This window comes from Centroberyx affinis, unplaced genomic scaffold (genome assembly GCF_046629955.1).
Source record: "Centroberyx affinis isolate AG114_WGS23_722 - 3 ecotype Tasmania unplaced genomic scaffold, CSIRO-AGI_Caff_v1 ptg001231l_1, whole genome shotgun sequence".
Taxonomy (NCBI): domain Eukaryota; kingdom Metazoa; phylum Chordata; class Actinopteri; order Beryciformes; family Berycidae; genus Centroberyx; species Centroberyx affinis.
Genome location: NW_027279744.1, coordinates 96,195 through 220,885, shown reverse-complemented (window position 1 = coordinate 220,885; position 124,691 = coordinate 96,195). Strand labels below are relative to the sequence as shown.

At 44.1% G+C, this 124,691-nt stretch overlaps 4 protein-coding genes across 4 annotated transcripts; 3 read left to right on the top strand and 1 right to left on the bottom strand.

Moving 5' to 3' along the window:
* Positions 1-3,270: 3,270 nt before the first annotated feature.
* On the top strand, positions 3,271-49,261 carry dipk2b (divergent protein kinase domain 2B). Its single transcript, XM_071524763.1, is given in 8 exon segments — positions 3,271-3,440; positions 43,146-43,329; positions 45,902-46,075; positions 46,169-46,206; positions 46,208-46,440; positions 48,666-48,725; positions 48,728-48,814; positions 49,021-49,261. Coding segments are annotated over 8 exon segments (1,119 nt in total). The 3' UTR covers positions 49,194-49,261.
* A 1,016-nt stretch (positions 49,262-50,277) lies between these two features.
* kdm6a (lysine (K)-specific demethylase 6A) lies at positions 50,278-89,501 on the bottom strand. The gene is made up of 30 exons (XM_071524759.1): positions 89,074-89,501; positions 88,868-88,931; positions 83,458-83,566; positions 83,021-83,070; positions 77,847-77,905; positions 72,106-72,226; positions 68,363-68,417; positions 67,858-67,892; positions 64,862-64,955; positions 61,940-62,066; positions 61,033-61,131; positions 60,407-60,626; positions 59,856-59,996; positions 58,289-58,381; positions 58,040-58,117; positions 57,787-57,894; positions 56,933-57,331; positions 55,711-56,609; positions 54,846-54,975; positions 54,546-54,651; positions 53,489-53,694; positions 52,932-52,984; positions 52,768-52,842; positions 52,491-52,639; positions 52,289-52,403; positions 51,991-52,178; positions 51,377-51,518; positions 51,096-51,222; positions 50,735-50,905; positions 50,278-50,414 (listed from the first exon to the last, which is right to left on the bottom strand). The coding sequence occupies exons 1-30, from the start codon at positions 89,241-89,243 to the stop codon at positions 50,388-50,390; spliced, it is 4,410 nt and encodes a 1,469-aa protein (XP_071380860.1). The 5' UTR covers positions 89,244-89,501; the 3' UTR covers positions 50,278-50,387.
* Positions 89,502-95,511: 6,010 nt separating this feature from the next.
* Positions 95,512-98,457, top strand: fundc1 (FUN14 domain containing 1). The gene is made up of 5 exons (XM_071524760.1): positions 95,512-95,575; positions 96,065-96,218; positions 96,710-96,785; positions 96,889-97,017; positions 97,512-98,457. The coding sequence occupies exons 1-5, from the start codon at positions 95,557-95,559 to the stop codon at positions 97,587-97,589; spliced, it is 456 nt and encodes a 151-aa protein (XP_071380861.1). The 5' UTR covers positions 95,512-95,556; the 3' UTR covers positions 97,590-98,457.
* Positions 98,458-99,106: 649 nt separating this feature from the next.
* efhc2 (EF-hand domain (C-terminal) containing 2) lies at positions 99,107-110,467 on the top strand. The gene is made up of 15 exons (XM_071524762.1): positions 99,107-99,148; positions 99,681-99,869; positions 100,325-100,475; positions 100,686-100,909; positions 100,997-101,248; positions 102,111-102,218; positions 102,782-102,920; positions 104,152-104,317; positions 104,413-104,555; positions 105,108-105,304; positions 105,414-105,547; positions 106,041-106,235; positions 108,503-108,595; positions 108,986-109,085; positions 110,339-110,467. Exons 1-15 carry the CDS (start codon positions 99,107-99,109, stop codon positions 110,465-110,467), a joined length of 2,262 nt encoding a protein of 753 aa, XP_071380863.1.
* Positions 110,468-124,691: the final 14,224 nt, after the last annotated feature.

Genomic DNA, 124,691 nt, shown 5'->3' with positions numbered 1-124,691 from the left:
TTTGCCAGCATGAACATAATACGCTCTGAATTTAAATTCAACATACTGGTAAAATGTTAAATAGATGAATGTTCATTATTCCGTGGCTACAGATCTGGGCACAGATTGAGCATTTTAAGGTCTATAGTGGATGGTGCTGACTTGTCCTTTTGGTGCCTATCAAAAGTTGACAAGATATGTCAGATATTTGTAAGTTGGACAGAAGTTAGTGCTTGGAAGAAAAAATGTTTTGTTTTTTTAAGTGGACAGACTTTGGGGTTAGGATCCTGGTTGGTATTGGACAGAGAACAGTGTTTCTGGAACAGCGCTGGGGACCAGAGGGAGAAGGACTGCTAAAAAATCGCCCACACACAAATGTGAGATATTCTAATGAGCAATCTGGCCCTTCTGAATACCATTCCTCTTCACAGTACAGACATCCTACGGTGTGTGACATTATGCAAGTCTATCCATTTCACAAAAAACCAAAAATGTTTCCTAGATTTCAGTTTGATGAGGGTGTCAAGAGATGAGAATATTTGAAAAGGTTAAGTATGGTATGAGTGATATCCTCCTCTGCCACCTGTTTTTCACAGCCTCGACTCTTCATGATGAAGATCAGGGACAAGGTGGCGAAGACGGGCGATCGAGGGATCCCGCTGGTAAGAAACACACGCTGTCTATGGCTTTCACTGATGGGGAAATAGCATGAAAGGAACTTAGATGGACAAGTTAAACCTGGCATTTGGAAATCAGATTCTCCCTGTCATATTGAAGCTTTTTTTAAGCTGAGATTTCTGTTACTCAATCGAGGATTTCAGCTTTATATCACAACTTCACCAGGGACTCAGCTACCTCCCTTAAAATCCAACATTTCCCAATCCACCTCTACTTCTAAAGAGACCTCATCAGGTTCACCAGTGCCCTTTCATTAGATCTCGAGCCTTGACCGGAGCTGTGATTTGAAAATAAGTGGAACCTATTCAGCTCGGCGGTACTAAAAGCACTTTACTTACAGCAGCCACTGTACATGTGTACACAAAAGATCCGAGCGTACTTACAGGCCGGCTTAATGTAAACCGATGTCAAAGAAAACCGGCAGCGTGATTCCTGCACAAACACACACAAACACACGCACATACAGTGTTGTGCGCACACTGTACGGCCCACACACTCCCACGTGTTTCCCCTGCCTCTGCTCTCTTCAGATGTAAGGCACATGACATCATTAAAGAGGTGCTCTAAAAATCGGTGTGGGTACTGCATGTGGGTAGACAGCGCTGCTCTACGTGTGTTGTGTGTGTGTGCGTGTGTGTGTGTGTGCGTGTGTGTGTTTGTGTTTCTGTGTGGGAGAGGGAATGAAAGCCTTCCAAAGCTCCGGAGCCGTGGGCCCGTGCTGGCTGTGTGTGTGCCCAGCCGGAGGCTCTGGTCTTGGGCTGCGCTGCCTCCCACGCTGGGGTACGGCTGGGGCTGAGTGGGAGGGAGGAGTGGGAGGGAAGAGTGGGCCGGGGCTGTGAGTCAGCCTGCTGCGGAGCCCCCGACCGGAGACCGCTGAGGGAAGAAACATGCTGCTAGATTCCTCTCCCTGCCAGCATTTGAAGAAACAGTAAAGTTTATTGTGGAGAGCGCACTCTTGCTTGAGAAGTCAATTATAGAAGAAGTAACTGCTGAAACTGTGGAGAGGAGAAAGGGCGGAGGAAACAGTCGAAGAAAGCGTATAGTTTCTGGGGGAAAACACGCTCTTCCTGACAAGAGCCGGTAGATAGAGTTACTGCTGCAACTGCAGGCGAGGCGAGGAAATAGATGGCAGAGGGCACACTAATGATACCATGATGGATAATGTATTGTTAATGCATCATTAATATCATTATGATGGTATTAGGAATATTGTATAAAAATATGTGTATCTTTTCTTGAATGCTCTGTCAAGTGCAGCTTATAATTAACATTAGATAGACACGAAGAGGGGGAGCAGAGCAGGAAAGATATAATAGCAGGGTATAGTATAGGCTTATACCAATTCCCACCCAAACCAGGTGTTATTGGTTTAAATTTTAACATTGATTTTGTATTCTAGTGATGCAGACTTGTACTTATTTAATTAACTGTAAAATGTTGAGAACGGATAAGTTTCAGGCAGTAAGAGAGACTCATAGTAACACTAGCGAGTTAGCTGTAACTCTGCAACTACCCAGATGGCCTGAGTGTATCTATAGGCTAAATCTTTACATATTTACATATAGAGACGCTCTGCACAGTGCAGTCACAGTCTGGTTTCTCATTTTCCTGCAGTTCTCAGACAGATGGCCATATCAGACGCAGCCCCCTGTCTGCTGGCACCGCTCCGCTCTCGCTCTGTCTGCTCGCACAGCTCAGCTCCCTGAAAGAATAAGCAGAGAAAACAGCGCTCCATACTGTATGTTCATTTACTCTTCTGCGAGCGGATATACAATATGACACATCCGCGCTTGTGCTTCCACGCACGTATACTCGCACGCGTGTGCATGCGTTATTCGTAAATGTTGGTTCTGATAGGGAGTATTGGTCAGTGTTGGTGGAGGCATTTGGGTTAAACATGTTTCTTGTCGTGAATTTACACAAATGTAGCTTTCTTCATGCTGTGTATGACTAAAAGAGTGTTTGACTCAAATAATTGCAGGATAACAAAGGTTTACTCTATTAAGCATGCTCAGTAGAGTAGTTGCTGTTAAAAGGCAACACTGGAAAAGACAAGACAAGGTTATTCAGACATATTCAATGTCTGCAGTATACAACTGGTGACTGTGTGTTACTGTACAGTATGATAATTCATAGACACCATAGAATCTGTTTCCAAACGTCTCAAATCCCTAATCAGGAAAGCAGTCACCAGCAGTATATTTTTGGATTGAAGCTGCTGTTAGCCAATATTTTATACCGATATTCTGTATATTTAAATTTCACCATTTTAATGCCCAAAAAAATCCCCAAAACATATTCAGTGATTTCCCCTAGAATTGTATTCTTTGCAGGCTGGAAAAGCCTCTGAAACCTGATAGACCATCATAGAACACTAAAATTCTCCATTAAAACCTATGCTAATGAAATTCTTAGGTGGGTTCACCATATTGGCGGTGGGCAACACTGACTGCCCAATATCAGATTTGCACTGAAAGGCCAATGTCGACAAGCCAACATATATCAGTCCAGTCCTAATCCTTATCATAGAGCGCTTCCTGATCTACGCCTACGCACCTTTGATCGATGTACTGCACCAACATTATTTTATTTCCATTCCATTCCGTTTCGGAGATGGAAGTGAGGCTCAGAGGCCACAGCGGGGTCTCTGGGGCCGGGCCAGCCGCCGCTCCGATAATGGAAGGTGGTTCCCCCAGGAAGCCCAGAGAGAGTCCGCTAGTCTGGGGCGTGGAGGGGCTGGAGCCACGGGGGACCGGCCCTTGGGTGTGGGGCCAGGAGAGGCCGTAGGATAGCGGAGGCGTGCGGAGGCGAGGCGGGGCCGGGACAGGCGAAAGGGAAGGCGGGCGAGGAAGGGAGGAAGGGAGGAAGGGGAGGAAGGGGAGGAAGGGGAGGAAGGGGAGGGAGCGAGGCAGGGAAGGACAGGGAAGTGAGAGCAGGAAACGCTGGTCGGTGCGGCGGGGGAGAATGGAATGTTTCACAAGAACACCCTCCGCCCGGTAGCGTCAGGATGAGGGCGTCTGCTGTTGATGCTGCTGCTCAGACAGCCACCGGCCAGTGGGGGAGGTCGTGTGTGACACAGTCATCCTCACACACACACACACACACACTCTTTCTTACACACACACATTCTCCACTGTGTGACCCCTCACCGCCTTGGCCAGGCTTGCAGCTCGTATATCCTGTGAGTGGGCCAGCCAGCAGCGCAGTCACAGCCTCCACATAGCCCACATTGTGTGGCTGTGTGAGGGAGAGAGAGAGAGAGAGAGAGAGAGAGAGAGAGAGGCGCCCTGAGCTGCTTTTCCTCTGACACCTCTCTGAAGGGAAGAGGAAGAGGAAAGGGGGAGGACAGGGAGGAAGGGAGGAGTGGAGAGGAGACGGACAGACAGGGCAGGGACAGTGGGGTGGAGCGCTAGACCGGCGGGCTCCTTTAAAGGAGTCACAATGCTGTCACACTATGTCTAATGACACACACACACACACACACACACACACACACACACACACAAACACACACACTCCAACTGCAATTCAAAAATGACTGTAAGAGCCAAATCAGAAGAGTCCAGGTTAAATTTAAATTATATTAACTTGAATAAATCTATGTAATACTGCAATGTCTATTACACTAACAACATTTCCTATCACATTATGTCGATATCAAATTATTAATTTTAGTAGCAAGGGACATTTGTCATGATTCTAACAAAAAAGGGACAATTGTAATGCAATAAAAATACATCTCTTCATCTCTTTTGCTATCACTACTACAATTAGTGCTATAACGAATACTTCTGCTGTAACTAATACCAATGTTATGACAGCTATTACTTTATATAACCTTAGAGGGAATACTTAACCATTATGTATCAATGTATGTGTGAATGTGTGATGTAACTAGAGACGTTGTCGTAAGTAATGGAACATTAAGGCGTGACCAGAATGCATCACAACTAAAATCCCATGCGGGCGTCGTGCGCTGCTTGGATCCTGGCACAGAGCTGCCTGTCTGTCACCAAACCAGCTACTGGTGGGCTGCTGGCACTGGATGAGGTCTCCCTGTGTGTGTGTGTGTGTGTGTGTGTGTGTGTGTGTGTGTGTATGTGTATGTGTTGCCAAAAGACCTGGGTTATCACGGGGGCATGAGCACACACACACACACACACACACACACACATGCTACCGCAGGGCAATGGAGAGGAATGTAGAACAAGTACTCCGGAGAGATAAGACGTGAAGTCATGCCTTCCCAGCGTGACCGTGACATCACAGCTGCATCTCTGTGCTCACTCTGTCCCCGGGCTGGAGACACACTGGCCTAATATAGCCATCGTAACCCATGCCACACACACACACACACACACACACACACATACTTTTCTCACACGGCCGAAGGGCATGGGTCCGCCTGACATACTTTCATCTCCTGCCCTTGGTCGGCTGCATACCTGTGTTTCTATGGAGGTGTGTTTGTTTGTGTGTGTGTGTGTGTGGCGCCACGGGTGTGAATGAAATGACGTCGCTGTTACGTCTGTTCTTGTCCGTCATTGGCTGAGAGATTCCGCCCGGGCAGAGACAGGTGCTCCTATTACAGGTCCTCCATGCTGCCTGTGTGTGTGTGTGTGTGTGGTCATGGGATCATTGTCATAGTCTAAAGGTATCTGCTGTGCTCTAAGTTCTCAGCGCTGTATTGATTGTGTGTTTTGGCTGGTTGGTGAGGTGTTTGCCATGCTGTCTGAGTGGCAGCATGTGGATCCAGACTCAGAACCACAGGGCAACGACCAGGCATCAGACCGGCTCTGTTTGGTTAGATAATCTATCAAGATATTGACCTACAGAGCATTTGGAGGCTATCTTATGAAGCCATCACTAACTGGGTTGCCATTCAAGTAGTTTTCTTTGCAAATTATGATGTAAATTAGAAAAGCTGAAGTGGGGAAAAAAAAAAGATAAAATGTCCTAATTTTGTAAAAAAGGTTTTTACGCTGGCTTGATGTGGAAAATAAATGCAAATTGGGATTGAAGTGCATTTATTAAATAAATTATGATGTAGGTTTGTCACAACTGGCTCAATTTCATTGCCCATCACAACCTCCTAGAAATGCCGTACCTGCTGTCTCTCCCATCTATAAGCTGCCTATTATGGTTGTATTGCCATTAGTTTTGGGTGTGCATTTTTTATATTCAGGAAGCCGGTTTATTCAGCTGATGGAAACACACCTAATTTGCATTTATTTTTTTTACAGCATTTCAAAACTTTGCATGCAATTGACTTGACACAAACACAGCTACGATCACTACCTGCCTCTGTCTCTTCCTCTCTGTCTGTCGCTGTCTGACCATGTTTACATGGACACAAAAAATGGAATTGCAATGTGATTAAGACAATAAATCGAGCAAGGCAGGATCAATGTAAACACCATACTCTCATCTCTCATTATATTAATGTACGTATATTCTCTTAGCCTGAGTAAGCGTAATCACAGTTACATATGTGGAGTACTCCAAATTTGCTTGCATTAATAGTGATCGGTCAGAACACCTTAATCCATCAATTGATCAATACATGTCAGAAATTAACTGTATTATTAGCGGATGCGTCCCTTTATAGAATTAAGCAAATGGCTTAATTGTTCTGTTGTCTTAATCAGAGTATTGGCAATAGTCACATTATTTTGCACATGTAAACATAGCTTCTGTGTGTCAATCTCTCATTTTGAAGCTGTTTTAGGCAGCCATCCCTTTCACTGTCACTCTCTCTCTCTCTCCCTCCCTCCCTCTCCAATTCTTTTAATCCACACTCTTTTTCTCTCTAACTAACTCTCTCCCTCTTTCTATCTCGCCCTCTGTCACTAACAAGGTCGGTCAGCCGTTAAAGTGCCTCTCAGACGGACCCAGCAGAATTCCCAGGCTGCTCGGCTGCCTGGGTTCACACCTTTTTGTCCACAGGAATCTCAGGAATCCCCAGCTTCCTTTCCACCGCAATCTCCATTGTGTGTGTGCGTGTGTATGTGTGCGTGTGTGTGTGTGTGTGTACGTGTAGGAAAGGCCCCCGCCTGTGCTGTGCGTGTGTGTGTGTGTGTGTTGAAACACATCTCCGCCCTTGTATCCACCCAGAGAGAGAGCAGGCAGTACTCAGTCTGTGCCCACAATCCACTGAGTCACATTCTAAAATGGCAAACCTCTCTGTTACCGTGAAACTTTACTCTCTAAGGCAAACTAAACTTACTTTAACTGCAAACTTTAACTGCATGAATAAACCGTTTCAAATTTTGAATTCTTCAACTCGATTTTAAAGGCTTTAGGTGAAATATAATAATTATTCCCAATTTGTAATTATATATCAATCAATATATATCATAAGCTTTTCCTTAATCTTGTTTGGAATTTAGTGTTACAATACAATATTTGTTAGCAATTTGAAGACTTTTTTTCTCTCAATCTACATTATAACATTAGGAAATAATTACTGTCAATGTTATTTTGTCCTATCAATTATGTTTGTTTTTCTATTTAAAATAATTGTATATTTGAATTAGACATTAGTAGACAAATAATTTATTGAGGCCATTACTGCAGCACTATTTTCAGTTTAATATGAAATTAGCCACTTGTAAAAAATGATTTTGTTCCCAATGACTCAATGTCCCTGGCTAGCTGAGCAGCCGCATAACAAGCTCAAGAATAATCTGTCAGATTGCTGCTTTTGGCAGGGAACACCAATCGCCAAATTAAACGGTTGAACCGAAATAGCACTACACAGGAATAAAATGTTCATTTGTTTTCAGAACGACCTGAAAGCAAACTAACACAAACCTTGGGGTATTTCAGACCGTCAAACAAGAGGTGATACTGAACCTCAGCCAAACGGAGGTCAGCGCTCTTATATAAATCCTCCTGTTGACTCCAGCAGGTTAGTCCTGCTGTTTATTCGCAGGTCTGGAGTCATTTAGCCACTCTCACCCTGAGTCATCTCTGCTTGGGCCCAGCCTGCTGCCACAGCCCAGCGGCACCCATTGAAAACAATGAGAAACACACAGAAACCAATTCACCGGCCTGACACACGACAGGCCGTGATTCATCCGCGCCCACTCACTCCCTATCCACACTCTGTATACACTACTATAGAAACACAGGCCGCTACTCTACACGTTACACGGGACGCCTGCCTGGGTGCTGCGCTTGCGGCTCACAGCCTCTGCCGTACGGCCATGGCCGCCTGGCAGTGGATGCCGTTGGCTAGGCGTTAACATGTTAAAACAAGGCTGACACCACACTGGCTACCAGAGAGGAAAGACATACAGTAGATACTAAAAATACATTATGTTGCACAGTGAAACGGATCGGAGCGCACAGTTGTAAAAAGAGGAGTCCTACCATTTCTTGCCTTTTCATTTTCTTTTTTTTTCCCCTATTCTTTTTAACAAATAGAATTTCCAAGAGGAGTAGCCACAGTTTTATGGATCGGTTTTAATGCTGTGCAGGAGGATGATCTAAGAGTCTGTTCTAAGGGGTGGCAGTGCAGAACAGAGATGTGTGTATATAGGTCAGCCATTACTTTACCCTACCCTTTACATGACTCACTGAGGTCATTTAAATAATTATGAATGGAGCTTGTCAGACAAAGGCGGTGCTCCGACTCCACTAACTTGTCTGTGCGAGTGTGTGTATGTGCGTGTGTTTGTGCGCATGCGTGTGTGCGTGCATGTGTTTTTGCGCACCACAATATGTGTAACGGGAGCGTAGCATGGGTGCAGCATGGCCTTTGATGAGTCACATGGCCTCCTGTGAGTAACAACCCAACTATGCAAAGTTTGAGTCTCATCCGAACCCCAGCCCACCCTAGCCCCAAACCCCAGGGGAGGAGGGGTGGAGGGGGGGGGTGTGGGTGGGTGGGGTACAGAGGGAAGGGGTGGGGTGCGGTGGGGTGGGGTGGGACGGGGAGTGCTGAGAGGTGTGGTTGGCAGGAGCAGAGAATAGAAGCGGGATAAAATAGCAGGATGTAGGTGAGGGCTGGGAACAAGTGTGGTGAACCAAGGGCAAGGGTGTTTTCAGGTCAGTGTTGGAGGTCAGGATCCGGCTCCAAGTCATGGGGTCAACAGATGGTTAAGACCCCTTTCCCTTTCATTAGCTTCTCAGTGTGTCCGTGGCTCTGTGCTATAAATGCAATAGTCTGGCGGTGTCAGGTTTTCTGGCCGGTCCTTTTCGTAGGTAAACTCAGGTACTTTCTCTCCGATAGTTCCAGTGGCCACGAATCTAACCGACAAGCATTTTTGCCCACGTGATTTCCCAGGAAAATGTTCACCATGCAAATATGTGCATGGATGCTTTTTCCTAAACAGTTGCGAGATAAACCACAGCGGGAGGCTACACACCAGCTGAGCTCAAACTGTGTGTGTGTGTGTGTGTGTGTGTGTGTGTGCGCTGTATATCTCTGTATATATTTGTTTATGCGGGTGTATGTCAGTGTGGGTGGAGAGTATAGTGCTGCCGGTGAGGCTGGAAGTCATAAAGGCTCCTCTGCTGTGGGCTCTGTGTGTGTTTTCAGTGTGGGGGGCTTCTGCTCATGTCCTGCCTGCTTTCCCTTATTTAGAGACGGGCCCTTTCTACAGACGCCCCAACTCTCCAGCAGGGGAGTTTCCTGCTTTTAAAGACCCCAAGCGCACATAGAGAGCGAGCGATAGAGGAGGAGAGAGACAGAGAGAGAGAGAGAGCGAGAGAGAGGCTGCCCCTAGTTTTTTTCCTCCTCCCTCTCTCCCTCCTCCTTCCCTCCTCTCTTTTTTTCTGAATGGATGTCCTCTCTCTAACCTCAAGTGAGAGCTGTGTAACAGGACACTGCCCTCCACAGCAATAAGCTCAGCCCCCTCTTTAACAGCCACACTATAAGAGAGCGCAGCGTCGCTCCTGAGTGTGTGTGAGAGTGTGTGTCCGTCCGTGTCAGTCAGGGAGCTGAGGGAGAGAGGGGGAGGGCGAGGGGGGAGAGAGAGGGAGATAAAGGAGGGAGGGGGGAGTGAGAGGAAGAGAGAGAGAGAGAGAGAGAGAGAGAGAGAGATATTGCTGTGAAACATGTGATAGCGCTACTTTCGGCAGGGCTGGGCTTAGGGAGTTTAACGGCTGTAGTGTCTCCAGAGCGCTGGGAAAGCACCTTTAGCCCAGAGGGAGCCTCTCTCTCTCACACAGCCACACACACCGACTGTGTGTGTGGCTGTGAGAGAGTGTGTGTGTGTGTGTGTGTGTGTGTGTGTGTGTGTGTGTGTGTGTGTGCGTGTGTGTGTGTGTATGTGTGTGAGCCGGCTAGAGTGCTGCTGCTGTCACTTTAAGCCTGTTACTGATTACACTCAGAAGAATGCAACGGGAGGAGGAAAAAGACAGAGAAAGAAAGAAAGAGAAAGACAGAGAGAAGCAGAGATGAAGAGACGTGTAAGGATGAATTCTTTTTTACGAGTTGAGCTCAGGCAAGTTTTGTGTTACTCGCTCTTACAGCCATGGACAGTGACGTGGGTGAGAAGTTAGGGAGTTGTTACCCAATAGCGTCTCTCTCTCTCTCTCTCTCTGTCTCTTTCTCTCTCTGAGACCAAGAGAGAGATAAAGTGGAGGGGAACCCCAGATTCTAGCAGGGACAGGGGAATGGGACACCCAGAGATAGACAAGGAAAAAAAAGGAGACACCAAGGAAAGACACCGGAGAAAAAGAAAGTGGGGGGGGACCCCTCATTCCAAGCCCAGCGTCGGGAGGAAATGCTACTCTCACCCAGACGGGTAAGTGAAAAAAATAAAAAAAAAAGGGAGAAGAAAAAAAAGAAAAGAAAAACGCGCTCCCAGAAAGCAGTGCTGCTGCTGCTGATGGATATCATATGTTACACGTTAAGGTTGAGAAACTGCTCCCAGATCCTTAATAGGCAGAGCAGCAGAGAGGACTGGGGGGCAGAATAGGAGGCTTTCATTGTCGGGCTGTAGACTGTCAGCAATCTGATAGAGAGGCTAGACTTGAAGAAGTGTGAAAAGAGGGGAAACTGTGTGTGAAGCTCTACTGATCTTAGCAGTCATGTCCCGTCTCGGTGGGGTTTTTTAAGTATTTGGGGAATGATTATGTAAAACATGCCGTGCGTTAAGCCTGTTCTGTGTTTGAATGGTCATTTCTGGTGGAGTGGAGTCAGCGTTACCTCACAGTGTGTTCACATTACAATAGAGCTGATTCACTGTTACATAGCCAAGCTGTCTGGCTCTCACTCTGCTGCTAGGCTTACTATGGCCAGGATTAGATGGGAAGCAGAATGTATGGTATGTACTATCCTCGGCGCTGTAATAGTATACGCGCGGTGACATCGTCTCATCTGACAATGTCTTTTTTTTAAGCTTTTTTACTAAGATGTCAGGTGATAACCATGTGATAAAAATATTCATTTGTGATCGACAGGCAATTGAAGAGTGAAGGTTTGTCTTTTGATATACCGAGTCACTGGTTTATTAATGCTACTTCCTCTCTCTCTGCTTTTGTCATGCTCTGTTCCCCCCCCCCCCCTCCTTAATCTGACACAGATAGCGCAGTCCACTCCTTTTGCTCAGCAGCAGAGGGCATGAATGAACTGAGAGTATGGGGGGAGAGAAGGGGGGGGGGCATATACAGTATCATACAGTGCAGACGGCACAGTGTGGCTTCTTTATGAATGGACATGGCGAGCGGCTGATGTGATTGGCTGAGGGGAGAGTGACGGCAGACGATTGGTCAGTGGGGACTTGATGTTTAGATTCATGCTGCCCTTTGCGGTCGCCCCCATCTCCCTCGGTTACCAGCTGTTCAAGCGACGTAGCGTGCGTATGCGTATGCATGTGTGTGTGTGTATGTGTTGGTGTGTGTGTGTGTGAGAGACAGAGAGGGAGTGTTGGAGGAGCAGTGTGAATCAGTGCTAGGGGCTGTGGGTTACATGTGTTTGTCTAAGGGGGGCTTAGTCACAAGCTGAACAGTGGGGTGTGTGTCTTAAAGATGTGGACTTACAGTTGTGGCTCTCTGCCCAGCTGTTGTTCCTTAGTGCATCTCTCTCTCTCTCTCTCTCTCACTCTCTCTCCCTCTGACTAAGACGTTACTCTCCCCAGCTATCATTACTCTTACTCACTTGTCATGTAATGAGAGGGTGGATCTCCATTGTAGACATAGTACTACAACGGTAATACTTAGTAACGCTCTGTGTTGAATCACTCGGATAAACTAGAGAAGCAAAGCTAACCGGTTACATTTTTGTATTTCTGTATTTTTGCAAATCAATCCAAAAGGAATATTGAAAAGGGATTTGTGGATTTGATATCAATTCGAGGGACTGACAGCAATTTGTGGATCTCAACAGATGTTAAGAGAACAGCCTCACATAGTAACCTAATTACTTAAATACCGCTCCTCCTCCGGAAAGACGCGTGAACAATGGCCACCACTAAAATTAGCTCTCAAGGCTACCTGTCACAGGCAGGAAGACTAGGGATCGCACTCAGGGCATGACTGTGTGCGTATGTGCGTGTGTGTATGTGCGTGTGTGTGTGTATGTGTGTGTGTGTGTGTGTGTATGTGTGTGTGTGTCCTGTTCCTGTGAAGAATGCAGTCACAGAGAGACCATACACACCATCACTATGTCAGCACCTGCCAGCAGCCCAGCCTAGCCACACATGCACACCCTCTCTGTCTCTTTGTTTTACTGCAACACAATGACAGCCACTCCTTGTGCTCCACCAAAGATTACCGCAGTTCCTTAACTCCCCCAGTCCGCTGTCTAGCCCACAGCGCTCGCCGCTCCGGCAAGACTTTATTTGGTAGTTTATGGCACACGGAGGTGTGTGTGTGTGAGGATCGGCGATAAGGAGCCAGCCATAAACTGCCATGTTGGTGTGCAAGGATCTATCAGCGCTTATCACGCCAACATTTCCGGCGTGTGTGTGTGATAGCGGGGAGATTGGCGGTCAGATGCATTGAAGGTATCTTGATGAGGCCGATTAAATTCCCCAGTGGAGATTAGCATGGAATCTGCTCTCTGTCTTATCACGCTGCGTACAGTATGAACCCTGCCCTGTCCTACTTGGCAGCCTGGCTGAGCAGCCCAACCTAGCTCCTGCCATCAACCATTGGCAAAATCTACTAGAAAAGGTTCAAATCTATCACCTTGCTAATTTACCATTGAGTTATTTTCCTGTTAGAATTACTTTGAATTAAAGAAAATAGTCAAGGAAAGAATATATTAGGGTAGACCTTGCTTAAAAATGAGTTATATTGAGTGACTTGGACATTCAGTTTGCTGTCATTTTTCAGTGGCAGTTCTGTATGACAATAGTCCAAGAGGAAGCGGGGGTGGTAGTGTGGAGGAGAGGAGGCGGTTAGTGTTAAATGACCAGGCTTCTTGGTGTTAAATGACCATGTAACTGGTCGGTGGCGTTAATGAATCATCAGGTGGGGTTCTGCTTAATGAAAGGTGGCTTGTCTAAATGCAAATGATTCAGTGAGGTGGGAAAGGTTGGAGCTAAGTTGGGCCATAAGTCTTCAATAACAGGACTCCACATACTTTAAACACACACACACACACACACACACACACACACACACAGACTGATGTCAGGAGGTAAGACATTGTGACATACCATAGTTATTCCGACATGGACATAGTTATGTAAGTAAAACTGGGTTAAGTAGCACAAGAACAATCCTAACCATCACTTGACTCATTCTTTCTTTTCTTTTCTTTACTTTCCTCCCCCTCACTTTCCTTTTCGCATGACTCGTCTTTGTTTATACAGCAACAAAAGTCAGTCTGGCTTGAAGTCTGTCATTCACAGGCGGATCATAGAGTTAAGGGCTCAGCAGCATAACTTAGATGTCACAGGACTGCAGCCGGCTCGGTTTGATGTAACGACACTCAAGAGAGAGAGACAGAGAGAGAGAGAGAGAGAGAGAGATGGAGCGAGTAAGAATGAGCTTATGTGTGCACGCACAACAGGAGGAGCCTATTGCAAGGTGTGTGTGTGTGTGTGTGTGTGTGTGTGTGTGTCTTTGTGTACTCAAGCACGCTCCTTCCAACGGGGTACTAACCACACACACCTGGCCTGTTTCCTCCTTCCTCCATATATGGGTAAAGCTTCCCCTACCTGGGCCCCGCTCTGAGTGCGTTTGAATTCCAATAAGCGGCAGCGTCAGGAAGAGGCTGCAGAGACAGAAGCACGTCATGGAAAACCAGGATCAATGGGCAAGGCCTGCAGATCCGCGTTTTGAAGGTGTTCCTTTTGTTTTCCAAAGGTAATCAGTTAGCGCAGTGACTCAACCTGGCTGATTATTCAAATTGGCTGCAGTAGTGGGACTACGGTCATCTAGCGGGCTGTTATACAAGCTGAATACAAAATTAAGACAAGCAATGAAACAAATCCCTGTGATTCCTGTGGATTAACTAGATTATTATATTGAACATGCAACCTCAAGAGAGAAGGCACTGTGTGTGTCTGATAGACGGAGTTCAACTAACAACAATGCTCAGCTCTTTCAGCACTCTTATATATTGAAATCCTCTGTAGCGCAGTCAGTGAGTTATCTTCCTGAGGTCTTTCCAGGCCATTTATCGATGTTTGTGTTAGTATTTAGGGTGGAGGCAGTTCAGGTATCAGTAGCCAGGTCATAGCGCTCTGAAACAGAGCTTGCATTATAGCTATTCTAGGTAGCCTTGTGTTGGAGTAATGAAGCAGATTTATGGCTGTGTTTGCCGGGGTGTAATGCTAGTCCTGCCTGGAGCCTGGGACCCCACAAGGGCCGGGGGGGGGGAGGGAAGGGACACAGGAGAGCCATTACACTGGCTCTGGAGGATGGGACACCTTCCATCCTTCCATCCCCTGCTCTTATACTTCTATTTTTTCCCTCTTCTGCCGCCTCCCACTCTTGCTCTCGGCACATTTGCCAGGCCTTCATAAAGCAGCTTAAGGAGGGAGTTAGCTTTCCTTGGTCGTCTTGCCAGCTCTTTCCCATCAGTCCAGCCCCCTGGAAGTGCCTGCAGACACCCCTCTCTCTGGGCCTGGGGCTGAGCCTGGGGCTGGGACCGGGGTACAGGCCTGCTGCTAGAGGCTGAGGCTCTCTCTGGAGTAGCTCTTTGGCTGTCCTCGTCTCGGGCCTGGAATCAGTCTTCAGGTCGACTAGCTGTGTGAGCCACCCAGCAGCACCCAGAGGAGCCATTTGGGATCACTTTACATATAAAGCCTGTTTCATCTCCTCAGCTTATAATAAAGACAGAAAGTGAGAGGGGGCGAAAGAGAAAGAGAGAGAGAGAGAAAGGGGAGGGGGACAGAGTGACTTCACCAGCCTGTCTGGCAGTGACCGTCCCTTGGATAGCAGGGGAATATTCTGGGACGGGGAACGACTTTGGAAAGGGAGAGGGGGATGGCAGGGAATAACCTCTTCCATAACCTCTGTCCCCATTGAATGGCAATCTGAGCCATTGGCGTCGTCTCTCTGGTTGGACGCTTTCACTCACCCATCACAACCAATCAGACTCTCAGGCTTGGGTCTAATGGAACCTGGGGAGCTGAAAACTGATATCTGATTGGCTGCTGGCCTCATGGAATGGCTGCCTAATTGGTGGCAAGCTGGTAGTGACTGCTCTATTGTGGGCCTGTCTCCGACTCATCTTGCGGACTAGGCATCCTTTTGAGTCAGTTTGGGAATCATGTCAGCAAGTGAAACCACATCGATTGGTGAAATGTTGAATTGTCCATTTTCATTTCCTGAACCCAACAATACTGCTGAAACAGTGTTAGTGAAAACAAGGGTCAAATATTGTGATGACTTGATCAAAGATATTAAGTACGCGCAAAGACTGACTGAAACACACACGCTTATATGCACTCAGACACATTCGCACAAAGAGAGACAGAGGGAGAGAGGGAATGCATCCACACCCAGCTCACACATCCTACACACCCACCCACACACACATGCCCACACATACTTGAGCAACAGACACAGTACGTGAACCAATGTCACATACAGTACTGCAGAACTGCAACTTGCGCAAATACACACACACGAACACACACACAACACATACTTGTACAGTTGTCACCCCCTACTTTGAGGCCAAGGCAGGGTAATGATTCAGTTCCTCTTTGCTCTCCTCAGAATGTGTGTGTCTGTGTGTGTGCGTGTGTGTGTGTGTGTGTGTGTGCGAGCATGCACGGATGCATGTGCTTTTATGCATTTCTGTGTGTTCATGTGTGCACGTGTCGGTATACATTTCTATTTGTGTGCACAGATGTCACTCTATGAATCTGCTTCTAGTGTGTGTGTGTGTGTGTGTGTGTGTGTGTGTGTGTGTGTGTGTGTGTGTGAATGTGGATGTGGTCAGGCCCAGTCATCTTCCAGGCAGCTAAGAGGAAACCCACATCAACTGCCATATACCACACTCTAGGAATAGCCTTGCCCAGTGCAGGCAGGAATGGAATGGCACGCCTGGCCTCACCCCTCCTCACGCTTCCTCACCCGTCCCCAGGCCTCCTGGCTCTCACCCCTTCCCAGATCCATCCATCCTCCACCTCCGCTGCACCCTTCTCCTCGTACAAACCCCTATCATTTCTCTTAGTTGAATTTTGTGCCTTAACAGACACCGTCAATTCTTTTTTTTTCCTGCGGGATGCTTTTTTTAGAAACCAAAATGTCAGTGAGCCGGTATCAGTCCTTGGAAGAAGCTGGTTATGAGATCAGGTGTGGGAGGCTTTCAATCCCTCTGCTGTCTGCCTCCGTCTGTCTCAGCCCCTGACCTTGTCCTGCTAAGCGTGGCCCGTCTCTAAAACCCAGGGCTTCACTTTCAGTGGAAAAAAGCCGATCGGTTTACGTACATTTGACCCCTATGCCGAGCGGCGGCGGCAGCATCACCAAAGCATGGAAAAAGACAGAGATAAGATAGAGAGAGAGAGAGAGAGAGAGAGAGAGAGAGAGATACGGACAGAGAGAAGACTTATCGCCTTATCACTAGCCCTGTGAGCTTAGTCAGGCTCACTAGTCTAGGCCTGTTAATATCACACTCTCTACAGTTTATAGCAGTAGAGTAGTTGTCACTGGGTTGACAGCTTCGACATATAGGTAGTCCTGTTTTATGCAAACACACTGTATGTTTTATTTAATTTGTACTACGTGTTTCCTTTATATCATCAGCACAAGTGACCAGTTTCAGCTTTGGATTCTCTGACCTCCAGTCTTTTTTATTATTATTATTTATTATTATTATTTATTATTTTTGCAGGTCGACTGCTGAAGACACAGAAACACTGTCAAACCACCACATTTTCCGAGGCCATGCCCAGTCCATTTTGAGGAAAGGTAAGATAGTCCACATTATTGCAATATATCTTCACCTCCTTCCCAACACTTTCTCTCCCTTCCTCCACCCCCGCGTCCCCCTCCTCCCTCCCTTCTAAAGATTGTATTCCCCTCCAGCTAAGGCCACAGCCTGAGGCCATGGCCCTTACAGCCCTTCGCATCCCCAGAGCACAGCAGGGAGAGTGCGCCACACAATAAAAAGCCACATTCACCACTTTGAACCGGCAGTTCACACACAGCATCAGTCATTACGCAAGGCTTCCACAGGTGCAAGGTACAGAAAGCTCCCGTAGAGAACGCCGTTGTGGGGAAAAGAGCCGCATGACGCAATGCGAAGTCGCGTGGGACGATGAAACTTTCATCGCCGCCTTCATCGCAGCGTGAAACACCTAGGAACAAAGAAAAGTGAGACAGATGGAGGAAGAGAGAGCCAATATGGTGACAGAGCGCTGGAATGTATGGAGGGCGGAGGGAAGGAGGGGATAAGGGAGGATATAGCGAGCGCAATTCCCGTAATAAAGAAAAATTGGAGTCAAGTGACCATCAGCTGGTCGGAGTATGTTTGATCAACACGGTCATGAGGCCTCAGGTATGCAGAGCTGGGCTTGCGACCGCAGTGAGAGAAAGAGGGAGAGAGAGGGAGAGAGAGAGAGAGAGCTGAGCTATGCTTATCCTTCTCCCTATTTCCATTCATCCTCTCTTCTTTTCCCTACTCTACTCTACTCTCCTTTTCTCCTCTCCTCTTCCTCTTCCTCTCCTCACCTGTATGTAGGTCTGTTAGTTAAGGTCTGGTCAGCTTTTCCCATTATGTGTCGGAGCAGCGTTGGAGCCGGCATGGCGGTGGCCGCTGCCTGCAGTGCCTCGGGGCTAATGGGAAAGAATGACAGGAATCTGCAACTGATAATGCCATGCTCCGAGATGTTCGTCAGCAGATAATCTCCCATATCCTTCCTCTCCCTCGGGCTCCTCTTCTCCTCTGCTCAAGCTTTTTTCCCCCTCAGTCCGCCGCATCCGCGCTCTCCCTTCTCCTCTATACCCGCATCATCCCGTCTTCACCTTCCACCTCTTTCCCCCCTTGTCTCCTTTTTTTTTTATCACTTTTTTGGTCACACTTTAATCATCATTTCCTTCACCCGTTCCCTCATTATTTTACTACTCTACTTCTTTCCCTCCCTTCTCACCCCTTCACACTCTCTGTCTCTAAAACAGGTAATTGTCTCTGTATTTAGTCGTCTTAAATCTATTTAATGTAATGTATTTTCTTTTCACTCTTTCTTCAGGTGGTCTCAACAGTGTCTACAGAAGCGTGAGCAGAGTGCTTTCATCCGGACACGACCAAACCAGCCGGCCCTTCACGGTTCTCGGCTCCGGCTGCTGTCAGTTGCTCAGTAGGCAGTGTAGATCCTGTGTAGCAATCAGCAGCTACATCTGGCTACTGGGTCTCTGACGGCTCTGCCTACTTCCTGGTAGAGCATTCCATTCCCCTCCCATTGGCTGGTGGCACATTCCATTCCTCTGATTGGCTGAGATGTCACGGGGGCTCCATCCTGTGACCCCACAGACAGGATGTTCTCTGTGTCACAACTCCACAACGGGCCCTTGTCAGGGCTTTTTTTTTTCACTCCTTCCTCTTCCCCCATTCTTCTTTTAATTTGCTCTCTCCCCGTTTCTGCCTGTCTGCGCTCTCTAAAGTCTTCTCTGTATTAACTGTCCTTGGCCCGAGCCACGAAACTTGAAGTAAAAATGTTCTTTGAATTGCTGCTGTATGAAAGTATGCAAGGGTGAGCTGCCAAGAGGAGATTTTGCAAAAGGAAACATATTAATTGATGTGTGCCCATAAAGACACTGGAAGGCAGAGAGACGTCTTTGTTTTGTCCTGAACCTGGCATACAATGTAGATTTCTGTGTGGTTCAAATCTACAGCTACATTGTCTGCTGGGTTTCTGGCTAGCAATATAAGCAGCTTTTAATCCCTCCAAAGCTCAATAGGGTAAGTATCCATCCATTCTGTCATTGTGCCTCAAATGTTTGACCTTGACAATTCAATAAAAATAAATATTGCACATTAATAACGCTGAATGACTCATGCTGTCGTTTGTCAGATCGAATAGCACATTTGGTTGGAGAGAAAAATCTCGGTGGGTTGTGGAATCTGAAAAATCTAAATTTACTCAATGCTGCTTATCTGTCCCTGGAGTTAACCCCAAGCAAGAGATGCCAGGAATATTCTAGTAACTCAGCACAATGCCGGGTCGCTGTCTGTCAGGCTGTTGTCAGACTGCTGTCAGGCTGGCTCCTTATTAGTGGGACAGCACTGAGTCTTCCCTGCAGCCAACACACACACACACACACACACACACACACACACATCTGGGATTATACTAAAAAACCTCACACATACCAACGGTGCTCTTAGAAGATATCACACATCCCTACCTATGTGTGCAGCTGTGAAAGTCACATAAGTAGACTCACCCACAGTCTCTTTCACACACACACACACACACACATACACACACACACACACCATACACATGCCCCATGCACACCAAAAGCAACTTTCACATCCACAGAGAATTAAGTTAGTTTAGACTTCACAAAGCATTCAAGATCAGCTCTGAATCAGATGTTTCCTCACATACACACTATAGAGCATGGCTGTCCATTTATTTTTGATGGTAGGCTCCCTCGTATCCCGAATGCATCAGGGGGTTCTTCTCTCCATATACACTGCTAGGAAAACTAACAAGATCCATGAATAAAGCACCAGGCTGGGACAGGCCAGTGAGCCAGCTTTGTAAACATATATGAAGGAGCTGGGGATATGTGAGAGGCTGAGAGAGGCCATGACGGACACTCACGGATGAAGGGAATTATATTCAGGGGGGATGCCACAGTTTTTCGGGGCCCTGTCACTGCCTGGCAGATGTGCTCCTGCGGTACAGGTGAAAATATAATGAGTCTGCCTCCACAGCTAAGAAAAATATAGAAATTGAGGTACAGTTGTCTCACAGTAGCAGGCCTATCGAATAATTGGAGGGGGGTCTGGGGCTCTTTCTGTTGTTCAAAATCATCAAATTGAAAAACAAGCCATCAATTCAGTGTTCAGTTTGAGTTTTTTGGATGACAATGGCCGTGGAAAAAAACAAAAAATGATTAACCACAAGCCGCACAAATGCTTACACACACACTGAAGGATGTCCATTTCAAATGCCAGCTCACAAGCAAAAAGATGTGTGCGTGCATGCGAAATGTGCATGTGTAAACAATGGGCTCTCGTGATCTCAACAGTAAATGTCCTGGATGCTATTTGCACATCCCAACACACAGTATGAGGATGTACAGTGTATTTCACAACTAAATGCAATTCTTTATGTAACCAAGACACAGAGATAAAATACTTGTTCCAAATTGTGGCACATATAACTGTTACTATTAAGATTACGGTAGGCTAAGTTACGCTCTAAACATTGGGTTCATATTCAAGCAAAGGCATTGTTTTTTTATATCTTCTCTCCCCCAAAAAAGTTGAATATTGATGAAAATGTTTCTTTCAAAATGGCCATGTGTGTATGGGTATATAGGCATTAATTTCTGGATATCGAGGGCCTTGAGCCAAAGGGGCGTAAGTGCGATTTTGGGCGAATACGAGTATTATATATCAATTGAAAGGTCTCAGTGAGATCTTTTCAGTGCCAAAAGGACACAACTGAAATCATGACCCATAAGTTTTAATTAAACTAAAACTGAAAGCCGTAACAGTAAAAGTAAATGCCAAAAGGGCATAACTGCACTTACGTCCTTTTGACACCAAGCAAAACCCCACTTTTGACACTGAACAAGCATTGTGGGTAGAGGATTCTAACAGCACCTAGGTCAACTCAAAATGCATGCTGACGTAAGTAATGCTAGCATGGCAGCATGATCACATCATTTTTAGTATCCTATTCATATCGTAATTAATATTCTAGGTCAATATTAGATTAATGTAAATATGTTCATATTCCCATTAAAAACTTAGGCCTATAGATTCAAAATGTTATTTTATAATGTTAGGAGTGTGAACTGGTCAAGATGAGCTCTGGTAGTATGACTGCTGGTAGCTGAAGTTCTCCCTCAGTGTTATGAGGAGTTTTACAGGTCTTTGTATGTGTCCCAGGACACATCAATAAGTAATGTGTCCTGGGACACATACAAAAATGTATTATACTAGCAAAAGAAAAAAAAGTAGTAGTTTAGAATCAAAACTAGTTTCTTGTAGGTTTACATGTGCCATTGGTTTACATGTGCCATGTAACCTACAATTTTAAACACCTTGGTGAAAGTTGCTGAGCATTACTTCAACATAAAGATATTCATTCTGATATTGTTTTATATTTCAGTGTTGATTGAAATGTAATTGCTAGATTTGTATCAAAATGAATGTGTTTTACAGTTGTTTACTTACATACGCCCATATTCTGCATGGCTGTATTGGGACAATGTTTGTGCCAAACAGGCGTATTGTTTTTATAGTAATGCTCAATCTGATAACACAAAAAGTTAAAATATTGTGCTTAGTATGTGGTAACGGCAGCTGATCCAAGTTTGATCAAAATTTATTTTGGCTCTCCTGTAAAAACTACTATAACGCACTTACGCCCCTTTGGCTCCAAGCCCTCGATATGTGCTTTATTATATATGTATTTTTTTTCTTGTGCCCTAGATAGATATGGGGACTTATTCATGGTTTTGGAGGGGGGAAAAAGATAAGATTGAAATTTTTCCCTCTCTGTAGCACTTCTGGGTGTATTTATTATTGATTTGCATGTATTATTTATTGTAGAAATAGACTTTTGTGACCTCTATATTCCCCATACTGAATATCAGTATTAATTTGCAAACATCAGCGCAGGTCTTATCTCCGCGCCTCACTTCTACAGCTGTAAAGCTCAGTCACCCAGACCCTGCCCTTGTGACAATGTTCACATGAGCTGAACTAATCCATTGGGACCAACTGTAAGAATCCCAACTATGTGAGTGGTTGCTAATGGTCTGTAATGGTCTGTAATGGGAGGGGTGTGGGGGCGGTTCATTGTTGCTTTGATAAGCTGTTGATGACGCGCGTGGAGTCGAGGACTGCACACACACAGTCACAATACAAAATAACAGCATGCCAAGGAAAAGGGTGATGAGAGGGAAAAAAAGCAATGAAAAAGAGAGAGGATGAACGAGATAGGGCCATCTGTCTTTCTCTATCACGCACATATATACACGCTCAAGGAGGAAAGGGTATAAGGTGAAGGTGCTGTCGTTTTAAAGTGGCGTCCGTGATGTCATCGTCCGGTGTCCAGTCTCACCCCGGCAGTGTGAGCGCATACACACTCCCTGTCTTTCCTGCGTCACCGCCGTCTTGAGTCGGTTGAGTGTGACTCGGTGTCCTCTGCACAGTAGGGCTTTCCCCAGCAGCAAGCCTACACATAGAGGAAAGCCCAGCAGGGGATTTACATAGTGTCAGTCTCCGTGGCATTTAGAGTTCGCAAGGAGAAATTTATCACCTCCATCCCTGACCTTTTAGAAAGAAGAGAGGGACTGCAGCAGTTACTTTCAGTGGCGTGCCACATGAAAAACTAACCATGGCAATACAAGCTGGATGGATTTCTCTATAACCATGACTGAGTTGAAGGTTTTGTTATTTTGTCCCCTACCTCAAGCTAAACATTTATTTAAAATTCAGAGACTCACTATTTACAGTGCAGTATCATAAGTTATGGTTAAACTGTAAAACTGCTCACATAATCAGAAGAGCTGATTCTCTGATGGGATAACACTAATATTGTGGGAAGGAGCTGTGAAGTCAAAGTTGCCTCTGATTTTGCTATGTGCATTTGCCCTCTTGCGTGAAGTTTTAAACACTGCAAATTTCAGATAGCTAATAGTCTCAGTAATACAGCTTCGCCATGTAATTTGCAAACGTGGATAATAGTAAAACAAGTAAAACTGCTATTGACAATTTGTCCTGGACTTTTATTTTGAAAATCCAACACTCGACAGCGACAACTTGAAAGCTTAAAGTCTAGTTTGTTCTCAACCTGGTGGGTCAGTTATTACTAGCAAGAGGGCCAGATCCCGGATGCTGGTTTATCTTGCTCAGGTTTGGATGAGATGGAGAGATGGAGAGGGGAAGGAACAGGGAAGAGACTCAAGTACACTTTACACTGAGTCATTTAAGTGAATTTAACTGAGGTTGAGCTCCTGGTGTGAGGTTTGAACTCACAACCTCACAGTTGCACATTATTGTAAAAGCACAGTCCCTGCGCTGTGCTTGTGTCATATCCCCTAAGGTTATGAGTCATGTTGAACTGAGAGCTGGGTAGTGTCACTTGACATTAAACCAGTCTAATACATCTAATACCAAGGAGAGTTTGGCCCTGGAAACATTTCTCATTATGCACTGATATTTTAGAGGTCAATTTCCTTTAAAAATCCTACTTATTCCAGCAAAGTACTTTTCAATGCTACAGAGTCTCATTCAGGTTTTCCTTATTTCAGGATTGTAAAATTACAAGCCAGGTTTAGGGATTAAAAACCATGGAACGACATTTTACATTTCGCATTTGATTTCATAGTTTGTGATAAAACTGAGTCTCATTGGGCTCCACAGGAGCTGGAGGGCTTCGTTTCTGGCTTCAGTTTGGATCGGTGGAAGCGGCTCCTTCCAACTGCTCCAGATCCTCTCTGCCAATCACACTGAGTAATGAACCGATCGGCTCTGTTTCCACGGTCCAGTTAAAGACAGCGACCTCTAAACTCAGCAACGAACTACAGAGGGATGATATTCCTGATCAATTTATTCCACCTCTGTCTTTGCTGCAGACTCAAAGTATCAAAGATGGTTACGCTGCAAAAAATAGCTCAGAGATAAATAAACATGGTTGACCACATCCATGTCCAAATAACATTTTACATACACATAGACGACCACTGCAAAGGCTGAACTTGAATATATTTGATAGTTCATGACGCACACTGAATCACAACAATTACGTAAAACCATGAATTACCTTAAGTCGAAACCAATGACTAACCATCACTTGGAACTCGATATCCCAGATCTAGGAATGGAAACACCAGTACAATTACTGCTGTGCACTGTAGTCTTTACACATTCTGTCTGTCCCAACTGTGGTTTCACCACACTTCACCAAAAACTCAAACTGGTGGTAAGCAGGGCAGATCTGAGCATGTTCGCCATTCCATTATCCCTTACCAAACCCAGTGACTCATGCAGAGGTGGAACCTACCACAGAGTTTGGTGTGAAGGTTTTGGCCACTCTGCAGCACCACCAGTTGCGTAGGTGTTACCAGGCATTCAAACAGCCTTACTCAACTCCATCAGTCAGCGGGGTGGACACAAGCAATATACTTTTTGCAACTCATTCTCACACAAGCTTGCATGTTCGCACACACATAATAATACTTTACTTTGGATATCTTTCGACAATAATGCCAGATTTGGGCTTATTTTTTTTTATAATAAAGTGATAATTCACAGGGAAATTCTCTGGTCGCTTGCACCCACTCCACTGGGACATCAGAAGTCAGAGTCAGCTACAGAACAGCGCCCATGGAGCTGGAAGGGATTCACTGTCTTGCTCAAGGACACTTCAGCAGGGTGGATGCTTGCCAACACAGGGGCTTGAACCCAGATCCTCTGGTTGAAGGACAGTTTTTCAAACCACAAGGTCCGCATTTCACAACCTTCTTTGCATAGTAATTTTGGGCATCATTCTGTAAACTCATGATCGTTATCCAACTAGATTTCTGGAGCAGGCAGACTGACATTCACACGACTACAACACCACCGTGTTTATGCATAGCAGAGAGGGTGTGAATGCGTATGAGACTATGGAGTCTGTGCATGACAATGTGTTGAATGTACATACTGCGCTGTATATTTACTCTCAGTTCAACCCTGCCGGTGGTGTCCATGATCCCCAGTTGTTTAACCACCGAATATTGTATCAGTAAGACAATGAGAGAGTTTAACATGAGGTTTGAAAGGCAGTAATCTACTAGGATTGGGCGATATGTTAAAATTTCCCAACCGGCCACCGTCAGCCTATCCACCGGCGATTGTCGATATATTCGCGCAGGTGTGTGTGTGGCGCGCGTCATAGGCGGGGGAGTCCCCCACTCCCCACACGCCATCTTCAGCGCACAATCATGGAAGAGCTTGTTGCCAAAAATAATACAAAATCCCCTATTTGGGATTATTTTGGTTTTAAACCGGACAAAACTGGCAAGCCGAAGGACCTAAATGTAATTTGCCGTCTTTGCAAACAAGTAGTGCCGGCAAAAGACTGAACAGCTGTCCGACACTATTTGAAAAAGAGTCCGATGGCGTCAGATGAAGCCTCCGCTTGCAGCCTCCAAATGAACAAACAGGTGGGGATAACATATTATGCTATTAAATGATCAGGGTGCACAACTGCACATACAGCTTTTGGTCTAGTTCTCAAATATGATTTATGAATTGACGTTGCTTTTCAGCACCAATCGATCGGACAGCAACCACTAAAGACGGCTTGTCATTTAGTCACTCGCTGCCCTGTTTTGTGAAAGACTCGTCGGAAGTCAGTGCAACAAGAACGTGCATAATATGGCCCAAAGCTATGGAAAGCCAAAAGTGCCAGTATTCGCCTCTATTTCTATCACGCGATTTACATTAAAATGCCGTTTTTTACACCATTTTATTTGTCAAAAACGCTGCTATTTTCGGCGCTCTAGGGAGTTACAGTAAAACACCGCTTTTTACGCCATAAAAACACGTCAAAAACGTTTTCCCGTAGGGTAATGAGCCCTTCCTTCTGTTTTGCATAGCCAGTAAGTTCAAAGTTTCTGTAACCAATCAGTGAAGAGTAAAGCCAGACCAAAGCAATGCATCAATGAAAGGTGGCTGCCATTGTTAGGCTGTAGATCTGTGTTGTCTTTATGAATTGTACAGTATTCTGATTCAGTGGATTAAATATTGATTTGTATGAAAATATAATCACCTTGCCTGCCTTTATTGTCTTTTAAAATAACCTGTGTTAATCATTGTAGTGTAAATATAATATAATTATATATATATATAAATATATAATTATATTATATTTACACTACAATGATTAACACAACAATGATTATATATACATATACATACACATACACACATACACACACATATATGTATGTATATACATACATACATATATATATATATACACAAGAATTTCCTTCGGGATTAATAAAGTTCTATCTTATCTTCTATCTTATGCTGACATTTCTAATTCACCTGTGCCTAGTTCACTACCAGCAATACACAATTTGGCAATACCCAACTTCTGCCAAATCCAGTGCCATTCTGCAGTCGGGGTTAGCCTACTCTGAATAATTACTCCATGTTCATAATAAGACACTAACAATGTATTTAATGCAACTTATTGCAAGTATTGCTACACCTTAAATTTACCCACTGGTTGGCAACAGCTGTGGGTTCTCCAGTAGTACAAGGTAGTCTTCTGCCTTCACAATTCACAGTAATGAAATGGGAATTTATCAACACTATATCAAAACTATACAACAAAGTGGTTATCCAACGTATTCAGAATTGTATACAAAGTGGCTTCACAAACACTGCAGCATTTTCTGTTCGCATTTCATCATATGTTTCACAGCAGTATTACATATTTGTAAATACGTAGCTGACATAATGACTATAACAAAGTGTGTTACACCTGGCTCACGGTATAGCAACATTAATGGGAGGTCACATGTCAAAGAAACTTTAAGAATTACAGAGAAAAAACATCAGCGTCTAGGGGCTTGGGGAAGGCTAGGCTGGGCCATAACAACAAGCGATCTGTCTAATGGATTAATGCAGCATTTGGTACAAATTGTATATTTCAGAAAGCAAGGTGTAATTGTGTAACTACAAATAAGGTAATACATCTCAATATTGTCATAATGAGAAAGGCAGGGCCTGATTAGAAGGCAGCTGCAGATGGGATGAGGTTGAACACCGGTGAAGGTTGCATTGGAGGCAGATGGATCAGAGTGATGTCGACCGTCAGCAAGAGATGGAGCAATGGGAGCTTGGTTTAACTTGTGCAATTTCTCTGCAAAGCCACTGCTACAGCTGAGAACAGAGGTCTCCACTTCTTATTACCAGTACAACATGCAGTTGTACCGGCGTTGTCACTGTTCATTGACAACGCCGTCTGCGGGTGCCGTGGCAGTGCAGAGGAATTTCACATGTCTAACCAAACCTCCGGCCACAGATGGTGCAGAGAGGTGAAAAGCAGTCAATCGGCAACTGATGATTCAAAAGCAGATGGAATAAAGGCTTCAGGCTGCAGAGCAACAAATGATATTGTTAAGAGATTAAGAGATAAGTAATATATGAATTATATGTATATATATATATATATATATATATTTATATACTTATATTATATTTACACTACAATGATTAACACAGGTTATTTTAAAAGACAATAAAGGCAGGTTTTACTCTTCACTGATTGGTTACAGAAACTTTGAACTTACTGGCTATGCAAAACAGAAGAAAGGGCTCATTACCCTATGGAAAAACGCTGTAAAAAGCGGCGTTTTTGACGGGTTTTTATGGCATAAAAAGTGGTGTTTTAATGCACCTTCACTAGAGCGCCGTAAAAAGCTGCGTTTTTGACGGGTTTTTACGGCGTAAAAAGCGGCGTTTTACTGTAACTCTCTAGAGCGCTGAAAATACCAGCGTTTTTGATGAATAAAACGGCGTAAAAAACGTCGTTTTAATGTAAATCGCATGAAAATAGAGGCGAATACTGGCACTTTTGGCTTTCCATACAACTCCAACCGCCAGTTCCTATTCACACACACTTTGAATTGTGCTTTACAGGTTAATTATTTACCATTAAATTACACCATTAAAATAAAATGACAAAAATCGCCCAGAAAATCGCCCAAAAAATATATTTATAGGTTACTTTTACCCATGTTAAACTATGTGGATCCAAAGATGTGATCTTGTGAATGAAGCAAATGAAAGGCACTCCATCCCACCTCTCTCTCTCTCTCTCTCTTATCCTTCCTTCCTCTCTCGCCCGAGCTCTGGCCCAAGGTGAGAACATTCCAGGCTACATCCAGGTCAAGACTACAGTGTGAAGGGCGAGCTAAGAGAGAGAGAGAGAGAGAGAGAGAGAGAGAGAGAGAGAGGGAGAGAGACAGGGAGGAAGGGAGGAGGGCGAGAGACGTAGCATACTTTTCCATTTTCCTATTTGTATAGGAGTTGTTTCAGATTGAACATAATACAGGTCGTCAAGTTCAGACTCTGCACACTGTACACGAGTTTTATGATACCCCCCCCCCCCCCCCCCCTACACACACACAGTCTCTGCTACCTCTACAGCCTGAATGGAATAAGCCAGTCATGCGTGCTGATGACTGTGTCAACCTTGGCTCGCTGATACCCTCCTAAAAATACCAGCCTCTTCATTGGCCCCTGCCTTCGTCATGCAGGTGACACACGGGGAGACGTACGACCGCACCAGGTGACCCTCAGGTATTTCTGTCGCCAGAGGGGGTCAAAGGTGAAGCGTCGGCCACCACCATTCTTTATTATCGCGGCATGAGGTCGCAAGGCTCTATATCTGGTCTCACATCAGCTCCTAAGTTCAGCTCAACACACACACGCAGCTCTGAGAAGGGAGAGAGAAACACTGACACTAGCATGAGATCGGCATTCTGGTTGGATTCCATCCCGCTGAGGTCTATCCGGGGGGAAACCCTGACGTGGCAAAACACAGCATGTCCACTGTCCTGTCAGACAGATAGATGGACAGACAGACAGACAGGCAGCTGACCTCACATGGCCGCAGCATGTGACACGACGGGCCGGAAGACCAGCCGGTGTCAGGGATGGACCCCACCGAGGGGACTGCATTGTGAAATACTGAAGGAGGGGTGAGGGGGAGAGAGAGAGAGAGAGAGAGAGAGAGAGAGAGAAAGAGAGAGGATGGGATGATGCAGAGAGAAAGGGAGTGGGGGACGGGACACCGACAGAAAAGCGGAAGAGAGATGACATGATGGAAATGAAGAGCACATGACAGGAGGTTGGATGTGATTCTCTGCTCTGCTTGTCGGGTCAGGGACAGTGTGTGCATGCCTGTGTATGTGTGTTTGTGTGTTGAGGACTGCTGAGGCCCCCATTTACCCAGGTAATCACATTACTAAGCACCTGACTGCCACCATGGTTGACACATAACCGGCTTTGTTGGCACTACATACCAGCATACTTTACTCCAGGGGGGAAGAAATGAGGTTGTCCCAGAGCACAGCTTCGTGGCAGGGCCTGATTCCTCCTAGACCCTACAAAGTGTTGGGTTACTTTATCAACACAAGCGCCTGGTTAAGGCTGTTGGGTCATTTTGTTGGTTTATTTCCTAAGTGTTGAGTGGTTTTGTGTAATTAATTTGCTTGGCTAGTGTCTCGGTTGGCCCCAGACAGCGGAAGCAGTGCAGAAACCACTTACCCAGCCACTGGGTTGCTTCAGTCCGGCCGATGGCTCATGGTCTTTCCCTCACCTCAAGCGGTCCTTGTGGATGGACAAATGAGTATATTTTCATGTTAACTTAAGAAAGGTTTGTATCTGCTCAGTAACAGTTGGTGCCTAACCTTACCTAAATCATTACCATGGAGAATAATGTTAACGCTGGTGCTAGGTTGTAGGTAACGTTAACCTAGCTAAACCAGTTAGCAAGGCTACACTACTAGCTAGCCCGCCAAACTGATTGTACTTGGTCTAGCAAGCTAATCCAAGCTATTAACATTAACACAGTGAACTTGCTACTGCTCTCTTTTTGCCGTAGCTTAATAAGTAGGGTTAGCTTGAGTAGCCAAGAAGATAGGTGTTTAAAGGATAAGGCTGGTGTTTTTTAATGCATTTCTTACCGTCAACAAATCCTATGAAAATAACAAAATCAGCAATGAATTTGTTTTGCTAACAAGTCTCGTCCATGTAGCTGGTGCCCAATAAAGCCATGTCTCAGTAGCCATAGAACTCCAGTGTTTCCCCTATATGCACCTAGCTGAAATATGACCGCTGCTGCTGAATTAGAGAGGAGAGGAGAGGAGAGGAGAGGAGAGGAGAGGGGTCCTTCTTATCTCTTTGTTATATTATTTTGCGCTACGGATGCTTCATATCCAGGTCAATTCACACAGCTGTGAGTAAAGCATATAAACTTTGCGCTTACCTGATAATGTCAGCACAAGGATTATAACAACAAGCACCGGGTAGATGTCAAGCTGCGGTTACATGAGACTTTTTTTTTTTTTATTCTGAATGAAATCATCATCAGATTGCCACACAAGTGTTTACCTGAGCGCTAAATATAACGATCGCATTAAGATGTGCGTTTACATGCTCCACAGTATGTAATCAGAATAAAAGTTTCTGACATGCGCAAAACACCGAATCCAGCACTCTAACATGGGCTTACGTTTTTAAAAGATGGACCTGCGTCAGTTATTTATTTCCTGCTGTTCTTTCTGATGAAGCAACAGTTTTATCGAAACATACAACTCCATAAGTGTCAGAAAAAGACGAGTCAGGACTTGATATAAAAACGGGCTGCACCGTCTACATCATGCCTGAGCGCCCCAGGGTTAATAACAAGCACATCCAGGGGTCCACAATCCTCCCGGAAAAAAGGGTAACGTTATTGACGTTACTTACGTTAAATGCGCGAGCCTGTGCAGAAAGAGGCGAGATAAAGAAAGTGATCGGAATGAGTGTTTACATGATGAAATTTTATCCATCGACCGGATTATACCACCCCTCTCAAACGGAATGAAATTTCATTCGGATCGGCAGTTTATTCTGATTGAGTTTATATGAGGCATTTTTATTCTGATTGGGCTACTATTCTGATTAAAAGGCTCCATGTAAACGCATCTAATTGAAGCAAGCAATGCTGATCACGGATTCAGGATTACCATTCGCCAAAGGTCCTGCAACTTCACGTATCGCACAGTAACGTTACAGCAAACGCAATCATTTGATAGGAATACGCAAGGAAACACATATCTGTGAAATAAACAACATTTGGAAGATCCATCTTGATACAAAGATAGTAGGTATTCCACATGCACTGATTGTTTTCTTCTTCCTGGAGGCGGGCCTTACTATGCGCGAGGGCCACCGTGACGCGCGAAAGCTGTCAATCTCAAAGACAACTGACAGATTCCCTCACAGAGATATTAACGTTACATATTATTTGGATAGGATTAAAGAAACGTCATAAATGTAAGTTATTTTATCATTGAAAATGTCATTACATTAAAGTAAATTAACACTGTTTGATAATACAACAGTGTGGTGATGCAAGTTAATTCTGGAAAAAAGGACAGTTAAGAATGAATAATTAGAAGAATGAATGACAGCTAGCTAGCCGCTAGCTAACACCCAGTGGTCACCCAGTAGGTGATATGGGTCACACATAAACTAATAGCTTATTTGTCAAATCACGTTTGAATTTTCAGATGAGTTTAAAAGATTGGCTGATCAAGAGAAGAGAGAATTAATAATTGACAATAAATGTCAATAATTGTTTTAAATATTATACTTTTATTATGTTCAATAAAAGTGTATTTTCCTAAATCTTGAGACACCTCATATGTAAGCTAGACATGCATTTCCCCCGCTCATTACTGTGCAAAAATGTACTGTATGTACTTAGGTCTTAAGAGCCGTTCTGGTGCCGGCAGACACATAGAAACCTCCCGGCAGGGCGCACTTTACAAGCGCACAAAAAAAATTTTGTGCAAACATTTTTTCGCGCACGCACGTGCTTCACCTCCGCTGCTACAGCTCCATCCTAGGGGAAACACTGAACTCCATTGTATTAAAAAGACGATGCAAACAACTTAATTAGCCGACCGTAAACACGTTTTCAATCTCAGGAAAGTAGTTCCGTAGCACCGAAAATAGTCCCCGGCGTAATGAAGAATTTGTTCCCATTTGAATTTGATTTGGTAATAACTACAACAGTCTGACTTTTCATGGTAACAGTTAGTGATTTTTAAAATTGAAACTATGTCTTTGTGAGCTGTATTTAAAGGTTTTTAGCTTACAATTGGAGCCAATGACTTACAGTCTGAAGGCTTACAAGGCTAAAAAGGGTTTGACGGAATCAAATTGTTGATTTTGTTATTTTCATAGGATTTGTTGACAATAAGAACTGTATTTATAAACACCAGCTGTATCCTTTAAATTATACCATAACCAGGCTACTATGAATATCATCACAGTAGAAGAGGGATACATGCTATTTATTTGTTGTCTGTTTGTTTTTTATATTTAACTTTTTCAAATATAACAACAAATTAAAAACAAAACAATAAAAAAAACCATAAAACAGACTGAAAATTTACACTAGAGACACTACAGACATTCGTTTGATTACATTAAGTCCATGGAAGACATCCCGACAGAGACATTATTTTACAATATTTATTTATTATAGCTTTCCATTGTCGAAAGCTATAATTTTTATGTACTCAATATAGGGTTATAGATCTTAAATCTATTCCACTTTTTCTACATAATGAGATTTTTTTCTAAAGGAATGTTTATTTATCTCTGAAAAACATTTTCCTAATAAGACCTGGGAATCAAACTTCCTTTGCGATTAGTATCTTCATGAGAAATTGATTACAGCCCTTGCAGGGGCGTCTCCCACATGTTTGCCTCTGACTGATTGGTTGTTTATTATTCCACAGCATAACATTTGAATATGTGTAACGAAGTGCATGAGAAAATCCAATGTTGCCCCATCTACAAGTATTGGTTCACAACACATATTAACATCTTGTCAGGAAGCCTGTTATCCAGGGCTGCTGGGTTCCTTGAGAAGCTGGAGGAGAATTTGAGAAACCTGTGCAGACTGCAAAGGGAAGGACATTCATACCTGGTAATGACTGTCCAGAGCTGGAAAGGCAAGTAAAGCAGAGCACACTGCTTGGGGCAGTTTATGTGCTTCAAGGCATTTTATATTTTTGCCATCAACCACTCCAAGCACTGCGCAGCAGTGTGGGAGTTTATACTAGTTGTTTGTCAAGTGAATGAACAGTTTTGAAACCATTTTGAGATTACACCTCCTCTATAAAAGCCCTTTAGGTATCCAATAGGATAATCAGATTGAATCCAACTGTATATGAGAAGCAATCCTTTAGGTTGCTATTGGACAGTACAGTGAGACTTAAGTGTTGCCCAAAATGATCCTAAGGAATTGCTTCCAAAATATAATAGATTACAATTGAATTTTCTTATTTGAATCCTAAAAGTCTTTTTGGCCAGAGCTGTCACTCTCTCGTATTCCCCCTTTGAAATAGATGCATTTCACAAACGTGAGGAGAGGGGAATAGCCACTTTGCTGTATGAATAGTTTGATCCTGGATGTGTGGCGTCGTCCACTCTAAACCCCTTTCAGTCATGAATGCTGCGTATACATGGAGACGATGTCAAACCAAGACTGATGAGCCTGTGGACTTGTTTCTGCTGAGAGTGAAAGCTTTTCTGCGTGGGAGAGTTGCTTTCTTGTCTGTTACAGCCCCCTCCTCCTACGTCCCTCCTCTCCGCTCTCCTTCACTCGCCCTTTCTCTCCCACCATACCAGCTTAGAAATGAGGAGTAAGTCCCTCTGTTTCAAGAGGTTTGGAATTAGTTTGTCTCCTAGCAACAACCATACAATACAACATGGTTTTGTGTGAGACAGAGACACAGTGTGAGAGTGATGTGTGTGTGTAAATGCGAGAGACTATGGGAGCGAGTTGGTGTGTGTGTGTGTGAGAGTGAGAGAGAGAGGGTGTGTGTGTGTGTGTGTGTGTGTGCGTGTGTGCGTGCGTGTGTGCGTGCATGTGTGTGCCCGCGCACTAATCAGCTGAGTACACTTTTTCCACTGTCGTAGATGCTTGGTGGGTTTACTCTCGTGTGGAAACCTGTTCCACTCCACGCGTCTGTCTCCTTCTCTCTTTCTCTTCCACCACACACACCTACACACACCCACCCACACACATACACACACACATACACACACACACACACACACTCACACATCCGCACACACATACATTGTCCATTCACAGCAGACAGCACTTCCTCCCCGGGTTGACGTTACGTAAGCGCTAAGAAGCTGAATGGAAACTGGTGATAAACTGGTGTTTTATCATGAGGACAGAGTCAGTGACCATGAGACAGACAGTCTGGGTGGGACAGACCGGCCCAACGGGGGAGGGCATACTCTACAGATCGCCCACATCCCACACCCCCACCCGCCCACCCACCCCCAGCCCAGGCACCCTGATGTCACCACCGCCGACCTACACCTGAAATCTGGGTCACCGCAACCAGCTGGCAAACCTCCAGCGCTGCCACCAAAACGCAGAGTCCGTGGGGAAAATCTATGGCTGATGTCACTAGCGGCAATATTAAAGCAAAAAAAATACTTTTCAGCTCGCTTCGGGGACAGATCTCGTCTCGAGCACTTCCCGTTTCTGTCGCGCCTGTCTGTCTCACTGCCGAAACCGAAGGGTGTTAACTGGAGAGGCAAGGGTTAAGTTCCCATAGCTGGAACTGTGAAATCCGAGAGCTGACGGGGAGAGGGAGAAGAGAAGGAAGAGGGGAGATTTCTTGGGACCGAAGAAAAAGAGGAAGATAGTCGGAGGAAGACCCAGAGCACTCCCCTTTGCCCTCCTCCTCCCTGACAGCTCTTTGCCTCTCCTCCCGGTGGCACTTTCTTTCTTCTCTCCTCTGTTCTCACTGCTTTTTGAGTGACAGCTACTTCTCTCTGGGGTTTTGTAGAGACTCTTCTAGACTGGTAAGCAGTCTGTGTGTGTGTGTGTGTGTGTGTGTGTGTGTGTGTGTGTGTGTGTGTGTGTTTGTGTGTGCGAGCAAATGTGTGCGTGTATGTTGGCTCAAACGCCCAAGATGTGTGTGCGTTTGTGCCGGGGGACTCTTTTTACAGTTACACCACTCCAGACAAGGTTCTTTCCCTCCTGGTGTTAAAGCTCAGCAGCGAGCGTTTCCCACTTCCTGCGCAGCGCTGAATCAGCCCCCAGGAATGTACGAGCACTGACTCACACTTCCTCCTGGATATGACAGAGCTTCCTCTCCTCCACCAACTGATTTAGCCCCTCTCTCCTCCCCTCCCTCCACCCCTCTTCCTCTCACCCCCCCACCCCCCTCCCTCCCCCACCCGACCTCCTTCCTCTTAACAGTCGAAGGTTTCCAGTCGTGGAAGAAGTGACTCCCGGCTCGCCGTGCGTGCGTGCGTGTTTGCTAAAAGGCAGAGTGCTGACCGACTGGAGCGGGGCACTAAAGAGGGATAAGTCACTCATCTCACTCATCGAGCATCTGAGTCATTTGAGTTTAATTTGTCGTGTCTATATTTAGGCCCTTTAGCCCCCGGGCCTGATGACCATTCGGTAAGAGCAGAACAGATGGATCTCTGTTGCGTCGCTGCGGCTGACAACAGGTCCGCCGTTAATGTCTCCTGGCTGGGCAGGGCTGGGGTGAACTGCAGTTCAACTCTCATTTAGAGAATTAGCTGAAATGCATGGCAATGAGGAGAAATACACTGTATTTCTATGGCGACCCAGTGCAGCATGTTTCTGGAAACACATTCAGACAGCCTAGACTAATTAGTTAATAGCGTCATGACTTTGAGACCTTTTGAAAGTAAAAGAAACGTATTTTTTTCCTTTTCATGTAAAGTGTATTCAGTTTTTCTGCCTTATAGAAGAACCTATAACCCAAGTATAATAGCGTAACCAGACTTTGTAGAGTTCGTTATTTCAGATAAGATGTTAGAGATGTGTTTTCCGCTGTGTGTGTAGATGGGATAAGTCCCTGACACTCATTTCTGCCACTCATTACCTCCCATCCGTCTCATCTGTAAATGTAGGCCATTCCCTGACTACTCAAGTGTGAAGCGGACGTCTTTTTCTCTGAGCACAGTGGAAAGTTTACCTTGTGACCAAGGTGTGCTGCTGTGCTGATTATGCAAACATCCCACAGCCAGTATGAGCCTGTACACACACCCAAAGGCACATAGACACCCACCCACACACACACACGACCACACACACACACACACACTCACACGCATGCATGCATTCACCTGAGTCATATATGACGTCACCTGCGACAGGTGCCTCGGTGGACACAGCAGGATCTGAGGCGGTAACGGTGTGTGTATCTGTGTGTGTGTGTGTATGTTTGCATGTGCACGCGCTGTCATGTGTGCTTGTGCGCTCTTTTGAGTTGTTTGCGGTGTTTACACACAACAGTGCAATCGTTGGAGAGCCTGTTGCGCGTCAGGGGAACTGGGAAACGGCGAGCGCTAAGAGGAGCTGGTGATGTCACACAGTCATAACCAAGGAAAATGTTGTGCAATACCTGCGTCACTCCACACCGGGACAACAGCAGGTCAAAGCTGGGAGCCGGGTGGTCAACTTCTAAACAACATCTGTCGAACGGAGCCGGCAGTCCACACAGACACAGAGGTGTAGTGTTGCTGTTAGTCAAGGGCCAGTGACTTATAATGTATTAGTAGCTGGAAAGCACCTTTCTGCCCAGCAAAGCCAGATAATGTGATGACTGTTAGAGCCACTTCAGATGACCAAATCTTGTGGTATGTTTGTAGAGGGAAGTCACACAGCCTAAACCTTATCTGGCTCTCTCTCTACACACACACGCATGCACACACTCACCTAAACATGCACCAATGCACACGCACTCACACACTCAAGCCCTATACACGAGCGCATCCACATCGACACACACACACACACACACACCTTGTCCTACTTAGACAGAGACAATAATCGATCCTGTCCAGTCCAGTCAATGTGAAACCGATCCTCACGTTAACTTTTCTTTTCTTTGGATCTCCTCTTGGAGAACGAGGCCGGGTCAGCGGTGAGTCACCCAAAAATGATGCTGTGTAGCTCGGGTAGGAAATGGGAGCGCGCAGGCCAAGCGTCCCAGGCCAGAGGAGCAGAGCGAGGGGGGGCTCGGGCTTGGGCAGGTGAGATGATCTAATGATATGATGAGATTAGTTTATGTCAACAGTGTCAATAAAAAGAGTTCTCTCATTCCCATCCGTTGGAGCGGCGGAGTTTCCCCGGCTGCCCAGGTAGCACAGCACCTGTCAGGAAGGACGTTGCTTTATTGCTTTAACAAACAGAACATTAAAACAGCGGATTATTCTCGCTGTCAGTCAATAAAATAAATATTTTTTTTTGCATCTGTTCCTCAGTCATGGAAGCAATCATCATTACTCATCATTATTATCACATATTCTGAGTGTTGACCTTTCCCCTAGTTACTTTTGCATGATGCTATCGTATGTTCATGGAAACTAAATGTGACAAAAAAATGACTAAATGGAACCAGCGTGGGCTAATGTGCCCAGTGTTTCAAATTAGTAATGTGATCCATCAGATGACAGTTAGATCTTACTCAAAAAGAGAACTGTCACATCCATTATAGCCATGGGACAACAGTTGGCCACTCCGCTGAGTGATGTTTGTTGGAAGAGTCATGGTGATTCATACATGACAAGGGAAGGAATTTAAAGATTTTGGGTAGTTGCCAAGCACGTCAATTTGGCTGCCATCTGCCTTTTCCAGAAGCCTCCATTTGAATTCTGGCTGGCGAGGATAATTTTACACTTGACCCGACTGAGACTTAATCAGCCGGAAGACAGTGAGCTGGTGAATTTTTGCGTACCTTATCGACAACAGTGACCTCGGGATTGGGAAAAGCTCCTCAGACCGGTGGCTGTTACTTTGCAGACATCGAGGACAGCTTGTCCACCTCAGCTGCTGCTGGTCTGACAGTATTTGTGGACACTGCCACCTTATGGCTCCCTTCCAACTTGAGAACTTCATTACAATCACCAGTGACCAGAGGAGGATGGTCCCTGCTTCTCCAGCTCACTGTTTAGCCTACAGAGAACTCAGATTATTAGAGTAGATTAGATTAGATTAGAGTGGAGGAGGGGGAGGGGTGTTTAAAATCAGACAAGTAGTTACACGAAAGATGTATTCAGGATAATGCAACAAATATGTAAATAAAGAGTGTCTTTTTTGACAGATTTACATGTTAAGAGTGGATAAGCAAGTGTGCATCCATAGTTATTCAATGCCATTCACAAAGCACACACAAAAAATGAATTTTAGTGAATATTGAATTGTCTTGCATGATGGACGCCGCAGAGCTGGAATGGAGAGAAAGAACACTACATGGCGTATCATGGTAATCCCCTTAGATACAGCTACGATGGCTATGGAATCGAATTTCATTAATTTTGTGGAAATTAATGTTGTTTTATGTATGGACACTAATTAGGACCAATAAATAATGTTGAGCCAAATTGTGCATTTGCCAAAGGAATTAATCAGCTTTTGAGTGTCATGCACCAAGCCAATGCTCATCTCCATGACGATGTTGTCACTGGCATCCATCTTCAGTCTATCTGCGGAATTACCATTCAAGCATGTTGATTTAGATGTCTTTTCTATCCATCTATCTATCTATCTATCTATCTATCTATCTATCTATCATAATGAACAAAAGATGTGGCATGCCATGTAGCACATGTGAAAGCAGAAGCCCGCCTGCTGGGACAAAATATTAAACCACAACAGAATTGGCTGCTAAATGTTTCCCTCAGTACATTTCTTATGCTTATGACTCAGTGTTGAGATCCGCTCCCACTGATTCAGCCTCATATTCTAATGGGCGGTCATTTTCAAAGGAATGTCAATAACAGGCAAAGAAAAACATTTCAGAAAATAAGGTACTTACCATGCCTCGATAAAGGACAAACGCATTGTCATCCCTGTCAAAGCCACAGCCAAATGCCCCTATGATAAATCCTCTTCACTTCCTTATGGGATGGATGAATCAAATCTGGAACTGAATACAGTCTGTGTTAAATGAGCTTCAATGTTTTCTACTTCTATTCTTCTGTTCTATGGAAAGTTAGAAACCGCCTCAGAATTAGCTCTAAAGCTAAACCATCTGCAGTCCCACTCACTGGGCAGGTGAAGTTCAGTGTTGAGCTTTTGAAACTGAAAAGTTGTGAGAGAATTGATGTTGCTGACAAGAAGCTATAGCAATCAATGTCTTTATGCCTCCATTGAGCCTGCAGTCCTTGAGCAATCAGACGGTGCTGAAGGCAGGAGAGCCGGGGAACTGAAGGATGCATTAAAGTTTTACTTGGTAAATAGACCACCGTCAGCTGGAGAACTAAGAGTGCATGAAAAAAGAGAGGAGTTGGCCAGATAAAAAAGTACCATGAATTTCTCCACTCAAATTGCTTTTTACCAAGAATGAATAGCAGAACAGTTTTACATTTTTTTATGTAGGCTATAGTGTCCAAAAAGGAATTTTAACATTTAACATTTTAACTGCAACATACAACCAAATGAAGAGTTTTATGCTATATATCACTTTGGGAGCGGGGAGTTCATTACCTGATGATTCGATTTCTTTCATATGTAGATGATCCAGTCCATAAAAGCGTTATCATTTTGTCAACCAAGGACTTAAGTTACCCATGATCATTTAAAAAGCACCATATGATTTTTGGCATCCATCATTTTGTAGTCATCTTTTTTCATCTCATTTTGGAACAAAACTCACCTGCAATCAACCAAGAAATAGCAGAAAGCACTAAAAACTAATACTGACCTACCTGGTAAACTGCAGCTGATCAATATAAATATATTTATATTGGGGTGTGTGTGTGTGTGTGTGTGTGTGTGTGTGTGGTGGTGGTGGTGGTGGTGGCTGGGGGGGTGTAGTGTTGGTGGGTGGGTAGGTGGGTTAGCTGATTGAAACCCTGGGCCCATACGTCTCAATTATAAATCTCGTCGGTGAGTGTGTGAACAAAATCGCAAAACACATCCAGTTTCGGCCGATGCTTCCTGTGACTCACGGCTCCAACAACATCACTCATCCAAGAAGAATCCGGGGGACTTCTACCACATGGAGACCTTGTTGTTGCCCTGCCAGTGCTAAATGGATGGGTTTGAAAATATAAGGGTGAATCCTGTGCTCAAAGTTGGCAAGGGCAGCTTCCTCCGTCCCGCTTCAGAGTCGGAGCCATGTGCGTGATGTGCAGCCAGTTTCCAGCTGCTTATGTGGATCATTTGGATGCATGTCACTGTGCCCGAAAACCATGGGCGTCAACTGGGTATGGCAAGGTGTTGGACTTACCATACCTTAGCCTAAACGAGCCCAACATTTGATACTGTTTATTGTTGTTGTTTGTTGTTGTTTTTATCATATCATAATGGAGAGCAAATCGAGAGCAAAAATCGCCGGAGCCCTATTTGATAGTTATATCAAAAAATAAATAAATAATAATAATAATAATAATCCCATTGGAGAGCGTTCAGGACCATTCTCTCAAGCTGTAAGACAGTTTGGTGATGTGCGTCTCATAATTTATCACACTAAATAATATCTTGTCAGTCAGCAGTCATTGCCCCGCTCTATCTCCAGATATGTAGTCGATATAAGCGGGTTTTAAAGTTTTGGTGGCCAATGATATTAAATGTAAGGACTTCACCATACCTCGGGGTTCAGTGAATTGACGCCCCTGGTGCAAACGTCTGAATTTATCTCTGCTGGTCGCTAAAGTCGCCAATAAACGTCTGGATGCGAAAGAAATCATGTTTTGGGTAACTTTGTAAAACGCAGTAGGTTAAAAGCAGTCGCCTGCAGCTGCCAACAGTTGCTCTTCTCCAGTATGTGAGGTCGTTTCAAGTTTACAGTTTGCGGTAGTTTATTCATTCCAACAATAAACTCTGCCGCTTCCTCGCGCCCCGCGAGGCGCACGCGACCGACCGCAACGGCGATGAGTCCCGGTTGAGTCACCGAGCCGCACCGACCTGCCTATTTCTGGGCCTATATAAGAAGAGCAGCGCAGTGCTGCTGAACAGGAGCTGATACACTCTGATCTGATCTGATGACTCTGATACTGCTGATCCTCAGCTTGCTCATTATGGTTACTGTGGAAATTAATACAGCAACAGTAAGACAAGGCAAAAGCAATATGAATCTTCAATTTTCCATCCTGAACAAAAGATATTGTAATATTCCTATAATAGCCTATTTCTATATAGGGACTTACAGTGTATCTGAGACACTCACTGAGTTTATAATGACCTTATAGGCCTGTGTTTATATCCTATATAACTATAATATTCCTTTAATATTCCTATCGGCATTTATAGTTTTGCTGTGACGTGTATACTATCCTTCTAAAATGTATTATAGGATTACTTTTGTTCATTTTTGTAAGGGATGGAAAACAGGATTTCTTATGAAATATGAAATCGCAACAACTAAATTATTTAATTTCAATAGGTTACTTTAATTTTAATTGCTGTCTTTTTAAATGATAAAAGTTATGACATGTTATGAGCTTGTTGGATCGACTTTAGGCAATGAAAGTAACTGGGTTTATGATGAATTCAGATTTACTCAATGCAAACTATGAACCAAGTTTATGATAATATTCATATGGAAACAATGCATGCTGAACTACATGGAATACAAACATGCAGAATGCCCAGTTCCAACATGTCTTTATACAAATAAATTATAATTAACAGCCTAAACAAAGCCTTAGCACAAAATAAATGAAATAATATAGTAGGCTACTCTCAAAATAGAAAAGTTTCAGACTATTAGGTGACATTCAGTGTTGGAAACCATGTGAATCAGTCTGTCGCTGCCTTGTCAGGCAGTAGATATTTGGCTTTCTGCATCAACGGTAGTCTGCACTCCTTTCAGACACATTCCTCTCAAACCCAGCACTTCCACAAATGACTATGATTTCCTCTTGGCTGAAAGCTCTTGACCCACACAGTCCAAGAAATATAATTTTTGCCCTTCTGTACATCCATTTCCTGTCCTAAAATACTTGCATATGTTTTCTGTGTCAACTTAAGTGTGAGTCACTTGGTTTAAGAGTAAAAACAAATAGGAACGGAACAAATACAAGCTGACTCACATGAGTGACTAAGACATTTGGAATACACCTTCAGGATTTAGGAACAGCTTTGATCCTCTTTATTAAGGTGTGTGTGCGCGTGCGTGTTAGCATGTGTGTGTGTATGTGTGTGTGTTACAGGCATAAGATTCAGTCTTAGCATCCATCTCTCTCATAACTAGAGTGACATCTGCTGGCTCTAGGTTACACTGGCTCTTGCCACATTTTGCGACACACTCCATAAAGATTCCATCTGTCTCATATACAACCTGGAAATCTGTATGAAGCCATGCCTCAGTTCCCAGCTTTGGTATTTTATGAAATGTCATCTCTCTTCTCTCTCTGCTTTCTTCCTTTTTCAAACTAAGTGGGTGAGAGAAAAAAAACACAGACGCAGACTGTCAGCACTGTTTTTAAAGAAATTAAAGAAAAGAAAAAAAGGACTCATGAATAAATTAAGTGTCGCTCAGATGACGTGGTTGTCATTCCAGCAGACCAACCCAGCCACCTGTGGCTGTGATAATAAAATATCTGTCAAGCACAATGCCTACGAGCCCCATACAGCACGCTGATGAATGAGCCCATGGTCACGACTCACTTTGTTACAGCAGCACAATGAATGTCATCCAGCGAGCACAATCAATGTCCTCCTTCACACATTTTCTGAAGTTTTAAGAAAAGACCAAGGTGAAGGATATGTTTAAGATATGCTTACATGATTCTGGCACCGCAAAGGACAGAAAAAACCCACATGTCGGTGTTATGAGCTTATTATTCATGCATTCCACATGCTGTGGCCGTGTGCCCACTCACAAGGTTGTCACGTCAACACTTCATGCCACACAGTGGCCCCACACCAACAACCCAGTGTTTGCCAAAGATAATATTTCCATTTCCCCTTCCATCCCATAGCCAGGAAACAAAGACTGTAGTGACCATTTGAAGGCTCACTCCACTCAGCCAAACAAAGATTAGGACTGCATCACAATGCGCCATTAAAGCACTGCTGATTGTAATCACTATAATCAAAATGAACCGACGTACCCCAATAAAACAAATTATTTCATTCTCCTAGGTTTGATTGGCGTCCGACGCTGCTGTCCTTCCTCTCTTCTCCCTGTCAGCACCGCCTGTCTGACCTCTTCATCTGCGGTTCCTCGGGCCGGCGGGGGCCCTGCAGCATCGAGGCTGTGCTCAGGGCCACTCCCCGCTTCCAGAGGTGGAAACACTTGCATCTGCTGCTGCCTCACATGGTCCAGGTACTTATGGGTGTATATTCATTCATTCATTCATTTTCTCTACCCACTTCAGGGTCACAGTTAGGGCTGGGCGATAATTCAATGTTATCGTTTATCGTCTTTCAGTGGAATCATATCGTGATGATATGAAGATATTTTAATATCGTGACACACATTTCTGCTGTCTAAATTGATGATGACAAGCAAATTTTACTTAAAAACTCTCATAAAATGAGGTATGGTAGGAATATTATTTGAATATTTCTGTTTTGTTTGACATCACATCTAACATTACCATTCGGTTCAATGAGATGAACATTAATTTGATTATTTAACGTGATTTTGCATACATGAACCATACCGTGATATATATTGATATCGAGAAAAATCCTTATTATTATCATGATATTGATTTCAACCATATCGCCCAACCCTAGTCACAGTGGGGCTGCAGCCATCACAGGACTAACACAGATAGACAATCATACCTGTGGGCAATGTCTCCAACCCACCTGACCTGCATGTCTTTGGACTGTGGTAGGAATCAAACACCAACACAGACAGAACCTGCTAACTCCACACAGAATGAAAAGAAAAAGAAAAAAAATGATTTTTACAAATGCAATTATGTTAATTATATGCTTTGATCAATACCACACTTTGTAAACTACCATCATGCTCGTGCACAGCCACCTGTTAACATGAAGACACGCCCCTATAGCGACAACCAGAGGTGGAGGACTCGAGTCACATGACTTGACTCGAGTCAGACTCGAGTCGCAAATTTGAGGACTTGAGACTTGCTTGCATTGATAAAAGACTCGACTTGACTTTGACTTGGTATTCATGACTTGAGACTTGACTTAGACTTGAGACAGATGACTCGAAAGGACTTGACTTTTTTTTATTAAATATTTACTTGTTGTTCATTTAGGAGGCTTGTTATTGATTGCCACAAAATGTCAAATATCAGTAAGATTTATAAGATGTAAGCAGGCTGCAACAGTTTTCATTAATGCTGAAAATAAAACTCAACTTTTCATGCCCACTGTCTTTTAACTTATTTAAATGTGGATACTGGGGTAGATCATCAGAATTTTGTATGACTTGACTTGTGACTTGCTTGACCTGAGCAATGACTTGACTTGTCTTGCTTGACTTATAGCAGGGACTCGACTTGACTTGCTTGATTCTCACCACAGTAACTTGGGACTTGCTTGGGACTTGAAGGTTAAGACTTGAGACTTGCTTGTGACTTGCACATGTGTGACTTACTCCCACCTCTGGCGACAACCTTATACCTTAAAATGCTGTGTCTTTGTCACTGATGTCTGCCTAACAATTAACAAGGCCCAGACAAAGAAAAGTATAAAGAAGATTTTTTCCGAGGCAGAAATTGAAGTTTTGGTAACTGAGGTTAAGGCAAACCAACAAATATCTTCTGGAACCCCTAGGAGTAGGTGAGAGATGCAAAATAATTACGGCCTACAAGAGGGGCATTGCTGCAGCAGGCGGAGCGCAGAGTTAGAGCAGCCTGTCTGATGTGGACCAGCCACTGTGGACCGACCACTTGCCTCCTGTTGGGATTGAAGGGTTGATGAGAGACGTCCATGGACCAGTCTCCTGTAGTGATAAATAATCATCATTTAAATACATTTCTATAAGCCTAGCACATCAAAATATAGCACAGGCTGCACTGTGACACTCAGCAAAGCCAAATGTGCATCACATGCCTGTTGACACTGTTGAGCTTGAAAACACACTGCCTGCACAATACAGCATGCGCCACATTGTTGATCACAGCAAGATCAAACATTTTACACAAAAGAACAATCAATGTCTTGTTGCCTTTTGCATGAATGAGCTGTAGTCCTAAATTGCCAACACCCTGAATTTCCAAACCCATACTATTAAATTTAAAATGATTGTTAATTAGCTATTTTAAGTCTGTATGCTTAAATGGTGGGTAATATAGTTGGGCTATATGTACTGTCCAAATATGTGCTTGTAGTCTCAACTTTTGTAACCTAAGCATTTTCATATTAATTGCTTAAAAAGCCTAATCATTTGATTGTCTGTTCCTGTCTTTCTAGCCGGTCTTTCATTGGGTAGATGGTATTAATTCTCCTTTCCGACCGCTTGGTGCATAAGCATGGTCAGGTGTGCTTAAATTTATGTACATTCTCAAACATATAGTTGATAAATGCCACTCTTTGCTTAGAAATGGTGGCTCCTTCTTACTGTGGAAGTGATAGTGCCAACCACTTCACCATCATAATGCCAGCACATTACCAGATGGAGGCAAATACAGAGAGACGGCCTGCTGGGAACTCAGGAACTTAATAAAAACAACCTTAAAAGATATGAGGGAAAGGAAAAAAAACATGAGTTTAAAGTGGTAGTCCACAAGATCCATGTTTCTTTTATTTTGACGACATCTTTGGTGCTAAGCGCTCACTGCTGTGATGTTTCTGCACTGGACTTGTCACCTCACCTGTCAGTCAAACAGTGAGTCCAGTTGGAGTTTGAGGTTTTGTAGGCGACACCATCAATAGAACTTTTCTCTGGTACATGTCACCCGCCTCTCCCGCAGGGCCTGGCTCCTCCGTTGCTGCGCTGCCCCTCCCAGAGGCTGCTGGACCGGGTGGTGCGTCGCTACGCCGAGGTGGCGGACGTCGGAAGCCTCTAAATGAAACACTTCACTGAGAAAGACAAACTCCACCTCCTCTACACCCTCGCTGTCAATCAACACCCGCTGGTACTGCAGGTCAGCACAGTCCCGGATGCTCTTCATATTATGTTTTTGTCACAAACAGAGGTCTTTCTCCCCAGTTCTCCTCTCTGCCCCACTCTGACCCAGATGTTCCCGAGCACAGAGGGCTGGCCTTTCCCCCGCTACCAGGCTGTTGGTGAGCACGAGCTCCAGGCCTCTGTCGGGTCTGTACGGGGCGTCTGTGGAGCAGAGGGCGGACGCAGCCAGCTGATCCAGCTGAGCCAGGGCCTGGACTCCCAACAGCCGGGGCTTCAGGCTCTACTACACCCGGCTGGACGAGGACATGTTTGGGCTTCAGGAGGACGGCCGGCTGCTCATCAGTGATGCCAGCACCATTGGAGTCATAGACCTGGTGCAAGGTGAGAGGAGAGGCTGCTGAGTATATGACTGCAAGAGGTAGAACATGAGTTGTGAACGTTGGCCCCGCTGCATCAGAGCATGACTAACAGTGGCTGCAAAGAGGGGCTCAGCTCAAAAACCAAAGACAGAGAGAGGTGCACAAGGCTCAGAATACTGAAAAAATAGGACATAGCTGGCAAAAAACAGAGGGGGAAGAACGGAAGAATGGACAGATGCTCCACGGTACTCAGTGTCATTACAAAAATTAAAATGCCTTAGGAAATCCTTACCAGGTGAAATAAATGCATTGTTTTTGCAATGAGACAGAGTGCCTTGGATATTTTTTTTTTTGCTGGGAACTACTTCCCAGGCATTGGCCTATTCTCACCAAGGATATAGCTGTCATTTAAAAAAATTAATGAGCTTTTTCTTTATTCAGCTGTAACAATAGATATGTTTCAGCTATACATGTTCACTGTGACTGATAAGTAATGTGACAGGTCATTAATTTTTCAAGGGTCCTCGCTATTCTTTCCCATTTTTGCATCAGACCCACCCAGTGCTAGGCTGAATCACGTGTGTGTGAGAAGATGCCGGCATATACAAAATACACCTAAAAATAAACCTACAGTTTTATCAGATGATATCAAAATCAAAATCCCCAAATTATCCAAGAAGTCTGTTAAATCTTTTTCTGGCCTTTCATTACCGCGGAGGAAGTACGCGCTCACGCTGTTCCTCTTTTATTAACCGTTGATTGTCAAAGTTCCTCTTTTCCTCTCCAGTAAGCCATGGCATCATGAGATCTGTTTTTAGTATGGTAGTAAATCTGCTGTGGCAGAACAACTTCTATAAAAACTGCATACTGCCACATGCTGTTTAATTACCACTGATAATAACCCTACTGAGAGGAAACACTGAGAAAACAAAACAAAAGCAACCTTGATATCGATAATTGATACCAACATCAGAAAAGCTTTTGATTTTTTCCAGCTACTTTGTTCAGCTTCATTATTTATTCCCAAAGTTTTGTTTCCCCCCTTCCGTGCTCATAGACGGCATCACAGACAAAAACAGTACCCCTCCGAAGCAGGCCGACTGGATGCACCATGGGAACATTTAATGAGGCATTATGCCTTTGTTATGGTGCGGGGCTCTCACTGTGACATGTTTAAAGTGGATTGTATAGAGTGAAATTTCAGGGCTCAGTTTGCAGGGATAACAGGCGCCCCTGAAAGCTGTGCGCCAAACCACCACACACTGAATGAGACTTCAGCTGTGTTGTAAAAATGACCACATACTCCCCTGGAAAAAAATCTGACTTTGTTGTTCTTTGAATCTCATAGTGGCTGCCTGTGTGTGTCTGTGTTTGTGTCGTTTTCATCTTTTCAGCTTTTATGGACATCCACATAATGTAGCATCATTGTAATGCACACATGAACTCATACACAACTCCCAGTAAACTGAATTTGTTCTTTTGTTAGGAGTTGACAGGTTTTGAATGGCAAGTGACCACCAAGCAGGAAGCAGTCTGTATGACTGCTTGGAGAACATGTCCATCATCTGTGCTCTGCCATCTGTATTGTTCTCACTAGCCCGGTAGCCCAGAACTGTTCTTTCTTTTGCTTTTGATTCAGGTCCAATAGATAGTGCTACTTTTGTGTTGTTTTTTTTGGCCCATGCAAACTTTCAAGCAAGCTTGGGACTAGAGTTTGATTGCAATCCTGGTAACTGATGAGACAATAAATTGAAAAGGTGGCTAAACTATGATCTATAAATCTATAATAATATATAAATATATATATATAATGTTTTTTTTAAATCCAAGCTTGCATGGATTTCTTAAATATAAATGAAGAAATCTATGTTACAAAAAGGTTTATATGTACGATGACATGGGGTACACTAGGTGAGAAAGAGAATAGGTGTTTACCTTCTGGTCCTGCTGATCCATTTGGCAAAGTGGCAATTTTCCTGGCAGTCTAAGTGAGAAAAAGACCAAGTGAAACGGACAAATGGTGGAAATGTGTTCTTCAGTCTAAAGCTGGGGAAGGAGGGGCTTCAGTCAGAGAACAGGAGACAGATGATGATGAATAAGGAATGGACATGTTGTCCTTCTCATCCAGCCTTTCACTGTCTTAACTTGGCACTCGTCTCAATTAACAAGGAGCACAACACTCATTTTATTACCTTATTGACCCTTCCATTAAACTGTCAGACCTGCTGTTCCCCGTCTCCTCTCCAGGTTTCCCCCCTGATCCTCCCTCTCCCTCAGGCCCAGATGAAGACATCTTCTCCTGCCTGGGTCTGTGCGCCTCTCCCAGAGCTTCACCATGCTCTGCAGACACCTGCTGCCCAAGCTGCTGCCTGCCAGGGAGAGGCAGGCGGGACACGGTAGGCCGAAGCCTGCAGGGCTGCTCCTGTTCCTGCTCCTCACACATCTAATACACAGTATAGCTGTTGTTCATAGGGATGCTCCAGTTAGCCGGCAAGGTGGGCTAGTGTTTAAAGAGACAAGAGAAATCAACCTGATGACCCGGGTTCCTTTTGTTTCCTTATTTGCATAACCATTATTTGAACTGAATTTCTATCATTATCAGAGGTTGGTAGTGACGTGCCTCTGCTGCTGCGGGTGTGTGCTGACCCAAGCCAGCCGGACTGGAAGATACTTTGGGCAGTTCAGGCTCTCATGGACAATCTGAGACCGCTGAGGCCCTGCAGCCAAGACTACGCCTACAGGTTCCCAGAGTGCCGCTACAGCCAGGCATACTGAGCCACAACTGACAGCCGGTTAAACTACACTACCAACAATGCATCTGTGACTCCTGGAGCTGGTGGGACGAGGCTAAAGAGATACCGCAGGAGTGCCAAGATCAAAATACCTACCAGCAACCAACTGGCCTTCACTTACAGCTATAATAGTCAATGATTTAAATAATTTCTAAATAAGCACAACAGAGCTTAAGATGTAAATAAAGACAGTTTTTTGTTTATTGACGCATAAAACATCCTTCAAACAATAAAACCATTTCAAGGAAGGTCTCTGTACAATGCTTACTAAGCAGTTTTATTTATATAGAAAACGTATGAGGGGCCGAGCTTAAAATGACAAGGCTCCTTCAAATTTAATGGCAGGTACTCTGGAAAAAAATTACAGCATTCCATCAACAAATATTTTCAAGCAATAAATATGCATTTATAAATAGTGTAAATTTACATCAAAATTAGAAGAAAAAAAACACAAATTAAAGTTCACTCCTTTGTCTATGTGCAACCCATTTCTCTGTGACTTGGCTGTTGTTTCTCTCCAAACAATTTCCTCTTTTTTACCTAAGAAACCAAAACCTCAGCATGGTTCCAACAAAACAAAATCAAACATAAAACCAATAGAAAACAAAATGGGGAAATGTTGCAATCAACATGTCACTCAACTTTTCACATTACAAAACAAATTTCTTCTTGTTTTCCTGACCAAGGAGACGTCTATCTATCTAACATACAAAAGACCAGCTATGCTAGTTACTCATCTCAAGGGGGGGAACAAAAACTCTTGTGTCAACCCACAAACAGAATACAAAAATGGAAAAAAGAAAATTATCAAGTCAGTAGTCTTTGTGTGACGTTGTTGCCAGTTGTAACATAATATATACAAAACTTTTTTTCATCATTTTTTGTGGGATTTTGTGTGTTTTCTAGAGAAGTCCAGCTGGGCCAGCAATAGAAAAGTCTGGTCATGATGACAGGAGAGGCTGCCATCCCCCTCCAGTCCACTGGGGGGAGGCGCGCCACTCTGGGCAGGTTGCATAGACACACAGCTTTCACACAGCTGCCTTATGGGATAGCTACAGAGCGCAGTTGGAGGACTGCCAGCTTACTTCCTGAATATCAGAAAAAAAGGGGGTTTCCGGAGGGTTTCCGATAAGTCCATTATGATTCTAACTGTCCTCAGAACAACATAATGTTACCATCAAGAGGAGGAAGGCAGAGGACTAGCCTGTAGAGAGAAAGAGGAAGAACACTCTTGAGCTCTATGCATTTCCTTTTCATTGTGGCTGCAAATTGATTTACATTCATATTCCAACCTGTAGCCAAAACTCCTCTATTCAGCACATATTCTCTCCTGAAACTTTTCCTTCATGGATGACAAAGAACTGGCTTGACATAAAAAAGGCAACATAGAGGACCTCCAGTATGTTTATATATTAATCCACTTTGGTCTATAAATAGAACAGCATACATGAGTCAGATGACACAAAGCTAGAGAAAGCATAACTAGGTCTTGCTGGTGTGAATGCTAATGTGCCTGGTACTTACAAGTGTGAACTGGTCATAGACCTGCATGAGGTCCTCTATCTTGTACTGCTCTAGCACCACAAAGTTGTCCAGGTTAGTGCTCCCCCTACGGGCACAGTCCTGGCAGTGCACCACATAAGTTTTCCTGCTGTTGCTCTCGCTGGTCACAAACAGCAGGTCAAACACCTCCACCTAGGTACAAGAGGCAGATAGAGCAGCGGGTTACACAAAGTTTGTGTTTGGATGACATGGCTAAAAAAGCATACACTCAGTCTTCCAGTATCACCTTACTAATGCCAGTCACATGGTAAACCTATGGCAGGTCTAGATGGAACAAATCATAGGTAGGATCCAGTTGATGTTGAGATGTGTGTGAGCCTACCTCACAGATGCTGCAGTAGTGTGCCGGCTCGTTCTGCGTCCTTCCATGCCACACCAGCTCCTTCCCTGCAGCCAATAGCAGCTCCCGCAGCATCTGACACTGCTTCAGGGTCCGCAGCAAGCAATACCTAACACACATAGACACACACACAAGTTAGCTGAGCGTAAGAGTTCCCGTTCCAATTATTCAAACCACGGGAGCATAACAAGTCTGAGATCTTAAGTAGTCCTGATATTCATATTAGAAATTAGACTTCGTAATTTGAGAGTTCGTGTCCTCACTTGATCATCTCGAAGAGCTTGTGGTCGGACACTTTGATGTTCCTGGCCATGTTCCAGGAGAGGTGGATCATGGGAACGATGGATTTGACACTCTGCAGTTTGTTCCACTCATAGCGCTCCACTGCCAGCTTGTACTGATGGGCTGAGGACGAACCATCATTCATTTTTATTTCTATACATCAGTGGAAACTCTAACATGTATTTAGGTTTGCTGCGCATGTATGCACTTTTTCAGCAGCGCTCTGCTTCACATTCACTTATACATGCCTAAACCTGGAAGCTGGCCTGTGCAACCAAATCTTCTACTGTTACACTAGAGCAGTTACGGGTTAAGCATCTTGTCCAGGAGCACGTCGACAGTAGTTGTTGAGCGAGGGGAGTGTTATTCATTAAATTTCCTCACCCAGAATTCTGTTTGCGGCCCAGGAATTTAAACCTTGTCACAAGCCCACATTTGGGGGGAAAATTACACTTTTTCCCCTAGGGTCCATTTTATCTCAGCAGCAGGCACAGTAATAATCATTCATAAAAACCTATCCTTCTTGAAACCATGTTCCCAAGTTTTTGCAAATCCCTCATCCCAGAAAAGAAAGTAGTCCCAGTCCCATTCGCACCTGTGAGGGGTCCGACGTTCCACGCAACATTGTTGCACCAGCCGATGGCCTGAACCCAGTGCACAGTGCCCGTGTTAAGCCACACCAGGTCCCCGGGGCGCTGGATGAACCGGTAAACAGGCACGTTGGCCTCATACAGGTCCTCCAGGTTAGGCCACCAGGAACCCATCAGGAAGTTGATGTTGTTCCTGCAGGAGAGGAACACACACAGCTATCAGTGTCAAACCCGGCAACAAAACACATTACGTATAGAAAAGAGCTACAAAAGCTTTAGGGCGCGTAGTTTCTGGAAGCGTACTTTTCACAGAAGTCGTTGATGGTTCCCCAGTGCGGCTCAGGCACAGCAAACCACTCACAGTCCCCAGGACCAATGTTGATGTTGACTGAACAGAAGTTGTTGTTCTCTTGGTGACCTAAACAGCAGGACAATATGATTAGAAACGATGGGAAATCAAAACAATCAACATAGACGTAGCGCTGCTCATTCTGTCTGTGTATACCTGGTGTCCTGCTCCCAGGCACCTTCATGTAGAGCTGGACAGTGTTCATGCCCAGGATGGTGTGTCCTACATGGCTCAGCAGGTTCCCAGCTGACACCACTCTGGCGAAGGCTGGCAGCTTAGTCAACTCCTGGAGCTGCTGCTTCCACCTGCAAACAACAAACGTTATAGATCAGCACTACTGCAATAATACACAACAAATCATGTTTCCCCTCTTCCCTACTGAAGAATTTGTGTAGAAGGAAATGTGGCCTAACATTTTCAACTGTTCACTTACTTCTTGTCATCAGAGAGGTCGATGTTGGTGCCGAACTTGATGTGTTTGAAGGGCCCTTTCCTTCGCCGCGCCACACTGAGGGAGCATAGGAGATGTAGTTAGACAGTGGCAGAAAAAACCCGACACACATTCTGAGAGATGAAAGAAAGGCAGAGGGAACTCACTTCTCCAAGGAGGCTGCTTCTGCTTCCAACTCCTTCTTCTTCTCATTCTCCTCCTGACACATGCACAATTCAAGATCACCATCAAAACAAAGTAGAAAAACGAAAGAAAAATTTTGAAAAATGTAATAGAAAATATTTTACATTATGTGAAAATCAATGATTAAATCTGGCAAATTTATTTTGGAAGTGGTTTTGAGTACTGAAACTACAAAGCAGACAACACTTATATTGTTGTACCGTGAACAAACATCACCGGTGACACATTTGTCAAAATAGCTAGTGCAAATACCATAAATAAATTATTTTAAGTCATGAAAATAAATAGCTTGCATGAAGAAATAATACTCTTCTAAGCCTTATACTTGTGATTGTGGCTGTTTTTTTAATTAAATTTGTAAAATATGGCGTGAAACCCTGTGACAGACACCCTGGTTCAACTCTGGTTGACCTCTTGCACATAGCCTTTTTTAAACTGGGGACTACAATAGTACTCCCGCACTGGTGTATCGGCCAACAGTAGTGTGTGTGGCATATGTGTGTATCCATCTCCCACTGACCCGCAGGGACTCCTGGAAGGAGGAGGCCTGGTACTGGGCGTATTTGACGATGGTGGTGTGGGAGCGACTGCTCTCGCAGCGCCACATCTTCCTGCTGCCGCTGGGGTCCCAGTTCTCATCAGTGGGCTGGGCCAGCTGGGTCCGCACCTCCACCAGATGGTCCGGGTTGGCCTCCACCAGCGTCTTAGTAGAGAACAGCCCCAGGTCTGTGGGGTGGATGACAGGCAAAGAGACAGGAGCCAATGAACAAAAGAGGCTGGAGGACACTGTCAAATTTACCTGGAAAAATATTGACATTTTTCTGGTGTCATAGGTAATCATGCATAATTCATATGTTGTTATTCAGTCATTAATTTATTTTATGAGTGAGGTTCTTGAACTAGGAGAGCCACTTCACTCTGGAAATGCCTTGTCAAAAAAGCAATCAGGGGAAGCTCAAGGGGAAGAGGGATTTTTCAATCATGCTCACTTGGTATTATTGTATGGTTAGAGGGAGCCGGGAAGATAAGAAGGTAGGGGGTGTGGTTCGGCATGTGTGTTTTCCATAATTTCAAAGATTTTCAATGTATTCAAATTTAATTATGGCAGCTTAACTACCTACACGAATGAGTAGTGAACAATTTGTCAGATTAGAGTATTATATAATATGGCAGCAAGACATGGTATAAGGAGAGCAGATGTGTTTGTCATTCTTGGCAAAGCCAACTAGGGCTCTCTACAGCAAACACATGCAGTAACATTTTCCACTTGCAGGTGGTGCTGTTGTCATACATGTCAAATTCATCCAGGGAGCACACACCCTCCAATGAACACAGAGACACACCCACAGAGCCACGTGAGGCTGCAAACGACAGATGCATCGAGTTGTGCATGCACACAGCCACTGTCACTCTGTCTATCTGATGTTAAATAAAGTAATAGTTTAATTGAAGATCAAACAGACTTACAAGCACGAAACACGAACAACATGCAGTGTATAATATGAGCAACATGCAGAGTAATATGCTTAAGCAAAGTGGAAACGCATGCGTTGCGCATCTCTGGCATGGCCTCTTACCTAGTTTCAGCGCTCCGGCCAGTCCTCTGATGACAGTGACGGGGTTGGAAGGGTTGGTGCAGAACTGATGGAGGGGAGGGAAGAAGGCATCTCTCTTGTTTTCCAGCTGTACGACAGAGAGAAGAGACAGAAGTGGTCAGAGGACGCGGACTGACTCCAGACTTATCAAGAGAATCAACGGATAAAGAGGAATTAACTAGGAGTGTTTGTATTTGGTGCTGTAGCCAAGATACTGTTGCGCAAACATTGCACGCAACAACATCATGAATACTTCTCCTTCTATGGTCGGGTTGTACGCACATAGATGCTGGGCGTTGGGGGGTTGAGTTTGTCCTTTGGCAGCACGGGGGATGGTGAGGGAGGGGGCCTTGGCGGGGGACACTTGTCCAGGAGGATGCTGCTGGTCGACAGACCATTCTTCCCCAGGTTCCTGCAGCCCAGAGAGTGGGAGGGAGGAAGAGACAAACTGCTATATCAGCTCAGGTAAAAGCAGACTGCCATTGACAAAGTATTACTATAAATGCGCAAGACCATGTAGTACGCAGGACAAACTATTTGACAAAGATGAGCATTTGCTAAACATTTACAGGCAAGAACTAGGTTACTTCATCCCACCTGGAGGTTTAATAAGCCTAACAACAAAGCACCTGCACCCAGAATATGCTTCTCAGCATTTGGGAAAACAGTCTAGTTAACAGAATCAGGAATGCATTCAACTGGGATGAACACAGTGGGACTGGAGTTGGTGTTTCAAGGTTAAAATTTTAACTAAGCTGTTCTAATGATGTGTGCATGCCTACAAAAGTTGGAAGGGAGGCTTACTGACAGGAGCAAGCTTATAGTTGTTATATAGCTCTTATAGCTGCTCATCACTGCTCCTATTGGCAATCAAACCACACATGCACACACACAAACAAGCCCAGAGCCTTAACTCCTCACCAGATCTGTAACCAACACCAGCACAGTTCTCACAATGGTACACTGACAGAGCATCTACTCAATTTGGAACCAAGGACATGAAGTGGCAATGGAGGGTCTTCATCTCAAGCAAAACAATTACGATCCACAGAGACAAATAGTACCCAGCGTCACACACACACACACGCGCGCAATGTTAGAAAGCCCAGTTTTGAACATAGCTTGACAAGAGAAACTGAGGCCTTACCTGCACGCTTTCAACACTTCACTGGAGCTGGGGTAGATGGAGACCGAGGACCAGGGTGCCAGACTAGAAGAGACTGTGTGCCTGTGAGCTCCACCAGAAGGCTCCACCTTCACTGGGCTCTGGGAGTCCTCCAGCCCCTTGCCATTGAGCGTAGGCCCCTGGCTGTTGGTGTTGGACGGGCTGTTAAGGCAGGAGAGGCTGTTGGCGGCGTGCGGGTCAGCTGAGCGGGGAGAAGGGGTGGCGGTTGACATGGCTGAGAGTGGCGAGGACGCCACTGAGTGCTCCGACAGCGGCTTGGCAGCACCATGGAGACCCGGGTGGACGTTGTTGATTTTATCTGAGGAAGCTGCTCCGTGGTTACTGTAATTATTGTTATCGTCATTACTGCTAGTATTGGCTTTTCCCTTTAGCAAGGCTGAGAGCTGAGGATTGTCTGAACTGAGCACGCCGGGGGCAGGAGAGCCGGGCTGAGATAGGCTAGTCGAGCTGTCCGTCACCCGCGGCTGGACGTGATTAGTCAATCCCTGCGCGGGGACGGTGCCGGGACTGAGGGGTGTCCCTGCGGAATGCCTGACGGTGTTCTCAGGACCTGATGGCAAAGTGGCGGCGGCACCACTGCTGCCGTTGTTGCTCCCTGAAGGCGTGGTGTCTTTGGTGTGGACCCCTGAGGTAGTAGCGGAGTGGGGGGGCGAGGACAAGTGGTTGGGTGTGGTCTGGGGAGAGGTGGGGGATAGGGAGGAGGCTGAGGAGGAGGCAGTGCAGGGCCCAGAGGAATGTCCAACCTGATTTAGAGCACCAGAGCCAGAGGAGGGGAGCGAGGTCTGAGGGGAAGAGGAGGAAGAGAAAGGGGGTTCTCCATTGGGACCTGCCGAATGTGAACCTGGACCTTTTTGAAGCCCCTGGACAGAGGAGAAAAAAACAAAATGAGGGGTCAAGAGGAATGGTCAGCTAAGTATTTTGTGTAACACTACAATAAACATTCCTATTACATTACCACTTTACATTTCAACATCAAATACTTGCAAGAAGCAATGACACTGAGCAAACCAATAACATGAATATGAATGCATGTAAAAATCTGGTGACAAACCAAAAAGAGAATATGAGAAAATAAGGAGCACATAAAGGCCCAATTCATTTATGAACAGAGCAGCAGACAAATGATAAGAGACAGAATCAGCTGTATGACAGAGAGGAGAGACAGGAGAGGTCAGCGGGTTACCTGAGTGGTGTTGTTGCGCTGCTGGCTCCTCCAAGCCTCGTCTGCATGACTGGGACTATTGGTAGTGCTGCTGGTGCTAGGGTGACTGGCGGCTGTGCAGTTGTGAGGTAGAGAGTTCTGCTGCGGGTAAGGCACGTTTCCGTTGCTCGCGCCGCCACCTCCCGGTCCCAGGGTGTGATTATTGCCCAGAGAACCAGCGTCCGGGTGTCCCAGCGGCCCCGCCGGGCTCGCAGCGCAGGATCCGTTGGCCGTGGGCTGGGCGGTGCACGGGGGCTGGACGGCGGTGTGATTGAGGGGGGAGGTGCGGGACAGGCTTACGTGGGGGTGAGAGGGCTCAGCCAAAGGGCCGTTGGGAAGGCTGGGCCGCGACTGTCCGCCTGCTGCTGCCTGCTGCCTCATCTGACACAGCAGAGAGAAACAAGAGCCATTAGAAAAAAACTACTACACCTGCCAAAAAAAAAAAAGACTTAAGAGTTTTGTCAAAGTCTTCTTGTATATAAATCCAATTTGTAAATAAGTTTCACTGTAAGTATTTCACTCACTAAAGTGTTAGCATGGAGCACCGGAGCAAAATGATCTACCTGGGACCCATGGATTATTTTGGTGTCTATGTGCTCATCACTTAACAGTTAAGTTGACCAACAGGCCAATCTCACAATATTCTGACTGTATTGTTTTCCTCATGCCACATTATTGGAAAATTTAAAATATTATTACTAGTACTACTAAGCTAATAAAGACAAACAGGGGGTTTACATAATGAATGCAAGGCTCTGTATAATTACAGCTCGGGATAATCAAGGTGTGTGTGTGTGTGTGTGTGTGTGTGTGTGTGTGTGTGTGTGTGTGTATACCTGCTTCTGATGTTGCTGCATGAGAGAGAACTGGTTCTCCAGCTGCTCCAGCATCTGCACCTGGAGGGGCTTGAGATTGGCCCGGTTGGTCTGCAAGTGATCCAGGAGCTGAAGAGAGGGAGAGGGCCCAGGAATTTAACAGTGTTCATAACATCTTGCACCGTTTCGAGCTTCGACAGTTCACACTCTGTAAGCACATGCTGCATCTTATGTTTGTAAGTAATAAATTGCTTTGGATGAAGAAGTTTCCTACCTGAAGTTTCTGTGGCGTAAGGTACCAGCTGGGGATCTGCTGCTGCGTGGGGCTGGTTGCCCACGAGTCTGCAACACCCTGAGAGAGAAAGAAAGGCTAAACCAATCTGTACCAAAAAGAGCTACACGGGTCTGAATGTCCTAAGAAAGGGCATTCAACTGTTCCAGGGGAGTTCAAGCGCATAGATTGCCTTTCCCAGTGTAATTTGGTTGATTCCAGTAGAATAGTGATAAATGTTCTTAGCAATACCTTGGCTGGGCTGGTGGTGCGTTTCCTCTTAGCAGGACTGGCCTGTGTGTCTGTGTGACTGCTGGAGGACTGGCTTCCCTCCCCTTTACATGCCTGGACAACCAACACAGCAACACAGGAATACAGCTGGTAAGGACACATACTTCACTAGGAATAGCAAAGCTTCTTTTCAATTAACAATTAAGTTCAAAGTGAGATCTATTATAATTTTTTTTCAAAAAGGTTAAAAAAAACAAAAAACAGACACAAATCCAATCCACACATTTCTGCGCACTGATATTGGATACACTGACTACATTTTCATGCACAACAATCATTTTAAATGCAGCCATGACAATACTCCGATTAAAATGTGGGTTATGTTAACACCTTAATCTAATTAGGAGACTTTGATTAAGGTCATAATCGGAGTATTCATGCTGTGATTAAGATGTGGGATAATGCAATATTAGTCATATTCAGTGGAGGGTTGTTTGGACATGCACACCCCATGTTCTGGGTAACCCCGTCCAGAGTTTTCACAGGTTATAATGCCACACCTAATGTGTATTTTTATTTACACCTCAAGCCTGAATACTGGATCATTTGCAGGAAAGGCAACAAAAATATCTGTTCTTTGTTAACATTTAACTTCTTTAAATTGTTAACATTTATGTTTAATTTAATTATGATTAATTATAATTAATTAATTCAATTATTTTATTTATACATTTTTATTATTAACATTATCCCTGCAGTGTTGTAGTTTATGCAAATAATTGATGTTATTTGTATTCAGAAAGAGGGGAGGTGAGTATGCAGGACTGCATGAAAACATAAGGTTAGTGGAATAATGAAGAGGGAATAATTAAAATTGACATGTGCATGTAAATTACATTGTGTGCAGGTTACTGTTTATGAGGGGGCGGTTATTTATAATAAATGACCGTGGCAAGATTTGTCTCATTTTTTGGTTGGAGAGATGTGAAAGGTGAAAAACTAAAACATCTGTCCAACCGCCATTTCACATTTTTACCAGTTAACCAAGAAAACAAAAGCTTAAAAAAATCCTTGGAAGTTTAAAAAATACATTATATATGTTATTGTTAATAGTACTCAATATACTGTATATCAATCAAGCATGCATTTTCCTATTGTGGTTGTGGAGTTGCAATGTCTGCACAAGGTTTGTGAGTCTTTGTATCAAACAGAATAGTTGTGGGACATGATGAGTGCTAATAGCACTGCCTAATCATTTTTACACTTGATGAGATGTGACAAGGAGAGGCACTAGGAAGGTCAACTACCACTCTAGTAATTAGGCTATTACGATGTGGGCCCAGTTCCAATTCTTTCAGACTGCATCCGATTTTTCTTCCAAGCTCTTAAGACACAGTGGGCAGAGTTACAAACACAGTGGGCAGAGTTACGAACTAAATTTAGAAACTTTAATATCATCTGATGAAGGATTGGCTGGATAACACATTTTAAAGTATTGGAGCAGGGCCTCAGCTGTAATAGCCCTCATAAATTTAATATGGCGGTAGTTTCCAAGAGGCTGGAGTCTCTGGTATGAGCTGGGTCTCACCTGCTGTGCCTGTGCAGTGTTCAAGGCCCCCTGCCTGGACGTGAGCTCAGCAGGGATGGGTAGGCTCCACGCCTCCTCAATACTAGGAAGCATTTTACTCTTATTCTGCAGACTACCTGGCTGTAGGTTACACAACTGAGCCTAGGAGAAATTGCGTAAGACATACTTCAGTGCTGACCTTGAGTTCAACAAGAAAGGCGTACTGAGCACCTATAGATGATGTTTAAGATATCTGTTATTTTATATAGAATATAACCCTTTTAAGAGATGGTAGAATTAAATTAAAACAGTCAAAAATAATGCCATGAAGTTATGCTTTACAATTACAAGTGAGAAAATGTGCTCAAACACACCAATATGAATCACTATTCATATCTCAGTGGTCCAAAATCAAAATGACAGAAGCACAATCAGCATTTAAAAAAAGCCAATTGCATTGGCAATGCTTGGCAATAAACACAGCACTTCAATGCAAACACACCAATATACTCCACAACATCTGACAGACAAGGTTGGCTGATGGGCATGACTCATCTGAATGGCGGCCCTACCTGCAGCAGTTTGATGCGCTGTGTGAGCGCAGCAGTGTTGAGGCAGGCCTTGCTGCGTGTGGCATTGATGTAGCACTTGATGGCATCGTGCGGCTGGCCACAGGACTCGTAGAGGGTGCCCAGGTCCATCCAGGCGGCGGCGTGGCTGTGGTCCAGCTGAACGGCACAGATGTAGGCCTGCAGCGCGTCCATAGGCTGGTTCTGCTGCTGGTAGAGCACCCTGGAGGCAGAGCGGATGAGAGGAGATAAAGATATTCTCTTGCCATCCTCCTGGATTTAGGTCCTTATCTTTCTGAGCCATCCCAACTCTGTCACTCCCAAAGGACATACCCCTCCCTTCATATATCTATCTATAGATGCATTCCCGCTCTTACTGCTCTCTCATCCCCCATTTCCCTTCGTCCCCTGCCGCAGTGCAGTTGCTGTGTCCCCAAGAGGCGTTTTGCGACCAGCCGAGCCCCTGAGCACAAGCCACCCTTGAAGAGACCGACTGCCACACACCAGCTCCCTTTCTCAGAAACTTATGGAAGTTCCCTTCAGTATGTTAGCAGACTGCAGCCTCAACTTTGCCACCCCAGTTAATATATCAGCATGGCGTATTAGTATGTCACCAGATCTGTTCTTACCCTATGGAGCACCAGGTGTCAGCGCTGGCCTCTGACTTATCAATGGACTGGCGGTAGGAGATGAAGGCATCCTGAACCTTCCCAATACTGGAGTAGCACCTGGAGGAGAGACGATGCAGGAAAAAAAAACAGAGCATGGGACATGAGAGACAGAAAAAGAGACAGAGTTGAACACTTGATCTGCTGACAAGTAAAAATGCTGTGCAGCTCCAGTAAGAAGAAGACAACAGCTTCTGTTGCACTAATATTTGACTTTGACCTTGGTCACTCATTTCAGTGAAGCCATTGTTTCATTAACAGTTAAAAGTTCCACGCTCTGTTAGCCATAGCTATCATGCTGATAGCCTAGCATTCACCTGCACCAAAGAGACAAGAACAACACTGTGACCATTTCTACACAGACAGCTTTTACTGCCCAGGTTGTAGCCAAGCCTAGCTAACACCTAAAGGGACAGAATGGACTTGGAGGGGAGGGGAGGGGGGGCAAGCCTGTCTGCATTCTGTCTCCTATATAATCCTATAGAGTAGCGGTTCTCAACGTGGGGTCCAGACAGACAAAATCATATCTAACAATAAAAATATTCTCAGATTTGGGTCCAAGAGACAAAATCTCATCAAATGGGGGTCCATGGCTCTACTGTGGAATAAATTAAGGGTCCTTGATATGAAAAAGGTTGAGAATCACTGCTATAGAGCACCAAAGGAACCACACGCCAACATTAGGCCTATTGAGCATTACTCGTTACACATTCAACCAATTAACAGTCAATGTATCCAAGATTATTATCATGGCACACTGACAGGTGGCTTCCAGGTCTAATCAGCACTCACAAAACCTCCCATACTGTGACAGGTTAGAGGCTAGCCCTAAAAAACACACCAACACTCACGCCCTTGTTTGTCTTACCTGCCGAGGAAGTACCAGGACTGGCCAGAGTTTGGGTCTGCTTCTAGAGACTTCTGCAGACACTGGATGGCATAGCTGTCCTTGGTGCCTTTATCCCCCAGCTGCTCCACTGTGTGATGCATCCAGCCTGGAGGAACAGAGCACAGGAGCAGGGGGTGAGCCTACAAGATCCAGCTGAAACACCTGGCAAAACTGGCTGGCCTGGGTTAGCACCAATATTGAGCAGCAGCTACCAATTGCACCAGTAGATCTGGAGCAGTGTGGTATAAAGTATGATGGAAGAATATATTATTTAAGCAGCTGAACCCTAGCAGACAGTGTGTCAGCCAAAGGGTGAGGTGAGTCCGTCTGCTGTCTGACGTGTAAATGCACCGGTCTCATAAACGGAACAAATGGCTCGTCTCTCTAAAGCTCTCCGAGGACACAGTAAGAGGAAGGGAGAAAAGAGGCAGGGAGGGAGGGGGAGGGGGTATTCCTCCAACACACACACACACACACACACACACACACACACAGACACACACTTCAAAGGTCCGATATGAGCCAGCCTTTACAAACAACTCCTCCCTGCTCTCCAACCACTCCCACATCATGCACAAACAGACACATACACCTCACACACACACACACACAGGACGGTGATGGGCAATTTCCAACAAATAAGCAATCTCTCAGGAAGACAGACGTACACAATCACACACACCTCCCATTCCTTCTCCTAAACACCTGTGGCGAGTCCCACAGGTCACCATGACAACCCCAGCAGGCTAGAATGGGAATGGTTTTACGATGGGAGGGGAGGGGGGGGGGGCAATCTACACAGTGGATGGAAAGAAAAGGGCTGTCTGTCTGTGTTTGGACGAAGGATGTCGGAGAAGTGTGTGTGTGTGTGTAATGTTCTTAAAATGGGCTCTGCTATGCATGGGTGGCTATGACCTTATAGCTTTAGTAATAGCTTTGTAAATTTGTAGAGAAAGAAAATCGTTTTTTCAAAAGCATTTTCTCAAAGCACATCTCCAGTGTGAAAGCTGACTGCAAAATTAAAAAGCAGCCGGGGCACCAAATGCAGGTTAATTTCGACCTTGGAGGCTGGATTTATCATCGTTACCCATGATATTTGAAAGCAGATGATCAAAAGGCAGTTCTGCGCTGTTCCCGTTTGTATGCTATGTGAATATTGAACACTACAGTCTCTACCATTCAAGCGCACTTCCATTTTTCTTCCACATGATGCAACTGTTTGTTGAGCATTACTTCTGCAACAGGTATATTATATAATGAGAGCTTCATATAGGCTGCTGAGGAAAGCCAGGCAACGGAAATTATTTTTATCAAAAAGGTAGTGGCATAGCACAAGGATTATTAAGCTCTTTTCATTACCAAGCCAGCAAACAGCACATAGTCACAGTGGTGAGAGAAGATGAGAGACTGAAAAACACAGTATCAGACGATCAGTAAACAACAACCTACCACACTAGCTAATCTTACAGCCTCGGAGCTTACTGGTGACTTGGTGATCAAGATTTCAGAGAACCAAGGCAAAGCCATACTGTTATTGCTACAGCTTTAGAAACCAACATGACGACAAAAAATGAAGCTCACCCTCATCGTCTGTCACTACCCTGCTGAAATTGAATGTATTTCAAACAATAAAAACTAAAGTTAACAAACCAAGAGCTACTAGGGGAAGAACAACAGGCTATACAGAGTTGTGTCACCACTTCTCTATGGCAGAGAGTCAGTAGGGACATCGCTTTTTCATTCAAAATTTTAAATCAATTCACATCTCCCAACAGATATTCCATGATTGAATCCCTCTTTCTTACTAACTGCCAAAGCCTCTGACCCACTTCCACACTAGTTCTGGTGTGATCGTTGTTATATGGTACCACTGATGACATGCAATGATCAAATGATCCCAACACGTTACTATTTGACTTATATTTTCACACACATTTGCAGCAGAGTTGGGGTGTGTTCAGTTAGGCTGCATTTTTTTTTAAATTGACATTACTTGCTTAGATTTTTGACACCTTGATGCTTTCATGAAAGAGTTGATTTGCAGGCTGCACTAGGGGTTTGTGCCTCTTCAGACATACACAGCTATACCTGCATTCTAACTACAACTGCAAGTTATTTTTCCAACTCTTTCTACACCTGTATGCATCCTATACTTTACCCTCTGCGTTTCCAAGTAATACCAACTTGAGTTTGTGTTAAATCAAAAATACATAAATTAAGAATCAGTAAAAGGTTAAAATCAACTTGAGGTTTGTGCATCTGTAACTCAAAATTTGAAATTCTCTCCAACCTTCTCTTCAGTATGACCAAGGAGTATGTGTATGAAAAATTGAAGATTTAAAAATCTAATTTAAGGATCGAATCTTCCTCAGAGTGTACCATGCAACAATACTATATGTGTGAGTGTACGCGCGTGTCACCGTACTCTGTGTGGGGGAAGGGAACATGAGAAAAACACAATGCCTGTTGCAGCAGACACGTTCATACCAGCACTCTGGAGAATAGGGAGAGACTTGGGAAAACGGGGAAGAGGATAGGTACAACTAGTTTGTGCGGTGGTGGCATGGTGTGGGAATAGCTTCCACTGAACAACACGATGTCCAAAAATCCCAGAACACACAGCAAACAGCATGATGCAATCCCATTTCAAACAGCACTTATTTATCTGATCATTTCACAGCTGTACACACAACTCAAAAATACAGAATAACCAACACTACGTGAATTAGAGTTCCACCACAGATGAGAAATTAATTCAAGCAGGATACAGTTCGTAATGTCCTCTAGATTCAAAGTGTGACAAGAAGTCAAGGCAAATTTAAGGCAAGTTTATCCCAGATGTTCAACATGGGTATCACAATATGCTGGGATGACAGTATTGCACGGACAAGGGACACTCACCAAGTTGTTGCAATGTAGTTGCCTTCACCTGTGCAGGAAGATTTTCCGTCTGCAATAGACTTTCATAGGCTTCTTTCGCCGCTCTGTATTTCTTCTGCAGACAGAATGAGAGAGAGAGAGAGAGACAGAGAGGTTGTTTAAGCCAGACAGAAGGGTCAGTGTGTTTTATGGTTCTCTCTGGACGGACACAAAGAGTCTAGAGACCTCCTCACACCCACCATAATGACCAGCCACACACACACACACACACACACGGGGGAGGGTCAGTGTGGAACAGGACAGGCCAGACTCAACACGTCTGGCAGCTTTAAGTGTGTGTGCTTAGGTGTATACATGTGTGTGTCCATTGCAGTGCAGGCTTTGTATTTGGGAGAAACCTGAGCTGCCCACTCTTGGTGAGCCCACTGTTTGTTTTTTTCTGAGTGACCTTATTGACCTTGGGGCTGATCCAGTGTGTAAGTGTGTGTGTGTGTGTGTGTGTAGTCTGAATGTTCTCTTCTTATCAGCTTCAACACAGCCATCTTGAAAGCTACCCGCCCCCATATCTACAGACCCTAAAGCTCTGAATGTGTGTGTATGTGTGTGTATATATGTGTGTGTACACGTACACACACACACACAAGCTGTCTGGTCCTGGGCTCTTCCTGTCTGAGGACCATAAAATCACCTCAGGCTAAACACCGACACTTGAGGCACATAAATGACAGATAGAGGCTCTTTGTGGTTCCTTCCCGGTTAGATTGCTGACTGTCATGAAGGCCTGGTCCAGACTACAAATAGTGACATGTCAGAAGAATTGAATGGTTGTCAGACTCTCATGATCAGCTCAAAGCATAACTAAATATGACAAATGGTAATGCCAAAAAATGCTGAATGCATTGCTCCAAGTGTCTCTCCATGGTTAGTTAGCTAGCACTATGCTACTTAAGGCTGATTAGTTCAGTTTAAAGTTAAATGATGTAATATCTTGAAAAAAGAAATCTGTTTAAAATGATCCATGGCAAAAATGTGACTTTGATCCGATTCAAGATGATAATTGATGTTTTTGGGATAGTTGTTATGTTGCTATAGTGTCAATGCCAACACAATGCCTTTCACCAGTGAGGCAATTTATCTAACAAATAGTTAATTGTAACTACAAATAATTGATTACGATATCAACAACATGACAGTCTATATGACATTTACATGTTAGGTTCTCAGAGAGAAGGTGCAGTGATTTACAGCGCACAGTTTAGTTTTGACTCTGAGGAAGACGCAGGTGCGTCAAAACGTTAGTCCTTGTACCTATATTCAATTTATAACCAGTGATCTGTGTGCTCCAGTGCCTTCTTTGGGTTGTTACCCAGAGACTTTCACCGTTTACATTTTAGGTGTTTAGCTGATGCTCTTATCCAGAGCAACTTAGAATGAGGGTAGAATAAGTTGAAATTCCTAGGATGCCAATATTGCATGCAACCAATAGTAACAACTCAGTGCTATGGCACCATTAGGCATATCTATACCTTCTATAGCAGAGCAGATTGATCTGGTAGATTTCATAAGGGACACCCCATTAAAATATGTGAATGCTTCTTTTGAGGGTCAATGTACTGAAACGCTTCTTGCTAGCTCCTATGACATTAAAACGATAGATCAGTGTCAAAAAAAGAGAAGATAATAACAGCAAGTACCTCATAAAACAGAAAGCTGACAACAAATCACTGTCCAGGAACAGCTTCCTAGTCCTGCTACTTAAGCAGGAAGAGGCAGTGGGGGGGTTGGAGGGGAATAACAAAGCCTATGCATAAAACTTTCATTAATGGCCCAAACATTCATTAGCTTCAGCATCAGAGGGCACTCTACGCAGCACTGGAATCATAAATGGCAGCAGACTCTCTCTGGCAATTATCTGTATAATCCAATTTGCATTTTAAATTATTTGGAAATAAAATGTCCAATTCATGGCAATTCAGTACAACACATTACTGCAATTTGAGCAAGTTATTGCCATTACCACGTTAGCAGCTGTTGCTCTGTTTGTGTTTCCTGTAGCCTACAATGTGTAATATCAAAATCATCCTATAATGTTCAACAATCAACAACTGGCAACACGTTTCCACTGCTCTTTGGTGAAGGGTGGAACAGTCTATTAGTCTTTGCACAAAAATACTGGAATCGTTTGACTATGTTCAAGTACAGCATGTCTGTGCTGGAGCTGCAGGCCAGCCTGTGACAATATAGGTTCACACTGACAGACACTAGCCCACAATAGCCTACAGCATCAATAGTTTCCCAAGTCATTTTGTTTGCAAGCACTTATAGCACTCACACTGACCATATGACCTTTGTCATAGGCTGCTGGTTTTGGGCGAGATGAATTTTCAGTAAGAAAAAGAATCAAGAAAGAGCAAAAAAGGAGGAGAAACAATGAAGGAGAAAGAGCGGTAACCTCAAAGACCTCACTGTCTCGAGAATGACTGATTATTTACTGCTTGGTCAACATCAGGAAACAGCCTGTGCGTGCACGTGTGGGTGTGTGTGTGTGTGTGTGTGTGTGTGTGTGTGTGTGTGTGTGTGTAAGCACACACGCTGATGACAAGGCAAGATTAATTATCGCTCACTAATCTTCGTCCCACTAGACGAAAGCACAAGACAAATGATTACTAACTGCTTTTATTTCCTTCCACATTTAACCTGCAGGACCTTGAGGACGTTCAGGATACCATGGGACTTAACAGAATAACGATCTTGTACCAGAAGCTCAACAGCAAAAGAGACTAGAGCCCTATTGAAGTTGTACATAGAATCAAACTTTGGTAATGCTTTTTTTGGTCGTGTTTTTTTCTCCCCAAACAGAAAAGGGAAACACTGGGCTATTAGAAAACTGACCGCTCTTTTCAACCCCTACAACTGTTGAGAGGCATTGGCTACAGCAGAGCTAGAGGCATTGCATCAGAGATGCAATATACAGCTGCCCTTAATATTGAAAAGGAAAAGTGAAATTGAATGCTTACCTGAATTTCATACAAATGAGCAATGTGGAACTGAACTGTGGAGAAGAGGAGAGGAAAAAAATTAGGGGGAAAAACGTTACTGTTGTAAAGGTCTGATCAGGGATATCATATTGTCACCCTATGTAACTCAGTGGGTACAGATTGGAGACTGTATGGAACATGGCCACAGATGGGAGGGGAGGAGGATAGTTTCCCCAGAGTGTGTATGTGTGTCTATGTGTGTAATCTGAAATCACAGTGTGTATGTGCACTGTGCAGGCAAGCACTTCCAGCTCTCCCTCCTTGTGCCGTCTCCTAGGCAACCCCAGTCTTGGGCAGAGTCAGCGGGGAAATGGCAGCAGAGAGGAAAAATTGCTCTGTAGAAATATCCAGCTATTTCCCTGTGCCCTTTCAATATGCACTACCTACCACTGACAAGCTGGTAAATCAAATCTAATAATACATTAGACACCAGTGTATGGCTAGCTTCCCCGTGGCCTGTGGTAATTTTAGTAATACGACTTACTTTCAGCTTTGGACAAAGTGCAGAGGTTGGAGTCGATCAAAGCCAGCTGAAAATGCTGCAGAGATTAAGAGAAAGAGACATTTCATTATGAAGGTAAATATATCTAATGAAAGGTCTGCATTTTTATATTGCTAATATGAAGATTGCCAGGTTTTAAAAAAAAAAATCACTACATTCCAAACTGGAATGATAGATCTCAGAACATAAAGTACTAAGTGCAACAAGTCCTGATGTTCATAAGCAAACCACAGAGAAATTAATGTTCTCTACTGCAATCTGCTTTACTGAGAGCCTCTACAGATCCTCAGCAAGCCATAAGTGACCCTACTAGCTGTAACATGAGAGGACACTGATGACTGGAGGGGTTGGACTGTAGACAACCCATGATCTGTAGTCTACTCTTTTTCCTTCATCCTTTCTTCCTCCTCTCCAACCTGAGGGCAAAACCTTGAGTATGAGACACTGACATCCAGTAGATGTAATGGTGTCTCATCAGCTGTCTAGAACAAAGTTGCTGGATAAGGCAGATGTCTGTAGAGGCTCAGCCTGGCTGCTGAGGCATGGTGAGCGACTACCCAATATCCACATCCAGGGTCACTGGACAGATTAACCCAGAAGTACATCACAGGGCTACAGAGGCAGCTCTCCAGGGGTTTCTGCCACGCTCTCCCTATGGTTCCCATACACCACCATTACTCCCCTTGTAACGGGTGATAAATGTGGGAGGCCATGCTTATTCTGATCTTGCGTGACATAAACTCATGTGTACACTCGGGCTTTAGGGTAACAGAGATGCCGCAGAGCCAATTCAGACGAAAAGCAACTGAGCCGACACTGTGATGAATATTATATTACAGCTAGGTGTCTGATCCTGTAATTCTGTAGAGGGAACTCAGGCACCCATAGGTGGCCTCAAGGTGACAGGTTCCATTGCAGTTCCTTAGCTGCACGCTGACACAATGCAGTCACACGGCTTCATGTGTTTTAAAAAAGGTGCCACCGGTGCCTTGTATCTGGGTCAGTAAAAACACACAGTGTAACTCCTGAGCACGGGAGCCTCTTGTATCCAGAACCAGCTGACGAGAATCTCACACACAGTCAAAGGACAGACTGTACTGCTGCTGTTGCCATACTCCACTGGCCAATTGCAGTGGATTTCCTCACCTTCCATTTTACAACCAGCATTGTTACATTAAAGGCTAATATCAGTACCTGCCATCTAGGCCGCTGCAAAAGGCACCTGTACCCACAACCACACACACTCACAAAGGAGGAGCCCCTAGTCTTGCAGCAGCAACAACACAGCCGGTCAATGTCAGACAGATAAAAATCAAGAACAGTCCAGCTGGCTTTCTTTGCATGCTTCAGTCAGGGCCAGCGGAGCTTCATATGCTTGCACATGCGCACACACACATGCACGCACGCGCACGCACTTGAGGGAATCTACCCAGAATAAGCTCATTTAAAAAAACAAAAAACAGGCATGGCAACCATGAGCCACAAAACATCAGATATACTCACCACAGGCAGATGCCTTCACATTAAAAGATGTATTCACACATACACACACACTTACGTTACCTATATCGTTGGCACATCACACTCCTCCTGGAACCCCACTGCATCTTCCAGTAGATCTCTCCCTCTGTCTCTTCTATCCTTCCCTTCCCTCTCTCTTTCACACTTGCTCTACTACCAGGCAGATAATGCAGCAGGATTGTCAGCTTGGCATTCCACCTCCCTCCCCGTGTCTCGCCTTCCTCGTTCTCTCTCCCCGTCTCTGCTATCTTTCTTTTTCTCTCTCTCTCTCTCTCTCTCTCTCCCTCCCCCTCTCCTATCCTGGTGTCACTGATTACTATTCAGCAGACGGCTGCAGTGGAGAGTGCAGAGAGATGACACACAATACCTCAAAGCAGGAACAGGCAGGCGCACACCACCTCTCCCTGTCTCCCCCTCCCTCTATCTCACCTCCTTTCTCAGCTCAAAGCTGTTCTCTATGGCTACACGGCAGCCGACTCATCACCTGACTAATATACCCTGCACACACTCTCTCTCGCTTTCTCATTTCCTCTCCTCTCACTGCCTAAATTAGCAGCCACTGAGGGAAGAAGAGGAGTGCGAGTGTGTGCGTATGCACGGTGGGGAGATAGCATAAGAATCAGAGTTATGTCCAATTATATGCCAAACTGCAGTGTAATTTATTGAACAGCCTGGCTTGCGAATTAGTCTACAATTTATTCACAGAGACTGCAGCCATCTCCCTGTCACTTGGTACCTCTCTTTCTCTTCCTTTATCCAATTTACTCCTAGGAAAGGAGGATGAAAGAAGAGGAAGGGGCATGGAAACACTGTGCATCCTTTCTGAAACCTGTCTGTCCATTCCCATCCTCCCCTGCACCCATCGTCTGCAGCAGTCTGACCTTTCTAACACTTCCCTCCGTTTTCCCCGTTTCCTTTTCCTTTCTCTCACCTCTCTCTCCTGCCTTTACACAATGTCTCCTCCTCTAACCTTACGCACCGCTCATTACACCCCACCCCTCTCTGTAGATAACTGGGGCAGTGGTGTGTGTATGTGTGTGCGTTGGTGCTGGCAGCGAGCCAGGACTCAGTGGGAGGGGTGTGTCCAAGACAGAGTGAGGACGTGCAGCACGTGCAGCCTGCTTAGCTCAGTGCTGTACCAACACACACCCACACCAGCAATATAGAATCTCCTAGATACTCCATATTTTTGCATTTAAAATTTATTACCATACTCAAATAGATTAGATGCAAATGCATAGTTAAGGCCAGACTCCACTGACCACACACTCCTCTCTACAAACCTATATTCAAATCTCCCAACAGACAGTGCAAGAATTATTTAATTCTCCACACAGCCTAGGGGCATTGCTGTAAAACAATGCCCCGCATGGCTCACCAATAGGCTGAAGCGTTAAAATGGATTACAACAACAAACTCCTGCAACAAAAACATGGCAGTGAGTCCACTTCACCTCCCCATTGAGAGCCAGTCAGACACATGGCAGCTCTGCTGCAGCCCCAGAGGTGTGTCTGGAGCAGGACAAAGCCCAGGATCAGATAGCAGTCTGTCCCTAAAGGGAACCAGGACTCTCAGACAACAATGAATCCATAGGCTCCAGTCAGAGAGCTCTCTGTTACAGTCTGGACATCTATGGCTTACAGGTGTCAATAGACAGTAGACTGGGCTTAGACACAAGCAGACAGGACAGATGATCCAGCAGCCTTTGTTCATATGAGGACTACAGAGGTCAAGTCTATTCAGGCAGGAAATGGGCTTCTATGACTACACATCAGGTGCACAATGCAGAAAGGCATGAATGGAAAATGATTCTGCCATGTTAACGTCTTTATCGTCCACTGGGATGGACAGGCGGATAGAGGGATGAAAGAGGAAGAGAAGAATATGTCCTCAGCTCATCCTGTGTTGGCAGGTCAACTTGAGATTTTCAAATACAACTAGGGCTGCAGGGTTATGTCTAAAATTATTACTATGTTACTGCACTTCTTGCATCTTACATCAACATCTTACATCAACATGAAGAATGCTGAAATGCTAGTATTTTACGATTATTAAATGTGGAAACTGAAATTATGATATATGGTGATACACAATTAATTGTGCCATCTCTAACAGGCAACTGTGTTGCCAGCTTACTCACTGGACAGGGACAAACTGCATCATGCCATATAGTGTATATGGAGTAGCACAGTGGCTGGATGTACCTTTAAGCTCGACTCGTAGTCCGTGTTGACTTTGAACATGAGGCCCAGTCTCAGATGAATCTCTTTAGCCCGGGAGAAACTGGCGTCAATGTACAGCACCTCCTGGAAAGCCTTGATCGCCCTGGAGCAAGACAGAGGGAGACACAGAAATAGAGCATGTTAAACACAGTTAGAATACAACATTGATATTGAACTCTAAATAAATATTTATCATAGTTCTGGAAACAATCCATCTTGTTATTCTGATGTCATCCAGGGAATGCCGGTGTATTCAACCAACTCCACCAGAGTTGCAGACTTTTAGTCAGCTGGAAACTGATATTTTCACATGAGCGCGCACGCACACGCACACGCACACGCACACGCACACGCACACGCACACGCACATGCACACACACACACACACTTACCCTTTCCTCTTAGTGATATACAAACTGTGCTAGTGGTAGATTTAACTGGATAAAGTTGTAGTGCACACCGACTTGGCAGATATGCAATTGTGCACTCCAGCAAAAACACTGATAACTGCTGAAATGTGTCCATTCTTCATGCGGCCAACAACAAAACGACTGATATTTGTAACAGTGATTTGGCTTGAGGTCTCAGTTGTCGGTTTCAGAGTGTGCAATAGAGACTGAAAGCGTGAGTCTCACACCAGATGCATGTGAGCTAACAGACCTGCTTGTCTGACTTTTAGCCGGTACTTTGTTTCGAGGAAATGTTTGGAGCTAGAAACACTGGGCCATTTCAAATGGATTTGTAGTTTATCGCTGAATCAAACCAATGGAGGGAGAGATGTGGGACGGTGGAGAGGTAAAGAGGGTAGGGTTGTCACAATACTAGAATTTCTAACTTCGATACAATAGCCAGGAAAATAACGATATGCGATACCATTTTCGATACCATGGGGGGAAAAAATGATTGTTTTCATGTTAAAATATAATTTTAACATGAAAACAATATTTTAAAGTTGTCTGAGATCAAACAACACATTTTTGATTGACATGTGTCGCTCGCCGTCATGATTTGCTCTTTTTTATTAAGGGGAGTGAGCTTATACTGCACAAGCATGTGAAACATCATATTGCCTCCTGGCCTCTGCAGCATAGACTGTAAGCAACTAAGCAAAAAACACACACACAGAGACCCAAACTAGTCCCTTAATATCCGATAACGCAGGGGGAAATCCCGGTGCAAACGAGACAGATGGACGGACAGACAGACAGACGCACGCTTCTCCATAACGTAGACCCGATAAAACTCATTCAAAACTTTTCACTTACACAGCAGATTACCCTGCTCTAGTCATCAGCCTATCAGAACACTTTTAGCTTGTTGAAGCAACAAATACCCACCAATGATAGGGAAAAATCAGCAGGGCTAGAGTTAGTGGATTATTATTGACAGAATGATTTTAATCGGACATTTCAACGTCCGGTCGAGCCTTCTGACCGGGCCCGGGCAATGCATCTGAAAACCGGACAGTCCGGTCGAAAACCGGGCATCTGGCAAACCTACTTGATAACGTTAGCTAGCTCTGTAGCTTACGTTTGGTTTGCTAGCTAAACTAAAACAGATGATGTGCAGGGTGCGTTAACGTTTATGATAAGTGTTTAATGCTTCAGTGATGTTGAAACGGGAGCTTTCGCTAACCTCTCAAAATTCTTTATATAGACTGGCGTGTCGGTCCTTAAGGTGCTTCGCCAAGTTTGACGTGTTGCCCCCCCTTCGTCGGCACCACTCTGTAGCATTGTTTGCTGACTGAGGCAACAACCAGCTGACTGCTACTAGTGAGAGGAGGGGCTGTGGGCAGCGGTGCTGTGTGTGTGTGTGTGTGTGTGTGTGTGTGTGTGTGTGGGGGGCTAGTGGAGGCAGAGAAATAATATGTTTGATTTTTCATTAAGAGAAAGCACTGCTGGTATTGATACTGTTACAAATGAGTATTGTATCAGTTTCAAATTTTTAGTATCGATACTTATCGAAGTATCAATACTTTTGACAACCCTAAAAGAGAGAGTGGGAGAAAGAAACTGAAAATGGTAAAGTGCAAGCAAAGTGCAAGCATTGCTGTCACCTTGGCAACAAACATCCTCCTCCCCTTTGAATATTAAGAAACAGACAATAGAGATAAGAGCAAATTATAACATCAAAAACAAATGAACCCACTCACTGTGCAGTTACGACAACAATGGCAATCACATGTCAGCATGAAGCCCCTTCCCTGCATGAGACAGTAGAGCACTGAGCTCACTGCTGACTCTCCCCCCCCCCCCCCCCCCCCCCCCCCCACACACACACACACACACACACACACACAGGATGTGCTACTCCGAGGCAAAGCGCTCTGAACTCATTGGCCCCATTTTACCCCTCCTCCTCCTCACTTATCTGGTCCCTCCCTCTCTCCCTCCCTTCCCTGTGCGCTCTGTGTTCATTCCCTCCCTCCCTGGCAGGATCCAGTGTGAATACTTGGAGAGTGCAGCTCATCTAATGTGGACTAGATAGGCTGTGACAGAGAGCGTAAGGCAGGCTCTAGCCAGCAGATAAACGAAGGAATATTCTCTCCTGTAGAAAAGGGCAGCTGAGGGCACCAGACAACGCCAAAGCATTCTTCTGAATAAGTAGGTCAAATAACACACATTCAGCTCTATTACATGGGCTCTATTTGCTGTATCAGTTAAGACATTATGGCCCCAAATTGGCACCGAATGACCCAAAACAGTAAAATCTGCATGATATTTGTAGCCTAGTATTTTCTTGTGGTGAAGCTATCAAAACTCACTCACGACCATAAGACATACAGCAGGTTATTTGAGACGGTAGTCCTAGCTAGTACCAACGGGCTGGACACTTGGTCCGTGTCTCTCCGTAGCCACAGCTAGACCTGGTGAGTGCCACTCTGGCACTGTGAAGTAATATTCACCATCTGACAGCTCAGCATTCCTCTGGGCCTGGGGCTCAGGGTGACGTAATGTGCCCTAGAGAAACCCATATGACCCGCTTCCCTCCCCTCCCCCACGAACACATTCCCCTGGCCTGGGAGATGGGGAGATGTAAACTTGGCAGGGCAACAACACTGGAGGCCTTCAAGGCCACGGATGGGGAGGCAGAGGGGGAGCAGAGACCAAGGGGGGATACAGGCAGAAATGTGGGGAGGAGAAGGGGAGGCAGGGAGCAGAGGCCACAGGGAGCCAGCGGGAGAGCGGGCGGAGGAGCAAGTGGAGGCGGGGTGGCCTGGTTCAGAACCAGTGCAGCGTGTACACCAGATGAATGCGGGCTCATTGCACTAGCCATGGTAAAAGGACCAAGCAGCTAAACTGAGGAATGAAAAGGCCCTTCAGTGTCCCTGCACAACTTTTTACTATAATGGATCCACAAACCTGAAAAGTACAGATTGTGTACAATCTCAAGGTGTGTTTGGTTTTCAAGCTACAGCTAGCTAAAAAATATTTCCAAGCACATTGTAAAAGTGCAAATATCAGCCCTAATCCATGTCAGACAGGGTTCTGAATGATGACCAAAAACACCTCCCCTTTGGTAGATAAGTATTTCCAATTGTATATCGCCAAAAATACAAAGGAGGATTTTCCTCTGATGTTGACATGATAAAGGATTTCTTTCTAAACACCAGAAGAGGATTGCTAGAGTTGTGAGAATACTCACAGTCAATGTGTGAAGATTCAGAGTTAAGGTTAAATTTTCACATTAATCAAACTTCGATTTATTGAAACATTCATGATTGTAGGAAATTATTTTAAAACAGGATGAAGTTTGATTGATTGTGAGGAGTGAACAGTCTGACGCCTGACTGACCTGAATTCTACTCTTGATGCGCACAGCATCGTGGGAATAACCATGCGTAACAGTGCAGGACTGATGAACCATTTTGAGATTATCATGTCTATGTCGCTTGGTGCTAAAAAGCTACCAATACTAGACAGTCGTGCTCGGTCAGCAGCAGCTATGCCCTACTCCCTATGGGTTAGGCAGATGGGGCTCACTGCACATGATTTAGTCCCAAGATGGCTTCTAGTCTGATTAAAAGCACACATTCAACAGCACAATCCTCTAGAGAAACTAAGCCAAGGTAGGTAATGGGCCTACCTTCTCAGTCCTGCCTGGGCCTCTGCTGAGGGGGGCTGTTCTGGCCTAGACGAGAAGACAGAGCACCTAACGCAGTCAATATCAACCAATGCCACAGACACCTTGCACTACTACATCATAAAAATGTGATACTTAAATTCATCCTTGTGGGGAAATTCTCTTTTTGCTTTACCCCCGACACAGGGAGGTCAAAGCGCAGGGTCAGCTACAGACAGGGGGTGGGGATTCAGTGTCTTGCTCAAGGGCACTTCAGATGGGTAGATGTTTGCAGCACAGGGGCATCAACACGGGTTCTCCAGCTGGAGGGCAGTCTCCCTACTCACTGCACCACACTGCTGCCCGAACATGGCTATCTTAAAGTATTATCAGAAAGAAGTAACACACACACACAACCGCGTTCTCTATCTGGTGCTGGGAATCACATGTAACCTCAAATGTGTCGATCCTGTGGGACACACTCCTTTCCACATCTGTTATTGACCTTGTACTTACGGGTGATTGTATATAAGCATTATGGCACTTTTGGTTGTACTTGTCTAGCGAAAGGTCGGGTGACCAAAATATTGACAAATAAATCAATGCAGTGTGTGTGTGTGTGAATCTGTTATTTTCTCCCTATATCTTAAAGAATTATTCAGAAGTCACTATCAACACAGGTGAAGTCTAGGTCACAGAGTCCACAGCTGACCCCCAACATCTAGACTTCTAAATTTTATCAGGTTAGGATCCAACTCTTACAAAAGGCGCCACTCTTTTGGAGATTGTCCACTACTGTAAAACTGCTCAGCAAAGAGTTATAGTAGCTGTAGTTTCAACATGGCGAGCCAGCATATCCATCTACGGACTGCAGAGTACATTCTAAAACAAGGCATAAGGACTTACGTTTGGGATAGCAACAAGGCCTGGTGCCTGGACTTGGGACAAACCGCAAGGGCCACGCAAAGGCTGGAGTGGTGGAAAAGCCCGAGCGGGGGCTGAAAGCCTTCACTAAGGCCACCACGAACCCTTCATTCCACAGAGGACAGTTCAAACCGGGACATGACCGCCCTGACCCCGATGCTGTTTGTGGGGTTGTGTGTGTGAGTGTGTGTTTGTTTTTATTGCGTGTGTGTGTGTGTGTGTGTGTGTGTGTGTGTGTGTGTGTGTGTGTGTGTGTGTGTGTGTGTGTGCGCGTGCATGCAATTGCAAACAGGCCCTCCCAATGCCAATAGCGAGAAAACTTCAGCAAGTGCAATAGCTACCACAGGATCAGAACCCCTGGAGACACGACGGCTACAGTCGCACTGACACACAAGCCTTGTCTTCCCTGGTCCTCCCTCCCAAAACAGTCCACTGTCTTTTCATATTAGAACATCTGAGAACTTAGGCTAAACTCTCAATAGCACGGATTGAGAGGTAAATAAAAAAATTCAAAAAAACGTAAGCTCTGTATTGACAGACTGGTATTCCCCATGAACCAACACGCTTATTACAATACACACACGTAAACCAAGAAAAAAATATAACATTTAACATGATGATGTAGCTGCAAAATAACCAAACAGATAATGGAGTAAAATGACAGACCGAATTAAATACAAATCATTGTGAAATTGGCTGTCAACATGCAACAGTGCAATAAAAATAAAAGTACTTACCACTGAAATGCATTGTAATGGAAGTAAACCATGCCAAGGCCATATAAAAAGGCAGCATTCTGAAAGAAAAAAAACAAAAACAGTATTGGACATTTGTTATGAACAGCAACGTTTTTTGTTTGTTTTTTGTAATGGTTGTTGTTTAGACGTAGAGAAGTCAAGAGGCAAAATTCCTAAAAACATGAAGTCATTGTTGCAAAGTCTTAGCCAAGGGCAGAGATCTCCATTGCTGTATAAAATAGCCAGGCATTAGACTTTCCATGGGTTTAACATTTTTTTTAACACAAGAACAGTTGCAACCTTGATTATCTCAAAGAATTGTATTTTTGAATGACAGTACAAACAAAGGGTTTCATTCCAAAACGCTAATTATCCAGTCATCCATCCATATCCATTCTCCAATACCTTTGACAGTATTCCATAGAGAGTTGCATGAAACATTGTCGTTGTATATCTACATGGGCATTTGGTGCCCTTACCCGGGGGCACTTGAGTAGTTTTGAGGAATTGCACCACAAACCTTTCAGTTAGGTGGCCTTTCTAACCATGCAGCCAAGCTTCTGACTGTGTATGTACAATATATGTATGCTGAGGCTAGGCATATCTGTGGGTTAGAAATAGGAGCAGTCTATTAGGTTATGTAGCGTTATAGTCTCACTCCTGAGATTACATATCCAGGGGATCAAAGGTAGGATAGATAAATGGGTATGCATAGGCACAAAAATACCAGAACTCTTACATTATGCTCTGTACAAGAACAACAAATGGTCGACAGGAGTAGGATAAGTGATCTGATTTTGTTTGGATAGTCAAAGTTTCACTTCAAAATATCTAGTAATCATCTGAGTCAAAACTCAGTCAATCTGAGTCAAAACAGAAAACCGCTAACATGTTTCAACCGCTGAACCTCCTACTACTGCCACTCTCACGCACACACTTGTTCTGTTGCACTGTGGTCCTGAAGGAACGACATTTCATTTGTCTATATACTGTACACTGTATATGGCTGAATGACAATAAATCTACTTGACTCATATTCACATGCATACACACACTAAAAATCATCAAAAGCAACACATTTCAATGTACATTCACTAAACCGCTTATGCTACACAGACAGTGATATAAAGGTTGAGAGAATGAATAGACTACAGACCCAACACTAGGAGTTACGCTGTAGGATAGGGGCATTCCTGGGTGTGTATGACAGGCTTACAGGAGAAATCTTCTTTAGATCAAAGCCTAGAAAGTGCTGAGAGCAGCCACCTCATCATTTAGCGATGACAGTGCCGACAAGGGCACAGAGAGAGGAGGAGGTCTACAGGGCAGACTGGCAGAGTCATTGTTCCACTATGCCCAGACTACACACACACACACACACACACACACACACACAATAAAAACAGAAAGGAAAAGAGCAGAAACGGGAAGAAAGGCACACACGGCCACTCAGCATGACTGGCTTGGGGAAGACAGAAATGTATGGAGAGATATGAAAGAAATTAAGAGTAGAGGAAAAGAAAGAGAGGAGAACAAATGAAGAGTGAAACCAAAGAACTGTGGTTAACACCAGAGGTCATTCAAAAAGGTAGAGAAACTAGGTTTGATGAACACTATGGTGGGAAATGAATGCAAAACAAGACGGTGCTTCATGATGCACCCGTCAGTTCATCCTACATGTAAAGAAAATGGCCCTCATTTAAGCCTGGGTCAAACTACAAGACTGTTCAAATCTTGCCCGACTAGGGCAGTTCAGACTAAATGCTTGCCATCTGGTCGGAAAGCTGTTCACACTACGCAACGGCAAAAAGATGAGCGTCACACATGAAGACACATGATGTAATACAATTACAAAATAAATACTGAATTATTCCTTTAAACAACACATTATTTACTCCTTTACACAATGCGGCTGTGGTTCTTTTGAATGTGTTCATCATACTGCTGCTACAAATAAGGTAATGCAATACTGAACGGTTCATGGCCCCACAAAAACTGAAGTGCAATTGAGCATCTTTACAAACATGCATGTAAATCAGCCTGTATTTCATTGTAGAGCACTTCCAAACATGGAAGTACAACTGAGCTCTCGAGAGTGTGGCCTTCACACTGGGTTTAGCACAAGAGATGGATGGGAACGTTTCATAAATCAAATGCATTTCCTCATGATCAAGAGCAGTTTTAATATGCGGTGGTTTGTAGCAAGGATATGACGAATGGGGCCCAGTGAGGGAACACGACAAACCAAGATAAGAAGTGAATGTAAGCCACACATGCAGAAGCTCCATACCACTACAATGCCTAAGTTGGGTACAGGCTACCAAACCCAAAACCTCACAGCTGCCCAGGCGAGGCCAAGCGCACACTAGTATAACTAACAACCACATGAATTCCCTTACCACAAAAACATCCCTTCCCTAGCCAGATTCCCCAGCTAGAGTCCAGCCTATTCAGTCAACTACTCCAGTTCTGCCCTGGTAACCCTGCCCTGGTCAATAAAAGCCCTGCCTTGGGGCTCAAAACCCAGGCTTGTTACATCGCGACCGCAGCCAAGTCAACTCTGCCCCGCTCTATTATCCAGCCCAGAGGAGGACTTCACACTCTCACTTCACTGTGGAAGTCTGTATTCCCGGGGAGCCCAAAGCTGTCAGGCCCGGTCACTATCAAACTCCAGGCACCTCTCCTTAATGGGCCTTCCACAACAAGGCAACACCATACCGAACCAGCCCATCCACCCACACTGGGACCAAGGAGAGGACAGGCTAGACAGCATCACATTACGGCTGGTTGGACGGTTTAACTGCAGGCCATGAGCAGGAGCTGTAGACAATATAAACTGTGGCAATTGCTCCACAAATAATAGTGAACCATTATTTACAATATAAAATCACATCCTCATCAGAATCCTGTTCTGATGAGGATCCTGTGACTGAAGTTCCTGGCCCATGAACCAGTATCAGCCACCATAAGCACTGCAGCATCCTTGGATGCTATATCACACACACAGCTAATAGTCAGTCAGGAAATCTTGCCCAAAATTGCTGTTGCTGCTGGAAACGTAAAATACATCACTTCCAGGATTTTTCTCAGGAAAGACCTAACAGGCCTGTTAGGTCTTTCACCATATGAAACTGTAACAGATTATTACTTTCAATCTGAAACATCTTCAGCTCTCTCACTCAAACCATGTGAATGTGCTTCACATCAAAAGGCTGGAAGATATATTTATGGTGTACACAGGAAAGCACAATTGTGTCTAATCATATAGAGATTTTAGTTTCTGCAATTAATAATCTTAAATTTTGATGGCATGTAAGCATTTAAAGTAATTCAATTCAAAAGACCTGCAGTAATACCAAAATCAAACACTCTATTAACATTCCTCCACTATTCACAATGAGCACTGCAACCGATCATTGGTCTTGAGTGTGCAGCACACAACATCTTCATCTGTATTTACATCCGACTTCAGCATGCACGGGCACAGCAGAAGCAGCAGAACTGTCAATGTAGCTGGGGGTAGCCTAGTACAAGTGTGCTAGTTCTTGAACTTAATGAACTGAATGATACGCTGGCATTTCATCCGTCCATTCGGGGTAGCAGAGTGGTCTAGTGGTTAGTAAAGGTCCCCTAACTGGAGGGGCCTGGTTTGACCCCACTGTGAGGCCACACCTGCCAAAGCTTCCAGGAATGCCACAACCTGGCCGACCCTGCACCCCAACTGGAGGGCGAAAAGACAATTCCCCTTTTGAGATGAGTGAAGTATTAAATTCATACACTGGGTAGACTAATCTAAGGCGGCTGTGGCTCAGGAGGTAGAGCGGGTCATCCACTAATCAGAAGGTCGGTGGTTCGATCCCCCCCAATCCTCCAGTCTGCATGTCGAAGTGTCCTTGGGCAAGATACTGAACCCCAAATTGCTCCCGATGGTTGAGCCAGCACCCTGCGTGGTAGCTTGCCGCCATCGGTGTATGAATGTGTGTGTGAATGGGTGAATGTAGGCATGTTGTGAAGCGCTTTGGATAAAATCGCTATATAAATTCTTGAGGTCTATTCAATGACCTCAAGAATCATCTGAATGATTGCATCAAGACCAAGGTTGCTGTAGCATCCAATCCTCATCCTCTCTCTGCCACACACATGTATAATGAGAACATTGCACAGTGAGTCTACCTGTCTGTGTTGCTGAATTCATTGTGAGCTATGATTGTGATAATAAAAAAACAGCTGAATGTATCGGACGGAGGGCATTGCTTACGCTGCCTAAATGAAATCTTTTTCATGTGTTCCCAGTAGGGAGAGGTGAGTAAGCACCTCAGTCACCAAGCGCATACCAACATGCAGTAACTGTGTTTGGATAAAAAGTAGGATTTATTTATACATTTATGCCATCAATATCATGCAGCCATAAGAACAATCTGTTGAACATAGTGCTATATTGAAAAACCCAGGCCCCTACCTTTACGGGACCTTTACTAACCACTAGACCACTCTGCTACCCCGAATGGACGGATGAAATGCCAGCATGTCATTCAGTTCATTACGTTCAAGAACTAGCGTACTTGTACTAGGCTACCCCCAGATAAATTGACAGTTCTGCTGCTTCTGGTATACCCGGGCAACACTGAAATGCTTATGATAATTCTATGTCATGAAAATGGTCTGGATGGATATTGAATACCAGCACAAAATATTGGCTACTGGCGATTTCAGTCTAAAAATATTCATATCAAAAACAAATATAAGGAACAATAGTAAAGATCATTGTTTTAGCCATAATCTGCAACTCCAACTGTAATGCATAATGAAAAACGATAAAGTGATAGATGTCCTAGTTAATCCACAACACAGTCATGGATTTACTGAAAAGTTCAGTAGTCATTTAATGTTCACCAGGTCTGATTATTGAATTTAAAAAAGGGTTGGTTAGGGTTGGGTTAGAAAATGCTACAAGTAGGATCTCAAAGGATCTGCATGCACCCTGAGACAGACAGACACACACACACACGGGCCAAAGTAATATACATTTACATCTAGTGTAGTCATCAAATAAATACAATACTTGAAATTTGGATAGCTGAAAAGCAATGTACTTAAATCTACTCCAATCTACTCTGAAGCACATACAATGTTGTTTATTATACACGTTTATGTGCATTGTTGTGTAAACTCACCTTCCAGTAGTCCGACTGTAAACTGTAGTACCTCTGGTATGCAGATAATGCTGAGAAAATAGACAGATGAATAAAAGAACATGATACAGAAAGAGAGAAGGAAACAGGAGGAGAAGATGATGACCATTAGTGACAATGTTAGGTGCTATAAATATTCAAATAAGCTAACCTCAACAGTTCCCAGTAGGGTTATTCCCAAGTGTCTTGGGGAAAGCATTACCTGCTTTCTAGATGATCATAAAATATGTAATGAGGAGAGAATAATTATTTGTCTGCAGGTTCTACCAATGTTAACAAAAACAGACAGGGTAGAGAAACCAAAACGACAATAGAGCACATCAAATGAGAGAGAGGGAGAGACAGAGAGAGTGACAGACAGAACAAGAGAGAGACAGGCAGTAAGAGACAGGTAGCAAGAGACAGGTAGCAAGACTCACCTTTTGGATAGTCCTCCAGTAGGAGGTTGAAGTGGCCCAGCTGACAGAACATCTCTGGGTCCACTTTTCCCTCTGCTTTCAGGATGAGAGCATCGTAGCAGCTAACAGCCTAGAGGAAAGACGGCAGAGTTAGAGGGAAGTTACGCACCTGCAACAAAGAATACCGGTTTCATTGAAGGGTGGAAATTATGACTGTAACACAAAACATTATGGGGTTTGTTGGAGTGGCAACTGACCCTACAGTACAAACCCTTTCAAAAAGATGTCAAAACAGTTCCCCATATCAAGCAAATTAAGATGTCAGAATTTGACCTTAGAGGTGTTGGTGAAAGTTAGTCTCATTTTATAGATTGGCATCTCTCCCTAATGAAATTGCTGACATTTTTATTTTTTACCTTCAGATAGAATAAATATTTTAGATGAATAGCTTGTTGTTATCAGTAGCTCCAACTAATTTGTGGGACTATGGAATGATAAAGCTATCTTATTCCAAAAAGACTATCTTCAGGCCGATAAACAAAGCTGAGCTGCTTGAAGTAACCATGCAGGATGTTAGCGATTGGAAGTGCCATGTAAGGCAGAACTTCCGATCTAAACAAACCCAATTTGTCAGCTGAAAGTGAGCATGCACACTGATTTGAAAAAGTGGAGCTTTCATAGGCCGGAACTACGTTTCATTCACAAATATCACTATTTTATGCTCACATCTTCCATCCATAAATCTCCTCCATGGGTTACTTTACTACACATCTCTTTAGTCTGGATTTGATTTCATACATGACGAGCAATATCATGAATGGGATTGAATGGCGTCTACAAGGTAAGGAACACCAGTCTAATTTTAGCTTATTGTGTGATAATGGCATGAAAAACATTCATAGCAATTTCGTACGGGATAGGGGCCAATCTGGAGAATGAGTCTAACTTTCACTAACAACAAAGGAATCCTTTAATGTTAGGCCTAAAGCTGTAGTAAAGGTTTATAGGAGGATATGCTCAGACACAGTTGACTCATGTCCTATCAGTGGACTGTGTTTTCCCAGCCTTCCAGGGCTGTTTGCATGGGGCCAGATCAACGCCAAACATGGGCCTCCCGTCAGTAAGTATTTAAATAACGGCTACACAAATTATTCTGATAGCACATTCTGCAGGCGTTACAGACTTATTCATCCAAAAATGAAAATTTTGTCATTATCTACTCACCCACACATCAGTTGAGACATCGTTGAAGTTTACATGTCGACATAACGCATAGCGAGTTAGCGAGTGCAGTGTAGAGCCAGCCTTCTCCAAAAGAACTAAAGTGGCCGGGTCCTGGTACAAAATTACTCCAAACAGCTCAGGCAGCACAATCCACTGTGCGTCCAGAAGTCCAATTTTTACCTCATTATCTCCTAGATTTTCCACATTGTTATGCACCACGCCAACAGTCACAACAGCAGCAAGCAGATGCTGCCTTCAAATGCTGTCGGAAATATTGTAATTAGGGGGGTAGAGTGCGCTTGAACGACCCAATTAAGTGTTAAATACAAATGGGAAAGTTGAATTTTACATGTTACCCAAGATGCTATATTCTCACCCTTCTCTTCTCTTGACATGTTATTACACTGGGCCAACGCACGACCAACAAGACACAAGAAAACCACTGCCACTGCAGCACAAAGTTGCTCTGTTCTAAAACAAAAGAAGCTACTTTTGTTGCAGGGTACATTTTATTATTTCTGACTAATAAGTACTTGGGATGAGTTGTATTTACGACTTTAAAACTAGTAGGTAGGTGCTTATGAGGAACACATGAATTCAGCAAGACTCTTCCATCCGATCGCTGTAGGACGACCAGAGCCTTGTGAGTAGAGAAAAAGTAGTTGATAATGAGGTAAATATTGGACTTTTGGACCCATAGTGCAACCGTTTGGCTTCAGAACACTTGTATTGTGCTGCACAAGCTCTCTGGAATACTTTTATGGTCATCTTTTGCTCTTTTTGTAACTCTCAAGAACCAGGACCAGGCCACTTCAGTTGTTTTGTGGAAGGCTGACACGAAGCTAAGCCAGCTAACTCGCTATTATGTTATATTGACATGCAAACTTCAACTATATTTTGAGTGAGCTGAGCGTGAGTAGATAATGACAAACATTTTTACTTGTGGATGAACTCCTTTAAGATGGATGAGTGTACTTAATAGGTAGAATGAACGATATGAAAGGGAAATTTAAGCAGGTCTGGAAGCATTACCTCCTGTACATTAAGGGCTTACTATTTTAAAGGGTTATGAGAAAATTAGAGGCTAGATATCATTACGGTTGGAACTGTACGATGTATTAATATAGGTGCTGTCTTTAAGTGTTCTAAATGACTGTCCTTCCGTTACTCCTGTGTTTTTTGTTTTGTTTCATTTTTGAATGTCTGATTGTACAATGTTTGCAATGTCATATTTACAAGTCACGCGTGTGTGTGTGTGTAATGTTTGAAGAAAAATTAATAAATACTTAAATGACAAAAAAAAAAGATGGATGAGTGTGTGTGTGTGATCATGTTGGAACAATGTTGGACTAAAATGCCATAATGGCAAAACCATAGAGTAACATGTACTTCTGAAAGCAGAGCACACCAGCACCCTACTGTGGTTCTAGCCTGAGAACCTGAGAACACGAAAACACAGAGTCAGTACCAAGGAGGGCGATTTTGTCTTGACTGGAGCATCACCTTCAATGTTTGCTAATCTTGTTAAGCTTTGTCATCACTCACGATGATTGGACTGGACACCAACTGCAACTGTTTGAAATCAAATTATTCACCAATAAATTGCTCATGAAGCTTAAAACCTGGAGCACATGCCATACCCATTCTGGTGCGGCGCAGTATGTTTGACATTATGTTTTCTGCACAGTTCATGCTGCTGAAGTACCCAAACATATTCATCCATGTGCACCTACTTTCGGAGGGTACCAGCAGGAATGTCATCATTGTGTTTGATAAGTGCAAAGTGATGCACACAGCTGCTCAGTATTACAAAAGACCAGAGGATGCTGATACTGTAGTGTGCCTAGAGTAAGCCCAGTACAAGTACAGTACAATACTTTTGCAATGGCAACACTACTACAGAAAAATCCTCCAAGACGTCGCAGTTAGGGGGGGATCTTGTATGATAGGCTTATGAATATCATCCCTCTACTTAAAAAGCAATAATGTGCGTTCCATAGTGTTCTCTGAATCCTCCTGAGCCGTGCGGTGTTTCATTGTGCAGGTATTGCATGGTGAGTTCAAAAAACATATTTTATACTAAAGAACAACAGATTTGCATTGTCCTCATGCATAATAAGCCATGGGATTTTGGGCAAGCAAAGCACAAGTGACAAAATAGACCTCAAGACTCTCTGTGAAAAGGGGATCTATGTCTGGTGCTTACAATAGAAGGTATAATGAAAAAAAAAAAAAAGAAAAAAAAAAACCAGTTACTTTGCCATCTAATTTTGGAGTATATTCAGTATTGCACTCACATAACATTTTCTGTATCAGTGGGTTCATTGTCTGTCATATAGCAAATAAAAAAGCTTGCATGATTAAACACATTTTGGAGGTGATGGCACCATGCCAAGTGGCTCCTCTCCCCATTCTAATTTTATGAATTTGTTCCACAGAGGTTAGCGTAGGCACTCAGCAGGGCATCCTGCAGACACAGTGTGATTCAGCAACAAAATTATACACAGCAACACGCTCTCCCTTCAATTATGAATAATCTATATAGTCAGTAGCCTACTGAAATTAATAAATGATTTCTTGTTAGGCTATTACATCTGCTTGTACAGTGCCTGATATTAAACGATTACCCCACTTCCCCCACAGTTAAACATGGTAGAGTCCAGAGAGAGGATGTAAAGGGAACTTATATTCAATTTACATGTATTCTACTTCAAGCAAACCAAATTGTTTAATGTTATATTGGCCTTAGATGACGAGTAGCTGTCACAGAGAAGGATCACACGACAAAATCGCTCTAGTTTAATGTTAAAAAAAAAAGGTAGGCCTGCCTGCAGACAGAGTATGAAGGACAACAACAAGAAATCACCAAAAGGACACCAACTGGCTATAACAGAGCAGGGTTAGGCCTAGCCTGAAAGTACGCCCTAACAAAACAATGAAATAGGCTAACCCTACAACAAGACAGCGACAAGCCACATGTTGATGACACGGATCAAGCATAGGCAGAGTAACGTTACAGTGTTACATGGACTGGGTGAACATGGTTGCTTCTGTGTGCACACACTACTGTACCGTTCAGTCAGAGTGTATCGGGCTTCTACTTTAATTGGTCGTGTTTGTTAAAAACACTCAGCATTACAGCTTCATCGTGATATCTTCCTTTGCGCAAGCTGATTAGCCTAGCTATGGCTGCTAGCTAGCTAGCAAACGTTTGCTAGGTATTTTTCCTCCCCACCCCGCCATCTTGGGCCGAGCTAAGCAGCCATTATTTTGCAACCTAAAAGTAACAACGTCCATTTGTTTGTCCATCGACAATATCATATGTTTGGCGTCACTGGTATGATATATAACGTTACGAGTGAAAAAATTGAGAAAACCGCCGGATAGTTAGCCGCCACATGCTACCAAAGTGGGCTGACGCACAGCCCAAACTCTGGCCATCGTTATTGTCGCTGAGAGGATGGGACAGATGGGTTGGTGGGATACAAACACTTTGACAATTTAATGTGTCTCCTATGTCAACGAAATATATATTCGGTCTTATCCGGAACCTATCGTCTTACTTTTGCAAGCTACTTATAGCAAGATAGTACCTTTATAAACCTCTTTACCGAAGAGTCTTAACAATTTACAATGGCTGCGTGATTATTCAGCAAATGTAGCAAGCAGAGTAACACACTGTAACATGTTTGCATCACCCATACCGGTCTCTAATCATGAAACGTGATGTTGATTATTGTATCTACACTGGCAAAACACGTTTGCACCCGCCGATACATTGTTATCACGTAACATGTTGCCTATTCTTTCAGCACCCGATGGCACCATCGAATTTAGCAGGGTGGAGATTCATATCGGTTTGCAATTTTACTATTGGATATATCTGCTAGTTTGGCCTGCCTAAAATTACGGATGAAGATTATAGAGAGATTGGCATTATTTGATTCTGTTCGTGGCAGCGTAAATGTTGCTTGGTAAAATGCAACAATATGCACTGATCACGTCCATAATTAAACGCTGGTTTTACAGTCACAGCAATCTGACTGATTCAGCATGAAAGTTGGGGAAATGGGTGTTTGTGTAAGTCGTGGCCAACCATATAGCTAGAGTGGCGTTGAGAGGTCTGTACCACTTATTTCAGGTGGGATATGCACAAATCAGAGGAGATAACGGAGAGAGGCGACTCTGATCCTATTCTGTGGCATACCTTTAACAGCAAGGCCTTCGTTCTGGCGCCATCTTCATGAAGCCTCTGAAATCCAAACAGTGAACTGCAAGTAGAGGACAGACAACACAGGCGGTTCCGTATTACTTGGGGGCATTCATATATTATTTTTTTTAAACTGCGCGAAGAAAAACACAAATGCTTAAAAAAGAAGCAGAGAAGACTGTTCACATTATAGACCGCCTAACCTGTCAATTCCGGCCAAGCTGTCCCTCTCTTGCGCTGTTAGCTTTGGAAAGTCCTCTTCGATTTCATTCGCTTTTCCCGACGCCATTTTCTTTTCCTCATCACCAGCAGCGCCGAGACTCCGAGTAGCAGCAGAGGCAGCGGCGGTGAGCGACACTCCGCACGATTTCATGGAAAGGAAACGGGAAAACCAACGGGGCTGAGCAACTCCGCCGAAATGCAATAACAACGAAAGTGCAGCACCTTATCCAGGACTAGAACGGGGCGTAGCGTAATTGTTGCCAAATCCTCAAGGAAATGATCCCTTCAAGTTATCTTCCACACACCTCATTGTACATCAAAACACAGCGTGTATTCCAGTGCCAAATTATGCATGAAGTTGATGTAATGTTGGGTTTTACGACAGAGTGTTATTTGATAATATCGCAAACTTCCCCAACCATCAGCTCAAAGTTGTTGTAATTGTGTCACATAGGCAAACGCACGCCGCCACCGTTGGCACGCCCTCCGTTCACCCTGACCAATCATTGTCCAGTCTTTGCAGTCACGTGACTTGCCTGCTTTGGGGTGTCACTAACACGCGCACGAGCATGCGCACGCACACACCAAGGAGGATATCAAGACCCGCCTCAAGTCCTTCCATTGGTTCCTCACGCCGTATTATGATTACGTAACTACGATTTGAAGTAGCCTATTGGTCAAAATAACTGTCCATTTGCGGTGTTTGTCTATGGGGGGCTGTCAAGGATGCTACAATGTTGCAAAATTGCACTCACATACTTTTTGTTGCATTTATTGACAGCTTATCTGCAGGATGTGTGGTTCTATAGATGAACAGTTCTTTGCTTGTGACCAGATGCAATCTGAACAGTATCATGTCGTTATTGAGGTCCTTGCTATTTCATTATGTTTCATTCATTTTGCCTTTATGTTTAACTTCCCCTTATCCCCTAATCACAAATGTGTTTCATGATGAAGCTGCATACTGCATTATCAAGCGATCTGCTCCTTATACATGAGTACATTCATCTGCAAGGTCCTGCGAAGATTGTATAATTGATCTGTGTTATAATATGAATTTACAGCGCAGTGGTATAAATATTGTATTCAGCAAAGTAAAAGGCAAGCGGCTGGCCTGGTGGATCTAGCCGTTGTTCGAGGCTGATTCTTCAAACGAGGAGGGAGACTCTTTGATATGGAATACTAGAGGTCACTTTCCAGTTTGATTGGAATACCACAAACCCTGCTGACAAAGATTGCTGGGCTGTAAATCTGCCACCGCTGTCAGAATATCAGAGATTGATGGAAAACTGTCATCCTGCCTGCACAGGAGGGGATGAAATATGGGACATAAAAAGGAACAAATCAAGTTCCAGACCTAATTGAATAAGCACAACATGGTGGTCATCAAAGCAAGTTTAAGTCCTGACTTTTAGCTCTGCAGTGTCCTCCAGAATGATTTACATCCCAGTTAAGGATGAACTAAAAAGGCTGTAAAAGACTTAATAATACAAGTAATGAGCTCTTTAAAATACCTCTGGTCCATGAATTCCATTAGTCACGCTCATTATACAAGACTAATAAGAACCGGAACAGAAACTAAAAAAATCTGAAATGCTTATTAAAATGCATTGAAATACAAGAAGCCATATTAAGACATAAATGAGCATCTCAAAGGAATAAAATGTATTATGACCTATAGAATTACCCCCTAGCTGCGTCTTTATTCAGAATCAGAAGCACATTTACAAGAACTTTAGCTTGACATTAACTGCTACTTGAAAGTAACAGTTTCACACAGTACTTACTAATTAATATACATGGTGCAAGGATATATCAGTGTTACCCATACTGTTACTGCAGTTGTAGATCAGTAACTGAAGTGAGTGTCCAAGTGTACTGAACAAAAATATAAACGCAACACTTTTTTTTTGCTCCCATTTTTCATGAGTTGAAATAAAAGATCTAAGACTTTTTCTATGCACACAAAAGGCTTATTTCTCTCAAATTTTGTTCACAAATTTGTTTAAATCCGTGTTAGTGAGCACTTCTCCTTTGCCAAGATAATCCATCCACCTGACAGGTGTGGCATATCAAGATGCTGATTAAACAGCAGATTATTGCACAGGTGTGCCTTGGGCTCGTCACAATAAAAGGCCACTCTAAAATGTGCAGTTTTTATCACACAACACAATGCCACAGATGTCGCAAGTTTTGACTGCAGGAATGTCCACCATTATCACAACATTATCATGTTGCAGCAGGATAATGCATGGCCCCATGTTGCAAGGATCTGTACACAATTCCTGGAAGCCGTAAACATCCCAGTTGTTGCATGGCCTGCCTACTCACCAGACATGTCACCCATTGAGCATGTTTGGGACGCTCTGGATCGGCGTGTACGACAGCGTGTTCCAGTTCCTGCCGATATCCAGCAACTTGGCACAGCCACTGAAGAGAAGTGGACCAACATGCCACAGACCACAATCAACAACCTGATCAACTCTATGCAAAGGAGATGTGTTGCACTGCATGATGCAAATGGTGGTCATACCAGATACTGACTGGTTTTCAAAAAATGCATATCTGTAGCCCTAGTCATGTGAGATCCATAGTTCAGTGCCTAATACATGTCTTTTTTCAAGATAAAACTGCACATTTTAGAGTGGCCTTTTATTGTGACCAGCCCAAGGCACACCTGTGCAATAATCATGCTGTTTAATCAGCATTTGATATGCCACTCCTGTCAGGTGGATGGATTATCTTGGCAAAGGAGAAGTGCTCACTAACACGGATTTAAACAAATTTGTGAACAAAATTTGAGAGAAATAAGCCTTTTGTGTGCATAGAAAAAGTCTTAGATCTTTTATTTCAACTCATGAAAAATGGGAGCAAAACCAAAAGTGTTACGTTTATATTTTTGTTCAGTATAGCTCAGTAGTCCATTTTATAATTGTGGTTACATAATAATAAATATTAAAAAGTTTAGATATTATTGCAGCATGTTTTAACATGCTTTACCTATTATAGGATATGTAAACATACCTAAAGTTGATTGTTTTAGGATTGTGTCACTGTTTCTCCTCTAACACCTCTACCCTCTCTCCTTATTTCTCAATTTCTGTGATCATCTCTTGCTTATTATGACATTTTTTTATTGTGGTTTTGCATGTAACTGAACTAGTCTGTCTTGGCCTGGTCTCCCTTGCAAACAAGATTCTTGATCTCAGCTGGACTCCTGGCTGTCTCATACCTGTAGCATTTATAGTAAATGAAAGTGGATGTTCACCGAAAAAGAAAGACTATTGGCAACATTTTCCCAAAATTTGTGATAATCCTTTTTTTTCTTCTTTAGAATAAAAGTTAACATACATTCAAAATAAAATTTTCTCTGAAAGTGCTTCAGAATGAAAGACTACATTTTCTCCAAAGTTTAGATTAGTTCATTTGTCATCTTTTAGATCCCATCTTTATGAGTCTGAGCCACTCCATACTATAGACCTATTTCCAAACTATCCTTTTTATCTAAATTAGAAGAAAGTTGTCTATAAATGGCTGATGGACTCTGAGCACATGGATGAATTATTTGAACAATTCCAATCTGGTTTCCGGCCCTGTCGCAACACAGAGGCTTTACTGAATGTTACCAATGACTTCTTTTTAGCAGCTGACTCTGGTCAATGTTGTTTTAGTTCTCCTTGATCTGAGTCCTGTGTTAGTATTTCCAACATGGCTGTTAAATGGTTTATTTCCTCTCTATCAAACGCACAGTTCTCTGTAGGCTTAGGTAACTCAGTATCTTCTTAGGTACCTGCTAACCCAAATTACTTTCGACAACCCCCAGAAAAGAGACGTGAACTTGTTACATTCAGTTTCAGGCTAAAAGTGATGGGTTTTCACACTTGTAAACATGCTTATTGCGAATAGGTCTAATAGGCAAAATAGAACTGTTTGACAACTATGAAAATGATCATAAAAAGGAAAACATGATTAAACTGTTTTTTAATGTGTTCCCCAATATATGATACAAAGTTGCAACTGTGTCAACAGTTTGTCAACAGGAAGTTCTGATAGAGGGAAGTCCCAGAGCAGTTGCGGTTATACCACAGAGGTTTTATGGGTTACAGACATGCGACCGACTATAAAAAAAAAAAAAATAGTGTGACTCTAAAAATGCACCTTTTCGCCCCTAGTGGTCAAATATGGTAGTGCTCTCTCTCGCCAGAAAAGACAGAATCAAGTCTAGATGTCCACAGGCTGGAGAAGAGCTCGCAATTACAGGTTGAATTTACTGACTTGTATAATACGACCCAGGTGGTATTTCCTTTAAATGTAAAGCTTGATTATATGTTTTGTTTTTGATATAAAGTGAGTCTTTGTCCAATGCCTCATGAATAATTCATATACATGACTTCAATCATGAATGTAATTTCCAGTAGTAGCAAACTTTTTGACAGCAGTGTTTGAAGTATGAAGACTCCAGGAGTCACCAAGTCCTGTAAATAATCTGTTGCTATGTGATAATGGAACTGTGGCGATTACACCCTGCAGGATTTACATTTTGACTTCATGGTAAACAAAATTAAGAGATCCAGCCTTGTTGACAACGTTGCTGGCAGCAAGTATCATGAATGATGTCGGAGCCAGCTACTTATTATTCATGAGCCCTTTTAGCCAGTGAGCACTGATTAGCCACAATGCTAGCGTGGACATGTACAGGCATAGATTCTCAGGGGAAAAAAACAACAAGAAATCATCTTGCCATTTATAATTTTATATACACTGACACTGAAATGATGATGTCACTTTAAACGATTTCCAAACAACTGTGGAATGATACAATAGACCATGTTAGCCATTTAGCCTCCTTGACTTCCATGCAGTGGTGGTCTCTCTCCAAACACTCGACTGCAAGCGTATCATTGGCAAGATAGTGAGTTCAAAGCTGTCCGTGACGGTGTGGCTGTGTTCATACCCCCTCGCCTCAGTTCCTCGCCTGTGAGTGGCCCATTCTGTTACATCACTAACATTTCTTATTGAGTGTCACTCAAAACAAAGGGGGAGTGGTTAGGGGCTGTAATGGGACAGGGGGCGGGAATTGCACCCCTAACTCAAAACGTAACATCTTGTGGCTGCATTGTCTCATTATTGAGCCTTATGTTGGTGTGAAAATGTAGTCTCTCTGCCTCTTCTACGATGGATTTCGATGGTGCAAAATGGTGAACTTAGAAAGAAGCCCTTGTTCTTTGATTCTGAGGGACTAACACCAAAACCTGACTGTTACTGTTGATGTTTTAGATTTTCTGCTGTCAAACTCCATTGTAACTGCTGACATGATGTCACAGCATTTGGCCAGTTATCTGCAGGAATAAGAAAAATACACCACAAAACAACAACATGGGTCCAGAAATGCAGGCCACATCTCCAATAGCTGTTCTGCAGTGTTAAAGTGTTTTAGGGTGGATTTTTCCTTTAAGGTTCATTTTGATTCAAATGTAAATTTTGATGAACAGTTTACAGGGCGTCTCGAATCTTGCTACTTAAACTATTTCTAAGGTAATAATATTCTTTGGTGATCTGGAGAAAATTACCAATGCATTTATTTCTTCTACTCCAGGCTATTAAGTCACTTTATTTTTTGCCTAGTAATAGAAATGCTCTCCCTTGCTGGCAGTTAGTGCAAAATACAGCTGCCAGGCATTTTACCAGGGCAAAATGGAATGACCACATCAGTCCAATTTTAGCCTCATTACATGGCTTCCAGTGCAGCCCAGAAATGATTTAAAATCTTAGTAACCACCTTCAAAGCAATGCACGGTTTGGCGCCACATTATATTGCAGATCTTTTAACACCCCATGTGCAAAAACACAGCCTTATGTCTGCAGACAAAGCTCTATTAACTATTCCCAATTCTAGACCAAAAACCATAGGTGATCTTTTGCAGTTAGGTTTCTGAAATAGCCTGCAAGTAAACATTCGATTGGCAGACTGTTAGAATTCACTTTTAGAAACGTACTTCTTTTATTAAATTGCATTTGATAGTTATTGCCATGAATCTGTGTAATATATGATTGTTGTGCTTGTTTAATTATGTTTTTGATACACGCTAATAGCCTATACAGTATATCATAATACTGATCAACTGCCATAGGGTTTTGTCAAAGCTTTCTTGTAGTCTATGAATCCATCATACTTCTACTACTACTACTACTACTACTACTATTAATAATAATAATAATAATAATAATAATAATAATAATAATAATAATTATGACAATAATAATAATAATGATAATAATGTCACTGATGTTCTTTACGATATGACAATGTGCTGCATGCTTGAAATAATGATATTCCTTTAATCAAATGGCTAAAATGAGCAAACCTGCCTCTGTCTCATTTTCACTTTGACTGACAAAGTTATGCAAATGACGCCGGACGTGCAGTGGAGCAGTGGAGGACAGACAGACCAACCTACTCCAAAATGGCGAACCGCGAGAAGGGTAAGTGTATAAACTAATAACAGCCTCTTCTTTGGGCTGTTTACGACGACTGTAGGTGCGAATCACAAATCTAACATTATGCTTTTTAACATTTAGCCCATGTTCTATGTTTTCAAAGGGTTAGGGTCTGTTTCCGCGCACGCAGAAGCCCCATGGCGCAGGTTTACAGTTTCCCCTCGTAGCATAGCGTTTCTATCATAATGCTAACTTATAATTAGACCTATTAACTGTACTAGTAACAATGTAGCAAGGAAGTTACCTTTGACCATCATGGTAAAGCACTGCAGTGTAGACATTTATAACGATACAATATCACTAACTTAGCAGCAATCATAATGTTGTACTGTTAAGTTTGTAACAGTTTTGTCTATGGACAGAGATTCACTTTATGGGCTGTTTTTGCCTGTTTTTAGCCATTCGCCATTCACGGGCCTGCAAACGTCGCATTGTTGTTTTGTCATGGTTGGTAATTTTTCCATTTACTTATAGAGCTCGAAGAAGAGATTTACGACAAGGTCGTAGATCTGACAGAATACGCCAAACGTCAGCGATGGTGGAACCGCCTCTTTGGAAGCAGCTCCGGCCCTGTAGCAGAGAAATACTCTGTGGCCACCCAGATAGCCATAGGGGGAGCCAGTGGATGGTAATAGTCCCCATGGAAATACATTATGCTGCCTTCATGTGCTCCTCGTAAACTCCTGCTCCCCAGTTTTCAATGGACCCTGTAATGAAAGTAGTTTTTTGGTGGCAGAATTCTGCTTCTGCTGCAGCAGCAGAATGAAGAGGAGAAAATGTTCACCAGGCATGTAGTTGATGCTTTAGTTCATTTACACACTGGACATAGAATTACATAGAATGCCAAATATAACATATTATTATTATAAAATCCATAACTTGTACCATCAACTGTTGAATCAAATTTGATGCTCTCCTTTTGATAAACGTCAGCTCAGTTTGTCGTAGAAATCTGACGTTCCTAGTCATATTTATCACTTTGTTGGGTCCTTCACCTGTGCTCACCACGCAACTGCAATATTTACGACAGCATTGGAAGGCAGCATTAGTCTTGCATCTTTATAAGGAGGTTTCTTTCATTTTCTGTCTCCAACTCAGAATTGTTAACTCTCATTTTAGGTGTGCAGGATATCTCTGTCAGAAGGTTGGAAAGGTTGCTGCTACAGCTGTGGGAGGAGGTCTTCTCTTGCTACAGGTATCCAGGTGTTACTAGGCACAGACACGTGTGGTTTAAGCCTTTCAATAGAAACATTTTTTTTTCTCTTTTTCATTGCTTGACTTGTTCTTTCTCTCTCCAGATTGCCAACAATAGTGGCTATATCCAAGTGGACTGGAAGCGAGTAGAGAAGGATGTCAACAAAGCTAAGAAGCAGTTAAAGAAGGGTACCAATAAAGCGGGCCCAGAGCTGAACTCATTTGTTGACAAGGTAGGTCCTCAATTTTTTGGTATTTATTACAGTGTAATGCTGCTTGCAAGCCCAACACATATAGGTCAGTCAAAATGTCAGAATTTCTTCTCATTCCATCACAAAGGTGATCACACCATTGAAAAACCATAAAACCTGCCAATGCAGTTATTATTCCTGTTGATAACAAATAATACAGAACTAAATTGCAAACATATTGAATTATGGAATCCTTTGCAATGGGCTAATTAGAGAGGCAGGGCTAAATTTCAGCCATCACCCATGTATTTGACATTCAACTTGATGTATGTTTAGGCTACATGTACTAACATATAGCAACAAGAAGCAGCTAACTACTATCACTGCTTTTTCATCACTATCACTGCTAGCCCAGCTGAATGAGTCAGACAGCTGATACATTAAGCCTTACCACATTTGAATGAGTCAAAATAATCTATCTGAAATGGATTGTGACGATATGCTGATTCAGCTGTTCTGTATTGTGTCTTTTTCAGTCCACGGAGTTTGTGAAGAAAAACATTGTTGTCACAAGTGGGTTCATCGGAGGCTTCCTGCTTGGCCTGGCGTCTTAGGTCTGCCAAAATGAGACGAGCCAGTATTCGCTCTCAAGAAAGAACACGGGGAAAAATCATTGTATCATGGCTGTTAAGTGTTCTTACAGCAAGCAAGCAACTTCAAATTAGCTTGTAGCTGTGTGTTTTTACATAAGCTGCACATCCTTTTTACTGTCAATACTGTACCTCCAGAAGAACATGGAAGTAGGGCTTCATGATTAGACCAGAATGGCCCCCTAACTTAAAAATTATACCACTGTCCAGGCCAAGTATATCACAACAAGACAAATCTTCCAAACTGAAAAAAGAGAAATACATCGGTTTAGCTTTAAAGCTGCAGTGGAACTGTGCAGCAACACTCCATGTAATTGCATAGTACTACTCCACTGCACAGAATACCCCTAACATACTACGGCTCATGCCAATATCCATAGACCATGAGAATGTTGCAACTATTATTTTTTACCAAACTGACATTGAACCACAATGAAGGGATGGATGCACTGTCGCTGCTGACACTTTTTTTGCGCACAATTTGGCTAATTACATTGCAGCAATTGGCTAAGTGTATTTAAATCCACTTTCACAGGTGTGACAGTATCCGTGGGATTCCATAAGTGTCAGTGTTATATAGCTCAGACCCAGATCGCCACAGTCAATCATCTTCAAAGTTAAACTTGAATCTTATTCGAAAGTGCTGATAGATGTAGGGTTGTTATGCCTTTTTGAGAGGTGCAATATGTGTGATGGGTGTTATGTCAGCCTCCCCTGCATCTCAGATTTTTATGTATTTTGTTTAGCAATAAAATATTGATGCTTTAGGTACTGAAGGTTGCTGGTGTATTTTTATATAAGGCTGTTGAGCAAATAAAAACATTTCAACACAGCAGTTTTTTAATTTGATGTTGGTTTCTCCTGTTACCTATTTAACTGTGCTCTAATGCAGTTTGTCATCGTTCAAAATTCAGAATTCGTGCCTTGAAAGTATTGACACTTTTCTCTTGACCTATTGGCTCTAATTTAGATGACCATTAGTTTAGATCTGTCTGTTATTCATTCATTCTCAGCTTAGTTGAGTTTGAAGCAATTATTTCATGATTTCTGTTCACATAATGCAAAAAATACTTAAGAATAGGCTATGTTTAGCGACATGTTTAAAAAAAAAAAGATTTGTAGCCTATATGTTAATGACATTCATTCGAAATGTATGGGACATTGGGCATACGTTCTTCATATACATTGTATACCCAGAAGAGCCTACATTTCGAATGAATATTACCATTGTCATGCATATTTTGAAACGTAGCCTAAATATATTCTGAAGGAGGGTATTGTAATGTGTTTTGGCAGTATGGGTGAGCATTTTGAGAGGGAGATGAATTCAATTCATGAATTCAATCTTCCATGTTGGACGTTGCCAAGCAACGCACCCAAACAAAACGCCTCCATGGTAACCTCAGATCAGGGACGGTTAGAAATTCACACCGGCCGAGTTGTAGAAAGAAGATAATCCATCTGCGTTAAATTTTGCCGTCATGTCTCTACCATTTTTACCTGGGAATTCTCTCAACAAACATGTGAGTCTACCAAATTTGTTGTATATTTCACATGAGGAGTGTTTGGATTTTGCAGCTCAAGTTAGCTTGCCACGTCTTGGGCTCTGCACAGCATGAATAAAATAGAATACTTAGCGTTAATATTTAACGCTAGTTTTTTTGCTTAACGTTAATGTCCAAGGTTAGACAACGGATACCATACTGACCACTAAAACTTCCTACAAGGTGAAGTGACATGGCAGCCCATAGCTAGCACATAAAAGTGAAGTTTGTGGTAACGTTAGTAGATACAGGCCAGTGTTTGACCTTATACTGTAGGCTAGTTAGCTAAGTCATAAAACAATAGCTACCTGTTCATAGATCATTAATCCAATAATAAACAGTTACATAATAACTTGACAAATCCATTATTGCTCTCCACAAGGGCTCTTATAATGCATGAGAGATCTGATTTTCATAGAAAATGTTAATTCCATATTTTGCCAAACAATTTAAATGATGGGCATTGAAATTGCCAATTCATGTGAAACTCTTTGTCCCTCCTGTCCTCTAGCTGGGGAAGGAGAGATTCCACAAGTCCCAACATTTTGACTATTCCAACGGGGTCCCCATGCTGGTGGGGTCTGAGAAGCCAGGCATCGGAGGAGAGTTGTTAGTTGGCCAGAAGATTCAACCAAAATATTCTGTCTACCCTAAAGGAGAGGGCAGTGATGTGCCATCATGGGTGGCCTTTGACAAACAGGTGAGCTCTCTTGAACTGGATCAGAGCTTTCCCTCCTAATGGAATGACAGCATATCTAATTACAAAAAAATGACAGCCGTAATATTTAGCAATTACTGAAACAGACCACAGTTGACAGGTTACAGATTTTGAAAAGTTAGTTTTGTTTATTATGTTACTGAGTTTAAGAACTCCAATGAATTATGTTACTGATCACAATTCTATTTGAGTATTTTTACTAAACCTGCACCAGCATTTACACAATATCATCTAGTCACCTTGAGTGATCTTAAAAACTTTTAATCTGTTAAATAGTAGTGTTTGGTAGATACAAAGCTCCACTGATTCTGCGGTCAGAGTATCCCCAAGCATTAAAGCTACTGTACAACTAGTCTAATTTATATGTCATGTAACTCAAACTGCCTAGAAATAGTTTGATTGGCCTTATGCACAACAAGCCCTTCTGTCCTTCCCAGGCTCTGTGTTTTGAAGCGTACTTCCAGGAGGCGGTGCCTGAGAAACGGGAGGAGACGTACAGAATCAGGAAGTGTAAGATCTACTTCTACCTGGAGGATGATACCATACAGGTGGTGGAGCCAGAGTACAAGAACAGCGGCATCCCTCAAGGTGAAATAGGATGTTTCACCTGATTTACTGTCACATCTCAAAGAAAGTCTTGTGAACATATAGCTCAAGTGAAAACATTTCATTTTTCAAGGCCATGTGTACTCACTTTTCTTCATTCTAGATTCCAGCTGGTTAAGACAGACAGTATAATTCCCCAAGATATGATGACAGATTTAATATCCAATGGTGTTTTATTCATTCCTGTGGCAGGAACACTTATTCGTCGCCACCGCATCCCACTGCCTCCCCCAGATGACGGCCAGTTCTACAACGTTCACCATTTCAACATCAACCAGAAGATAGTGCTGTACACGCGAACCTTCACGATAACCAGCTGCGACCCTTTCACCAGGAACTTTCTCACAAAGCTCGGGGTGCGCCTAAACGCCTCTACCACCATTCCTGACGACCCCTACAGCGACCTGCGGGAACAGGTAGACAGACATCAGGGAGTCATATCATACGTCAATTTCATCTCATTTAGATTCTTTTCACTCAGCGTTTTCCTTCCTTCCATCCAGATGGAGAGAAGTATGAAGCCGCTTCGGCCGTACGAGAGGCACGACACACTGAAGCAGTTCCTGGACCACGACCGTAACGTCCTGCGTTTCTACTGCTACTGGGACGACACGGACAACATGTTCGGTGACCCGCGCGAGCTCACGCTGCACTACTTCCTGGCCGACGACACCATCGAGATCCGGGAGGTCATCCAGCCGAACTCGGGCCGTGACGCCACGGCCAAGTTCCTGCACCGCAGCAAACTGCCTAAGGTGAGGGGAGGGGGGGGGATAGCACCACAATATGAGCCGGGGTTTCAAAATGTGTGAACCTGTTAGGAAGGAATGAAGAGAGGAGGACTGACAAAGATACATGGTCAAGGAGAGGAGGGAATCAAAAAAAACAAAAAGGAGAGAGGATATGGAAAAAGGAAAAGCAGAAATGTGGTGCCAAGATTCTTCGTTCGCCATCCGGATATTTGAACAGGTCTGTGTACACTGGTATACCAAACCTAAAGGCTGGTGTTGCCTCTCTTTCTGCTTGGATGGCTTCTTTTCATCTTCCTCCCACCATCCCTCCCTTCACCGAGGCCTCATTCACTCTGACAGGACCGCCGTAGTGTCTAGTCCCCCTCAAGCATTTTGGCTTTCTCCTCCAGTTACTGACCAGAGTCTAATTCATCTTGAAAGACAGCCAGACCTCAATCATTCCCCTTGTCGCTTTTTGGTGTGTGTATGTGTGTTCGTGTGTGTGTGTGTGTGTGCGTGTGCGTGTGTGTGTGTGTTCTTTTTCAGTCCAGTGATTGTCATTTTGTTTGTTCCGATGTCTTTTATTAAATGTCAGCCCAAAAGGTTGATCTGAAGCCTCAATCCAGTGGGAAATCATCACGTCCCCAGATACAAATTAAGCTTGTCCTTCATGACAGATCACTAGCATATTCTGTCTCTCTTGATCTGTCAGCCTGCTTTTCTCTTTCTTTGTCTCTCTCTTTTTCAAATTCTTCCAAAGTGCCATTGCGTGTATGTTTGCATGTTAAAAGGTCCTCAGTATTGCGACGATCTCACGCGCTGTGTTTTGCGTAACAATTATTTCTGTTCTGTTCCTGACTGTGTGTTGTTTGTTGTTTCTCTGCAGCGGGCTCCCACCCCCAAGAGGCAGCCTGGAGAGATCACAGACCGCACCGTGCTCAATGTGTTCGGCTCCACGGGTCAGGGGGAGCGCTACATTCTGGACAGCCTCAAAGTACGTCCTGCCTGGACCACAGCAGATGAATAAATGACATGTCAACAACATTTGAGGAAATCATGGTGACATGTCATCAATCAAGTAAAAAAGTTAAAAACAAAATGTTATATAATAGGTGACAGGGTGGAATAGTGGTAAGGGAGAATGTCCTGAAACTCTCCCCAGTACTGAGAATAAAGATAGAACCGGCACGTTTCAGCATGTTGCCTTTGTCAGGTGCTCAAACGTGTCAGTTTTACTAATACAATTTTTGTTCTTAGTGCTGCAAGTGTTGCTGGAATTTCCTCTTTCTCAGTTTTACCTGCCCACCTTGCTATTGGGTGAAGTTGTACCAGTTTATACCATTTGAACTGTAACTCAAAGATCACAGGATGACCCCTAATGCTCATCAGCATCAGGAGTGTAAGCTAAGCTGCCCCATCTCATTCTCATCTCTCTCTGTTTCTGTCTCTCTCCTCTCTGTCTGTCTCTCTGTCTGTCTGTCTGTCTGTCTGTCTGTCTCTCTCTCTCTCTCTCTCTCTCTCTCTCTCTCTCTCTCTCTCTCCCTCCCTCCCCTGCAGACAGGCGCTGTCCAGGAGGAGTATTATAAGGACTGTGATCTGACTCTAGGTGGGGAGGTGAATGTGTGGGGTAGGAGAGTGGTCATCTGTGACTGTGACAACTTCACCAAAGACTTCTACCGCTCCAAATACGGCATAGGTAAGCTATATTATTATACCATTACTACAAACTGGAGCTAACCTGACACAGTCCAGTGTTTTACTTGTAATCCATAGTTTTGCAATTTTTTTTTGTCAGTGAATGTGAGAGCATTTGAGAACCAGTGTCCTACCCAGAGCTTGCCTCAAGGTGGTGGTGCAACAGTGCTGCAGTAGCGCTGCAACCATGTGCAACGTGTGACTTCCAAAATGGTTAGATCTGTACAAAAACAGCAAACCTGATGTTATTGTAATAAGCTGAATTCATTGATATGTGCACTCTTCCTATGGCTTTGCTTAGCTATTCCCAGATTTATACAGAGGGACTTGGTCAAAGCTAATCAGTCTTCTGTTGCTCAGGCCTGCATTACATATATATGACCACTTGGCGGCAGTAAGAGGAAGCACTAGAAGCACCTTCCTAGGGAACCAGAATCCTGAGAATGTTGGCACAGAGGAAAATTCAGAGGAAATGATAATAATATTTATAGCTGTACAGTTAATACGGCTGAAGGGTTTTATTATGCTTTGAGTAATGTTCTTTTTCCTTATCCAGGATTGGACTCATATGTTTCTTCACAAGTATTTGAATCTGTATAAGTTTAGGTTGCTGGCGAGTAAGTAATCATGTCTGGAGAATGTTATGCAAAGCTCCTGTTAAAGAATTTCTGTTATAACCCAGAATAAAGTTCTGTCTATGTCGTTCCACAGCCTGAATATTGGTCTCTGGTCTCCTCCGTCCCCACCCCATCATCCCATAGCAGGGCCTGTCTTGGCTGATGGACAGTCTATGTACTGTAGACCCAAAAACAGTCTTCAGCGCCAGTATCTGACTGACATCAGATACTAGGTCCCTCCAGCACCGGTCTCTCTCCATGCCTCCACAGCTAAAGGCACCGGGGGCCACGAGAGGCACGTGGCTCCCCAGCAGCAGTAACCCAAACCGGGCCTGGCCACGTCTGCCACCCTGGGCCAGGCAGATTGTGGGGGGGCTCGCTACATTAGTCACAGTAGTGATCCAGGCGGAGCCCCCAGTGACAGGCCACTGTGATGGAGGGTCCCGTCTGACTCCCAGCGGTCAGAGGTCGGCCCGAGGTTACCGTCAACCCAGGCTGCTGCGCTCCTGCGTGGATGGATTACCCGCCGCCCTCCACTCCTTTCACCGACCCTCCTCGGCTTCTCTCTCCTTTCAAATGTTTCATCTTTTCTTTCTCTCTCTCTCTTTCTGTCAGAGGACTTCACCCCGGTGCAGTACAAGGCTCCCAAGGCCTCTAAGCCCCCAAGACCCGTGCCCCCCTACAATGGCTTCGGCTCAGAGGAGGACTCTCTGTGCTCCTGCCAGGGCCTGCTGCCCAAGCCCCCGCAGAAAGACTTCCGCAAGCTCATGGAGAAAGACAGGTTGGACGGAGTCACAGTCCCAATCAAATTACACACTGCAAAGTCAGTGTGTGTGTGTGTTAACCCCTGACTCTGGTGTGTACCAATCCCTCCAGACATGGCCAGGAGAGTAACGTGCTGCGATTCCGTGCCAAGATGGCGACCATCGACCCCATCGACAGGGACAGGGCGTTCATCATCTCCTTCTACCTCAGTGACGACACCATTGGCGTGTTCGAACCCCCACAGAGAAACTCAGGTAGGGCCGTTTGGACCATAACTGGTCCAGAACTGCTCCTAGCACTTGAGATGCAAATCTCTGACTCCCAAGATAAACATTAGAGACGTCAGACTCAGTTTCCATTTCCAGAATCTTATGAAATCAGATGAAAAGTTGGCCGTTATCTCCCAAACCTACTTTTTTCAGAAATTGAGAGCACTTGGTTGATTTTCCCATCGATGTAAATCTATATTTGACAGGATTCTTTACAACACATGATGAATAGTTTGTCTTGGTTCCAGGGCCCTGAAACATTTGAAGAGTGTTGCTCCAAAATGAGATTGAAAAACCATTTGAAAAAAATGACACCTACTCTTAAAAATGATTGACAACACAATATAAAAATAAATTCTGGTACTTTTTAAAGGATATTAGGTATTAAGTCTTTGGTTGACAAATTGATGACACTTGGGGTAATATTGGATATGAACGTTTTATTTTTTACCAGGATGAGGCAATGTTAGCTGTCTAAATGCTTAAAGACTAGGCTATACACCCCAGGTTGAACTCTGCTCTCCCATCATGCACCAGGTGTGCTCGGAGGTAAGTTCCTGGAGCGTGGTCGTGTGAAGAAGCCGGGCCAGGAGCTGTTTAAGAGTGAGATGTCCGAGTACTTCACAGCACAGGATCTGTACGTCGGAGCGGCCCTCAACCTCAACAACCAGCGCTTCCAGCTTTTGGACGCTGATGAATACACCCTCACCTACATGGAGCGTCATGCTGAGGAGGTGGGGAGAGAACAAACTGCTTGGTAAACTTACACATAAGGGTTGGGTGCTCTTGCTCAGAGGCACTTAACGTGTGTGTGTGTGTGTGTGTGTGTGTGCTTGTCTAAAGTTCCCCAAAGCCAACGTGGGCAGCATCCTCAGCAAGCTGCGTTCCATCCCGGAGGAGAAGCAGAGTGAGATGAAGAAGTTTCTGGCTCTCAGTGATCCCAGCAACACAGGCTTCATCCCCTATGAGTCTTTCAGGTAGTACAGCCAATAACTATAGTATAGTTCAATAGCTCCCTAATGTCTCTGTGACCCCTTTTACCCCTTAGCATTAACATGTACTATACTGAGTGATTGGATTGGATTTGGATGGAGCAAAGATGCATAAAATCCAAATTTAAATGCACCCAAGACGCAGGTGAGATCGCCCAAACCACCTCCAGAGGTGTTCAGAGACACATTTAGCCACATTAAGAACAAAGTTCAAATGCAATGCATCTCCAATCTGTCTAAATGGTAATAAACATTTGTGCTGAGGGAAGATGAGGTAATTACTGTCCATTTTAAAGGATGTAAATATTACGATTGGAAGTGACGAGGGAAAGAGAAATCCAATTTCACTGTGCATACCAGAGACACATTTAAACTTCAGGTGTACGACATGTGGATAGCTGATGTCATTGAGATTGTGTGTGTCATTTGCTTCATCTGTGTGTGTGTGTGTGTGTGTGTGTGTGTGTGTGCACCACAGGGGCCTGTTGATGGGCATGGAGTGTGGCATGTCGGAGCACGAGGTGATGGTGCTGGGTCGATGTTTCTCGGAGCGCGAGCCGTCTGAGGTGGACATGGGCTTGATGCTGGCCGTGGCCCAGGACTACCTGAGGAAGAAACACTTTGAGAAGTTCCCTGAGATGGCCAGAGCCTTCACACACCAAGACAGACACAGGTAGGCACACACACACACACACACACACACATACACACAGATGTCGAGTTAAGACAGCACACTGTAGCCAGGCCTGTACGGATAGAAACATTTGTGCAAGTAACAGTCAGGAACAACAACAACATGGACACTTGTGCGCATGGCTAATATATGTGACCTGCTCTATCATTTCCAGTCACATTGACTGGAATTAACCATTTTGAGTTTAATACACTGTTGGAAAGAGGATAATTTAAGCTTTCGGGTGATATCAAAATTATCTTTGTACTCCAAAGATTGAGTGAGATGCACCCCTTGATGTCTTGACTGTTTCCAAACTATGTTTTTGAGAAAAAGGGCCTCAAAGTTTAAAGTCAATTAATTAAGCATTAAAAAGTAGTCTGATATAATATCAGTCCATTGCGCGATATTTAATAATATCGATTAAATCTCTCTCTCTCTCTCTCTCGCTCTCTCTCTCTCTCTCACACACACACACACACACACACACACACACCCCATAGTAAGGGGAGAGAGAGACGGGGAGAAGTGTTGCCAGGTTCGTAGCGACAAAACCCTCCCAGTGTCAATTAAACCCAACCCATAAACAGTCAAATGATCAATGAAACTAGTCCAAAATAACAAACCAATAACAAAACTCCACAATACAACCCTGACAAACTTTATAAACAGCGTTTTAAGTCCTACAGCATTTGGAACATTTCCAAGTACATTGAAAACCGCAAACCTGGCAACATGAGGAATGTGAGCTTTGTTGACAAACTAACGTTAAGCTAGTAGTTCTGCTTGTCACCCTACCTTTATGAGCTTCAAAATTAAATTTACCGGTTGAATTTCACAATATCTTTTACACAGAATGAAAGCCAAGGCTTTATTTTATTAAAATCTGTTGAAACCCCAAAACAGCCAAAAATCGATCTTTTCTCATAAAATCACGTTTATCCACAAATGCGCCGTTGCGACTTCCGACTGAAAATGATAGAACGTGTCACATATACACACACACACACACACACACACGTCCCTCTCACACACACATAGGCAGCTAGCGTCACAGCAAGCCATCAATTGTGCAGCCAGTGGCCCCATATCTCAGAGCAACGATTAGTTCCAGCAGTGTGAGTGGAGCATTGGAACCAGATGGTCCCCAAAGACCTGTATGGCATGTAGCTCTGTAGGCCAGAGTGGACACACACACACACACACACACACACACTCAATCTCTCTCTCTCTCTCTCTCTCTCTCTCTCTCTCTCTCAATTCAATTCAATTCAGTTCAATTCAAATAAGCTTTATTGGCATGAATGGTAATCAACCGTTATTGCCAAAGCAGGACAATGAACAATTATATATATATATAGTATGCATATATACATACACATACACATACACATACGCATTCATATATATATACACACACATATACATATATATACACGTACATAAAATATGTAAAAGAAGGTACTCTCTCTCTATCTCTCTCTCTCTTACTCTCCCTCTGTCTCCCTTCCTCCCTCTCTCTAGTGCATGAAATCACACACTTCATGCACTTTCATGTACACTACACACACACACAAACACACACATACACGCAGTAGACCTGAGGCATGGGTTAGGCTGGCTGAGGTAAATGGATGGTCCGCGGTGCCACAGGGTCAAGCTGAGCGGTCTGTTTATGCGGCTGTGTGGACACCCTCAGTGAGCTTCAGATTTTTCTTCACCGTCCCTGTAATGAAGATGGCATGTCAAGAATGGGCCTCTGGACCGTCCGCATCACTGTGGAAAACAACTGGGCCTCTGTCTCACATCCACATACAGAGAATACACCTTCACTTTGGGTTGATTTTTCTATTAATAATAATGATAGTAATGTCATACTTTGTTGATCCATGTAGGGATGGCTGCTTTTTTTAAATGAATAGCAAAAACCAAATTAGTCATGCATATCTGTGTTCAAGCACCTGTTTGGAGGTAAAAGGAAACTCCTGCTGCGGCTCATGGTGTATTCTCTGTGATCTGACCTGTGCTCTACTCGTCAGCCCTGGCTGATGATGACATCTCGCTCAGTTGTTCTTATAAATCTATTAGAATGTCTTAAAGCGGGGATTCTTCTCAGTCCAGCATCCACACAGAACATATTTTTCCATGAGGCCCAGCCTTATTAAGATAACCCACTACAAACAGGCATGCAGTCCATTTTGGATTCCAACCTGTAGTGTGATAACTTTCCTGATGTGAGGTACTTGTGTGTCTCTCTGTGTGTCCAGAACTGGCCGTCTATCTACCAAAGACACAAGGACCATCTGCAAGGCCTTCCAGCTGCCTCTACCTGAGGATCTGCTCCGAGCCCTGCTCAACAAGTAAGAGACCACCATCACAGTGCAATTTAGTATGGAACAATCAAATGTCCCACTGCATTTTCAAAATGGTTGAATGTATTTTTTTTCCACTGATTGTGAAGTATATATTTTAGACGAGTGCTTCCCCCGGAAATTTTTCTTGGCAGGGTTGAGAAACCTCTGAAATGTCTGAACCAGCAGTTAGTCTACATGACAGTAAGACAATCTCCATTGGAACCAGTACAAATTGAATTCTTTTAGATCTGGAGGGAGCTCTTTAAGGTGGAGCAGTCTATCCCACCCATCAGTGGTCAGGGGAAACCGAGAGATAGACTCCAGATTGGCTTTGTCGTCCAAAAAGTCTTTATACAGGATGTACCTGCTTGTAATTTGGACTTGTGTCTGCTGCAGGTTCACAGAGGGGGAGGACATCGACTACCATGCCCTCCTGGCTGGCATCAACTGGAGGGAGAACCCCGCACCCCCGGTCCTGCCCGATGACACCCTGAAGGTGAGAGAGGAACGACAGGAGTACTGGAGTAGAGAGAGAAAAAAGACAACTTTTAGATGAGAGGGAATGAGAACAGAGACGCAGAGTAAGGGATTTTGCATTGTGTGCACAGATTCTTAAATAGTTCTAATTGAAAAATCAATATAAATCTTACCCCTAATTATGACTGACTGGATGACAGAGTGGAAGAGTGAGCCAAAAGCAGAATCAAGTGAGTGGGTAAGCTAATAGTCTAATGAATAAGCGAGCAATTTATTGTGCAAGAAAAACGATGAGAACGGGAGAGAGAGAGAGAGAGAAAAAGATAGTGAGAGAGATAGGTGGTCGAAAAGGACGGAAGTAGCTCCTCTGATCTTCTGCCTCATGTCTGTGTCTCTACTATGTAATGCTGATTTAGCGTGCCTCGCTGCAGCCAGAGCTAAGCAGAAACAGGTGGACACACACCATGACGGGATGACAAAAGAGGGAGACAGGCGTGGACAGAATGAGAGAGGAGCGCGCGTGTGTGTGCGTGTGTGTGTGTGTGTGTGTGAGTGTGTGTACGCCGACACACTGCTTTCTCAACTCTCTAATTTTCCTCTGTCACTGGTTTCCAGCTGCTCTCTGCCTCGCCGGGTCCTAAGCCCAAACTAGTTGCTCAGTCTCTGCTCAGCCACTCTGCCTTCCTTAACAAGCTCCACGGAAACGCCGAAGAAGAGTGACAACGGCCGCTGTACCTTTTGCGTCTTTGCGGGTGTCAGAAGTATTCTGTCTCATAGTGATGACATCACAAGAATGTCGTATTGCCTTTTTGGTCTTTGCTGCCATCCAGTCTTGCTCCTTCTCTGTGTTGTTACCTCTTCTCCTACCTCAGCCACTACAATGGTTCAACTCATATGTGAAATATTATCTCCAATGGGGTAAAATTCCATTCATATACTATATATACTGTAACTACCTTTATATTGGTTGTGTCCTGCAACAAACCTTTGTATCTCAGTTTTTTTTTTTGAATTATTGAATGATTATTGAATGCTGATTGTGTCCTCTTCTTATGGAAAATATTTTTCAGACTGGAACCAATCCAAGCCAAAATGCTTTATAGAAATGTCTAAATTGCGCTGTGCTAAAAATAGTGAATTGCTTTATCTCTGTTCCTGAATAATTCATTTTTTATGAGGTTTTCTGCACAGCATCGATAGGTTAAGAGTAGGGCTAATGTTTTGAACTCAGGACAGCTGCTGCAGTGAGTTGTGTGCTCCTGTTGTCTCCAGTTTGATGTGAACTGGAGTTTTGAGGCCAGTGGCCCCGCAGTGAAGAGCGTCCACTACTCTGCCCTGCTGGAGGACGTGTTCAGCAGTGCCATCAGCAACACTGACCCAACAACAGCCACCTCAACATAGACACACGGAGGGAGGTGAATCTGATGCTGCTTCACACACATGCTCACGCACACACACACACACACACACCGCTGTATGTGTTCCTCAATTAAAGAACATGGATTACATTTGCAAACCAACATCTGTGTTTTGATTTTGTTTCATCTGGGAGATGTGCAAAACAAAGACACTTGAGCATGGTACGTGAAAAGCTGGGTGAACGTGTGTGTGTGTGTGTGTGTGTACTTACATGAATTGGCGTGAATCCCTCAGAGCACTGTAAAAGATATGAGGCGTTAAAGCAGAACCATATTTCAGCTGTGGGCAGACAGGCGCTCGCATACGTTCTGATTACAGCGTATTACACTGTATCCCCCAGCACTGTGCTAAGTTGATAAGGGAGGAAATTGCCTTTGGAACGGATGATGTATGCTGCATGCTGACTGTATGCTGGCTAAATATAAAGACACAAGACATCCATACTGTCAGCCCAAAGCTTTGGAAACCACAGCCACTGATGAGCCATACTGACACCAAAACCCAGACTGTGTTTTTTAGTAATACCTCATACATTTACAATCTATTTCCAGAGCTAGAGCTCATAGGTTGAAGGGGAAAAGTAGAAGAGAAAGTAGAATGGTGTTCTATTTCCTTGCCGGTTCTTATAATCACTCCTGTGTTTGAGATCCTTTGAGGCTTAGTGGGGTCTCAGTGGTTTATCTTTGATGATAGTGATGGTATATTCAAGAGGAAGGAGAAATAAGACAAGAGGTGAAGGGGAGTGAGCTCTTACACCCCCGGTTTCACATGTTTGACCATCTGTGTGTGTGGCGGTGCTGGACTATAAAAAGGCACAGGTTGTTCAGGTTGAGGCGCCACTGTAATCAGAGCCTCCATCGCAAATGCCGGTATGGGGATAAGTCAAACATTCGGTAATCAACCACCCAATCCCCTCCATGTAACTGGCACACACACACACACACACACACCTCAGACACAAGCCTGTCTTGCACACCCTCAGCACCCCCCCCCTCCTCCTTCACACGGAGCACAGAAAGAGTGCATTACATCACTCCGGGCATTATCAGGTCCTCACCGTCTGCTTTCACACATACTAAAATATTAGCCTCCGGAGTCACCCGCTACCCAGGCCCAACACAAAGGGTGACGTCGCTGCGGTGGCGGGAGGGAGGGGCGGGGGAGGAGGGAGGGCATCGCAAGCTTCCTGAGTGCATACTTGGCCTTTTATGCCTTCTGAAACGCGGTGTGAGATGAGGGAGGACAATAAGGGAAGAACTTCCACACCTCTCTCCCCCCCGTCCCTCCTCTCTCCTCTCCTCATTGTCTGTTTCTGTCTCTTTGACTCACACACCCACGCATCCCATTTTCTGCCCTGTCATGCTCTGCGGCACAGCAACACTTGAGTGACTGTAGCACGTTGAGCGAGCTGCGCCCGCCCTCATTCGTCTTTTAAACCTGGTCGCAACATTTGGCGCACATCCACCAGAGTTAGACCGATATATTGGTTGGCTGATACATCGGGCCAATATTGATCTGTCATTAAATATCAGATGTTGTGTCAGTGTCGTCCACCTCCGATATGATGGATATGATGCAGTCTTTGATTACATATTTATTGTATAACTGATCAGTACTATACTGGTATGGGAAGCCCTTAACCTGAATTGATTCTAATGAGACATTTTGACCAGATTCCATGCAAATATGTATGAATATGTTTTATTATTATTATTGGTTTCAATGTTTGAATATTCAAAATGCTGTCTTTTCCACACTGCCAAGAATACATTTCTAGGGAAAAAACACTGAATACTTGTATTTTTTTTTTTTTTGCCATGAAAATGTTCAAATTTAAATATATTGAGAATCAGCACAAAATACCATCTATCGGCGTCTTCAATCTAAAAATATTGGTACCGGTATCAGCGTTCAGAAACTGATTTTGTCGAACCCTAACGTCCACGTTGACTTACATGTGAATTGCACTGTGTTGTACCAAACACAGGGATCCATGAATCATCCTCCTCACAGCATGCAGTGTTGTGTTTGTGGTCTGAGCGAATGCTCCACTGTATCGCTCCCTTGTCAGCGGAGACAGAGTGCGGAGGCTCGTTGTAAAGAATCTGGTTCTCTCGCTCTATCCTTGTTCCACTTTACTGCTGTTCTGCTCAGGACCACTGCACTGTAAAAACTGATATGCAGGAAGGTCATAAATGTCTCCGGGGTTAAGAGGATCTCCTGTGAGGAAGGTGTGTGTGTGTGTGTGTGTGTGTGTGTGTGTGTGTGTGCATGCGTGTGTACACAATGCATGTCTGATGCAGTCATGGCTAATCTACAAAGCCTAAACAGACATCGGAGAGCAAGAGGGGAAAAGTTTCTCTTTACTGGCTGCTTGCCTCTCTTTTCTCATGACAACAAATCCTCAACCTGGAAGCACACACGCACACACACACACAAACACACACACACACACACACACACACACACACACACACAGTGCACCTGTGTTCAGATGTTGTTTTTCTCAGAGCCATGATTCCCCCTAAGTATCAGTTTTGGCGCTACAGTTCACTCTGAATAAACTGAAGCTTCTAGTAATAGTGTGTATAATTTTTATCATGTCATGTCATAATTCAGATGTGTTAATCTATGATTAAATCGATATAGGCAATTTTACTGGCAGCTTATATACAAGAAAACAGTAACATTTTTGATTAGGGAACACATATTAACTATTAACTATGGGTTTTCCCTAAATAGTTTAATAATTTCTCTCAGTAATATAGTACCTTATAAGCCCCATACTGAGCAAAGCATAAACCCAATTCATGTGCAACAACTTCCTTACTGACTGCTATTAGCACTAATTAGGATGTTATTGCGGGAAAACCCATAGTTTATGGGCTATACTTTATCTATATGTGTATGTAGACTACAATAGCACAGAATAAGGTGCTAATAAGTGGTTTGTAATAATGAAGTATGTAGACTACAATAGCACAGAATAAGGTGCTAATAAGTGGTTTGTAATAATGAACCAATTAACTACTAATATGCATGTTAATAAGCGACTTATTAATAGTTAATACGTGTTCCCCAGTCTAAAGTGTTACCAAGAAAACTTTCAAATGATGCAGTCGCCTGGACACAAAAATGTTCCTACTGACTCTTGGCTGCTTATCAGAACGGGGTCAGTCAGCGTCACTGAGCTCATCACCGTCCCATGAGGGCCGTGGAACAGACCGAGCGGCTGTGCTAAGTGCTCTCTGGCTGGGCCGGACCGGAGGCCCTCTGCACAGGCACTTCCATGCAGAGATGAAGAGAGTCGAGCGGACTGTTTTTGGCTGCTCTCCCTCATTCCTGTGATTCCTCAGTGCCTATGGGCATTGGCACAGAGAGAGAGGGGTGGAGGGAGAGAGGGCTAAGGCTTAGACCCCGCTTTACAGGGTCAGCCACTGCCCCAGGTGCACATGGGGAAACACTTAGCTGCTCTCTCTCTCTCTCTCTCTCTCTCTCTCTCTCTCTCTCTCTCATTGCTCCATATCTCCCAGGCCCTCTATCTCTTTCTCAGAATCTTTCACTTTCTCTCCGTTATACCAGAAGCCCACCTCCTCTCTCTTTCTTTGTCTACTAATCCTCCATCCTCCAGCAAGGGCTGCTGTTCTCATTCCACATGCGATATCATGCACATGTCTGCATGTGTGTGTCTGCGTGTGTGTGTTTGTGTGTTAAGATCATCAGTGCCGCTCTCTGTGGTCCGCAGTCGCAGCGTCCTCGATGCTTCTGAAAAGCGCAGCTCTACCTTTGATATCAGTGTTTTATTCCCACAGTAGACGTTATCCATTTACTCTTTCAGCCTAAGAGGCTCACTTGTACACTTGTACTGGCTAAGTGCGTTTCCCCCGCACTCCACAGCCAGACCTGGTACACTCATCAAACACTGGTTGTCTTTGGCAGCTGCCGCGACATTATTCTACCTGGTCAAGAGGAGAGAAAGTTATTCTACACCGGCTGTAAATTAGAACTATGGGACTATTTTCGTTGGAGTTTTGGCTCCCAGCGGAGTCCATTTTTGAGGCGAACACGCCTGTTTTTCTGTTGCACACCGGTCCACATAAATCTCCCAAAATTATAGTCCCCTTCCATTTTTTCATGTAGCTTGAAATAAGGCTGGAAATCAATCTCCTAAATGAAGACTGAATGTGTCCTTGCACTCGGTCGGTCCGTAGCGCTGCGCCTCTCACGGATAATACATACCGGATTCAAACAGGCTTTCCTGCACTGAGGGAAAGAACAGACAGCTTCAGTTAAAAACAGACACAGGAAGATATTTAACTCTTTGAGCTGCGAGAAAATCTCTTAGCATTACTATTACCTTAGTCCAAACTGACATGCCGCTGAACAAAGATAAACTTGGATGGTTTTAGGACACCCGGCCCGTGTGTGACTCAGGTGTGAGTGAGCTGTTATGTGACCCTGCCCCGCTAATCCCATTCTGATGAGGTGATGACTCATGTCATGTCACGTCCAGTCACATCTATGTCTCCTGGTGCTCATGGGGACAGCGTGTCTGCCCGCTGCCGGACAGCCTACAGCCAAGGTGGGACTTGATCAAGACAGGGACAACTGCCGCACCACACTCTTAATAGTCATTGGCTTATGTAACAAGGGTGAAACCTGACCCGGGGCCGAGGACTAGTGTTAACTTCCCTATGTGAGCAACCACATGCTATTGTTCAAAAAGCTAACTTGGCCGTGACGCATCAATAAGACAGACTTTAACCCAGTTTGAATGAGATATTTTGGATAAAAGAGGGTGAGAAGTGGTTTCCAGGGTGTGTAGAGAGTTTGTCATAAATCTATAATCTTAATAATCAAGTCCCCGTCAACAGCAGCAACTTGGGGCCAACATGACAAAGGCTTTGCTTTTTATTGTTGGCTTTTTACTGACTACAGCTCTGTGAAGGGGCTTTTACAGCTTGTGCCTCGTCAGAAAGCTGCTATTAAAGGTACTATGTCAACTTCTATCAGTATATCTCCTGCTTTTGCTCAATCTTCTCTTTGCTCTCTTTCCTCTGCTCTCTTTCTTTCACTCCCCCCCCCCCCACACACACACACACACACTTCTGCATATGGGATTCACATTTGGCTTTGCGGACCATTTTCTTAATGTGATATTATGATACATCATCTGAAGCCATTTACTCTCTGTCACCACCTCTCATGTGAACACAAGCTGAGTAAGCCAAGGAGAGACACTCAGGTTCTGTCCTGGTGAGTTATTACCATTTAATTTGACACTATTCACAAGAGTGATCATTTAAAACGCCTGAAAGTGTAATCAAAATACAAACTGTGCTTACTTGGGTCTCTCTTTCTAGGCGTCTGTTGTTGGTGTATAGGTTTTCACCCTCTCCTGCTGCCGGCTGTAAATCGCCTCTGTCGAAGGTGTGTGTGTGTGTGTGTGTGCACATGTGTTAGGGAACAGAAGGTGAGAAATTTGGGGGTCAGCCGAGGTCTTGCAGGTAATTGTGTTTCTTAAACTTTTGACCCACTAAGCCCTACTTAGTGTGATGCTGCTTGCTCCCCTTATTTCCCTCGAGAGTTTAGACTCTGCATACCAGGACATGTGCGTGTATGTGTGTGTGTGTGTGTGTGTGTGTGTGTGTGTGTGTGTGTGTGTGTGTGTGTGTGTGTGTGTGTGTGTGTGTGTGTGTGCGCGCGCGTGTGTGCGTGGCAGAAGTGAGTATCTGAACATATGCTGTCAGCCACACACAGCTCAGGTTATTCTTTTTCACCTATTTTGGTATTGGTCTCATTGTTATTCGAAGATTAGCTGACAGCCCTATTGTTGTTGAATCAGGTTTTGAAAAATACATTAGTTCGTCATGACATGACACCCCCCCACACACACACATACACACCCCCCCCCTCCCTCCGTCTGTGTGAAAGATGTCGAAAGAATGCATCTCTAATACTAAAGCGGTAGATGGCATGACATATTTGTCTGGCTGCGTCTTGTTCTTTTTTCCCCTGGACTTCATCCACGTCTCAATTAGAGGATTACGCCTTCGCCACCGGTGCCAGTTTTTGATATCACACACCGATCATTTCGGTAACTTAAACTGTTTTAGAAACCCAAAGAGCGCTAACATTCCAGAAATGCTGGGAGAGAAGCAAAATGACTGATGTAATATATTGCAGTCATTTGGCAGTGGTCCTGCGAAGCCTCGGAGAAGGTATGACAGCTCTTGTCTCACGGTAACAGTGATGCCTCCCTCATTATTAGCTTTCATCACCGCTCTTCCTCTTCGTATCTTCAGGGTGTCTGTCTGCACATGGAGCCATATTAGAATGATGGATGAGGTTGTTACAGTTTGGATCTCCTCTGGACTGTATTGCTGTTGTTTTCATCATTTCCAAACACTCAGGCACAGCAGCATCATATAATTGTTTACAGATGATGGCAAAGTATATTTGAAGAGTTTCCTTCCAAAATGAAATATCCACCAAGTGACTCTTACTCTTGGAAAACGATTGATGGCACCAAATTAAAACAAATTATGATTTTTATAGGATTGTTGGTAACTTGGCAAAATAATAACACTTTGACCTACTGTCCTCTATATTTTATAAATACTGAATGATGAACATGTTTTCTTTCTAGAATGGATGTTTAGGAAATTAACTCATTTCACTTAGGTATAGTTTTGAAATGGTTTGAATTATCTTACAAGGCACTTACTCAGCCTCAAAGGTGGATGCAGAACTTAAGTGAAGTTAAACATTCCTCATGTTTTATAACTGTTTCTTATGATGATTTATTCAATATATATATATATAATTTCATTTTTGCCAAAGTCTGACTATTTAACGCAGCAGGTGGAGGATTTTCCAACATCACAAGCCAGTTTCTTCAACTGTAGTTACAACATGGAGGTTCCCATTATGAGAAGTTGCTGAGGTGAGTTATTTAAGCCTTCTCCTCCTCCTCCTCTTTCCCCCCTTTCTCCCCATTATCTCTCCCCCCTAACCCTCATTTCTGCACACACACACACACACACCCACCCCCGATGTCCTGGTAGGAGAAAGCGTGTGAAGAGGAAGGCCGGGGGGACCAGTTGTTTTTAAATAAACTAAATCTGCTAACAGTTTTATAACCCTGACCTCGTAAAACTGGCTGCAGCTTTTGGTCAGCTCTCTCCTGATGGTGTGAGCAGAGCCGTCCAGGGCTGGAATTCCCATTTGCTGTTGTGGAGCGTGTCGGTGCGTCAGCTGGTGTGTGTGTGTGAGAGAGAGAGAGAGAGAGAGCGAGAGAAAGGGTGTGTGTGTGTGTGCGTGATATACGACTGCTGTGTCACGATCCACATCTGATGACCATCCTCACAGGCAGAGCATCCAGGCTGCTCCCTTTCCTAGTGATTTCCCTGTAAAAAGTGAGGGAGTGTGACTGTGGGACAGAAAAGAGAGAGGGAGAAAGATACCAAGAGAGCATTGTGTGAGTGAGAGAGAGGGAGAGAGAGAGAGAGAGGGAGAGGGAGAACAGAGAGGAGGTGAGTGAGACAGAGGGAGGAGGAGAGTGGAGCTCAGACAATCAGTGTGTGTGAGAGAGGTAGAAACAGAAGGACAGAGGGGTTGCAAAACAATAGTTGAACAACAGTGCGGCGCTGCGTTCAGGATCCCAGCCTGTGTGGATAACCTCTGCTGTCTTTCTGCCGTGGAGCGCTGAAGGTAAGACCACCAGCCCCGGGTCTCCTCCAACTCCAGACCAGACCCAGGAGCGGTGACACCTCCGCTGGGCTGAATCCACACAGCTATTCAGGGGAATCCTCCATGCCTTATATGCTTGGTTCTTTTTTCATACCTAGCGTATTGAAGATATATTTCCTTAACATATTGTAGATGGTTTTTGACAAGGGGATAGCTTCTAGATAAGGCATGGCTTAGAAACTGACATCATCCTACTTATAATTCAACCTACGCTACAGACTGGATGTAAATGAGATGATGTGATGCAGGTTCATTTTGGTTGTGATAGCTCAGTGTGTTTGTACAGAGATGAATGTAGATCGAGGCATGGGAAAACAGCCGTGTATCCGTCATATACAGCTATATTCATATGGAGTTTTGCTTTAGCTTTTACTCAGCGGTCACACATCAAAAGCTCAGGTACGCATTCCTCTTTTATCGCAGGTATTTTCAGCTCTGCATGTGTCCAGGCAGTGCAAGTGTTTGCGATTAGGAAAACAGTGTGACACGACGTGTAACAGACGGTAAAAGTGTTTGTGTTGGCTCTGGTAGATTCAGTAATCAGGCACTGACAGGTAGGCTGGAAAGATAGTCTCGGTTGAGGCAGAGATTAGGTGACTAAGCGGAGCAGGCGGCGCGCGCGCGTGTGTGTGTTTGTGCAACTCGTGCGTGCGTGTGCGTGCTTCTGAGCCGTATGCGTGAGTGAGCATGAGGTTAATAATGGTGTTAATGGCTTTGGATATGCGCGGATATGTGTTTTGCAGGTGCATGTGTGTGTGTGAGAGTGTAAGATTGGGTTGGCTTGTTCTGTTGGACCCCGAGGCTGCTGGCTTATGCTGGAAGGAGATGATGACAGATATAATGGACTCTGTGGTAGGTAGGAGAAAGAGATGAGCTACCACCTCCATCAAACTGAGAAAGAGAGAGAGGTGTGTGTGTGAGAGTGAGCAAGTGAGAGAGAGAGAGAGAGAGAAGGTGTTCAAGTGAAAAATGAAGTGACTGTAAAAGATGGGGGATAATGAGAGGGGGAAAAGAAAAAAAAGGGTAGGTTGAAAGAAAAACACACACACGAGAAAGAGACGGGAACCGTGAACCCATCGGAGGACAGGCAATGCCAAAGAAGGACAGAGTAAATAGAAGAAACAGAATGAAACTGAGATGTGTGAGAGGTGGAGAGAGAAAGAGAGCTGGAGGAGGTGAGAGTGACAGAGACCTTGACACAAAGAGAGAGAGAGAAAGAAAGAGAGACTATGCGATGCAAACATCCCTCCAGACATCCCTCTCTCCACTTGACGCCAATGACACCAGATGAGAAACAGTTCGTGCAATCAGAAAATGTGTGTGTGTGTGTGCGTGTGTGTGTGTGTTTTCTTTGTGTGTCCGTGTGGAGCGAGGCTGCGTCCTCGGTTAAAATAAGATCACCTTTGAATTGTTTGGAGAAGAAAAGGCAGGGAAGAGGAGTAGGAGGTGTGTTTGAAGCATTGCACATTTATCCAGACGCAGATGTAGAGCAACGTTCCGGCATGTTTGGTGTGTGTGTGTTCTCGTGTTTCATATTCTCTGTCTCACACATACACACACACACACACACACACACACACACACACAGATACGGGCCATTGTGCTTGTATTTATTTGGACGGCGTTGAAACTCTGATAGGCAGTTCACAATGTCTCACCGCCGCAGGAATGTGCTTCTGACAAATGGATGCTCTGCACGAACCGCAGGCCGCCGACCACCGGATCCTTAACACCGCCCCGCCAGACGAGCATGTGACAGATCTCTACCGCCCGAGGAAACCTGGTCCGGTGCGATAAAACGAACACGCCCGTGACTGACTCTCTCTCTCTTTCTCTCTCTCGCCTTAGGCTTATAGCTGAATAGAGGCTTGATCTACCTTCACGCACGGCTTTTAGCCCGCAGCTCATTGTGTGTTCCCAGTGTTTTTCTCTCTGATGCGGATGGAGGGCACAGAGGAGCGGGTTTGGGGAGGACATGGCGGTGGGGGGGTGGGGGGTGCTTACCCATTGAGCTAGCGGGATGAGGGGGTCCGCTCTTATCAAAGCAAGGTTAACACCACAACCTGAACGGGTCTTGCACACCACTACGGTCCAAAAGACACCAAAAAATAGACAGAGAGAAATAGAAACACCTACACAACATATATGAGAATCTTCATACATGTCCTCTCTGTCTTTGTCTTTGTCGCTGTGCGCCTGGCTCTGTCCCCGGTGTTTCTGAGAAGCCTAAATTGTAAAGCTAACATGAGCTTAGCTCCAGCTCACATGGCTGCCTATCATTGGTTGTACACTGCCCTCAAATCCACACTGTTTGTCTTATCTTTACCGGGGGGGATATATTTAGTGAGGAGCTTAGCTTTTAGGAGGTTGGCGCGTGGGGAGGGTAAGAGAGGGTGAGTGGGTGTGTGTGTGTGTGTGAGAGAGACAGACCGAGTAAGTTTGTGTGTGTGTTTCGGGGGTTGGCGTCAGCAGACAGTGGCAGAGCTTGGCACTCTGCATGCCAAACTGTTGTGTGTGTGTGTGTGTGTGTGAGTGTCTATAGGGGAGGGGGGTTCGGTCTGTGTGTCTGTACCCCCCTCCCTCCAGTCAGGAATCTGCCCTTTAGTTTATTAAAAGCTGGTGAAACAATGGAGGGAGGTGAGGCAGAGGAGGGGAGTGATGAACAGAAAATAATGACGTAAACTCTGGGCATGGTGCAGCAGGGGAGAGAGAGGTAGGGAGGGCGAGACGGTGGAGGGTGGAGGCGCAAAATCAGGATGAAGCGCAATGATGTAGTGGGAAAGAAGAGAGGGAGGGAGAGAGATGGAGAAAGGCATTCACGATGGTTGATAAAAAATATCATTAGTTAAAGCCCCGCTATCCCACTGTACCTGTCATTTCTTCCTAATTCCTCCTCCTCCAGTGTCCTTTGATGCACCTGTTTCTGGTGCGGGACTCTCTGGACTGGGGGGCCCATTGCCAGTGCAGACAGGCCCGTCCCGGGACAACAACTGTGGACTCAGCTGCCGGCCGGCCTGGGAGATAAAGCAGAAGATCTGGCTCCTCAGCCCAGCCCATGCCATCACACCAGCATCCCAGCAATGCTTAGAGCCGCAGACCGGCCATGTGAATACCACACACCACACAGCTCAGCACCTAAGTGTATGTGTGCGTGTGCATGTGTGTGTGTGAAAAAAAACCCATAAGTAAGGTGGGCAGGGGATATTTATACATGCACCCCACTGCTAAGAACAAATTGTGCAGCTAAACGTGATAGAAATGAGAAATTCTCTTCTACGCAACATATGGCCGGAACAGTTGGGAGGCTGCATGGTGTCACTTTCCACTGCAGATTTTGAGATAATGTTATTGTTTCACTTTTACCTCTTGAACAAAAGTCTCCATTATGACTTATTTGGCACCTCTTTGTGTCATTTTCCACAGCTTACCAGTGAATTTCACTCCCAAGGAGACAAAGCCATACTTATTCTCTCACCTTTAATGTTCTGTGAACGTCTGTCTGCGATCCTACTTTCCTTCTTTTCCTTGTGGTTTCCTAAACTGTAGAGTCGTATTCTTCTGTGTCCGATACTGTAGCTCCTCAGGTCAGTGTTTGTGTGTGCATGTGTGTGTGGCGTCTCTCCCACCATGACCTGTATGAGAAACAGCATAATGTCTGCACACACTAAGCTCTGAATTTACCTTCTCATAACCCCCAAAGTCCTAAAGCCTCAAACCAGAGGGATTGCGGTATGTGGGAGGGATTGCATTGTGGTTAAGTGGTGCGGTTCCCCAAATATTCTCAAACCAGGTTGGATTCTTTTTGCATTTATTAGAGTATGTGGGGGGGATACTGGTCCTTTCTTAAGAGATCTGCCCTTTGGCAATGCTGCTAAAGTTATACCTATTAAATGGAGTGGAATTTACAATATTTGATTTACTCTGTGACATCTGATATGTGTTATAACAAGCAATAAATGCATATCTTGATATAGCTCTCCACACTTAATATGTGTACATTTATATGAAATGCATGCTATTTAATGTACAAGCTCTGGGCCCCTTGTTAGCTCTTGAATGCCAAGAATACCACGCTGCTAATAGCCTAATGAAAGAGGAAGGGAGAAAGCCTTAGATCAATTTTAGGTTGTTCTGCCAAATCATTACATTTATGATTTGTTTCTATAAAAGCTGGCCCTTCTTCTTCTACTGACTAATATAGCAGCACCCTTTACCTGAGAGGGCAAACAGGCAAGATGCCTTGGTTGAATCCTTCTTGTGTTAGTGTGTGTCCAGGGGCTTGGTCTTTTAAGACGGGCAGAGACAGGCCCGCCTCACAGCCCTTCTGGACACAAAGCACCCCAGGGACTCCTCACCCCCCCACCTCCCCTGCCAGATAATGCCACCACTTCAGGGCCACTTGTGTTGGACTCGCTGGGAAGCTGGGCAATGTGCAATAGCTGATTCCTGGAAGTTTCCCCAAGTTCCCCAAACACTTCCACACAGTAGAAGCCACTCTCCCCTCCTTTCATCCTGGCCCAGAATATCTCTCTACCCACTTGAGGCAGGCCCCGGCTTCAGACAAGGGTGTTTGCGTAACGGAGAAGGAGTCAGTTGCTGAGGTCGATATCTGAAGTGCGGCCACTGTTCTCTACCGTTTCACCACACACACACACCCACACACACACACACACACAGTTTCCCTCTCCACTGAGCTCAGAATAGGGCATTGATGTTGGGGCAGAAGCTTCAGGATGACAGGGCCAAGAACCTGGAGCTGGGCCATACACTCCAGGGTCTACCTAAGACATTAACCATGGCCTGACTCAGCATAAAAATTTCCCAGACCCTGCTGGAGCATCAGACCATTTCTCAAACTCAAATGTTTCTTAATGCATTTTAACAGAGGTAAAGTGGCTCCGCGTTCCAAAAAATCAAGCGCTCCGTCAAATGGAAAGTTTGAGTTTTGTTCGATGATGGAGGTTCGCCGGATCAAGCCTGGCCTTGCTACAGCTTTTCTACAATAGACATAGAGTGAAGTTGTTTACTTAAATAGAACTGAAATTTCACGGGTAATTCAAAATGAATGACTTGATTGTATTGTGCTGCCAGCATAGCTGTTTTGTGTAATGAAAACAGTAAGGAACCAAGGTGACATAGTCAGCTGTGATCCAACAGCCCTCCCTAACAGAAACGTCCAAAAGCTCCAATCTGAGCTGAAGATCTGACCTCTGTATTAAAACGGAGGGGTACAAAAGTTCGGAGTTGATCCCACTCAGGGATGAAGGAGGTAGCGATAGAAGGGGAAAGAAGGAGGGATGGGAGAGGGGGGAGGAAGGGAGGGTGCACTCTAAGATGGAACACAATGGGGATTTGTTTTTGTAATTATGCTCAGTTTTGAAAGAACGATGGGGTCGATTCCAAATGATAGATCCAGGAAAGATACGGACCGTAACCGTTTTGGGTTCGCTGGTCATTATAGTTGGATGAGATGGGGGGAGGGGGGAGGTGGGGGGGAGGGGGGTGGGTGGAGAGTGGAAGTGGAGAGGAGGAAGGGAGGATCCAGCTGCTGTTTGTGGACACCCAGGGCTCTATAAATCTGAGGCCAGGGCAGGTGTGGGCGAGCTGGGGGAGTGGAGGACACACTGGCCCTTAACCTGCCCCAAACCTCCTGACCTCGTCCACCTCCCCTCCGACCCACAGTACAGGCAGGCAGGCATCACACACACAGACACACACACACACACACACACACACAAACACAGAGAGATAAGTACTTATACGCTTCACTCAGATCCCTCCCCTCTAAAGGATCAAGGGACGCACTGTCTTTGCACGTGCAGACTCGCACAGTTCAGCAATGCACACACACACACACACACACACACACACACACACGTAGATACTATCCCCATATATTATACTGAAAGCTTCCATTATCTGAGCCGGCTGCCATTCGTAGCTATGTATTGATATCACCCGCTTTCAAAGCTTGTGCATGAGTCGCCAACAGAGACAGTAATTATGATGTGTAGTCACCTTGTACTATGGGATGTCCCCACTCTAATAACTTCAATGCTATTTGCCTAGCAATCTAGTTACAGCAGGGCTGCCTCAGCTGGCTGCATAGCAGGTGGATGACACTGACAATTGAATATCATCTGCTTGCTGCACATAAAAAGCCAATGTGATGGAAACGTCCGGCTGGCTAGACTAATTGTTAATCAGCAAGTCTCATCTGCATGGGACAGAGCTGGCAGTGGACCCAAATGACAACCTTCAGGATAAATCACTGTTTATTTGGCTTGTTCTGATATTTACTAGTTGAGTCACTCTTGTAATTATCTTTGTAAAGGCTGCCAACGCTTTACTTCACAGTGGGGCCAGAATCTGTTGTCTGTTTAACAAAAACACATGTGCTTGGGGGGATTTGTGATTTATGAGGAAATTGCGAGGATGTTTTTTCCTGTGTAAC

Bases quoted from the DNA above. Each gene is read 5' to 3' on its own strand.
- kdm6a (XM_071524759.1), bottom strand. From the start codon at position 89,243: ATGAAATCGTGCGGAGTGTCGCTCACCGCCGCTGCCTCTGCTGCTACT. The intron at 52,640-52,767 runs GTAAGTGAACAG...TGTTGTTTGCAG, and splicing joins GACCTCTCTGATGACAAGAA to GTGGAAGCAGCAGCTCCAGG. The intron at 51,519-51,990 runs GTGCGAATGGGA...GTTCGTCCTCAG, and splicing joins GAACGTCGGACCCCTCACAG to CCCATCAGTACAAGCTGGCA.
- fundc1 (XM_071524760.1), top strand. The intron at 96,219-96,709 runs GTAATAGTCCCC...CTCTCATTTTAG, and splicing joins ATAGGGGGAGCCAGTGGATG to GTGTGCAGGATATCTCTGTC. The intron at 97,018-97,511 runs GTAGGTCCTCAA...TGTCTTTTTCAG, and splicing joins TGAACTCATTTGTTGACAAG to TCCACGGAGTTTGTGAAGAA.
- efhc2 (XM_071524762.1), top strand. From the start codon at position 99,107: ATGTCTCTACCATTTTTACCTGGGAATTCTCTCAACAAACAT. The intron at 100,910-100,996 runs GTAGACAGACAT...CCTTCCATCCAG, and splicing joins ACAGCGACCTGCGGGAACAG to ATGGAGAGAAGTATGAAGCC. The intron at 101,249-102,110 runs GTGAGGGGAGGG...GTTTCTCTGCAG, and splicing joins ACCGCAGCAAACTGCCTAAG to CGGGCTCCCACCCCCAAGAG.